The sequence below is a fragment of the Ornithorhynchus anatinus genome, chromosome 3 (assembly GCF_004115215.2).
Source record: "Ornithorhynchus anatinus isolate Pmale09 chromosome 3, mOrnAna1.pri.v4, whole genome shotgun sequence".
In the NCBI taxonomy this organism is placed as follows: Eukaryota; Metazoa; Chordata; class Mammalia; order Monotremata; family Ornithorhynchidae; genus Ornithorhynchus; species Ornithorhynchus anatinus.
Window position 1 is genome coordinate 2,905,750 of NC_041730.1, and position 123,379 is coordinate 3,029,128.

General features: G+C 53.1%; 1 protein-coding gene across 1 annotated transcript; it reads right to left on the minus strand.

The window, feature by feature from the left end:
• Positions 1-5,660: 5,660 nt before the first annotated feature.
• Positions 5,661-77,690, minus strand: MUC2 (mucin 2, oligomeric mucus/gel-forming). Its single transcript, XM_039911648.1, is given in 54 exon segments — positions 5,661-6,126; positions 7,396-7,528; positions 7,763-7,802; positions 8,670-8,798; positions 10,513-10,608; positions 10,692-10,814; positions 12,037-12,077; positions 13,214-13,318; positions 14,927-15,104; positions 17,773-17,804; positions 17,945-18,045; positions 18,143-18,212; positions 18,645-18,823; positions 19,592-19,808; positions 20,986-21,169; positions 21,607-21,854; positions 22,499-22,673; positions 24,089-24,372; positions 25,033-25,179; positions 27,861-28,085; positions 28,614-29,558; positions 29,561-30,766; positions 31,184-31,774; positions 32,820-33,653; positions 36,364-36,837; positions 37,224-37,250; positions 38,800-38,916; positions 41,081-41,124; positions 42,462-42,609; positions 43,321-43,452; positions 44,369-44,525; positions 45,586-45,825; positions 47,140-47,319; positions 47,551-47,658; positions 48,548-48,686; positions 50,670-50,824; positions 52,220-52,320; positions 53,802-53,854; positions 55,119-55,374; positions 56,458-56,584; positions 58,690-58,784; positions 60,582-60,746; positions 61,735-61,872; positions 63,575-63,644; positions 64,868-64,978; positions 65,869-66,007; positions 66,305-66,422; positions 68,217-68,342; positions 69,288-69,504; positions 70,187-70,296; positions 70,398-70,488; positions 71,428-71,542; positions 74,708-74,972; positions 77,615-77,690. Coding segments are annotated over 54 exon segments (10,875 nt in total). The 3' UTR covers positions 5,661-5,828.
• Between the last annotated feature and the right edge of the window lie 45,689 nt (positions 77,691-123,379).

Here is a 123,379-nt window from a genome sequence, read left to right on the forward strand (position 1 = left end):
CAAGATCTTCCTGGACCAGGGGAGTCTCGGTGACACGGAGTAGAAATCAAACCACACCTCTGATCGCCAAGGTTACTGTGGAAAGTTTTTACTTAGTTTTACCAGCGTGCAAGGAAGTGACCCATACTCACTCACTCCACTAAGGGTTCAGTACCAATCTGTGATCAAGGGAGCCCATTCTGCCAATGCTGCTTCTTTCTCTTTCCAAATGCTGCTCTTTTATTACTTCCGCTACTCTTTGCACACCCCCTCACGAGTCAACAGGAGAGCCTTTTTATCCGCCTTAGGCGACTCAGCTGGGAAGAATCTACGTGGCAGATTGGTCCAGAACCGTTACCGGGAAGAACAGGGAGCGAAAGCCCAACCTCCCTCCATGCTGCCCCCCCCACAGGCCCTCAATCACCTGCCTCGAGTAGAGCCCATCAGTGCCTTTGCTAGTCTCTTCCTTGATGTTGTTCGTGGGATCACAAACAGTCACTGACAAGGCAGTTTGTTATGGGTCACCACATAATAATAATAATAATAATAATTATGATGGTATTTGTTAAGCTCTTACTATGTGCCAAGCACTATTCCAAGTATTGGGGTAGATACAAGGTAATAAGATTGTCCCACGTGGGGTTTACGGTCTTAATCTACAGATGACGTCACTGAGGCACAGAGAAGTAAAGTGAATTGCCCAAGTCACCCACCTGCTCTGGGCAGGTCACCCCCCTCCTCAAAAAGCTCCAGTGGTTGCCTATCAACCTTAGCATGAAGCAAAAACTCCTTACTATTGGCTTCAGAGCAGTCCATCCCCTTGCCCCCTCCTACCTCACCGCCCTTCTCTCCTTCTTCAGCCCAGACCGCACACTCCGTTCCTCTGCCGCCACTAACCTCCTCACTGGGCCTCGTTCTCACCTGTCCCGCCAACGATTCCAGGCTCATGTCCTCCCTCTGACCTGGAATGCCCTCCATCCTCACAGCCACCAAACTAGCCCTCTTCCCCCCTTCAAAGCCCTACTGAGAGCTCACCTGCTCCAAGAGGTCTTCCCAGACTGAGCCCTCCCTTTTCCTCTGCTCCTCCTCCCCTCCCCATTGCCCCTACTCCCTCCCTCTGCTCTACCCCCTTCCCCACCCCATAACACGTGTGTATATTTGTACATAGTCATTATTCTATTAATTTTATTAATGATGTGTATATATCTATAATTCCATTTATCTATTTTGATGCTATTGATGCCAGTATACTTGTTTTGTTGTCTGTCTCCCCCTTCTAGACTGTGAGCCCCTTGTTGGGTAGGGATTGTCTCTATCTGTTGCCAAAATGTACTATCCAAGGGCTTAGTACAGTGCTCTGCACACAGTAAGTGCTCAATAAATACGATTGAATGAATGAATGATAAGTGACCGACCCAGGATTAGAATCCATGATCTCTGACTCCCAAGCCCGTGCTCTTTCCACTAAGCCACGCTGCTTCCTTACTAAGCCAAGCTGCTTCCCTTGATCCCACATCCCACTCCTTGATCCCGGAGTTCAACAACATTCACTCATCCAGGGGTACAGTTGATGGGGGGAAATTACACTATGGTACACAAATGAGTGGTGATCAGTATCACCATCAGTCCCTTCAATAGGGATTGCTCCCAACCGATAATACAATAACCTGGCAGTTATATAAGACAGTCTTCAACAAAAGGGAAATAAAAGTCAACATGTAAGTAATATCACCATTATTCCCTTCAATAGGGATTCTGCTACACCAGTAGTATAGTAAACCCAACGACTATATAAAACAACCTTCAAAAGAAAAGGAAAAATGTTAACGCATATGTGTTGATCGATATCACCAATCTTTTCAATAGGGATTGTTCTAAACCGGTAGCATAGTAACACGACTATTCAACACAATCTTCAAACATGAGGGAAAAATGCTTTCACATATGTGGTGATCAGTATCACCAAATCCTTTCAATAGGGATTTTTCTACACTAGTAGTATAATAACACTGAGATGCGGGGTTCTTTTATTCCCCCGGCTCTCCCATTTGGCTGAGCAACAGCAAGTCCAATAAGAGAGCAAAAGGAGGGATCAGAGGAGAGTCCTTGCATCCCCCAAAAAGAACAGCGTGTGTGGAATTCTATTAGATTCACAAATGATTTCTATTACCCACAGTTGTCTAGGAACATAAATCAATCAATTCTTACACTTTTTCCACCCACACACTTTCTTCGTATAGTTCGTGCCTCACTTCCACCCCGACACTGGTGCCCAAATCCTCTCGGAACCAGGTCTTCTGGTGGAAATGTGTCTTTTTCTTTGATGGTTTAGTCTCAAGACAGGTGAGCTGAGCGGTGGGCCCTGTCTTCAAGCCAGTGTGTCCTTTTGGGCTAAAATCTAGGGAGCTACAGTCTCAACCATAGACATCATTCAGTAAGACCATATTTTTGTACACTTAACTACTTTTTGTATTGATATATAGGCATACTCTTTTTTTTTTCAACCACACATTGTTAACAAATTGGTGAATATCTCAAAAACAAGGTTCTTTGCTCGAACGTGGCCGGCAGTAAAGGCGACAGTTTCTAACCTACTTACAGACCTCTTTGTTAGATTTATAATAGTCACCACCCCTGCAGGCATTCCTGCCTGTGAGAAAGAGAGAGGAGTAGTTGCGATTACCTCCTCCTAATTACCTCTTTTACATTTTTTTTTGCACCTTAGCTAATGCTTCCAATCAGGAGATCCTCATTTCACACTAAAGGAAGTTTTGCTTGAGGGAGTTACCTTTCCTCAAGCAAATTCCCTTCTTCAGTGGTAACTCCTGAATGGTGGAGCTACCCAACTTTTTCTTTAGGATTTTCACCACGCACAGTACACACTCATTCAGACAGTCAGTCGTATTTACTGAGCGCTTACTGTGTGCGGAGCACTGTACTAAGCGCTTGGGAAGTACAATTCAGCAACAAATAGAGACAATCCCTGCCCACAATGGGCTCACAGCCTACATGGGGGGAGACCTGAAACCACTTCACCACTCCGGCCAGTTCATTCATTCATTCAATCTTATCTATTGAGAGCTTACTGTGTGCGCTTGGAATGTACAATTCGGCAACAGATAGAGACGATCTAAGCACACTGATCTATCGCTTAGTACAGTGCCCTGCACATAGTAAGCGCTCAATAAATACTATTGAATTTACACTGTTACATAGACAAGCAAGTGCAGCTAATTTCAAACACATTTAATACAATGCCTTCGGTATTAAAACCTAACGGAGATGTTTCAGATCATCATCAGGAGACCTTTCTTCATCAGGGATGGTCGCAGGTTTCAGCGCAAGAAGACAGGCCGATTGGGTGCCTGCAACTCAAACTTTAGTCATTAGTACAATTATAAGTCCCCCTCTCGGGGTTGCATCTGGAGAGTTTCCAGTACTCTACCATTCTCGACTATAGGAAGAAGAATCAAGCAGAGGCATAGCCTTTCCATTCCTAGCTTGGGCAGTGACTAGCGAATGGAAGGCACTGTGCTACGAACCCACATATGCTGGGCAGCAGTGCCATGGGAGAGAGTCGAGCGCAGAGATAATAATGTTGGTATTTGTTAAGCGCTTACTATGTGCAGAGCACTGTTCTAAGCGCTGAGATAGAAACTGGGTAATCAGGTTGTCCCACATGAGGCTCACAGTCTTAATTCCCATTTTACAGCTGAGGGAACTGAGGCACCGAGAAGTTAAGTGACTTGCCCACAGTCACACAGCTGACGAGTGGCAGAGATTCAAGTTTACTGCGAGGAAGGAGGTAATGGTAACTACTTCTGGATTTTTACCAAGAAAACTCTATGGATACACTATTAGAAGGATTATAAATGGCGGTGGGGGGTTCTGAGAGAGATGTGGCCATGGCGTCGCTATGGCTTGGAGAAGGCTCGACGGCATAAGACAAGAAAATTATAAGGTAATACATTTCATAACTGGAACCTCGGGAAAAACTATTCTCGGGGTTTGATTCGTGACCAAAGGCGTCATCTTGAATCCTCTGGGAGTCCTCCCCGTGGTGTCCCTAATCCACTTCCTTTGTCTTCCAGGCTTCTAGGCTAGGGCGGAAGCGGGGAGCAGAAGGAGAGTGTGCCCTAGTTCCTGGCTGAGGGTTACTTGGGATTTTTCCTTTTCCTCTGTGTTAGGGTCCGGAGGATTCCCTCTAAGACTGATGTGGGTAGCTCGGCAATCTCTCCCTTCTGTATTCCAATTTCAGGAGTTGGCGCCATACCGTGCCTCGGTGTGGCTCAGAGCCTGCCCTTCGCCAGGGTGCGGTCAGTCTGCCAGAAGGTGCCCATCCCTGTCTACCTCCCTTGGTTATGGCTCTTGTGTGGACGCGGGCGGGTGGAGTAGTCCTTCTCCCCGTCGTAAGCCAGAGCCTTATTTCGTCCATCTCAGGTAGATGGTCTAATGCAGTTGCAACTAAGGCCTCCTTCCTGAGTCCCGTAAGGCTATTCGCCAGGGTACTCCGAGAGGAGCCAGAGACCAGTTGAACTAAGGTCTTCAGCATTGTTTTCTTAAGAGAGTCTTCTTCTAGGTCAAACTCCTCCTGATTGCAAGTGGGCTCCAGGAGCTCATGCTAAACCCAGGGCGTACAATCCTTGTTGAGCTTCATCTAAGTCCTTCCAAGGTCTACCGGTGTAAGGGACCTCCCCGGGGGCCTAGTACGTTCCCTTTAGTGCTGCCATTATCCTGCTGCCATTATCCTGTTCCACAGGGAACCTCAACTGGCACGAAAGGTTCTCATGGCCTCACCCCCAAATCTGCCCAAATCACGTACACCCTTGGCCTCTTCTTCAGCAAAAGTGGGTAAAGTTGTGCCATGACCATAGATCCGGGGAAGCCATTCTGTAGGGTCTACCTAACGCCCCTGCAGAATCGCTGCCCTAATTCAGCTAATTCCGCCCCAGTATAATCCCTTGAGACTGTAGTGGGGGGGCCCTCTCCCCGGGGTTCTGGTAGCCACAAGTGAGTGCCACCCTTAAAGAAGGGTCAGCCCTGCCTAAGTTCCCCTTCGTCTTCTCCCTCTCCCTTCTGCATCACCGTGACTTGCTCCCTTCATTCATCCCCAACTCCCAGCCCCACACCACTTATGTCCATATCTGTCATTTATTTATTTCTATTAACGTCTGTCTCCCCCTCTAGACTGTAAAGTAGTTGTGGGCAGGGAACTTGTCTGTTTATTGTTCTACTGTCTTCTCCCACGCCCTGAGTAATAATAATAATCATAATTATGGTATTTGTTAAGCACTTACTTTATGCCTGGCACTCTTCTAAGCTCTGGGATGGATACAAACAAATCAGGTTGGACAGAGTCCCTGCCCTACCTAGAGCTCTCAGTCTCGATCCTCTTTAACAGATGAGGTCGCTGAGGCCCAGAAAAGTGAAATGATTTGCCCAAAGTCATACAGCAGGTAAGCGGCGGAACCGGGATTAGAACCCATGACCTCCAAGAGTCCCAGGCCCGGGGTCTATCCACTATGCCATGCTGTTTCTCTACAGTGCTCTACACACACTAAGCGCTCGATAAATACAATTGAGTGAATGAGCTCAATAGACACAAGTGAATGAATAAGCGCTCAATAAATACGATTGAATGAATGAATGCACCATTGATTAACTGATGCACTGAAGCTCCTTTATTAAATAGAAGTGAAAGTCAGGGATGGTGGCGGGGTCACAAATGGGGCAGAGGAGGGAGGTCAAAGACAGGGGTAGGACAACCCGATCTGCCAGGGAAAAGACATCAAATCAATGCTGCGGACGGACTGGGGACGTGAGGTTCGCCGGGCATGGGGTTAGGAGGTTCAGGGTTGGGAGATGGACCTCTCCCGTATCGCCCGTCTGACACGGTCGCGGGCTTTGTGGTCCCCAACCCCGGGGCCCTGGCGTGTCTCCTTCCCGATGGACTTCTTGGGGGCGGCAGCAGGGCCTTGGATGGGGAGCGCGCAGGCTGTTTCCTGGCACTGGCAACTGTCGATGACCGTGTAGTTGTATCTGATCTGGTCTCCGGTCGGGCAGTCCAACATGATCTCACGCACGCTCGTCTTCTCCTCTTTGCAGCAGGAGCACTTGTGGTTCATGGAGTTCGCCTGGGCTGAGTACCTGAGGGAGGTGGTCGGGGGGTGGTGTCAGGAGGTCCGGGACCCCTCTCCACAGACGTTGGACCGGCAGGGCCCGGCGGGAAGGGGTCCGGGAGTCGGGAGACCTGGGTTCCAGGCCTGGTTCTGCTCCCGGCCTGCCCCAAGACCACTCTGGGCCTCCGTTTGACCCACTGAACAATGGGGTGAAGGCTCCAGCCTCCCCTCGTGGGAAGGGTAGAACGGGCTGTTGGCGGGGGCGGGGCATGTTGGGAGTATCCAAGCATTTGACATGTCTGAGGAGGCGTCTCAGCAACAGCAGTGGCAGGAGGATGAGGAGGATGAGGAGAAGGAGAGGAGGAGACCTGAATTCGAGTCCCGCCGAGCTGAGGGACCCAGGAATCTGACTCTCAACCTCTCTGGGTTCAAGTTCGCTGCCCCTCTGAAGGACCCTGTGGCTCTGGTCCCCCTCATCTTCCCAGGGTCATGTGAGGGGGAGAGGGAGGGCACGGCCCTGAGGGAACAGGATCAGGGGTTTGGTGGCCCTCCCGACTCAGCATCGACTCTGCCCTTGTCTATGGCCTCCTTAATAAGTATGATACCCACCCGGCCTAGCCCCACAGCACTTATCTCCATGTCTTTATATAATAATAATTATTATGGTATTGTTTAAGTGCTTACTATGTGCCAGGCACAGTACTAAGTGCTGGGGTAGATATAAGGAAATCGGGTTGGACAGAGTCCCTGTCCCACATAGGGCTTAATCCCCATATTTAGATGAGGGAACTGAGGCCCAGAGAAATGAAGATACTTGCCCAAGGTCACACTGCAGGCAAGTGGTGAGGACAGAATTAGAACTCAGGTCCTCCTGACTCCCAGCTCTGTGCTTTCTCCACTAGGCCATGCTGTTTCCCTACTATTTCTCCAATCTGTAATTTATTTTAATGCCTTTCTCTCCCAGATACTGTAAGCCTCCTGTGAGCAGGGATCCAGTCTACCAGCTCTATTGCATTGAACTTTCCCAAGTGCAGAGCACGATGCTCTGCACACAGTGGGAGCTCAATAGATACCACTGATTGATTGAAAAGATGTGGCAGAGGCTGGAGCAGTGGGTCGGGGTCAGGGGTCAGGGGTCAAGTGTCGGGGTGGCAACCCTCACGTGGAGAAGGTGCAGCAGACCCTCATGCAGTGAGTGGGAGTCAGGGGTCAGGGCTGTCAGCACTGCCATGGAGAAAGTATGGCAGATGCCCAGTACGTTGGGTCTGGGTCAGGGGTCAGGGGCAGCAGCACTCACATGGAGAAGGTGCGGCAGACGCCGGTGCAGTGGTTGATTTGGACTGCCTGGGGGCTACGGCAGCCGTTGTGACTGATGAACTCCTTGTTCGGCACCAGCGTGCACGGGATCTTGGTGTCGTCGTGCGGGACGCCTGGAAATGGGGGGACACGGGGCCGTTGGAGTCAAGCGGGGTACCCGAGCCGGGTGGTGAAACACAGGGCTCGGCCCCTTCCCCGGGTCAGTGAGCCCCCAGGCCCAGGTTCCCCCCACGGAAGGGAGCCAGTCACCTCTGGCTTTAACGGCCTTCCAGAAGCTCCTCAGGGGAGTGCGGAATCCCCATGGTGAGACCACCCCCGACTCTCTCCACATCCCACTCGCTACTTACATGTCTTACAGCAGCCGTTGGGCATAAGCGTGATGGTGCCCTGAAAAATACAGAGATGCAAAGCCATCAGCTCCGGAGAGCCGGGGATCCGCCCCCAGCTCTGCCCCTGCCCCCACCCTGGCTGGGTGACCGGAGTCGAGACACCGAGTCTCTCTGGACTCCAGGGTCCCCCTCCCCTCACCAGGGATCAGCACATCGCAAGTGTTTAATGAACAACCATGGTCAGAAGCGCTTAGTACAGTCCTCTGCCCCCAGTAAGTGCTCTGTAAATACCGAGACATTCCCCTCACACAGGACATAGGCCTGGGAGCTAAGGGATCCCTAAAGAAGGGCTCTCCGAGGGCTGCCGGGATAGCTGTGACAGGAGAGAGTAACCCCTCGAGGCACAAGTGAGCAGTGGTCAGATCCAAGGCTCAGCCACCTCCAGGAACCATTGGACGTTCCGGCTCCCAAAACCACCGGCTCAGATGCCGTGGGTCGGACTCATCATCTCCGGCTCCCAGAAGCTTTGCCTTCAGGAAAAGACTTCTGGAACCCCTCCATCAGGTTCAACTTGACCTTGGGAGCACGAGGGGGAAGAGAGGTGGGGATGTGGGGTACTGGAGGGTAGATCTGGAGAGCGAACAGGCCAGAAGTCACCCTCTCTAGGGGTCTCTCGAGCCCTAAATGGACATCCTCCAGACTGATCTGAGAACCAGACCAAGATGACCATCCCACCCACGGTTGTGGGGACCATCATCGCCGCTGATCGGCCATCAGGGTCACCAGGCTGATAAGGGTGAGCCCGTTGGCCATTGGAACCATTCTCCTTCGCCCCCCCATTCCCCCGCCGAACGAAACCCCCTGCCCAGAGAGCGGACCACCCCGTTCCCCAACCCCCCAAAGCGAGGGAGGCCACTGTACTGACGGGCTTGCAGGTTTCGGGGTCGAAGTCGGGGCAGGTGATCTCAGAGGTGGAGGAGATGAATTGGTCTTTGTGCTTTATGCAGCTGTACACGGTGCAGTTGTCCTTAGGATCATTCTTCATCTCCCCAGGCTGCCAGGGGTGAGAGCCGGATCAGAAGGGGCCCCAGAATCTGGGCGGTGGTGGCCCCCCGGGGGACAGGGGCAGTGTCCCCAACACCACCAGCTGGCCACCCCCACGTCCCATTTCGCCCCTCTCCCTCTGGCCTCAGGTCTTCCCCCGCTCTCACTACCTCCTGGCTCCCTCCCACCTCCCCACAGCTAAGACTCTCCACCCCTCCAGGGTTCATGATAATGATAATTTTCATACTTGTTAAGGGATTACTATATATCAGGCACTGTGTGAAACGCTGGGGTAGATACAAGCAAATCAGGTTGGACATAGTCCCTGTCCTGCATGGGCCTCACACTCTTAATCCCCATTTTACAAATGAGGTAACTGAGGCACAGAGAAGTGGAGTGACTTGCCCAAAGCCACACAGCAGACAAGTGACGGAACCCGGATTAGAACCCACAACCTTCTGACTCCCAGGCCCGAGCTCTATCCATTACACCATGCTACTTCTCTACACCACATTCCCTCCCACCTCCCCCCAGCTCACTCTCTCTACACCTCCAGGTTCCCTCCTCCCTCCCCCGGATATAAGCTCGTTGTGGGCAGGCAATGTGTCTGTGTCTTGTTGTACTGTACTTTCCCAAGCACTTAATACAGTGCTCTGCACACAAAAAAGCTCTCAAAAAATAAGATTGATTATTTAATTCATGCTCTTCACCCCTGGTTCTCCGCTTCTCACCTCTCAGCCCCACCATTTCTCCCCAACTCGCTCTCTCCCCCTGTCCCCTGCCCCAGATTCTCCCCACTCATGCCTGGAACTCCCTCCTCCACCTCCAGATCTGCCAAATCCAGCTGCCTCTCCCGGCCTCCAGACCTTTCTGAAATCCCACCTCCTCCAAGAAGCCTTCCCCAGTTAATGCTGGATCAACCACGCTCCCTTAGCCCATGTGGGGTTTTACCAGTCGTTCTTGATTCTGATGGTTCACCCCACCCCATTCTGGTCTTCCGCCAGCACCCACCAGTGGGTGTTTGCCTCCTTTGCCTGCATCTGCCTCTCCGCTTAGAGCAGAAGTGTGCCTTGTGGGCAGGGCATGTGACTTATTCCCTTCAAAGCCTTATCGAAGGCCCAACTCCTCCAAAGACCTTCCCTGACTAAGCCCTCCTTTCCTTTTCTCCCACTCCCTTCGGCTCAGCTCTTACTTGCTCCTTCATTCATCCTCCCTCCCATCCCCACAGCACATATGTACCTGCATATAACCGTACTTCATCTATTTATCTATTTATTTGTTTATGTTAATGTCTGTCTCCCTCTCTAGACAGTGAGCTTGTTGTGGGCAGGAATGTGTCTGTTGTTATATTGTACTCTTCCAAGCACTTAGTACAGTGCTCTGCACACAGTAAGAGCTCAATAAATAGTATGAATGAATGAATGAACTTGTGTTTCTGTTGTGGTCTCCCAAGCGCTCAGTACAGCGCACAGCACTCAGAGGGTGCTCAATAAATACCACCCCTCCTACGGCTACTGTTAGTCCACCCCAATGGGCCGGGATACCCCGAACACTGAAGGCACCCCCTCTTTCGCCGGCTGTCTCAGAAGGATGGACAGACACCTGGGGGCTCCGGCCCCCGCCCACCGGCTAGCCCTGGCCGACCCCATCGCCCTCACCCCCGACCCACGCTCCCCGAAGGGCCTCGAGACCACCCGCTGGTCCACCTGGCGACCCCCACTCACTTTCAGGAGGAGGTTCGGGGTGAACTTGGTCCAGATGCAGTGAGTCTGTTCACACTTGGGACAGCACTCGCCCAAGCCCTGTACCTCGGTGAAACCCTGCGGAGAGGAGGAAGAGGGGTCACGTCTGGGGTCTGCCGGAAGGGGACGGGAGGGAGCGGAGGGGCCGGACGTCGGCTCACCGGTTTGCATGAGGTGCTGCATGGCACGGGCTTGCATTCCACGATGTTGAGTTGAGAGCTGGAGTTGAAGTGGTTGGTACATACACAGTTCTGGCATTTTTCTGAGTAAATGGGGGCGCCGGGCTTTAGGGAGGGAGAGAGAGGAAGAGCCTGGTGAGCTTGAGGAAAGAGCACGGAAGAACCGGGACTCGCTTTGGGCGGGAATTTGGAGCACTGGAATCTGGGAGGGAGATGGCATCGCGATGGTTTTCCTCAGGCTGGGAGAATTTTCAGGGCTCAGTTTCTTGGGGGTATTTATTAAGCATGTACAGTAAGCTCGTTATGGGCAGGGAATGTGTCCATTTATTATTGTACTGTACTCTCCCAAGCGCTTAGTACAGTGCTCTGCACACAGTAATCATTCAGTAAATATGATTGACTGATATGTGCCAGTAAATAATAAATACCACTGATTGATTGATTCAATCAGGATTCAATACCTGTTCTCCTGCCTACTTAGGCTGTGACCCCTTGTGGGACAGGGACTATATCCAATCTGATTGATTTGTATCTGTCATAGGGCTTAGAGCAGTGCTTGACACATAGTAAATGCTTTTTTTAATGGTATGCATTAAGCGCTTACTATGTACCAGGAACTGTAGTCAGTCCTGGGGTAGATACAAGCTAATCAGGTTGGACGCAGTCGTTGTCCTCAGTTAGACTCACAGTCTTAATACCCATTTTACAGATGAAGGAACTGAGGCCCAGAGAAATGAAGTGACTTGCCCAAGGTCACCCAGCAGACAAGTGATGGAGCCCCTGGGCTCTATCCATTAGGCCACACTGCTTCTCTATTCCCATCTAGACTGTAAGCTCGTTACAGGAAGGGAACATGTCTGCTAATTCTTTTGTATTGTCTTCTTCCAAGTGCTTAGTACAGTGCTCTGCACATAGTAAGAGTTCAATAAATACCAATGATGATGATGATGATCTCCAATTCCCCTCCCCGGCCCCGAATTCCAGATCCTTCCATAGAAGGTCCAGTCTTGGAATGAATATGTTCTTGGGGAGGTGGCATGGCCTGTTGGCCAGAGCCCGGGCCAGGGAGTCTGGGGCCCCAGGTTCTAATCCTGGCTCTTCCCCCAGCCTGCTGTGACCAAGAGCATGTCACTCAACCTCTCTGGGCCCTTGTTCCCTTATCTGTAAAATGGAGATCAGAACTCCGTTCCCCCTCCCTCACAGATAGTGACCCTGACCTGTCACGGTCCTGACCGGTTGCTCAGCACAGTGTTGGGTGCTTGGGCAGGGCTTGATCCTTCGCCGGGCATGCCCTCCCCAGTTCCAGAGAGAGACCCCCGGTGCCTACCTTATATTCAGCTTCTCCGACGACACAGACTTTCTTGGGCACTGTTGAGGGAAAGAGGCCAGAGGATGTTCAGCAAGCTCCATGAGATGGAAGATGGCTCCGATCTCCCCCCTCCTTCCCCACCCCATCCGCCCCCACCCCCGCCCAAACCTTCCAGCTCCGATCCCACCCAAAACCCAGTGGGGAGTGGGTATCGTCCTACCTACCTGCCCCCTTTGCCTCGCTTTTTTATGGTACTTGTTAAGTGCTTACTATGCCAGGCACTGTACTAAGTGCCGGGATAGATCCAAGGTTGGACACAGTCCCTGTTCCTCACACTCTGAATCCCCATTTTACAGAGTGAGGGAACTGAGGCCCAGAGAAGTGAAGTGACTTGCCCAAGATCACCCAGCAAATAGCAGACCTGGGATTAGAACCCGGGTCCTTGTGACTTCCAGGCCCGGCTTCTATCTACTAGACTATGCTGTTTCTTTTCTAATAGGGACATCAGAACTGCCACCCTTGCTAGCCCTTCCCCTTCTCCCCTCCCCCGACCAGGACCCCAAAGCCATCTAGTCCATCCCCCTGCCTCCAGATAGGGCTGCGTCTACACCATCTCCAGGGGAGGGGTGACCCTTGTTCTCTTATTCACGCTCCAAGGGAGAGAACCCATGACTAAAGCCACTCCGGAGCAGACTAGAAACCCCTCGAGTCTTCCTGGTGTCTCTATTGCCATGTGTTTGGGGAAGGGGACTTTTTTTTTACCATGAGCCCGGGGAGGACCCAGCTCCTTTAGGGAGAGGGGGAAGCCCTCTTCATGTTGTGTCTGATTATTATTCTAATGTCCTCTTCTGAGCACTTGGTACAGTGCTCTTCACACAGTAAGCGCTCGATAAATGTGACTGACTGACTGCTTGACTGACTGACTGGCTCCGGGAGTCCCAGCCAATGGGACATCCCCCTATCTGCCACTGTGCTGACCCCCTCTCTAGACTGTAAACTCGTTGTGGGCAGGGAATGTGTCTGTGTATTGTTACCGTTGTCTTCTCCCAATCGCTTAGTACTGTGCTCTGCACACACTAAGCGCTCAATAAATACAACTGAATGGATGAATGACCCCAGGAAGGAGCCGGAGAGGAGTCATCCCCCACCCCCCCCAACTGCCCCTCTGGCAGTCCTTCCTCCGGCTGGGACTCACCACAGGAGTAGACAGGGCAGCACCGGTCTGGGACCAACTCGCTCTTGAGCTCAAATCCGAGTGCGCACTTGGGCGGTTTGGCCTGGCAGAGGCTGACGTTGCATCCTGGAGGGGACGAACGAGAGGAATTGTGGACCAGGTCCTGGTGGCTGGGCCTCTTCCCCCTTCTCGCCTGGCGGTGAGGTGGATGCCGGTGTGGGCCGGTCCCCAGGGAGGACGTGCTTTTCCCCTCCAGAGGTCAGGGGTGGCCCGCCACTGTCCGCTGACCGAGGGCCCCTCTGGACTGGACCGCCCCCGGCTGGGCTGCCCCACCCAGACATCATCTTGACGGTGCTAGGAGTCCGGGTGGGCTGGCGGCAGGCCTGGCAGGAAAGCAGCCCATGGCCACCTCCCCTCTCAGGCAGCCCGTGTCGATCCAACTGGCTTCCCGGGTAATCAAACGAGATCCACATTTGTCAAACAGGCTTCCCTGTCCAACAAACCAGCTCTTATCCATCAGACAGGCTCTCTTGTCTATTGAACAGGCGTCTCTGTTCATCAAACACACTTCCCTGTTCATCAGCAAGCTTCTCTGTCCATCAAACAGGCTCTCTATCCATCAAACAGGCTCTCCTGTTCAGTAAACAAGTTCCCCTGTCCATCAGACAGGCTTCCCTGCCCATCCTGTCAGCCCCACCTGCATGACACACTAAAATCCACCCTTTCTTCTCCATCCAAACTGTTACCACGTTAATACAATCGCTCATCCTATCCTGCCTGGATTACAGCATCAGCCTTCTTGCCAACCTCCCAACCTCCTGTCTCTCCCCAGTCCAGTCCATACTTTACTCTGCTTCCTGGATCATTTTTCTACAGAAATGTTCAGGATATGTCACCCCATTTTTCATAAAACTTCAGTGGTCACCCATCCACCTCCACATCAAACAAAAACTCCTCACAGTAGGCTTTAAAGCACTCCATCCCCTTGGCCCCTCCTACCTTGCCTCGCTACTCTCCTACTACAACCCGACCCGCACACTTTGATCCTCTAGTGCTAGCCTTCTCACTAGGCCTTGATCTAGCCTATCTTGCTGCAAACCCCTCACCCCCATCCTGCCTCTAGCCTGGAACTCCATCCCACTTCAGATCCGACAGAAAATGACTCTCAGCCCCTTCCAAGCCTTATTGAAGGCCCATCTCCTCCAAGAGGCCTTTCCTGACTAAGCCCCTCTTTTCTCTTCTCCCACTCCCTTTTGCATCATCCTGATGTGCTCCCTTTGTTCTTTCCCTCTCCCAGTCCCACAGCATTTATTTCCATATCTATCATTTATTTATTTAGAATATTGTCTGTCTCCCCCACTCTGGACTGTAAGCTCATTGTAGGCAGGAAATGTCTGTTTATTGCTGTATTGTCCTCTCCCAAGCACTCAGTCCTGTGCTCTGCACACAGTAAGCGCTCAATAAATATGATTGAATGAATAAATTGAATGAATCAAACAGAGCCCCCATCCACCAAACAGGCTCTCCTGTCCATCAAACAGGCTTCCCTGTCCATCCAACATGCTTCCCCCCCTCAATCAGACTGACTCCCCTCCAAGCACAAGTCCTGATGGTAAAGCTGGGCACACCACTGCCTACCCAACACCAGCCTAATGGGTCCCACCACCCAGAGCCCGCCCACAGGTGGACCGACCCAGCGTCGGGGGAAAGGGAGAGAAACGAGGGGCCACTTACGGCATGTGGAGATGTTGCAGCATGGGTTGCTGGGGTTGTACTCCACCACGGGGTAGGTGCCATCTTCGGGGCACATCCTTAATACCATCAGGGGGCACTGCTTGGGCTCGCAATCGATATCCCTGCCTCCCTCCAGACAGATGCAGTCGTTGCAGTCCAGTTCGAAGCGCTCACCGAACTGGTTTGGGAGAGAGAAATGGTGATGGGCAGGCTCGGGCAGAGCCACACCCATTCATGTACCCATATGGTACCCCAGGCAGGCCCAGTGTGGGCGCCAGGGCTGGGCCAGGGGTACAGAGTGCTCCTCCGTTCCTGGCCGAGAGACCCCAGGAGGTTGATGGAATCAAATTGGTTCCTGGAAATGGGATGATTTCTTTGTCTGCTACAGATACACAATCTGTTCTCAGGTCTCCCTGATCTGGGTTACCTCAGAGCATTTTTTAACTAGCCGGGGCCTGTCAGCTAAACTGTCATCTTCTGGAAGGCAGGGGCCATGTCTACTTGGGACCGTGTCACAGAGAAGCAGCAGGGCTTAGTGGCAACAGCATGGGCTTGGGAGTTGGAGGACGTGCGTTCTAATCCTGGCTCCGCCACGTCATTCATTCATTCATTCATTCGATCGTATTTATTGAGCACTTACTGTGTGCAGAGCACTGTACTAAGCACTTGGAAAGTACCACTGTCTGCTGGGTGACCTTGGGCAAGCAACTTAATTTCTCTGGGCCTCAGTTACCTCATCTATAAAATGGGGATTGAGACTGGGAGCCCCATGTGGGACAACCGGATCACCTTGGATTTACCCCAGCACTTAGAACAATGCTTGGCTCATAGTAAGTACTTAACAAATACCATCGTCATTATTATTATTATCATTACTAACTCTATTGCCCTCTCCCAAGTACTTGGTACAGTGCTCTGCACACAGTAGACTGCCCTCTCCTCTGCCCAGCAAAACCTTTTCTCCATCCTTATTGACACCCATGTCCATCACCCTCGTCGGTTGTTCCAGACATTTTACTCTCTCCTCAGGTCCCCTGTCTCCCCATCTTCCTCAACCCTTGTCCCCCATGACCCGGCCACTTATTTCATCAACAAAATTGATACTATCAGGCGTGATTGCCTGAGAATCTCCCCTGCCCGTCTCCCAGTCCCACCCCTCTCCTGCCCCTTCTTCAACAGGGATTGTCTCTATCTGTTGCCGAACTGTACTTTCCAAGTGCTTAGTACAGTGCTCTGCACACAGTAAGTGGTCAATAAATATGACTGAATGAATGAATGAAATCTTTCCCAGTACTATCCTCAGAAGAAACCTCCTTCGCTACTCTGCTACTAAAACCCAGCCCTCACACGGTGCTCCTCTACTGCTGAACTTCTCACTGTACCTCGATCTTGTCTGTCTCACACTGACCTCTTGCCCACATCCTATCTCTGGCCTAGAATGCCCTCCCTCCTCATATCAGACAGATAATTGCTCTCCCCGACTTCAAAACCTTATACAAAGCCCATCTCCTCCAAGAAGCCTTCCCTGACTAAGCCCTCCTCTCCTCTTCTCCCATTCCCTTCTGCACTGCTCTTACTGGCTCCTTCATTCATCCTCCCTCCCACCTTACAGCACATATGTAGATATCTGTAATTTATTCATTTACCCATTTATTTATTTATGCATATTAACATCTATCTCCCCCTTTAGTCTCCCCCTCATAGACCATGAGCCTGTTGTAAGCAGGAATGTGTCTATTTGTTATTATAGCGTACTCTCCCAAGCGCTTAGTACAGTACTTCGCACACAGTAAGCGTTCAATGAATACTATTGAATGAACGAAGTTCCTGGAGGGTGGGGGGGTCCTTGTCTAATAACTCTATTGTCCTTTCCCAAGTGCTCAGTTCAGTGCTCTGCACACAATAGACTGTAAGCTCCCGGAGTGCAGGGATCATGTCTATTATTATTATTCTTGTTATTATTATTATTATTTAAGAGTGAGTACTGTGTGCAAAGCACTGTACTAAGTGCTTGGGAGAGTACAATATAAAATCAGACACATTCCCTGCCCTCGACGAGCTCACAGTCTAGAACACAACTGGAAGCCCCTCCAGGGCAGGGATCCTGCCTGCTGACTCTGTTGCACTTTTCCGAACACTGGGCAAAGATCTTTGCACACAGTAAGCACTCGATAAATGTCACCGATGGATTGATTGATTGATGAGGGTCAAGGCAAGATCAGGAGACAGTGGGGAGTGAGGGACAGAAGGCAGAAGGGCCTTGCCCTTACTCGGGAGTGGGACAGGATGAGGCAAACATTTCAACATCCCCGGTTACGTGTGGTTTGCCGCTCAATGGGGTTCTGGAAAAATCCTCCCAGACAGGCGTTGTGGATCAAGCCCTGCTCTGGCCAAGCCACGGCAGATTCTCCTCTTCCCCGGAGGGAGAAGGAAAGGGTTCTGCCAAACTCCCCTCCCCCACAACCCCAAATCTGCTAGGATGGGAGAGTCCAATACTGAGAAGCAGTGTGGCCTGGTGGACAGAGCACAGGCCTGGGAATCAGAAGGACCTGGGTTTCTATCCTGGCTCCCCAACTTGTCCGCTGTGTTACCTTTGTCAAGTCACTTCACTTCTCTGGGCCTCAGTTACCTCATCTACAAAATGGGGATGAAGAATGTGAGTCCCGTGGGGGACAGGGACTGTGTCCAACCTGATTTTCTTGTATCTGCTCCAGGGCAGTGTCTGGCATAGAATAAGTGCTTAATACCATAAAAATAACCGAAAAAGCCTGTCTGGCATAGAATAAGTGCTTAATACCATAAAAATAACCGAAAAAGCCTGTCCGAGGATTGGCACCCCTGCATACCTGCCGGGGTATATTGTCTGGTCCGACGCATCCTGTGGAGCAAGAAAGACAGAGAGAGAGAGAGGAGCCATTTAGTTACACCATGGACAAGGAATACTGATCTCTGGAGAAACCGAGGCCTGGGTCTGGCCCGCCCCCACCCCTATGGCTGGGGGATGCACTCCCAACCTACCGCACATATCCATGCAGATGTCCATTCCAGGGGCATAGTTGATGGTGCCTTCTGGGCAGAAGCAGCCCTCGACTAACTGAGTGTTGTTCTGGGGCTTAAGGCTGGGGAGAACAAAGGAGAAAGACCACCCCCGTCAGCTTAATGGGTCCCCCTGGTGGGCCTCACCCTCCGCGCCCCAGGGCAGTAGGCACTGTGTACCTGGTCTTGCAGCTGGGCTCCTCCACCGGTCCACATGCCCGGTACTCTTTGTTGCCGGTGCACTTCATGGCTGCAGGGAAAGAATCAAGACCGGCATGTGCTGAGATGCGGAAGGGTGCCCAGGTGATCCCAGAGGAGGATGGATCCCCCTCAGCGCAGAGCTATGAGACCCCCCCAGAATTGCCAGCGTCAGGGGGACACAGGGAGGATGTAGGGATCACCCCTCCACCACCGTCTCCAAGACGTGGCTCTGGCCAGGACTATATTTCTCACTGGATCCCCCTGAGATCAGTACTGGGATCAGTACAGGCCCGATCAGTACTGTCGCCGATCTGCCCGCAAGACTCAGCGAACACCACCTTGCATGTGACCAGGGCTCCCTCCCACAATGGGGGAGGGTCTGCCCATCAGGGCGAGGGGAGGACCAAGGCAGGGGGAAGTGGTCACAGGGCCCGGCGGAGCGGGCCAGTCCGCTCCATGGGAGAGACTCCCACCCACTTACGGCAAATTCCCGAGGTTCTGTTTCTCCAGTCAACACAGTGGCCCTCGGAGCTACAAAGGGCAGCGTAGGCCTGCAGACTGGCACACTCCAAGCCTTCGTTGGGGACGTAGCAGGTGTCAAAGATGCAGGCGTCATAGAAGTTGTCTGGGGAGACGTCGGCATGGCACTTGGAGAAGATGCTGAAGGGAGACAAAGTCCGGGTTGGCATCGGCCCCGTTCGGCTCAGCTGCCAGACGGAGGGTCTTCAGGCTTCCACTGCAGCAGATGACTGAACTGAGGGAGGGGCTTCGGTCTGGAGAGGGGGCTGGGAGGGGACGGGACCAGAGTTTACAGAACCAGGAAGAGAAGGCGGGGATGGACCTATCATGGAGGAGGGACTCTGCTGGGTCACTGGGGGAGAGTCAGGGATGGAGGGGGAGAGTCAGGGGTAGGGGATGGTCCATGCTGGGTCACTGAGGAGAATCAGGGATGGAGAGGGGAGAGTCGGGGGTGTTGGATGGCCCGTTTTGGGCCATTGGGGAGAGCCGGGGATGAAACGCTTAATACAGTGCTCTGCACACAGTAAATGCTCAATAAATATAATAATGTTGGTATTTGTTAAGCGCTTACTAGGTGCAGAGCACTGTGATTGAATGAATGAATGAATGAACGAATGAAGAGGGGTAAGCCAGGAGTGTTGGATGGTCCAGGCTGGGTCAGTGAGAAGAGTCAGGGATGCAGAAGGAAGAGTCAGGGGGTTTGATGGTTTGTGTGGGGTTACCGGGGGGGAGTCAGGGACGGAAAGGAGAGTTAGGGATGTTGGATGATCTGTGCTGGGTCACTGGGGGAGAAGAGGGGATGGGGAGGGTCTGGGGAGGCTGGTGCCTCTGGATGGGGCAGTCGATGGATGACTCTCAGAGGTCACGACCCCAGAGGACAGACAGTGGGGGAGTCGAGGTCTGGCCCACCTGTCCTTGATGAGTTCACAGAGAGGCGAGGGTTTGCAGCCGGGGGGCGGGGTCCCGGGTTGGGTGGTGTGTGGGGCCTTGGTGGTGGTGCTCATATGCGGGCAGTGCGGCTTGGAGGTGTCGTTGACCACCCACTGGTCCGCCATGTACTCGCAGTTGTCGACCACCTCGCCCGAGGGCAGCATGCAGTCATCCGCCGTGTTGTTGGTGCAGGTTCCTGGAGGCACGAAGATACGGCTCATGCTCGCTCATACACACGCATGTGCACACTCCCACGTGTTCACGGATGCACGTGCGTGCCCATGTTCACCCACCCACCTGCGGGATTCCGCTTGCTCCCCAACACCCACGCTCTCACACGTGCATGTTGAAACTCATCTCAGGCCGGCAGGACCCTGTACCTACTAACCCATTCTGAATGCGAGGTCCTCGGAGAGGGATGAGACTCCTAGATTGTGAGCTCCCTGTAGGCAGGGAATGGGTCTGCTAGTTCTGTGCATTGTACTCTCTCAAGTAATAATAATGATGATGGTACTTGTTAAGTGCTTACTATGTGCCAGGCACTGTACTCGGGTAGATACGAGCAAATCTGGGTGGACATGATCCCTGTCCCACGTGGGACTCACAATCTCAATCCTCATTTTCCAGGTGAGGGAACTGAGGCCCAGAGAAGTGAAGTGACTTGCCTAAGGTCTCACAGCAGACAAATGGCAGAGCTGGGATTAGAACCCATGATCTTCTGACTCCCAAGCCCGGGCTCTATCTACTAGGCCATGCTGCTTCTCATAATAATAATAATCATGGTATTGGTTAAGCGCTTATTATGTGCCAGACATTGTACTAAGCGCGGGAGTGGATACAAGCACATTGGGTTGAGCAAAGTCCCTGTCCTACATGGGCTTAGTACAGTGCTCTGCACAGCTCTGCTGACTGTCTCCCCCAATTAGATTGTGAGCCCGTCATTGGGCAGGGATTGTCTCTATCTGTTGCCGAATTGTACATTCCAAGTGCTTAGTACAGTGCTCTGCACATAGTAAGCACTCAATAAATAGTATTGAATGAATGAATAGTAAATGCTCAATAAATATGATTGAATGAATGAACATGGGGCTCACAGCTAGTACAGTGCTCTGCACACAGTAAGCACTCAGTAAACTCAATTGATGGGTTGATTGGCGTCCCCAGTTCCTGCCCGATGACTCTCAGCCTCAGTTGGGCTGAAGGGAGCGGGACGGATAACGTCAGGAGGTGTCAGGAGGGGAGTGCAACGTGGGCACTTGGTTGGCAAGATTGAGGTGGAAGGGAGCAGAATGGGGAAGGCTGGGGTGTGGAGGGGTGGGATGGGAAGGGGTGGGGTGAGGTGGGAGGGTGGCGCTCGCTCTGGGCCTGCTCACCGCATTGGCCCTGAGTGTTGTTCCCGAACTTGGAGTAGGGCATCCTGATGGAGAAGGACAGGCCGTTGTAGGAGATGTTGGTGCCCAGCTCCGGGATCTCCACCACGTAGTTGATACCCGAGGTAAATAGACGGAGCCCGTATTTCTGGTAGGGCATTGCCACCCTCTGCTTGTTGACCTGCACCTGGAGCGGACGGGGAGGGTGGGGGAGACTGATTAGGGTTAGGTCCAGTAGCAGCTGGAGTAGCGAGCAACCCACAGTGGGTGCCCAGCACAGTGTTCTGCCCACAGTGGCAACCCAGTACAGCACCCTCTTTCCTCCTGCCTATGTATTAGTCTAGTGATTTTCTTCACATTCTCAGGTATTCGAGGGCAAGGACTGTGTCCACTAACTCTACTGGACTCTCCCAAGTGCTCGGCACAGTGCTCTGCACACAGTAGACTGGAAGCCCCTTGAGGGCAGGGACCACTTCTACTGACTATTGTCCCCTCCCAAGCATTCTGCCCACAGGTGACTAGAAGCTCCTTGAGGGCAGGGATGGCATCTACTAATTCTATTCTCCTCTCCCAAGCGTTCAGCGCTCCGCCCGCGGCACTACTCAGCCTGTGCCGGCTGGGTACCTCGACTTTGATGGGCATCAGCTGTATGGTTTTGATGTGCACTTCCTGGGTCTCGTGCCTGACGATGAGGGTGCGTGGGCAGGACACGCGGTCGTTGACGTCGCAGTGGTAGTTGTCGATGTAGACGCCGAAGTTGTCCACTTTATGCTCGATCTCCTCCACCAGCACGTAGGTGCAATTGCCCTGATAGCTGTAGTAGGTGCCGTCAAAGGTTTTGTAGTGGGGGTCTCCCCAGCCGGTGCAGACGCCTGGTGAGACAAGGGGTGGGGGTGCGGGGGCGTCGCTAAGGTTGGCGGGGAGGGGCCTTTGGGGACGGTATGGACCTGGGGGGGTGGGGGTCCGGGAGATCCAGAAGGGGGTGGGGGGACGGGTGACCGAGAAGCTGCAGGTTCTGGGAAGAACTTGGGGGACGGATAATAACAGTTATGGTTCTTCTTAAGCACTTACTATATGCCAAGCACTGTTCTAAGCACTGAGTTAGAAGTTAATCGGGTTGGACACAGTCCCCGTCCTACATGGGGCTCCCGTTCTTAATCCCTATTTTCCAGACGAGGTCACCGAGGCCCAGTGAAGTGAATTTGTTGCTGAACTGAACTTTCCAAGCATTTAGCTCAGTGCTCTGCACACAGAAAGCATTCAGTAAATACCACTGAATGAATTGAATGAATGAAGTGACTTGCCCAAGCTCACGAGACTGACATGTGGCAGTGCTGGGATTAGAACCCAGATCATTCTGATTCCCAGGCCCGGCTCTATCTACTAAGCCTAGGCCGCTTCTCGGATGATATGGGGCAGGGGCCTGGTTTGGAGCTGGGGTTGCGGGAGGATGGGGCAGGAGGCCGGGGCCGGGGTTCAAGGAGAGGGGTCGGGGCGGGGACCGGGGACTACTCACAGTCGCACTCCCAGTGCCAGCAGCAGCCATCGGGGTCACGGACACGGACGGGGGTGAGACCGTTGGTGCAGGTGGGCTCGGGCTTGTCTTCGCACTCCTTCTGGATGATACTGACCACATTGTCGTGCATGCAGATGGCCATGGTGCAGTTACACAGCCACCAAGACTCGTTCGTCTGTGGATGCGGGGGGCACAGTGCTCAGGGTGGGGGCAGCCACGGGGGGCTCCTCAGTGACCGGCCCCTCCTCCTCCTCTTCCTCCTCCTTCTCCTCTTTCCCTTCCCCACTCCTCCTCCATCCTTTGCTCCTCTTCCTCCTTCCCCTCCTCCTCCTCTTCCTCCTTTCCTCCTTCCCCACTCCTCCTCTCCCTTCTCTTCCTCTTTCCTCTCCTTCTTCTCCTCCTCCTCTTCTTCCTCCCCCTCCCTCTCCTCTTCCTCCACCTTCTCCTCTTTCTCCACTTCTTCCTCTTCCTCCTCCTGTTAACCAGCATAAGCTCCTTGAGGGCAAGAACTGTATCATCTCTAGACTGTAAGCTCGTTCTGGGCAGGGAATGTGTCTGTTTATTGTTCTCTTGTTCTCTCTCAAGCCCTCAGTACAGTGCTTTGCACACAGTAAGTGCTCAATAAATTCAATTGAATGAATGAACGAACTCTACAGGCTTCTCTAAGGACTCAGTACAGTGCTCGGCACACAGTAGACTAGAGGTTCCTTGAGCATAGGAACCGTGTCTACTAACTTTATTGGACTCTCCCAAGTGCTTAGTAGAGAGCTCTGCACCCAGTAGACTGGCAGGGACAATGTCTATTAACTCTACTGGACTCTCGCAGTGCTCAACCCAGTGCTTTGCACACGCTACGAGCTCCTTGAAGGCCAGAATCCTGTCCATTAACTCTATGGGGCTCCCCCAAGCTCTCAGTAAAGTGCTCTGCACTCAGTTGATTGGAAGCTCCTCATACCTAATGAGGACCCCCTTAAACTGTGAGCCCCTTGTGGGACAGGAATTGTGTCCAACCTGATGATTTTGTATTTAGCCTCATCCTTAACACAGTGTTTGGCACATAGTATCAATCCATCACTGGTATTTATTAAGTGCTTACTGAGTGCAGAGCACTGAACTAAGTGCTTGGGAGAGTTCATAGTAAGCACCTAACCGATACTACAAACATTATTATTTATTATTCCATCCTCATGACCTGTTCTCCCTTCTACTTAGACTGTGATCCCATGTGGGACCAGATTATCTCGTATCTATCCCATTGTTTAGCACAATGCTTAGAGAAGCGGCATGGCCTAGTGGAAAAATCCCAGGCCTTGGAGCCAGAGGAATAGGTTCTCATTCTGACTCTGCCAAATACTTGCTGAGTGACCTTGGCCAAGTTGCTTAACTGCTCTCTGCCTCAGTTCTCCTGTTCTCCCTCCTACTTAGACTGTTAGCCCCATGCGAGGCAGGGACTGTGTCCAACCTATTTCACTTGCATCTACCCCAGCGCTTAGAATAGTGTTTGACACATCATAAGCGCTTAATAAATACCATAAAAAATTCCACAATTGTCATAATTAGTATGAGCAGCAGAGCTCAGTATCTTCCTACCTGTCTGGGGGGATTTAAGTCACACCCTTGGAAGGTGGTCTGTGGAACTGTGGAGGTGGTTGTAGATGGTGTGGTGGTGGTGGGTGTAGAGGAGGTGGTGGGTGTAGAGGAGGTGGTGGGGGTGGTTGTAGATGGGGTGGTGGTGGTGGGGGTCGGGGTGGACGGAGTCGGGGTCCCCGGAGTCGTTTCCGGGCATGTCCAGTTGAAGGTCTCCACCTGGCAACTGTCCGAACAGTTGGCGAAGTAGCACTTTCCGTTGAATCGGCCATCGTAGATGACCTCGCCTGTGACAGAGAAGGGTCTCAGCTGGGGTGGGTCAGAGCCCCCCGGGACAACCAAGCTTCTGCAAAGGTTGGGCACTCGACCCCAAATTTACCTGTGGCTGGATGGGAAGTGGGCACCCAGTACAGAGCTCTGCACACAGCAGGCATCCAGTCAGCAGGCACCCAGTATAGCACTCTGTACGTAGTAAGTACCTAATGCAGACGCACCCAATACCACTCTCTGTACCCAGCTGGTGCCCAGTACAGTGCTCTGCACACAGTAGGTGCTAAGTACACCACTTTGCACTCAGTAGGTGCCCAGGACAGCGCTCTGCATACAGCAGGTGCCCAGGACAGTGCTCTGGACATAGCAAATGCCCAGTCAGCAGGTGCCCAGTACAGTGTTCTGCACAGTAGAAGCCCAGTATACCACTTTTCACACAGTAGGCACCCAGTACAGCGTCTGCACACAGCAGGCAACCTGTACAGAGCTCTTGACACAGAAGGCTCCCAGTACAGTGCTCTGCGTGTAGCAGATGCCCGATCAACAGACACCCAGTACAGTGCTTTGCAAACAGTCAGCAATCCAATACATGCTACTTCTACGACCAGAGAGAGAAGGAGCAGAAAGAGGTGGACGGTACCTGGTGAGTAGAATATGTCTTCTGAGCCATTTTTCACCACACAACATGTTGTAATGGATACTGTAATGATAGTGGTGGTGGGGGTCTGAGTGGGCGTGGTGGAAGAGGAGGTCGCAGAAGTGCTGGAAGTCGGGGTCGGCGTGGAGGTGGAGCTCAGAGTCGGGGTGGAGGAAGGCGTGGACGTCTTAATGGGAGTGGTGGTTTCCGGGGTGCTTCCAGTAGTGGTCGGGGGGGTCCCACTGGGGGTCGTTGTTTCTGAAAGATCCATCATATAAAGAATTTCCCAAGGGGGAATGGGCAAGTGGACGGCCGACGGCCAGTCGGCAATCAATATCACAGAGGGAGAATCCCCCAGAGTCTTGGGTTCTAGGCCCCGTCCTACTCTCGACCCTCCTTTCCTTCTCTCTCCCTCCCTTCTGCGTTGCCCTGACTCGCTGCTGAGAAGCAGCACACCTTAGTGGAAAGAGCAAGGGCTTGAGGCAGAGGTTGTGGGTTCTAATCCCGGCTTTGCCACTTATCAGCTCTATGACTTTGGGCAAGACACTTCACTTCTCTGGGCCTCAGTGACCTCATCTGTAAAATAGGGATTAAGAGTGTGAGCCCCACGTGGGACAACCTGATTACCTTGTATCTACCCCAGAGCTTAGAACAATGCTCTGCACATAGTAAGCGCTTAACAAATACCAACATTATTATTATTATAATTATTCATCCCCCCTCCCAGACCCTCAGCACTTATGTCCATATCTCTCATTTATTTCTTTCTATTAATTCCCATCTCCACCTCTTGACTGGAAGCTCGTTGTGGGCAGGGAATGTGTCTGTTTCTTATTCTGTTGGACTCTCCCAAGTGCTTAGTACAGTGCTCTGCACACAGCAAGTGCTCAATAAATACAATTGACTGACTGGCTTTCTCCCTTTATTCATCCCCCCTCCCAGTCCATCAGCATTTATGTCCATATCTCTCATTTATTTCTTTCTATTAATGTCCATCTTCCCCTCTCAACTGGTAGCTCGCTGTGGGCAGGGACTATGTCTGTTATTTGGTCATATTGTACTTTCCCAAGTGCTCAGTACAGTACTCTGCACGGAGTAAGCACTCAATAAATACGATTGACCAGTTGACCTCTGGCCAGCCACTCAGCATCTCTGGGCCTCAGTCTCCTCTGTAAAATGGGGATGAAGTCTCGGCTCTCCCTCTCGCACTCAGTTTCCCGGGACTGTTAGCAACTACATTAGCTCCTGGTGGTCAGGGAATGTGCCTACCAACACTTTTCTATTGTACTCTCCCAAGTGTTTAGTACAGCGTTCTGCACGTGGTAAGTGCCCAGTAAGTATCACCAGTTGGTTGATTTCCTCCCACTCTGGACTGTAAACTTCTTAGAGAAGCAACATGGCATAGTGGATAGAGCACGGGTCTGGAATCAGAAGGTCCTGGGTTCTAATCCCAGCTCCACTACTTGTCTGCTGGGTTACCTTGGGCAAATCAACTAACTTCTCTGTGCCTCAGTTACCTCCTCTGTAAAATGGGGATTAAGACTGAGATCCCCACGTGGGACAAGGGACTGTGTCCAATCTAATTTACTTCTACTCACCTCAGTGCTTAGAACAGTGCCTGGCACAAAGTAAGCGCTTAACGTATACCACAATTATTCCCCCCTTCTAGACTGTGAGCCCGTTATTGGGTAAGGATTGTCTCTATTTGTTGCCGAGTTGTACTTTCCAAGCGCTTAGTCCAGTGCTCTGCACACAGTAAGCACTCAATAAATACAGTTGAATGAATGAATGAGTGAGTGAAATCGCATATTTTTTTTTTTGGTGGGCAGGGAATGCGTCTACCAACTCTGTTCTATTGGACTCTCCCAAGCGCTTAGTACAGCGCTCTGCACACAGAAAGTGCTCGATAAAAACCACTGAAAGATCAATAGGTTTCCTCCCCTTCTAGACTATAAACTCGTGGGGGCAGGGAATGTCATTATATTGTATTCTCATTCAATCATATTTATTGAGTGCTTACTCTGTACCAAGCACTGTATCAAGCCCTTGGGAGAGGACAATACAATAACAAACGAACACATTCCCTACCCACAACAGGCTCACAGTCTAGAGGATGAGTTTGCAGTTTAGCACTTAGTACAGTGCTTTGCACATAGTAAGCACTCAAATACCCATTGTCTGGGAGCCCCTTGTGGGATGGGGACTATGTCTGACCTGATTGATTTGTGTCTATCACAATAGTTAGTAATAATGATAATAATAATAATGATGGTATTTGTTAATGCTTAATATGTGCCAAGCACCATTCTAAGCACTGGGGTAGACACAAGGTAATCGGGTTGTCCCTCGTGAGGCTCACAGTCTCAATCCCCATTTTTACATATGAGATAACTGAGGCACAGGGAAGTTAAATGGTTTGCCCAAGGTCACACAGCCGACAAGTGGCGGGGGCGGGATTAGAACCCATGTCCTCTGACTCCCAAGTCCGGGCTCTTTTCACTAAGCCACGCTGCTTCTCTAGTACAGTGCCTGATACACAGTAAGTGCTTAAAAATCTGCTTCCTGGCTTTTCCTTTGGGGAAGAAATCACTAGAGAGAGGAAGGTGAGGCCTCAAGGCCAAATCTCCTCGGGACAGCACTTTTATTTTAGGGTGCCATCACCCCAAAAGACCACTCCCCCCCAAAGAATGACCAGAAACCTCCAGGGAGCTGACAGCAGGCAAGAGGTTCTGGGTGACCCAAGCTTGCACTGCTGACCACCCTTCTCAGAACCCCCTCCTCTCCCCACAGGCCATCTTTGAATCACTTGGTCCCCTCTGTACTGTAAGCTCATTGTGAGCAAGGAGTGTGTCTGTCCCACTTTGCTACCTGGCGTTGTTGTCGAGGGCGGAGGTGGGGGCTGGGTAGATGTAGAGGTCGGACCAGTCGTGGTGGTAGGGGTGGGGGTCGGGGTGCCCGTGGTCGTGGTGGTAGGGGTGGGTGATCCGGTTGGAGTGGTGGTCGTCACTGGAGAGGTGGTTGACCTGGGGGTGGGGGTCCCGGTAGTGGAAGTGGTGGGGCCGGTGGTGGTGGTTCCCTCGGTCGTGGGGGTCTCTGCAAAACAATGTGGGGAGAAACTGGGATGCTGACCCCGCCGCAGGCCATTCCCAGAGGGAACAAACCCCTCCCCACCATCCCGTGGTTCAGGATGTTTTCCATCTGCCGCCTTGTGACTCACCTCTCACTTTGGACCCTCCACCAGTGACTGTCTCTTTCCTGCCCCCCACCCCCCACCGGGTCTCTCCTGCCCCAGATCTGGAGCAGGAGGCCCCGCCCCTCAGCCTGGTGGTCGGGGGTCCTATCCTGATACAAGAGAGACCCGGAGGAGATGGAGAAGAAGTGAGACATCCGGAAAGACCAAAAGACCATAGGGAAATGGACATACGTCAGGAGGAAAAACATCCACACGTGGAGATGGAGAGAGACAGACAGACAGACACACACACACACACACACACAACCCCCTACACACACACCCTACACCCAAACAGAGTTTCATTGCACATGACTGGGTGGACAATGCCAGGTCTTTCCTCTAGAGCATGATGGGGGGGCCCATCTGCCAAGGCTGAGCTCACCCACCTTTAGTAGGCGTGGTGGGCCCGGTGGTCGGCGTGGTGGGTCCAGTGCTGGTTGTGGTGGGCCCGCTGGTCGTTGTGGTGGGGGGCCCGCTGGGGGTGGGCGTAGTGGTGGGAGGGGGGTGGGGAGTGGTTGTCGTGGTGGTCGTCACTGGAGAGGTGGTCGAGCTGGGGGTGGGGGTCCCGGTGGTGGTGGTGGTGGGGCCGGTGGTGGTGGTGGGCCCCCTGGTCGTAGTGGTGGGGGGCCCGCTGGGGGTGGGCGTGGTGGTGGGAGGGGGGCGGGGAGTGTTGGTCGTGGTGGTCGAGCTGGGAGTGGGGGTCCCGGTGGTGGTGGTGGTGGTGGGGCCGGTGGTGGTGGTGGGCCCCCTGGTCGTAGTGGTGGGGGGCCCGCTGGGGGTGGGCGTGGTGGTGGGAGGGGGGTGGGGAGTGGCGGTCGTGGTGGTCGAGCTGGGAGTGGGGGTCCCGGTGGTGGTGGTGGGGCCGGTGGTGGTGGGCCCCCTGGTCGTAGTGGTGGGGGGCCAGCTGGGGGTGGGCGTGGTGGTGGGAGGGGGGTGGGGAGTGGCGGTCGTGGTGGTCGAGCTGGGAGTGGGGGTCCCGGTGGTGGTGGTGCCGGTGGTGGTGGGCCCCCTGGTCGTAGTGGTGGGGGGCCCGCTGGGGGTGGGCGTGGTGGTGGGAGGGGGGTGGGGAGTGGCGGTCGTGGTGGTCGAGCTGGGAGTGGGGGTCCCGGTGGTGGTGGTGGGGCCGGTGGTGGTGGGCCCCCTGGTCGTAGTGGTGGGGGGCCCGCTGGGGGTGGGCGTGGTGGTGGGAGGGGGGTGGGGAGTGGCGGTCGTGGTGGTCGAGCTGGGAGTGGGGGTCCCGGTGGTGGTGGTGGGGCCGGTGGTGGTGGTGGGCCCCCTGGTCGTAGTGGTGGGGGGCCCGCTGGGGGTGGGCGTGGTGGTGGGAGGGGGTGGGGAGTGGCGGTCGTGGTGGTCGAGCTGGGAGTGGGGGTCCCGGTGGTGGTGGTGGGGCCGGTGGTGGTGGGCCCCCTGGTCGTAGTGGTGGGGGGCCCGCTGGGGGTGGGCGTGGTGGTGGGAGGGGGGCGGGGAGTAGCGGTCGTGGTGGTCGAGCTGGGAGTGGGGGTCCCGGTGGTGGTGGTGGGGCCGGTGGTGGTGGGCCCCCTGGTCGTAGTGGTGGGGGGCCCGCTGGGGGTGGGCGTGGTGGTGGGAGGGGGGTGGGGAGTGGTTGTCGTGGTGGTCGTCACTGGAGAGGTGGTCGAGCTGGGGGTGGGGGTCCCGGTGGTGGTGGTGGTGGGGCCGGTGGTGGTGGTGGGCCCCCTGGTCGTAGTGGTGGGGGGCCCGCTGGGGGTAGGCGTGGTGGTGGGAGGGGGGCGGGGAGTAGCGGTCGTGGTGGTCGAGCTGGGAGTGGGGGTCCCGGTGGTGGTGGTGGGGCCGGTGGTGGTGGGCCCCCTGGTCGTAGTGGTGGGGGGCCCGCTGGGGGTGGGCGTGGTGGTGGGAGGGGGGCGGGGAGTGGCAGTCGTGGTGGTCGTCACTGTAGAGGTGGTCGAGCTGGGAGTGGGGGTCCCGGTGGTGGTGGTGGGGCCGGTGGTGGGCCCCCTGGTCGTAGTGGTGGGGGGCCCGCTGGGGGTGGGCGTAGTGGTGGGAGGGGGGCGGGGAGTGGCGGTCGTGGAGGTCGTCACTGGAGAGGTGGTCGAGCTGGGGGTGGGGGTCCCGGTGGTGGTGGGGCCGGTGGTGGTGGTGGGCCCCCTAGTCGTAGTGGTGGGGGGCCCGCTGGGGGTGGGTGTGGTGGTGGGAGGGGGGTGGGGAGTGGCGGTCGTGGTGGTCGAGCTGGGAGTGGGGGTCCCGGTGGTGGTGGTGGGGCCGGTGGTGGTGGTGGGCCCCCTGGTCGTAGTGGTGGGGGGCCCGCTGGGGGTGGGCGTGGTGGTGGGAGGGGGGTGGGGAGTGGTGGTCGTGGTGGTCGTCACTGGAGAGGTGGTCGAGCTGGGGGTGGGGGTCCCGGTGGTTGTAGTGGTGGGGCCGGTGGTGGTCGTTCCCTCGGTCGTGGTGGTCTCTGCAAAGTGATGGGAGAAACTGGGATGCTGATCCCACTCCAGGCCATTCCCAGAGGGATCAGTCCCCGCTCCCGCCATCCCATGCTTCCGGCCTTTTTCCATCCACTGCCCTGAGATTCAGCACCCACTTCGGACCCCTGACCTGTGACCGTCACTTTCCTACCCCCCCGACCTCCCCTGGGCTTCTCCTGCCCCATACCCCGACTAGGCATCCCCGCCCCTCAGCCTGGTGGTCAGAGGTGGTGTGTGGGGGGTGTCTTACCCTGAGACCCAGAGAGACCCAGGCGGAGATAGAGAAGCAGTGAGACCAAAAGACCGTGGGGAGAAGGAGAGACACAGTGAGAGATGGCAGGAGACAGAGAGGAAAAACAACCATTCAGGGAGGCAAAGAGAGGCCGAGAGAAACCCACAGAGAGAGACAGGCAGACACACACACAGAGTTTCACCACACACGCTAAGTTGGATGGTGCCCGGGCGCTCCTTTGGGACGGGGGAGGTGCCCGCCGGTCAGGGCCGAGATCACCTACCTTCTATGGGTGTGGTGGACACGGTGGGAGAGGTGGTAGGAGAAGTGGTGGGCGAAGTGGTGGACGTGGTGGTAGGCGAGGAGGTGGGTGAAGTAGTCGGCGAAGGTGTGGACGAGGTGGTGGACGTGGTGGTGGGAGAGGAGGTGGGCGAGGTGGTAGGCGAAGTGGTGGGCGAGGTGGTAGGCGAAGTGGTGGGCGAGGTGGTGGACGTGGTGGTGGGAGAGGAGGTGGGCGAGGTGGTAGGCGAAGTGGTGGGCGAGGTGGTGGACATGGTGGTGGGCGAGGAGGTGGGCACGGTGGAGAAGCAGTCCGAGCGGCAGCAGACGACTTTGATCTCGTAGTTGTAGCAGATGGGCATGTGAAGTCCGTTCTGGTCCTTGTTATGGCACACCAGCCCCACTTCGGTGTCACACACGACCACCTGCCCGAGCTGGTTGAGGGGAATGTTGGGGAAGAAGGGCGACCTGCACGTGATGTTCTCCATCTCATACCCCTGGGTGCAGTTGATGAACTCGTAGTCCCCGGTGTTAGGAGGCGTCGGTTTAACCATGTCGATCCACCCACTCTCGTAGCAGTCGGACTTGCACGGAGCTGGACAGAACAGAGCCTGCATTACCCTTCATGGAGCCCCGGTCCCCCGGTACAAAGCTCCTCACCCAGCAGGCACCCAGCTCGGTGTTCTGCACCAACGGGCACCCAAGACCATGCTCTGAATACAGCAGGCATCTAGTACTGCGCTCTCACACATCAGATGCCCAATAGGGCATTCTGCACACTCAGAGGGCATCCAGTTCACTGCCCTACATATGATGAGCAACCAGCACAGTGCTTTCCACTCAGTAGGAACCCAATGCACGACTTCGCACTCTGGGCATGTCACCCCCCTCCTCAAAAATTTCCAGTGGTTGCCGGGCAACCTTCGCATGAAGCAAAACCTCCTCGTTATTGGCTTCAAAGCTGTCCATCCCCTTGCCCCTTCCTACCTCGACACTTTTCTCTCCTCTATCGCAGCCTGCACACTCCGTTCTCTGCTGCCACTAACCTCCTCACTGGGCCTCCTTCTCGCCTGTCCCGCCATCATCCCCTGGCCCACATCCTACCGCTGTCCTGGAATGCCCTCCCTCCTCACAGCCGCCAAACTAACTCTATTCCCCTCTTCAAAGCCCTACTGAGAGCTCACCTCCTCCAGGAGGCCTTCCCAGCCTCAGCCCCCCTTTTCCTCTGCTCCTCCTCCCCTCCCCATCACCCCCACTCCCTCTGCTCTACCCCCTTCCCCGTCCCACAGCACTTGCGTATATTTGTACAGATTTGTTATTCTACTTATTTTATTAATGATGTGTATAGATCTTTAATTCTATTTATCTATTTTGATGCTATTGATGCCTGTCTACTTATTATTTTGTTTCGTTGTCTGTCTCCCCCTTCTAAACTGTGAGCCCGTAGTTGGGTAGGGATGGTCTCTATCTGTTGCCGAATTGGACTTTCCAAGCATTTAGTACAGTGCTCTGCACACAGTAAGTGCTCAATAAATACGAATGAATGAATGAATGAATGAATGAATGAATGAATGAATGCTACTTCCACCCCAGGAAATTTCTGAGCTCCAACAGCAGCCTCGTCGCTGGGGGAGACTTACTCGTTGAGATGGTGGTCGTGGTGGTCGTAGGGGTCTCAGTTGTGGTGGTCGTGGTCGTGGTGGTCGTAGGGGTTTCAGTTGTGGTGATCGTGGTGGGTGTGGTGGTCGTGGGGGTTGTGGGGCCCTCGGTTGTGGTCGTGGGGGTTGTGGGGCCCTCGGTTGTGGTGATCGTAGGGGTCTGGGTTGTGGTGGTCGTGGTCGTGGTCGTGGTGGTCGTAGGGGTCTCGGTTGTGGTGGTCGTGGTGGTCGTAGGGCTCTCGGTTGTGGTGGTCGTGGTGGTTGTGGGGGCCTCGGTAGTGGTGATCGTAGGGGTCTGGGTTGTGGTGGTCGTGGTCGTGGTGGTCGTAGGGGTTTCAGTTGTGGTGACCGTGGAGGGTGTGGTGGTCGTGGGGGTTGTGGTGCTCTCAGTCGTGGTCGTGGTGGTTGTGGGGCCCTCGGTTGTGGTGGTTGTGGTGGTCGTGGTGGTCGTAGGGGTCTCAGTTGTGGTGATCCTGGTGGGTGTGGTGATCGTGGGGGTTGTGGTGCTCTCAGTTGTGGTCGTGGTGGTCGTGGGGCCCTCGGTCGTGGTGATCGTAGGGGTCTGGGTTGTGGTGGTCGTGGTCGTGGTGGTCGTAGGGGTCTCAGTTGTGGTGGTCGTGGTGGGTGTGGTGGTCAAGGAGGTTGTGGAGCCCTCGGTTGTGGTCGTGGTGGTTGTAGGGCCCTCGGTTGTGGTAGTCGTGGTGGGTGTGGTGGTCGTGGTGGTCGTCGTCGTGGTGGGGGTGGGAGTTGATGTGGACGTGGTGGGACCGGTGGGGGTAAAGGTGGGGGTCGTTTCCTTGGTCGTGGTGGTACTTTCTGCAAAACAACACGGGGAGAAATCGGGACACTGACCCCCAACCCAGGCCATTCCCAGAGGGAACAGGCCCCATCCCCGCCATCCCAGGTTTCCAGCCATTTTCCATTTTTCCTATCGATTTTGTCTTCCCGTTAGTGCCCTGTGACTTCGGACCCACAAGCAGTGACCATCATTCGTCTACCCCCAAAACCTCCTTTGCCTCTTGTCTGAAATATCGAAAGAGCCTCAGTCCGCTCATTCGTGGTTCTGTTCAACTGAGAGAGACAGAAAGAGACACTGAGAGACAGAGAGGCAGAGATGCAGCGAGACAACCGGAGGATCAGGAAAACAGCGGGGAGCAGGAGAGACAGTAAGAGAGCAAAACGTACATACACATACACAGAGACACAAAAAGAAATACAGACACAAAAAGACACCTAACAATAATAATTAATAATTATGGTACCGGCTAAGTGCCAAGCACTCTTCTAAGCACTGGGGTAGGTACAAGTTAATTAGGTTGGACACAGTCTCTGCCTCATGCGGGGCTCACACTCTAAACCCCCATTTGCTGGACGAAGGAACTGAGCCCCAGAGAAGTGAAGAGCTTTGCCCAAGGTCACACAGCAGACAATGTGACGGAGTAGGGATTAGAAACCAGGTCCTTTTGACTCTCAGGTCTGGGCTTTATCCATTTAGCCACATAGACACCCAGATCTTAAAAGACACACACACAGCCACAAACTCACTCAACCACATGGACACAAAATGACACACCCACAGATACACACACAACCGCAAAAAGACACGCAGACAGGCACACAACTCCACAGACAAAGGAGATACACACAGACCTAAACACACCCACATACACGAAGACACATACACAGACACAAACTCATACAACCACATAGACACCAAATGACACACCCACAGATACAAATACAACCACAAAAGGAGAGGCAGATACAGAACTACACAGACAAAAGAGACACACACAGATACAAATACACACACACATATCCACAAAGACACAAAGAGAGAAGCACACAAGGCCAGAAGATGCTGGTTGTCATCTCACTCTGCTCGATTTTTCAGTTTCAGTCACTTTCCCGGCAATTGTCAGGAGAGAGTGACCCTCCCTAACACCCCCGACCCAGTGGTCATCGAGCCTTCTCCTACTCCTCACGCTTTCCTCCAGGTGTGTCTTTGTGCGTGCAAATTCACAAAGAACGACACCCACCCACTGCCATAACCCACTTCTCTCTCCAGTTTCCGGACGGAAGTCCAGCAAGGAGACAGGAAGTGTGTTCAACCACTTGGGGTTTTTTTTAAGCTGTTTGTTAAGCACTTACAATGTTCCAGGCACTGGACTAAGCGCTGGGGGGTGGGGATGGGGGGTAGTTACAAACTAATCAGGTTGAAAACAGTCCCTGTCCCATGTAGGGCTCACGGTCTTAATCCCCATTTTACAGATAAAGTTAATGATAATAATAATAATAATTGGGGTATTTGTTAAGCACTTACTATGGGCCAGGCACTGGGGTGTTTACAAGCAAACCGGTTTGGACACAGTCCCTGCCCCACATAGGGTTCACAGTCTTCATCCCTATTTTCCAGACTGAACTCAGGTCCAGCGAGAACTGAGGCTCAGAAAAGAGGAGTGACTTCCCCAAGGTGACACAGCAGACAAGTGGTGGAGCCAGGATTAGAACTCATGACCCTCTGACTCCCAGACCCGTGCTGTATCCACTGTGCCATGCTGCTCCTCAGCAGTCCCTGATCTGTTCTCTGCAATTTATTAATGTCTCTCCCCCCTGTACACTGTGAGCTTGTTGTGGGCAGGGAATGTGTTTATTGTTGTTTAGTCCTCTCCCAAGTGCTTAGTCCAGTGCTCAGCACACAGTAAGCACTCAATAAATATGATTGAGTGAATGAATGAATGAATGAATTTCAGCGGGACAGCAGCGAATCTGAGACCCTTCCTCGGAGAACTAAGTGTTTATGGGTCCGTAAGGCGTCGTGGATAGAGCCCAGGCCTGGAAGTCAGAAGGTCATGGGTTCTAATCCCGGATCCGCCACTTGTCTGCTGTGTGACCTTGAACAAGTCACTGCACTTCTCTGGGCCTCAGTTACCTCATCTGCAAAATGGGGATTAAGACTGTGAGCCCGATGTGGGACAGGGACTGTATCCAATCAGATTTGCTTGTATCTACCCCAGCACTTAGTACAGTGCCTGACAGTAAGCGCTTACCGATTACCACAATTATTATCACTTCATTCAATCGTATTTATTGTGTGCTTACTGTGTGCAGAGCACTGAACTAAGGGCTTGATTATTACTATTATTTAAATGGGGCATCCGTAGGTCTCCACATGCACACATGCCCACAAGCACACACAAGCACCCAGAATTCTACTGCACAGCCTTGGTCAGTCGGAGCAGGGGATGGGGTCCCCCTGTGCAAATATAACAATAATAATAATTGGGTTGGACACAGTCTCTGTTCACGTGGGGCTCACAGTCTCAATCCCCATTTTCTAGATGAGGTAACCGAGCCCCAGGTGAAGTGAGAAGTGACTCGCCCAAGCTCACACAGCAGACAAGTGGCAGAGTCAGGATTAGAACTCGTGGCCTTCTGAGTCCCAGGCTCGAACCAGTATGCCACCCTACTCCTAATCACAAAGCACCAAAGGTCCCCGGGAGGGATCAGGCCTGAGGTCACTCACCTGTGGTGGTGGACGTGGTGGTGGGCGTGGGTGTGCTGGTGGATATGGTGGTGGTGGTGGGAGTGGGTGTGCTGGTGGGCGTGGTGGTGGGCGTGGGTGTGCTGGTGGGAGTGGTGGTGGTGGTGGTGGTGGTGGTCGTCGTCGTGGTGGTCGTGGTGGGGGGGGGCGTAGTGGAGACACACTCCGGGGGCAGGGGCTGGCAGCAGTCGACTTTGATCTCGTAGTTGTAGCAGATGGGCATCATTCCGCCGACCTGGTCACTGTTTTTACACACCAACCCCACCTCGGTGTTGCAAGTGACCACCTGCCCGAGCTGCTCGATGGGCAGATGGGGATAGAAGGGTGACCGGCACGTGATGCTTTCCGGCTCGTAGCCCGGCTCGCAGTTTATGGCCTCAAAGTCCCCATCGTTGGTGTAAGACGGTTTGTGCGTGTCGGTCCAGTTGCCCTCTATGCAGTCGGGGATACACGAAGCTGGAGAGGACAGAGTCCGCGTTAGCCCTTGGATGGCACCCACCCATGCCCCCCGGCCTGGAGCCGACGGACCCTTGGGTAGAGGCAACCAGCACAGTGCTTTGCACACAACGCACAGTAGGTACCCGGTATGGTGTACGACACCCATTAAGCACCCTTTTCAGTGCTCCGGGAGGCACCCGGTACAATGTTCTGCACCAAATAAGTGCCTGGTACAGTGGTCTACATACAATTAGTGCCCACTATAGCACTCTCTACACAGAAAATGTCCAGTGCAGTGCTCTGCACACGGTAAATGACCATTCCATGCTCTGCACACAATAAATGCCCGGTACAGTGCTCTGCACAACATAAACCCTCATTTAATCCCGATGGTCATGACTTACTTGTAGATGGAATGGAAGTAGTCGAAACTACAGCAGGAAACAAGAAGGAAAATGATCAGGTTCATGCCAGGGGGTCTAAAGGAGGTGGCCTGCCTCTGTTTCCCTCCCCTCAGTGACCAGCAAAAGACCCCCGGGGATGAGGAAGGGGATCTATTCTGATCACCCCTGCTTTTTTAACCCTCAACACCCTCATGGGAGGCGGGGGGGGGGTCTCCCAGGACTGCCACCAGGGTACGTCCACCCCAAAACCAGATCCAGGGGGGCATGGGCTCCTCCCCCTGGCTTCCCAACACCCCCTTGAGCTCCATCTTTTCTGGACTGACAGACGGACGTCCGTGTGTCCGTCGCCACCCCCAGCCCTTACAGACCAGCCTATCACCCATCACAATACTGAGTGACTCTCCCTCCACTTGGCCATTTCCTTCTCCCTTTCTGAGCCTTGGCCCCCTTTCTCTTCTCTGACATTTGCAAATGTAAGCCCTCTAGAAAAAGCCCATTGTGGGCAAGGAATGTATCTGTTATAGTGTTCTACTGGACTCTCCCAAGCACTTAGTACAATGCTCTGCACACAGTAAGTGCTCAATAAATACGATCGAATGAACTGAATGAATAAATATTTTTTCCCTTCTCCCCTTGAGGACATAAGCTTCTGGGGAACTTTGCCCAGCGCTCAGGATAGGGTGTCACACTCAGTAGATGCAAGAGATGGACCTGAGCGCTCAGTACAGTGCTCTGCACACGGTAGACCGTCAGCTCCTTGAGGGCAGGGATTGTGTCTGCTACCTCTCTTGTCCTCCCCCAAGTGCTCAGCACAGTGCTCTGCTCACGGTAGAATGTGAGCTCCTTGAGGGCAGGTATCTACTAACTCTATTGGACTCTCCCTAGCGCTCAGCACAGTGCTCTGCACATGGTAGACTGTCAGTTCCTTGAGGACAGGGATGGTATCTGCTAGCTCTATTGTCCTCTCCCAAGCGTTCAGCACTGTGCTCTCTACACAAAGAAAGGCGCCCAACAAATACCACTGATCGACTGATGGATCGGTCCCCGTCCCAACAGCTTCCGCTGGGGGATGGGATCCCCGGAGCAGCGCTGAGGATACCAGAATGTGTTGCTTAGTAGCTGGAGCCCAGGCCTGGGAGCCATAAGGACCTGGGTTCTAATCCCAGCTCTGCCACATGTCTGCTATGTGGCCTTGTGTAAGTCATTTCACTTCCCTGAGCCTCAGTTACCTCACCTGTAAAATGGGGATTAAGACTGTGAGCCTCCTGTGGGACAACTTGATTACCTTGTATCTACCCCAGCGCTTAGAACAGTGCTTGGCACATAGTAAGCACTTAACACAGACCATTATTATTATTATCCTCTGAGCCTGTTACCTTACCCGTAAAATGGGGACGTAGACTGTGAGCCCCATGTGGGACAGGGATTTTATCCAACATTTGCCCATCACCTACACCGACATTTAGTACAGGGCCTGGCACATAGTAAGCGCTTACTAAGTAAAATCATTATTACTGTGAATTATTAGGGGCTGGCACCATACCTGTCGTGGTGGTGGTGGGGGTGGTGGGGGAGGTGGTGGGGGGGATGGGGGTGCTGATCTGGCAAACGTTGAAGTAAGGTTGCAGTGTCCCATCGATGCAGATATTCCAGTGACAGAAGGGGCCATCGACAGTAACATTAACGATGGTGACTGTGGGGGAGAGAAGACCAACCTCATTATTGCCCCCCTCAGAGCCAAATAGGAGCAAGGACTCAGCCCCCAGCGACTATCAAGTGCTTAGTACAGTGCTCTGCCCACAGTAAACCCTCAGTGCTCACTGTGGGCAGGGAATATGTCTGTTGATTATTGTATTGTCCTCTCCTTGGTGCTTAGTCCAGTGCTCTGCACACAGTAAGCGCTCAGTAAATACGATTGAATGTATGAATTAATAAGAAGCAGCGTGGCCTAGATTGTCACACTCCCTTCTGCGTTGCCCTGACTTTGCTCCCCTTATTCCTCTCCTTCCACCCCCTCCCCCAACCCCAGCATTTATGTACACTTCTCACTCTAGGCTTCAAGGCTGTCCATCACCTCGCCCCCTCCTACCTCTCCTCCCTTCTCTCTTTCTCCTGCCCACCCCACACGCTCCACTCCTCTGCCGCTCACCTCCTCACCGTCCCCCGTTCTCGCCTAATCCGCCGTCGACCCATGGGCCACATCCTCCCGCGGTCCCGGAACGCCCTCCCTCCTCACCTCCGCCAAACTCATTCTCTTCCCCTCTTCAAAACCCTACTTAGACCTCACCTCCTCCAAGAGGCCTTCCCAGACTGAGCTCCCTCTCCTTTTCCCTCTGCTCCCTCTGCTCCCCTTCACCTGCCCCCGCTTCACCTCCCCTCAGCTAAGCCCTCTTTTCCCCCCTTTCCCTCTGCTCCTCCCCCTCTCCCTTCCCCTCCCCTCAGCACTGTGCTCATTTGCTCAATTGTATATATTTTCATTACCCTATTCATTTTGTTAATGAGATGTACATCCCCTTGATTCTATTTATTGCTATTGTTTTAATGAGATGTTCATCCCCTTGACTCTCTTTATTGCTATTGTTCTTGTCTGTCCATCTCCCCCGATTAGACTGTAAGCCCCTCAGTGGGCAGGGACTGTCTCTGTCTGTTCCCAATTTGTACATTCCAAGCGCTTAGTACAGTGCTCTGCACACAGAAAGCGCTCAATAAATACTGTTGAATGAACGAATGAATGAATTTGCTCATTTCTGTAAATGTCCGTCCGTCCTCCCACCCCCCCGCCGCAGTCTAGGCTGTCAGCTCTTTGTGGGCAGAAAAAGTCACTTTTTATTGCTGTATTTTACTCTCCCAAGCACTTAGTCCAGTGCTCTGCACACAGTAAGCGCCCAACAAATACAACTCACTGTCTGACTCTTCCCCCAAGCAGAGCAGAAACTGTCATAGAGGGAAACGGCTGTCCACTCTGTGAGGGCAAGGCCCATGAGTTTTTGCTGCTCCTAAGCATGCAGCACAGTGTACAGCTCTGAGTAAGTGCCTGCTACAGTGCTGTCCATTCAGCGGGAGCCTGGTATAGTGTCTGCACCTAGTAGCAGGCTCAAAATGGTGCTCTAAACATACGCTGAGAAGCAGCGTGGCCCAGAGGATAGAGCCCGGGCCTGGGAGCCAGAAGGACCTTGGTAATAATTCCGGTTCCACCCCTTGTCTGCCGTGAGACGCTGGGCAAGTCACTTCACTTGTCTGGGCCCTCAGTTCGCTCATCTGTAACATGGGGATTGAGACTGTGAGCCCCACTTGGGACAGGGACCGTGTCCGACCTGATTAGTTGGCATCTAAACCAGAACTTAGTACAGTGCCTGTCACATAATATGCGCTTAACAGCGAGCAGGAGCCTGGTACAGGGCTCCGTCAGCAAGCGTTCAGTAAAGAGTTTGGCACAGAATAGACTATGACGGGCACTTGGTACACAGTTCTGTGCACAATAGGTTCTCCGTGGTAGGCGCTCAGTACAGCATTCCACCCACAATGTGTCCCATGGATTATCATAGTAACTCGCAGTGCCCGTTTCCCCTGGGTGTCCCCATCGGGTCCCAGGTTAGGGGAATGGGGGGCCACACCATAAGGAGGGGAAGGGGGAAGGAACACGGATAGGAGGAAACTAGAAATCTCAGGATGTCTCAGGTCCAAAGGCCGGTCCTTCAATCCCCTATGGACCCGTCGATGGCCTCACATGGTATCCCGCCACCACCGGCTCATCGGGGGGAGAGGGGGTGCCTCAATCCTGGAAGGGAAGCGTCCTCTTTCCCCCACCCCCTCCCCGCACAACGTTCCAGGAAGGAAAATGACCCAGGTTGACTTACAATTGTCCACATCCTTGCACGATAGTCCGGTGGTGGTACACATACTGAAAGAGAATAAGAAGGCGTTGGCTTTAAATGTCCTGTGGTTCTAACGGTCATGATGACCCACTTCCCACAAGGGCTTGGGGGTCAAGGGACCTGGATTCTAATCCCGACTCCACTTCTTCTTTTTTTAATGGCATTTCTTACCACTTACTATGTTCCAGGCCCTGTCAGATTTGAGGATACAAGATAAAAGATCACCAGGGTGGTCACAGTCCCTGTCCCACGTGGGGCTCACAATCTTCATCCCCATTTTACAGATGAGGTCACGGAGACCCAGGGAAGGTGAGGGACTCGCCCAAGGTCACCCTGCAGATAGCGGCGGAGCTGGGATCACAACCCACATCCTTCTGACTCCCAGGCCCAGGCTCTGTCTACTAGGCCAGACTCTATACTAAGCTCTTGGAAGAAGCAGTGTGGCCTAGTAGAAGGACCCCGGGCCTAGGAGTCAGAAGCACCTGGGTTCTAATCCCGGCTCAGTCACTTGTCTGCTGTGTGACCTTGGGCAAGTCACTTCACAACTCTGCTGTAAAATGGGAATAATAATAACAATAATAATGGTATTTGTTAAGTGCTTACTTATGTGCCAAACACTGTTCTAATCACTGGGGTAGATACAAGGTAATGAGGTTGTCCCCCGTGGGGCTCACAGACTTAATCCCCATTTTACAGATGAGGTAACTGAGTCACAGAGAAGTGAGTGACTTGCCCAAAGTCACACAGCTAATAAGTGGAGGAGCAAGGATTAGAACCCATGACCTCTGACTTCCAAGACCGTGCTCTCCCCACTAAGCCACCCTGCTTCTGCTTTGAGCCCCTTGTGGAACAAAGACTGTGTCCCACCTGATGATCTTGTTTTTTGTTTCTTAGTGCAGTGCCTGGCACATAGTAAGCACCTAATAAGACCCTTAAGGAAAAAAAAGAGGTGCCAGACTGGACCCTGCATCGCTTCCCAGCCAGACCAAGAGGGAGAGTGGTGATGATGATGATGATGTTTGTTAAGCGCTTACTATGTGCCAAGCACTGTTGTAAACACTTGGGGGGGATAGAAGGTAATCAGGTTGTCCCACGTGGGGTGACAGTTTTCATCCCCAATTTCCAGAAGAGGTAACAGAGGCCCAGAGAAGTGAAGTGACTTGCCCAAAGTCACACAGCTGACAAGCAGCAGAGTTGGAATTAGATAGAACCCATGACCTCTGACTCCCAAGTTGGGGCTCTTGCCACTGAGCCACAGTAGGGGCCTTTTCCCCATTGAACAGACGAGGGCACCGGGGGCCGCGGAAGGGTTTGTTCACCCGCCGCTCTGGGGGTCCGCTCGCCCCTCCCGGGGGTCCTGTACCAGGTTTCGCAGATGTTGTCAGAGTCCACTGTTTTGTTGACATCGTAGTGTGTTCCGTTGATGTAGCAGCCGCACTCGTCAGCACTCACGCACTTCTTCTTGTCTTCATCGTAGATGGGTTTATCGCCCTTGCACAGTGGGTAGCAGCCTGCAGTGGTGGAGGTCACTGGTCAGAATGACCACTTCCCCAGCAAGGGGTGCCTCTCTCCTCTCCTCCTCACCCCCGCTCCCACAGTCTGTGCCCGGCCTCCCGCCCTCCGGATGAGGCTCTGCCAGGCCTCGGCTGACCTCCGTCAACTATGGGGCAGCAGGGCGTGAGGAGGATTTGTGTTCCAGATCAGCTGGTCCCCTGGTGACTCAGCCTGGATCAGCTGACACCTTGACTTTCCCCTCTCCACCCTGACTCTCCCCCAGTGATCCAGAATGGACCATCCCACCCCCCGACTCTCCCCTCTCCACCCTGACTCTCCCCAGTGACCCAGAATGGACCATCCCAACCCCTGACTCTCCCCTCTCCAAACCTGACTCTCTCCAATGCCAGCCCGGACCATCCAACCCCAATGACTCTCCTCTTTCCATCCCTGACTTTTCCCAGTGATCCAGCAGGGACCTTCTAACACCCCTGACTCTCCCCAGTGACCCATCGTGGACCATTCCACACCCCTGACTCTCCCCTCTCCATCTCTGATTCTCCCCCAGTGACCCAGCACAGACCAACCGACACCCCTGACACTGCCCAGTGCCCCATCTGAGACCATCCAACCCCCCCGACTCTCCCCTCTCCATCCCCAACTCTCCCCATTGACCCAGCACGGACCGTCCCCCACCTCCGACCCTCCCCAGTCCATCCGGTCCCCACCTTCCAGGTAGTTGATGGAGAAGTTGGTGTGGATGTTATTGATGGTTCTGCAGGTGTGGAGGATGTTGTTGCCACAGGGGTAATAGTGCCACGTGCAGCCATTCAGGGAGTTGTAGTAGTCACAGAATACGGCTGTAGGGAAACAACGATGTCACCTCTCGCCCACCTTCTAGGCTCCCGCCCCCTCCTCCGGGCAGTCTTCCGGGATTAGCCGGTCCCTTCCCACCCCCTGCTGGGCCTACTCGCCATTGGTCCTCCGGCTCTGTGTTGGGGGGTCCCCCGCCTCCCCTCAACCCCCCGAGGCCTTCTCTCTGACTGACAACCATGTGCTTCTTCTATTCGGGTACCAGCTGTATCTCCATTCTCACGCGGCAGGCCCCAGAGGCCTGGGGCCGTTGAGGGTGGGGAGGAGGGCCTCGGTTACCTTGGTCGTGTTCCTCGAGCTGGCAAGATGTTGCCCTGTGCTCAGCTGGCACTCAGCACAGTGCTCTGAACACACCTAGAGCCCATACAGGGCTCTGCACACACCTGGCACCCAGCACAGCTCTCTGCACAAACCTCATGCCCGGCACAGTGCTCTGGCACCCAGCACAGTGCTCTGCACATGCCTGGCGCCCAGCAGAGCACACTGGACACAGCTGGGACCTAGTACAGTGCTCTGCACAAACTTGACGTCCAGCCCAGTGCTCTGCACACACCTGGAGCCCAGCACAGTGCTCTGCACACACTTGACATCCAGCCCAGTGCTCTGCACACACCTGGCACTCAGCACAACGTTCTTCACACCCCTGGCACCCAAACACAGTGCTCTGCACAAACCTCACACCAAGCACAGTGTTTTACACACTCCTGGTGCCCAGCACAGTGCTTTGCACACACTTGATGCCCAGCCCAGTGCTCTGCACACACCTGGTACCTACCACAGCTCTCTACACACACCTGACGCCCAGCACAGTACAGAGCCCATGACAGCTGACTGTGATGGAAGGGGGCACCCACTCCCCTCCCCCAGGCCCCCCCGGACCCCTCCTTTGCAGCAGGGACTCACGGCAGAGATCGGGGGTCCTCCAGTTGACACAGACACCCTCCTTGATGCAGGCCTGCGCATAGTTGGCCACGGCAGAGCAGAAGCAGTCGCAGTCTCCCCCGGTGTCGCAGGAGCACGAGTCGAAGACGCAGGCATCATAGTAGGAGTTGGGGTCCACCTGCGGAACAGAGAGTGGGCAGCCCACCCGTCACGGACACGGTCACACGGGGCCCAGCCCGGCGCCCTGGGGCCCAGGAGCGCTGACCTCAACGTCACCCCTGGGGACGGTGTGCCTAGATTAAGCACCCAGTACAGTGCTCTGCATGCAGAAGGTGCTCCGTAAATACCCTTGCCTCTCCCTGCCCCACCGGTGACCTCTTCTGCCTGGCCTTGTGTGCCTCTTTACTGTTGTATTGTCCTCTCCCTTAGTACAGTGCTCTGCACACAGCAGGCACTCAATAAATACGACTGAATAAATGAATGACCTCTGACGTCTGCAGGGGGTGACCTCTCGTGCTGGTCTTGTGGTGACCTTTGACTCCCCAGGGGTGACCTCTGATGCTGACCTTTCAGTGGCCTCTTTTGGTGACCTCTGATGACCCCGAGTGGTGAACTCTTGTGCTGACCTCATGATAACCTCTGACCCTCCAGCGGTGACCCCCTCGTGCTGACCCCCCTGCTATGCCCCCCAGGGGTGACCTCTTCCACGGACCTTGTGGTAACCTCCGACGCCCCAGAGTGGCAACCTCTTGTGCTGACCTCGTGATCACCCCTGACATCCCTGAGGTCACCCCTCGTACTGAACCCTCTGATGCCCCCCCCAAGGGTCACTTCTTCTGCAGACTTTATTACGCCCCCCCCCTCCGGGGGTGACCTCTCACTCTGCCTCTGTGGTAATAATAATAATAATGATGGTATTTGTTAAGCGCTTACTACGTGCCAAGCACTGTTCTAAGCGCTGGGGTAGATACAAGGCAATCAGGTTGTCCCACGTGGGGCTCACAGCCTTCATCTCCTTTTTCCAGATGAGGTCACTGAGGCCCAGAGAAGTTAAGTGACTTGCCCAAAGTCACACAGCAGACAAGTGGTGGAGCTGGGATTAGAACCCACATCCTCTGACTCCCAAGCCCGTGAACTTTCCACTAAGCCACTCTCCCTCCACCCACTCTCGGTGGTGACCTCTCACTCTGACCCCGTGGTGACCTCTGACCCTCCCAGCGGTGACCTCTGGTGCTGACCTTGTTGTGACAGTCCTTGAAGGTCTCGCTCTTGATGATGCTACACTCCTTCAGGGACCAGGCATGGCGGTGCGGGTTCGAAGAGCAGGGGTCAGGGTGGGTGGTGACGTCCGGGCACGAGGGGTTCTCCTTCCAGCTGTTGGCGAAGTCCAGGCTGTTGGTGACCAGCATGTGGTCCCTGGTGCTCATATCGTTGTTGGAGTTCCCGTCGAAGTTCCCGCACAAGCCGCAGACGGAGCCCTGGGAGAGATCGCCGCGTCAGGGAGACGGCACCCCGGAGGGAGGGTCCACCCGGTGCCCCGGCCCAGCTCCAAGATTGACCGTAGCCCCGGTTCACCTACAAAACGCTCCATCATCCCCCTCCTACCTTTCATTTTCTAACAATAATAATAATTGTGGTATTTGTTAAGCACTTACTATGTAGTAGGCACTGTACTAGATGCTGGGGTGCATACGAGCAAACTGAATTGGGCTCTGTCCCTGTTCCCATGTGGGGCTCACAGTCTCAATCCCCATTTTACAGATGAGGTAACTGAAGCCCAGAGAATAAGAAGAAGAAGAACGGTGTTTGTTAAGGGCTTACTATGTGCCAGGCACTGTACTAAGCCCTGGAGTGGATACGAGCAAATCGGGTTGTACACGGTCCCTGTCCCACGTGGGGCTCACAGTCTTCATCCGCATTTTACAGATGAGGGAACTGAGGCCCAGAGAAGTCAAGTGACTTGCCCAAGGCCACACATCAGACAAATGGCAGAGCAGGGATTAGAACCCATGGACCTCTGACTTCCAGGCCCATACTCTATGTCTGCTTCCCCTCTAGACTGTAAGCTCTTTGTGAGCAGTGAATGTGCCTGTTTATTGTTGTACTGGACTCTCCCCAGCACTTAGTACAGAGCTCCGCACACAGTAAGTGCTCAGTAAATACAGCTGGCTGACTGGATTCCTCACCTCCCTACCCAGCCTGCACACTTCACTCCTCTAATGCCAACCTACTCACTCTATTTCGATCTCGTCTATCTCACTGCCGACTTCTTACTCACATCCTGCCTCTGGCCTGGACGCCCTCCCTTCTCCAATCCGACAGACAATGGACCTCCCCCGCTTCAAAGCCTTATTGAAGGCCCAACTCCTCCAAGAGGCCTTCCCAGACTAAGCCCTCCTTTCCTCTTCTCCCTCTTCCTTCTGCACGGCCCTGACTTGCTCCCTTTATTCATTCTCCCAGACCCACACCACTTATGTCCATATCTCTCATTTATTTATTTCCAGTAGTATCTGTCTCCCTCTCTAGACTGTAAGCTCGTTGGGGGCAGGGAACATGTCCTTCGTATTGTTATATTGACCTCCCCCAGGTGCTTACCACAGTGTCTGCACAAAGTAAGGACTCAGTAAATACCACCGATGGGTCGATTGATTGATTAACACCTTCGGACCCCAGCAGGAGGGTCATCGGTCCACCCCCCACGTTGTCCCCTGAGCCCCTCGAAGACGCCACCGGGCCGTCCCGGGTGCTAGGAACAGTACCGGGCTCCCAGTACATCCCCCACTGGTGCTCACCTTGTAGTCGGGGGTCAGCTTGATGAAGACCGTGGTCTTCCTGTCCCAGATGATGACGATTCCGGTGTAAGTCTCCACCACTACGTAGAGTCCCACCTCCCGCATGATGTACGGCATGTGGACTCCCCTGTCACGTTGGATGACCGACCGCTGGTTTTCCTCCAGCTTCAGCTCAGTGTCCTGGGGGGGGCACGAGGGGCTCAGCGTACCCTCCGTCCAGCACCCCCCTGGTCCCCCCGGTCCACCCCCAACCATCCCATCTGGGCCCGCTCCTGCCGCTTTGCCTTCCAGCCCCGGTCTCCCTCCCGCTCCATCCATTCGTCCGTTCCAAGCGGGCTCCCCGGAGACGGGATTGGGGATCAGGGGCCCCTGGCCGGAGGGAGGAGACCCCTGAGGCGGGCAGGCGCTCACCCCGAAGAAGATCTTGATGGCCTTGGAGCAGGTGACCCCGGTGGTGCCGCAGGGCACGTTCTCGGTGATGACGCTGAAGGAGCTCCTCGGCCTTGGGCCGCAGAAATCCTGTGGGGGGGAGAGAGGGGGTGAGGCGGTCAGCCTAGGGGATCTTGACGGCCACGGGTGCCTCCGGAGCCCAGTACAGAGCCCTGCACATAGCAGATGCTCAGTAGAGTATTGGGCAAAAGACAGATGCACAGAAGAATGCTCTGCACACAGCAGGCTCTCAGTATAGTGTCTGGCACAGTCCAGTGCTCTATACACAGCAGGCATCCAAAACAGTGCTCTGCACACCATATATACGCAGCCCAGTCCTCCGCACACAGCGGGCAACCGGCACGGCATTCTTGACACAGCAGGTCCCCAGCAAAGGGCTCTGCACATAAGAGGCGCTCAGTATAGTGCTCTGCACCTAGTACATGCCCAGCACAGTCCTCTGCACACAGCAGGAGCTCAGCATAGCTCTCTGCCCACAGGAGGTGCTCAGTACAATACTCTGCACCCATTCGGTGCCAGGTACAGAGCTCTGAGCACGGCAAGAGTCCAGTACAGTGTTCTGCACACAGTATACGCCCAGTGCAGTCCCCCGCAAACAGGAGGCATGCCCAATCCCTAACGCAAATGCAACCCCCCACCCCGGCCCCACGGGCCCAGCCCCAAGCCCTCTGCGCGCTGGCATCTGCGGTGTTTCTGATAATTGTGATTTTTTTAAGCACTTACTATGTGCCGGGCACTTTTCTAAGCACTGGCATAGATAGAAGATAATCAGCTTGGGCACAGCCTCGTCCCACTCAGGACTCACAATCTTGACTCCCATTTTCCAGATGAGGGAACTGAGACCCAGAGAAGTAAAGCGATTTGCCCATGGTCCCACAGCAGAGAAGGGGAAGAGCCGGGATCAGAACCCAGGTCTTTCGGACTCCCAGGCCTGGGCTCTGCCCACTAGGCCACGCACCTGAACAGCCACGTAGGAGCACTGGCCGTCGAAGTTGTAGCGGTGGCCGTCGAAGGTGATGTAGTGGCCGCTGCCATAGATGGTGCAGGTGCCCTGGCACAGCCTGGTTGTGCATTCCCAGGTGCCCTGGGTGCAGGTGCTGCGGGGGGAGGAAGGGAGAGCAGGGGAGGGTTGAGCACACTGTCCTGGCCCTCCGAGGGGGGCGGAGGGGACACGTCCAGACCCTCTCTTGACTTATTCATCCCAAGCGCTTAGTACAGTGCTCTGCACACTGTAAGCGCTCAATAAATACTATTGAATGAATGAATGAACCTCTCAGGGACGCCCGAACACCAACGACCTCACAGAATGAGGTGGGGGCGCTCAAATAATCCATAATAATGATAGTATTTCCGAAAGACAATGACTCTCCCCAGCCCCCTGCTCAAAACCTTATTGAAGGCCCATCTCCTCCAGGAGGCCTTCCCTGACTAAAGCTCTCCTTTCCTCTTCTCCCGCTCCCTCTGCGTCACCCTGACTCGCTCCCTTTCTTCATCCCCCCTCCCAGCCCCACAGCACTTATGTCCCTCTCTGTCATTTATTTCTTTCTAAGCAGCATGGCTCACTGGAAAGAGCACGGGCTTTGGAGTCAGAGGTCATGGGTTCGAACCCCGGCTCTACCACTTGTCAGCTGTGTGACTTTGGGCAAGTCACTTAACTTCTCGGTGCCTCAGTTACCTCATCTGTAAAATGGGGATTAAGACTGTGAGCCCCACGTGGGACAACCTGATTCCCCTGTGTCTACCCCAGCGCTTAGAACAGTGCTCGGCACATAGCAAGCGCTTAACAAATACCAACATTATTATTCTCTCCCTAGCGCTTAGTTCAGTGCTCCGCATACAATAAGCACTCAATAAATATGATTGACTGGCCCTGGGGCCTCCTCTCCTGTCACATCCCTTCCCCCTTCCCGCCCCACGCCTGGTCCTTCTGTCCCCATCCCACCTGACTTCATATAGATCATGGTATTTGTTAAGCGCCTACTATGTGCCAAGTACCTTACTAAGCGCTGGGGTGGATACAAGCAAAACCAGTTGGACCCAGTCCCTGTCCCACACAGGGCTCACAGTCTCTTAATCCCCATTTTATGGATGAGGGAACTGAGGCCCAGAGAAATAAAGTGACTCGCCCAAGGTCCCACAGACAAGTGGTGGAGCCAGGATTAGACCCCAGGTCCTTCTGACTCCCAGGCCTGTGCTCTATCCACTAGGCCATGCTGCTTCCCTAAAAGCACTCACTATGTACCAGGTACTGTATTAAACGCGGAGGTGGGTACAAGCAATTTGGGTTGGACGCGGAGAAGTGAAGTGGTTTATCTAAAGCCACAGAGCAGAGAAGTGGTGAAGGTGGGATTAGAACCCATGACCTTCTGATTCCCAGGCCTGTGCTCTATCTACTAGGCCACGCTGCTTCCCTAAAAGTGCTCACTACATGCGAGGCACTGTACTAAGCACTGGGGTGGATACAAGCAATTGGGGTTGCACACAGAGAAGTGAAGTGGCTTACCTAAAGCCACAGAGCAGACAAGTGGTGAAGGCGGGATTAGAACCCATGAGCTTCTGACTCCCAGGCCTGCACTCTGTCCACTAGGCCACACTGATTCCCTGAAAGCACTCACTATGTGCCAGGCACTGTACTAAGCGCCGGGGTGGACACGAACAAATTGGGTTGGACGCGGAGAAGTGAAGTGACTTGTCCAAGGCCTCACAGCAGACGAGTGACGGAGCCGGGATTAGAGGCCCAAGAGCCGGACCGGGGCCTCTCTCGGCCTGTGCCCTCCCGGGGTGCCGGGGGTGACCGGGGTGCACTTAGAGAGGCAGCGTGGCTCAGTGGAAAGAGCACGGGCTTTGGAGTCAGAGGGCATGGGTTCGAATCCCGGCTCGGCCACTCGTCAGCTGTGTGACTTTGGGCAAGTCACTTAACTTCTCGGTGCCTCAGTTACCTCATCTGTAAAATGGGGATTAAGACTGTGAGCCCCATGTGGGACAACCTGATTCCCCGGTGTGTACGCCAGCGCCTAGAACAGTGCTCAGCACATAGTAAGCGCTTAACAAATACCAACATTATTATTATTATTGCTCACCAGGTGTTGCAGTCAACATGGATGACAGATCCGGGTTTGTGGAAGAGTCGGTTATGCAGACAGGGACAATCCTTCTCCTCCTTCACGCAGCCTCCGCGCCCATCCTCGATCATGCCGGAGGGGCACACGCAGCCGCTCACACACTCCGTCTGGTACTGCGGGAGGCACACGCACGGGCACTCAACCCAGCGGCGGAGGCGCAGACCCCCGACCTCTGACCCCCATCCCTTCCCTCCCATCGAAGGCCGGGAGCTACTCGAGGACAGAGATTCATTCTTTCATTCGGTCGTATTTACTGAGCGTGTACTGTCTGAAAAGCACTGTAATAATAATAATAACGTTGGTATTTGTTAAGCGCTTACTAGGTGCAGAGCACTGCTCTAAGCGCTGGGGGAGATACAGGGTCATCAGGTTGTCCCACATGAGGCTCACAGTCTTCATCCCCATTTGACAGATGAGGTGACTGAGGCACAGAGAAGTGAAGTGACTTGCCCACAGTCACACAGCTGCCAAGTGGCCGAGCCGGGATTCGAACCCACGACCTCTGACTCCCAAGCCCATGCTCTTTCCACTGAGCCACGCTACTGTACTAAGCGCTTGGGAGAGGACAATCCCGTTTCCTCCCCTGAACTCCCCGAAGTGCTCAGCACAGCGCTCTGCATAGGGCAGGGATGAAGACTGTGAGCCTCACGTGGGACAATCTGATGACCCTGGATCTCCCCCAGCGCTTAGAACAGTGCTCGGCACGTAGTAAGCGCTTAACAAATACCAACATTATTATTATTAGGAGAGAGCTCTGCACATGACGGATGCTCATGACAGCGTTTTGCACAGGGCTAAACTCTCTCCGGATAGCGCTCTATACAGGGCAGGCTGTCAGCACAGCGCTCTGCACAGGGCAAGCTCTCAGCACTGTTCTCTGCACAGGGCAGGTTCTCAGCAGAGCGCTCTGCACAGGGCAGGCGCTCAGGGCAGCGCTCTGCAAAGAACAGGTGCTTAAGACAGCGCTCTGCACCCAACAGACGCTCAGCACAGCGCTCGGCACAGGGCAGATGCCCAGGACAGCGCTCTGCACAGACCCAGAGCTTAGGACAGTGCTCTGCACCCAACAGACGCTCAGCACAGCGCTTTGCGTGGAGTAGGCATTTAAGACAGCGCTCTGCACCCAACAGACGCTCAGCACAGCGCTCTGCACAGAACAGGAGCTTAGGACAGCGCTCTGCACCCAACAGACGCGCAACACAGCGCTCTGCAGAGGGCAGATGCCCAGGACAGCGCTCTGCACAGAACTGGAGCTCAGCACAGCGCTCTGCATAGGGCAGGTGTTCAGGACAGCGCTGGGCGCCCATGCAGTAGCCCCAGCTGATGGCTGAGTCTCGGGTTGGGCGGGGACGAGACCGTGGGGACCTCGCTCCCCCAAAAAATTCTCATTTCCGAGCCATCCCCCGGGAGCCAGCCTCCGTGCAGACGCAGGGGGGATATGGGGGGGTCCCCATTTTCGGAAAGCAGAAGCCCCCCGCCCCCGGGAGGACAGAAGTGGCCACACTTACATAGCCGCTGCGCAGGGATTGGCAGCTGACGGACCTCGGCATCCGGGCGGTCAGAGCCGTCAGGTTGTTGCAGTCGACGAGTATTTTGGGGGCTGGGCAGCCTGGGGACCCAAAGACCCCCGTCAGACCAGGCCGGGACCTCGGTGGGGTGGGGGGGAGGGAACCTGCAGAGACCCCCCCCCTCGGGGGGAGGACCCTGGCTGGGCCGGGGGGCTTCGTGTGTCCGTGTGTCTGCGAGTCTGTGTGTGAGTCTGTGCGCATTCATTCCTTCAATCGTACGTACTGAGCGCTTACTTCGTGCAGAGCACCGTACTAAGCGCTTAGAAAGTACAGTTCGGCAACAAAGAGAGAAAATCCCCGCCCACAACGGGCTCGCAGTCTACGAGGGGGGAGGCAGGCGTGTGAGTCAGTCGATCGTACGTACTGAGCGCTTACGGTGTGCAGAGCACTGTTCTAAACGCTGGGGAGAGGACACTAGAACAATAAAGAGCAGATTCCCTGCTCACGAGGAACTGACAGTCTAGAGGGGGAGACAGACATTAAGAGGAATAGTGTGCCTGGGTGTGTGTGCCTGAAAGTGAATCAGTTAATCGGATTTATTAAGCGCTTTCTGCGTGCAGAGCACTGTTCTAAGCGCTTGGGAGAGGACAATTTAAAAATAAACAGATTCCCTGCCCACAAAGAGTTTACAGTCTAGAGGGGGAGACAGACGTTAATAGAAATAGTGTGTGGGGGTGTGGGTCTGGGTTGTGTGTTTACATGAATGAGTCAGTCGATCTTGGTTTTTTGAGCGCTTACTGTGTGCAGAACACTGTTCTAAGTACTCGGGAGAGGACAATAGAAAAATAGACAGATTCCCTGCCCACGACGAGCTGACAGAGGGGAAACGACATTAAAAGAAGTAGGGTGTGTGCGTGAATCAGTCAATCGTATTTATTAAGTGCTTACTGCGTGCAGAGCACTGTTCTAAGCGCTTGAGAATTGTACATTCCAAGCGTTTAGTACAATACTCTGCACATAGTAAGTGCTCAATAAATACAATTGAATGAATGACTGAGAGAGGGCAATTTAAAAATGAACAGATTCCCTGTACACAACGAGCTTACAGTCTAGAGGGGGAGACAGACATTAATAGAAATAGTGTGTGTGTGTGTGTGTTTGTATGTATGAGCGAATCAGTCTATCTTATTTTTTGAACGCTTACTGTGTGCAGAGCACTGTTCTAAGCGCTTGGGAGAGTATGGTACAACAATAAACACATTTCCTGCCCACAACGAGCGGAGAGTCTAGAGGGGGAGACAGACATTAATAGAAATTGTGTGTGTGTGTGTGTGTTTGTGTGTTTGTGGAGGGGATGGTGAATAAGGCGCTGGGGTCCTGGGAGGGGACCCAAACCTAAAACAATCTCCAGAGTGAAGGGGTGGGTGAGGGTCTGCAGGGTCGGGGTGGGAGTCTGCAGGGTGGGAAGATGGGATGGGGGCAATGGTGTGGAGGGTGGGAAGGTGGGCTGGGTCGGGGGGTCTTCAGGATGGGGAGGTGGGCGGGGGTCTTCAGGGTGGGTAGGTGGGTGGGGGTCACTCACTCTGAGAGAGCAGCCGGATTTGTACACAGTGCAGCCTTCCGTTCCGGCAGACGCTGCGGGGAAAGAGGCAGGGGCTCAGGGTGGGGGGCTCGGGGCGGAGGGCTGGGGGCTCAGGGAGGGCTCGGGAGGGGGCTTCGAGTCCAACAGACCCCTCGGCAGCCCGTCCTGGGCCCCGACTTACAGGCTGGCCAGTCGGGATGCCTGGGTTCCGCTTCCTCTCCCCCCACCCAGAGGCGAGGGGCGGGAGGGGTGGGGGGCAGAAAGGGCAGGGGGCAGAAGGGGTGGGGGGCGATTTGGGTTCGGCACGTGCTGAGGGCAGGAGGGGCCAGAGCAGGGGTCTTAGGCCCCTCCGACCAGACCTGGGGGTGGCGGAGTTTGCGGAGACTCCGGAGGGGTAATGAATCCCTGAGGAGGGGGCGCAGGGACCCCCAGAGGGGAACGTACTGAACTCGCAGAGAAGTGGGTACTGGACTCCCAGAGGAGGGAAACCTGGGACCCCCGGGGAGGAGATAGTGGGACCTAATAATAATTAATAATTATGGTATTTGTTAAGCTTTAACTATGTGCCAAGCACTGTTCTAAGCGCTGGGGTAGATACAAGGTAATCGGGTGGTCCCATGGGGGGCTCATAGTCTTAATCCCCATTTTACAGATGAGGAACTGAGGCAAAGAGAAGTGGAGTGACTTGCCCAAGGTCACACAGCGGACGAGTGGTGGAGTGGGAATTGGAACCCAAGACCTCTGACTCCCAAACCCGTGCTCTTGTCACTAGGTCATGCTGCTTCTGCAGGGGGAGCTGAGACCCCCGGGGTGGGGGTGCTGGGACCCCAGAAGAGAGAGTACTGAACTCCCAGAGGAGGGGGTACTGGACCCCAGGGGAGGGGGCTCTCGGAAGCAGCATGACGTAGTGGATAGAGCACGGGCCTGGGAGTCAGAAGGTCATGGGTTCTAATTCTGGCTCTGCCGCTTCTCTGCTGTGTGACCTCGGGCAAGTCACTTTACTTCTCTGGGCCTCAGTTACCTCATCTATAAAATGGGGATTGAAACTGTGAGCCCCACGTGGGACAGGGACTGTGTCCAATCTGATTTGTTGTATCCAGCCCAGCGCTTAGTACAGTGCCTTGCACATAGTAAGCGCTTAACAAATACCTTAATAATAATTATTACTATCATCCCCAGAAGAGAGGATACTGGACTCCCAGCGGAGGGCTACTGGACGCCAGGGCAGAAGGAGCTGGGACCCCCAGAGGAGAGGGCACTGAACTCCCACGAGAGGGGACCCCCGAAGCCCCCCGGGGGGCCCGGACGTGGACTCACCAGCGTTCCTCCTGCCTGAGGACCACATGCCCGGCCTCCAGGTACTGGCCTTGGTGATAGCAGGAGCATTTGGCGATGGGCACGCAGTGACCCCTCTCGTCCAGGAAGGTGTGAGCCGGGCAGCCGCAGCCGTCCACCGGTGCCAGGCCCTGCAGGCAGTGCTGGTCCCGCTCGGACAGGGAGCGGCAGGTCTGCTGGCACGACGACACGTTGTACAAGAACACCTGCGTGCTGGGGCAGGAGCCCAGCTCCTTGTCTGCCAGGAGAGGGGGGCATCCGTCAGAGGGCACTGGGACGGATTAGGGGGCGCCTGGGCAGAGGGGGGCCGGTCGGGGGTGACGGGGCAGAGAAGGGGACCGGTCAAGGGGCACCGGGCAGAGAAGGGGACTGGTCAGGGGGTGCCGGGGCAGAGGGGGGACCAGTCGAGGGCGCCAGGGCAAAGAGACGGCCGCTTGAGGGGTACCGGAGCAGAGAATGGTTCCAGTCAGGGGTCGCGGGGCAGGAAGGGGGACTGGTGAGAGGGTGTCAGGGTGGAGAAGGGGCCACTTGGAGGGTACCGGGGCAGAGAGGGGGAACAGTCAGGGGGCACCAGAGCAAAGAGGGGGACCGTTCAGGGAGTGCCAGGGAGGAGAGGGACTGCTCCGGGGGCACAGGGACAGAGAGGGTGACGGGTCGGGGGGGCTAGGGCACAGAGGAGGACCGGTCAGGGAGTGCCGGGGCAGAGAGGACGACGGGTCAAGGGACACCAGGGCAGGGAGGGGGACCAGTTGGAGAGCACCAGCGTGGAGAGAGGGCCGCCCAAGGGGCACCAGAGCAGAGAGGGGGACTGGTCAGGAGGCTCTGTGATGGAGAGTGGACCGTTTAGTGTGGGGAACACTCAGGGGGCATGGAGCAAGGACATAGAGGGACCCTAAGCTTCAGAGGGACAATCCATTACTGTTCGGCTGCTCCCCCAGCGTCCTGCATAGTGCTTGGCACATAGCAAGTACCTGACAGATCCGACCGTGCTGCCCTGCTGGACTGATCTGGGTTGGGCGAGGTCCGGATGGCAGGGGGCTTTGGGGAGGGCCAGCACTGGGTCTCACCCTCCACGAGCTGGATCCTCCAAGACCCCGGCGGGAAGCCAGCAGGTGGGGGGAGGGGGGAGCCTTAGATTGTAAGCCCCCCCCCCCCAAGGGACAGGGACCGTGTTTAATGCCCAGATGCCCCTCTCAGCCCTTGGTACCGTGATCTGCACACAGGAAGCGTTGAATAAATAAATGCTCTTTCTACCCAGGTGGGCGTGGGGAGGGGGCTCGGGGCGAGAGTGGGGAGGGGGCTTGGGGCGGGGGGCACTCACTGCAGATCTGCTCTCTCCAGCCCCACAAAAGGATGCCTTTGGTGGCACAGGCCTGGGCATAGGAGGACAGAGCTCCACACAGACACTCCTCGCTGTTCTGGCAGTTGCAAGTGTCGTATTTGCACCTCTGCGGACAGGAAGTGGAAAAAGGGTTAAAGACACCCCACCCCCGGGAGACCCGGAGAAAGCAACAAGGGTCACCCCTTTCCACCCCTACATCCCCGCACTCCCAACTGTGAGCCTACAGCCCAGTGGATGGAACCCGGGCCAGGGTTCAAATCCCAGCCGCATCCCTTGTCTGCTGGGTGACCTTGGGTAAGTCACTTCTCCAGGCCTCAGTTACCTCATCTGTAAAATGGGGATTAGGACCGTGAACCCTTTGGGGAACATGGACTGTGTCCAACCCGATTAACTTGTATCTACCCCATCGCTTGGCACGTAGTAAATGCTTAACTGATATCATTAGTGAAAACAAGTGAGTCTGGGTCAAAAAGGCAAAGGTCTGTAGGCCAGGAGCACTTTCCATAAAAACAGAGAGCATGGTCTGCTCCGCTTCCCGGTGAGGGTGGGGGACGGGGTCTCAGCGGGGCAGGGTACATGTCTACCAACTCTATTGTATTGTCCTCTTCCAAATGCTTTGCACAGTGCTCTGCACAAAGTAAGAGCTCGACATATACCACTGATTGATGGGTTGATCAATGGCATTTACTGAGCACTTACCGTGTACAGAGCACTATACTAAGTGTTTGGGAGAGGACAATAGGACAGAGTTGGCGGACACGTTCCCTGCCCACAGGGAGGTTACAGTCCAGAGGGAGAGACGATAATAATGATAACTGTGGTATTTGCTAAACGCTTACTATGTGCCAAACATTGTACTAAGGGTTGGGGCGGATACAAGCTAATCAAGTCCCATACAAGTTCACGGTCTAAGTAGGAAGCAGCGGGGCTCAGTGGAAAGAGCCCGGTCTCGGGAGTCAGAGGTCGTGGGTTCTAATCCCGGCTCCTCCGCTGGTCAGCTGTGTGACCTTGGGCAAGTCACTTAACTTCTCCATGCCTCAGTTACCTCATCTGTAAAATGGGATTGAAGACTGTGAGCCCCACATGGGACAACCTGATTACCTTGTATCTACCCCAGCGCTTAGAACAGTGCTTGGCACATAGTAAGCGCTTAACAAGTACCAACATTATTATTAGGAAGGAAAACAGGAATTGAATCTCTGTTTTGTAGATGATGGAACTGAGGCACAGAGCAATGAAGTGACTTGCCCAAGGCCACCCAGCAGGCAATAATAATAATAATGTTGGTATTTGTTAAGCTCTTACTATGTGCCGAGCACTGTTCTAAGCGCTGGGGTAGACACAGGGGAATCAGGTTGTCCCACGTGGGGCTCACAGTCTTAATCCCCATTTTACAGATGAGGTAACTGAGGCACCGAGAAGTTAAGTGACTTGTCCAAGGCCACCCAGCAGACAAGTGGCCAAGTCAGGATTAGAACCCAGGTCCTCTGACTCCTAGGCCACACTGCTTCCCAGGGTCGCTGACAATAAGCACTGGGATAGAAGTACAGTCCCTGTCTCACCCAGGACTCACTTTCTAAGTGGGAGAAAGACCAGGAGTTGAATCCCCATCTGACAGACGAGAAGGAGCCTGACAGAGTGGTACAGCCCGGGGCCTGGGAGTCAGAAGGTCATGGGTTCTAATCCCGACTCCGCCACTTGTCTAAGGTGTTGCCTTGGGCAAATCTTGTTTCGTTTTGTTATCTCTCTCTCTTCTAGACTGTGAGCCCATTGTTGGGTAGGGTTTGTCTCTATCTGTTGCCGAATTGTACTTTCCAAGCACTTAGTCCAGTGCTCTGCACACAGTAAGCGCTCAATAAATACGATTGAATGAATGAATGAATGAAAGTCACTTCACTTCTCTGTGCCTCAGTTCCCTCATCTGGAAAATGGAGATTGAGTCAGAGAATCCCACGTGGGGCAGGGACCGTCTCCCAACCGCTTTGCTTGTATCCACCCCAGTGCTTAGAACAGAGCCTGGCACGCAGTAAACGCTTAACAAATACCATTATTATTATTATCATATGAGGAAACTGAGGCTGAGGGAAGAGAAGTGCCTTGGCCACGGTCCACCTGCAGGCAGGGGTCGGGGCCGGGATGAGAACCCAGGTCCCCTGGCTCCCAGGCCGGCAGCTTCCTGGCCCGTCGATGGCGGATGGATCCATGTCCCACCTTGTAATAGTCGTTGGGATTCACAGCCGAGTGGCACTTGGAGAACAGCGAGTCCTGCTTCTTCAGCAGGGAGCACCAGTGCTCCGCGTAGTTGGCTGGAGGAGGGGTGGGGGGAGGATGGGGGAGGAGGAAGGGGGAGGTGGGGGAGAAGAGGGAGAGGGGGAGAGAAGGGAGGAGAGTCAGGGTCGCGTCCTTTGGGCTGCTGAACCTGGCGGGGCTCCGGACTCACAGAACCTCTGTCTTCTTTCCGCCCTCCCTCCTCCTCCCATTCTTCCTTCTCCTTCTCACCTTCCTTCCCCTCCTGCTCCTTCTCTTCCTCCTCTCCCTTCCCCTCCTCCTCCTCCCCTTCTTCCATCTCTTCCTCCTCCCCTTCCTTCCCCTCTTCCTCCTTCTCTTCCTTCTCTTCCTTTCTCCTCTTCTTTTTCTTCCTTCCCCTCTCCTCCTCCTCTTCTACCTTCTCCTCCTCCCCTTCTTCGACTTCTTCCTCCTCCTCTCCCTTCCCCTCCTCCTCCTCTTCTTCCTCCTCCTTTTTTCTTCCCTTCTTCCTCCTCTTCCTTCTCCTCCTCCTCCTCTTCCTCCTTCTTTCCTTCCCCTCCCCCTCCTCCTCCTCCTTCTCCTCCTCCTCCTCCTTCCCCCGCCTTGCCTGCCTCCCCCATTGCACTGTGATTTCTGTGACCGGAAACGGTGCTGTGTTTCTGGGCTGTCAGTATAGTGCTTCATTTCCCTGGGCAGGCGTTCAGTACAGCACCACAGTGCTCTCAGCGGGCACTTAGTACAGTGTCAGAGCGCCCTCAGCACCTGCTCACTGCAGTGCCCCTCGGCAGGCGATCAGTACAGGCCTCTGTCCTCTGCAGATATTCAGTACGGTGCCAATAGCTCTGCCCTCGACAGGACCACGGTGCACAGTAGAGAGCCACAGAGCCCTGAGCAGGCATTCACTACAGTGCTGTACCCTCAACTGTTGTTCTGTCGATTCACCGTTGACTGGCTGATTGAGGGTTTCAGCTGGGGAGGGGGACAGCCACCAGTCCGGCCACCAGAACCCCTCCCTGACCTCTGCCCACCCTCCCGGCCCCTGCCCGCCTCTGGGTACCTTGGCAGCGTTGCCTGCTCGAGAACTCCTGGGCACAGGGCTGGGAAGCAGCAGCAGGCATGCACTGCCCTGGGGTGGCATACCCTGCCAAGGCCTACCCACTCACTGCCCTCCTGCTGCCCAGCAAACTGCTCTGGCACCTGTGGGCCTCAAGGGCCGGGGGAAAAGCTGGGGGAAGACCGCTACTCCTCACCGCCCGCCAAATCTACCAATCTCCACAACTTCCTGGAAGCCCTCCCTCCTTCAGGAAGCCCTCCCTGCTTTCACTTCCTCTCCCGCCTCCTGCCTCGGCACCTCCGGTCGCCCTTCTCTCCCCCGGTCCATCCTGCTGGGCGTCCTTGATCGATTCCCGAAGGGCCCCTGGCCACCTTTCCTTTCTCTCTCTGTTTCCCACCGTCCCATCGCTTCTGTCCAGGGCAGAGATGGTCCTTTTTCCAACAGCCGCTCCCTCCCTAGCGCTGAGGACAGCGCTCTGCAGAACCCAGGAGCCCAAGTCAGCCCTCGGCCCTCAATAGGCAACCAATACAGTGTTCTGCACCCAGCAGGTGCCTAGCACAGTGCTCTGCACCCACTAGGTGCCTAGCAAAGTGCTCTGTATCCAGCAGTCTCCTAGCACGGTGCTCTGTGCACCCAGCAGGCGCCTAGCAAAGTGCTCTGTATCCAGCAGGCTTCTAGCATAGTGCTCTGTGCACGCAGCAGGCGCCCAGCACAGTGCTCTGCACACAGCAGGTGCCCAGCACAGTGCTCTGCAGATAGGGCAGTGTCCAGTTAGCGTCGGGGGAGCCGCCAGGCTAGTTACCACTTTCGATGCTGAGGGCGCAGGGGTCGTCCAGCAAGTCGGCTTTGTCCTGGCAGGTGGAGTGGGCCTTCCAGGTGTTGGCGAAGTTGGCACCCGTGGCCTCGATCAGTCCGTTCACCGTCTTGAAATCGTCCCCTTCCATGCCGTTGAAATTCCCACAGAGACCTGCAGGGCCGGGGGGCAGAGGGGTTGAGTCGGGGGGCGAGGGGATAAGGGAGGGTGCGGGTCGACGTGGCTTCTTTTTTCGGGTCTGGGGGGGCGGGCAGGGGTAGGAGGTGCCAGAGGTTGGGGGTGGAAGGGGGTGCCCGAGGCTGGGGTCACATGGGGTGGGTGGTGGCCAGGGCTGAGAGCAGATGGAATTTGGGATGCCCAAGCTTGGGGGCAAAAAGGGTGGGAGGTGCCCTAAGCTAGAGGTGCCCGAGGCTGGGGGCACAAGGGGTGCCACTCCGCCACTAATCAGCTGTGTGATTTTGGCCAAGTCACTTCACTTTTCTGTGCCTCAGCTATCTCATCTGTAAAATGGGGATTAAGTCTGTGAGTCTCACGTGGGACAACCTGAATACGCTGTATCTACCCCAGCGCTTAGAACAGTGCTTGGCACATAGTAAGCGTTTAACAAATATCATTATTATTGTTATTATTATTATGAGGTGGAGGTGTGCTTGAGGCTGGGGGGAGATGGAGTTAGAAGTGCCCAAGATGGGGGCACAAGGGGTGGGAGGTTTCCGAGGGTGAGGGCAGATGGTGTTTGGGGTGTCCAAGACCCCCTGGTCACTTAACTTCTATGTGCCTCAGTTACCTCATCTGTAAAATGGGGATTAAGACCGTGAGCCCCACGTGGGACAACCTGATTATCGTGTATCTACCCCAGTGCATAGAACAGTGCTTGGCACATAGTGAGCGTTTAACAAATACCGTTATTATTATTATGAGGTGCGGATGTGCCTGAGGTTGGGAGTCGATGGAGTTAGAGGTGGCCAAGGCTGGGGGCACAAGGGATGAGGGGTACCCGAGGCTGGGGGCAGATGGAATCGGGGTGCCCGAGGATGGAGATGCCCCTCGAGATGGGAAGAGCTAGGAGCCGGGGTGAGGGGTCAGGGGTCAGAGGTCGGAGGGGAGGGGGGAGGCTCCTGTCCCGGAGGCCCGCACTGACCCTGGAGGGAGCCCTTGGCGATGGGGTCCATGGTGATGAAGAGTTGCATGACGGGCAGCAGTTGCACCTGCAGCTTGAGACCGAAGGACGTGCGCACGATGATGTGATGGGAGGATGGCCGGAAGGCGGAGAAGCTGGCTGCGAGGACAACAGGGGTGGGGGGGATGGGGAAAAAAACCACACTCTGGCAAGGGTTTCTGGGAAACTCCACCGCGGGGGTGGGAGGAAAACCACACTCTTGCAAGGGCTTCTGGGAAACTCCACTAAGCCCTCTCCCACGTCTAGGCCCGGATGGGGGGCGCCACTCGGGGAGGGTCCCGAGATCAAGCCACTAAGCGTGGCTTAGTGGAAAGAGCAAGGGCTCGGGAGTCAGAGGTCATGGGTTCTAATCCCGGCTCCGCCACTTAGCTGTGTGACTTTGGGCAAGTCACTTCACTTCTCTGTGCCTCAGTTACCTCATCTGTAAAATGGGGATGAAGGCTGTGAGCCCCACGTGGGACAACCTGATTTTCTTGTATCTACTCCAGGGCTTAGAACAGCGCTTGGCACATAGTAAGCGCTTAACAAAGACCATCATCATCATCATCATCAATCAGCCAATCGTATTGATTGAGCGCTTACTGGGTGCAGAGCACTGCCCTAAGCGCTTGGGAGGGGGCAATAGAACAATATAGCGGTGCTTAGTACCCTGCCCAGCTCTTAGTAGAGTGCCTGGCTCATAGCCAGCACTTAACAAATACCATAATAATTCATTATTGTTAATAATAAAAAAAAGATTCAGGTATTTGTTAAGCACTTACTGTGTGCCAGGCACTCTACTAAGCGCTCTGGTGGATACAAACAAATTGGGTTGGGCACAGTCCCTGTCCCATATGGGGCTCACAATCTTAATCTCTGCCTTTATAAATGTACTCTCCCAAGGACTCAGTACAGTGCTCAGCACCCAGTAAATGATGATGGACACAATCCACAAATGATGGATTGTGAGCCAGGCCGTGGCTGGCTCAGCCCCACAGCTCGAGCCCTGGAGGTGGGACATGAGGAGCAGTAACTCCGTGTCCACCCTGTCCGCCCCCTTCCTAGCTCTGGGACCCCCAACCCTGACCCCTCTGGGCCTGGGATCTTTTCAGACTGTTGCGTCCAAACCTCTCAGTCCTCCCCACCTGGCCTATCTGCCTTGTCCATCTCTGCCCTTCCTCCTCTGTTCTTCTCTGCCTTTCTTCACTGGCTTTTTTCTGCCCTTCCTTCTCTGCCCTTCTTCTCTACCCTTTTCTGCCTTTCCTCCTCTGTCCTTTTCTGCTTTTCTTCACTGCCCTTTTTCTGCCCTTTCTTCTCTGCCCTTCTTTTTCTGCCTTTCTACTCAGTCCTCTGTCCTTCTCTGACTTTCTTCACTGCCCTTTTTCTGCCCTTTCTTCTCTGCTCTTCTCTACCCTCCTCTTCCTTTCTTCTCTGTCTTTCTCTGCCTTTCTTCTCTGCCCTTTTTCTGCCCTTTCTTCTCTGCTCTTCCTTTTCTGTCCTCCTTTCTGCCCGTCTTGTCTGCCCTTTTTCTGCCCTTCTCTGCCTTTCTTCTCTGCCCTCCTTCTGTGGCCTTCCTTCTCTGCTCACCCCGAGCTGATCCCGGTGTGCCACCAGCCCCAGGTGCGGTGACTGAGGAGAACGCCCTGTGGCTTCCAGCTCCTTTAGACTTCTGGCTTCCCCCGACAGAGACCCCCCCCCCCCCCATTCACCCCGCTCCACTGAGGGGGCGGCCTAGGCCAGATATCCCCAACTGGGGTCTCCATCCCCTCCTGCCCCCCAGGGTCTTATCGGGGGTGGGGGGGGGGGGCAGGGGCGTTCTCACCAGTCACGTGGGGAAGATGGACTTCCAGTTCGTTGAGGAGGACACTGCCGTCGGCCTTGAACACCAAAGCCTGTGGGGAAGGGAGGGAGGGGCTTCCTAAGTTTCGGAAGGATCCCTAGATTCACCTCTCAGGCCCGAGGTCAAGTCAGGGAACTCCCCGGCTGGTCCCGTCTGCCCGCCCTTTGCACCCCTCAGTCCTGGGCCACGGGGGTCGAAGGGACGGTTTAAGTGGGGAGGGGGGTGCTGCTGGATGTGCGGGTTTCTGCCGCTCATTTAGAATACACTGGGGACCCTCAGAGCCCACCCAGCGGCTGGGCGCCCTCAGGGGCCCTGAGAGATATTTAAGAAGGGGCTCACACCCGGAATATTTTGCCTCCACTTACATTACAGATTGTCACTCTTTGTTGCTGCACTGTACTTTCCCAAGCGCTTAAAACAGTGCACTGACACTGTAAGCGCTCCATAAATACTATTAAATGGGAAAAAAAAGAATTACAGATACGTTTGCACCTCTTCCCCTATGCGGCAGCAACTGCCCCAGTGCTGCTAGGTTGGTTACTTGGTTCTGGTGTCTATTTGGTACTTACTCTATGCCAAGCACTTTACTAAGCTCTGGGGTCAAAAAAAAATTATGGTTCTACTTACGTGCTTACTTATGTGCCAAGCACTCTTCTAAGTGCTGGGGTAGATACAAGGTAATCAGTTTGGACACCGTCCCTGTCCCACATGGGGCTCACAGTCTTCATCCCCATTTTACAGATGAAGGAACTGTGGCCCAGAGAAGTGAAGTGACCAAAGTCACACAGCAGACGTGGGGTAGTCGGGATTAGAACCCAAGTCCTTCTGACTCCCGGGCCCGGGTTCTATCCGCTAAGACGGGACGCAGGGACCTCCTCCCCATTTAAAAACCAGGACGTTGAGCACTGAGAGGTTGAGTGTAGACTGTAAGCTCGTCGTGGGCAGGGAATGAGTCTGTTTATTGTTCTATGATCCTCTCCCAGGGCCTTAGTACGGTGCTCTGCACACAGTAAGCGTTCAATAAATACGATTTAAGTGAATGAGTGAATGAATGAGTTGAGTGACTTCACAATAATAATAATGATGATGATCATGGTATTTGTTAAGCGCTTACTATTTGCCAAGCACTGTTCTAAGACTTGTCCAACCCAGCAGGACGGGTAGGAGAGAGCAGACCGGGACTCGAATACGGGGTCTCCCACCTCCCCTCCCCCGCGATCGCCTGGGGGTTGGGGGATGGGGGGAGGGGGAGTCTGGGCTCCCCTCCGAACTCACGTTCTTGTTCTTGTCGGCCAAGAGCACGACGGACTTGAGGCAGGTCTGCTTGTCCGAGGATCCGCAGGGGACCAGCTCGGCCAGGACCGTGTGGGAATCGACCCCGGAGCCCTGCAAGACAACCGACCTCGGTCAGGGCCGCCGGACTGGGCCCCCGGCCCCCCACACCGCCCAGGACCCCGGAGCAGGCGGGGGAAGGAGGAAGAGGAGGAGGGGGAGGAAGATGACGAGGAGGGAGAGGAGAAGGAAAAAGAAGAGGAGGAGGAGAAGTTGGGAGGAGGCAGGGGATAAGGAGGAGAAGGAAGAGGAGGGGTGGAGAAGGAGAAAGAGGAGGAAGAGGAGAAGTTGGGAGGAGGCAGGGGATAAGAAGGAGGAAGAAGAGGAAAAGGAGGAGGAGGAGGAAGGGGGGGGAGAAGGAAGGAGAAGAGGAGCAGGAGGAGGAGAAGTTGGGAGGAGGCAGGGGATAAGGAGGAGGAGGAAAAGGAGGAGGAGGAAGAGGAGAGGTGGAGAAGGAGAAAGAGGAGGAAGAGGAGAAGTTGGGAGGAGGCAGATGATAAGGAGGAGGAAGAAGAGGAAGAGGAGGAGAAGGAGGAAGGGGGGAAGAGAAAGGAGGAAGAGGAGAAGTCGGGAGAAGGCAGGGGATAAGGAGGAGGAGGGAGAGGAGGAGGGAGGAAGAGGAGGGAGGAAGAGAGGCACGGAGGAGAGAAGAGAAGAAAAAGGAGAAGAGAGGAAGAGGGAAAAAAAGGAGGAGGGAGGAGGAGGGCGAGAAGGAAGAAAAGACGGGAAGAGGGGAGAGAAGGAGGAGAAGAGACAAGGAGGAGAAAAACGGTCGAGGGAGGAGAACGAAGACGAGGAGGAGGAGAATGAAAACGGAGGAGGGAGGAGGAGGAGGAGGAGAAGGAAGAAGAAAAGGTGGGAGACGGGAGGGAGAAGGAAGAGGAGGAAAAAGAGAAGGCGGGAGGAGGAGAGACCCGGCTCGGGAGTTGGTGTGGGGCGCCTACCTTGGACAGGACGTAGTAGCAGTCTCCGTGGAACGTGAACATCTTCCCGTCGAAAGTGGTCAGGTGGGAGCCGCCCTCCAGCTTACACGTGCCCGGGCACGGCAGGTCCCGGCAACGCCAGCCACCGGCGTGGCACTTGCTGCCCGCGGAGAGACCGTGGTCACCTCCCCCAGCCTCTTCCGCCAGGAGGCCTGTCCTCACCGCCCCACGGCCCCGCGGCTACTCCTCCGGCCGTCCCCGCGGCCCACCTCGGGACGCCCCCCGCTTCTCTCCTAGTTTCCTTGTTTCTCCCTCGCCCCGTTCTCGGTTGGCGACGTCCGCCTGCCGGACTCCCTGGGGCCCAGACCCCCTTCCCCTCCTTTTCGGACCCCGATGTCCTCGGGTCCCTGACGGTCCCTTCCCCGCTGGCCCTCGGACCCCGGTGTCCGGCGCTCACCACTCTTGGCAATCCTGGGTGACTCGGCTCCCGGGTTCGTACTGGCGACCCTGCACTCTGCAGTGGCACTGCTCCAGGGGGATGCAGCCTTGGCCCGTGAGGTCGTCCAACACCGTGCCTGCCCAGGCGAGGGGGGTGGGGGACCGTCAGTGTCCGCTCCCTGACCCCCATCCGCATCCCCTCCCCAGCTTGGCTCAGGGGAAAGACCTGGGAGTCAGAGGACGGGGGTTCTAATCCCGGCTCCTCCATCCTTCTTGCTGGGTGACCTTGGTCAAGTCACTCCACTTCTCTGGGCCTCAGATGCCTCGTCTGTAAAATGGGGTTTAAGACTGTGAGCCCCGCGTGGGACAACCTGACTACCTTCTATGATGATAATAATGATTACGGTATCTGTTAAACGCTTACTATGTGCCAGGCACTGTACTAAGCGCTGAGAAGGTAATCAGGTTGCCCCACGTGGGGCCCACAGTCTTAAACCCCATTTTACAGACGAGGGATCCGAGGGATCCCCGTTTTACAGATGAGCTGAGACCCGGAGAAGTTAAGCGGCTTTCCCGAGGTCACACAGCAGACAAGTGGCGGAGCCGGGATTAGAACCCACATCCTCTGACTTCCAAGCCCGTGCTCTTTCCACCACGCTGCTTCTCTAATAATAATGATGGTATTTGTTAAGCGCTTACTATGTGCAGAGCACTGTTCTAAGCGCTGGGGTAGACACAAGGGAATCAGGTTGTCCCACGTGGGGCTCACAGCCTTCATCCCCATTTTCCAGACGAGGTAACCGAGGGACAGAGAAGTTAAGTGACTTGCCCACAATCACACAGCTGACAAGTGGCAGAGCTAGGATTCGAACCCATCACCTCTGACTCAAAGCCCGTGCCCTTTCCACTGAGCCACGCTGCTTCTCTCCTACCCCAGCGCTTAGACAAGTGCTTGGCACATAGTAAGCGCTTAACAAATACCTTAATTCTTATTATTGATATTATTATTACTATCCGGGCAGCCTGAGAATCCTGGGCGTCGGGAGCCAAGGGGCGGGTCTCCCCAGCCCTCAGACCCCGGAGTGACCCAAGAGCCAAGAACAGAGCGGGATCATCTTCCCCAAGGCCATGGAGACCAGACAGGGGCAGATTCTTGAGTTTTGGGATTCCTGCCACCCTGGGACCCATGGTTTACCCCCGCTGTTTCATGACACTGGGCAGGATGGAGGGGTGAGCAGGGAAGGGTAGGGGGCTGGACAGGGGGCTGGGTAGGGGCAGGACAAGACCGGGGCTGGAAAGGGTCTGGGCAGATGCTGGGCAATAATAATAGTAATAATGATAACACTGGTATTCGTCAAACGCTTACTAAGTGCTAAGCACGGTTCTGAGCGCTGGGGTAGATACAGGGTAATCAGGTGGTCCCACGTGGGGCTCACAGTTTTAATCTCCAGATGACTTTACAGAGGCACAGAGAAGTGAAGTGGCTTGCCCAAGCTCACCCAGCAGACAAGTGGCGGAGTCGGGATTAGAACCCACGTCCTCTGATTCCCAAACCCCTTTCCACTAAGCCAAGTTGCTTCACTGCTGTACTGGGTTAAGCGCTTACTATGTGCTGGGCCCTGTACTAAGCGCTGGGGTGGATACAAGCAAATCACGTTGGATTCAGTCCCTGTCCCACCGAGGGTTCCCACTCTTCACCCCCACTTTACATATGAGGTAACTGAGGCCCAGAGAAGTTAAGTGACTTGCCCAAGGCCACCCAGTCAACAAGTGGCGGGGTGGGGATTAGAACCCAGGACCTTCTGGCTCCCAAGCCCGGGCTCTAGCCACTACGCCACGCTGCTCCTTTAGAGGGGTGGGCAGGGAGGGATCTGGGCAGGGGCTGGGCAAGGGGCAGGGTAGGGGCAGGGTGTGGGCAGATCGGGTGGCACCTTGAGGGCAGAAGCAGCCGTCCATGGGGTGTTCCTCGCACAGGAGGCTGATGTCGGGGTTGGAGCACGTGTCCACGCAGGGCGATCCGCTCTCCAGGTACACCATGTTGCCGGGGCAGGTCTTGGCTGGAGGGAGGCACAGCACAGCGGGATGCGGGGTGAGAACCTAGCAGCGGGCTGTGTCCGCCGCCCCCGCGGAGCCCATCGCCCCCGGAGAGCCCACCGCCGGGGGGAAGCCCACCCCCTTTCAGCCCACCACTCTGTCTCCAAAGGGCTGGCTGCTCTCCTGGACGCTCGCCCCGAGAGCTGGAAAGCTGCACTCTCGTTGCCCCGACTCTCCCCCAGTGACTCAGCCCGGACCACCCAATACCCCCTGACTCTTCCCTCTCCATCTCTGACTCCCCGGTGACCAGTGGCCCAACAGAGACCATCCCACACTCCTGACTCTCCCCTCTCCACCCCTGACTCTCCCCCAGTGGCTCAACCCGGACCATCCAACACCCCCTGACTCTCGCCTCTCCATCCCTGACACCCCCAAGTGACCAGTGACCCAACACAGACCATCCAACACTCCCTGACTCTCCCCTCTCCACCCTTGACTGTCCCCCAGTGACCCAGCCCGGACCATTTAACACCCCCTGACTCTCTCCTCTTCATCCCTGACTCTCCCCAGTGACCAGTGACCCAACGCAGTCCATCCCACACCTCCTTGCCTCTCCCCTCTCCATCCCTGACTCTCCCCAGTGTCCGCTGACCCAACACAGACCATCCCACACCCCCGCCTCTCCCCTCCCCATCCCGGACTTTCCCCCGGTGACCCAGCAGGGACCATCCAACAGCCCCCGCCTCTCCCCTCTCCATCCCTGACTCTCCCCAGCGACTAGCCCATCCAAGGATTTGGCTAATGGGCATCTGGGAGAGAAAGGAGGTGAGAGTGGAGAAGCCATCTCAGAGCGGCAGGAGGCCAAGCAGAGAGTCGCGCCCCGGGGAGAGTCCACCCGGCGACCCCGGGGTCCAGATTTCTGTGCCCGCAGCCCCTCCGGCCGACCCCCTCCCCCGGGAGGCGCTTACGGCAGAACCGTGCGGAGCGCCAGGCTCCGGGTCGGCCTCCGGCGTGGGCGCACTGTCGGGAGAACTGAGCCACGGTATCGCAGAGGCAAGAGGCGGGGGTCTCCTCGCGACAGGAGCAGTGGTCTTGCACGCAGGCCTTCACGAACATCTCCACGTCCACCACCTCCTGGCACGACTCGAAGGCCGGCAACGTCAGCAGCTTCTGGCACTCGGCGCGCTGCAAGAGACGGAAGGCCGAGGTCACGGGCGCCCAGCACAGCGCCCTGCACGTAGCAGGCGGCTCAGCACTGCGGACGTCCAGCGCAGCTCTCTAGACACTGCAAGCGCCCAGCACGGCGTTCTTGTGGGCGTCCTAGACAGCGCACTGCAGGCTTCCAGCACAGCGTTCAGCCCACTGTGGGCACCCGGATAGAGCTCTGCGCGTAGCAGGCTCCCAGATCAGCGTTCTACACATTATGGGCCCCCAGGACAGCGCCCTACACATAACAGGTGCCCAGCAAGGCGCTCTGCACAGAGAAAGCGCCCAGCACAGTGCTCTGCACATCGCAGGCGCCCAGCACAGAGTTCTGCACATTGTGACACCCAGAGCAGCTCTCTGCGTGTAGCAGGAGCCCAGCACGGCGTTCTGCACACGAAAGGACCCAGCACAGCGCTCTGCACATCGCAGGCGTCCAACACAACGTTCTGAACATTGTGGGCACCCAGGACAGCCCCCTGCACATCGCGGGCGCCCAGAACAGCGCTCTGCACACAGAAAGCGCCCAGCACAGTGCCCTGCACACATCGGGAGCCCCGTCCAGAGCAGTGTAGCGCAGAGTCACGCCCTCCCCACGCCGTCCCCCCGCCCGCCCCCTCCTCCGACCCCCTCACCCCCCACCCCCGGCCCCGTGTACACGCACGTGTTTCTCGCAGGCCTTAGGGACGGGCGATTCTTCGGGGTCCTCGCAGTCCGGCCTCGTGTGCATCACCTTCTGCAGATTCCCGAACTCCACCGCCGAGTAGGGGACACCTGTGGAGGGAAGGAGAGACCCCGCAAATGAGGAGGCTGCGACCCTCCTCCCTCCTCCCCTCCCCCAGCCCGCGCGGAGGGCAGGGCCCGGGGGTCCTCACCCTGGCTGAAGAACTCAAAGTAGGTGGGCAGGCCGTTAAAATCCCCGCAGAGACCGCACGTGTGGTTCTTGAATTTAGCGTCCAGCTCCAGCTGCGGCGCGGGAGAAAACGGGGGGCGGGGGTCAGCCCGGGGGGGCAGGGCGGGGGGCGCCCCCGAGGAAGGGGGGAAGGGACCCTCCGGGCATCAGCCTCGGCTCATCGGGCCCCGACGGCAGCCGGGAGGCTACGAGTTAGACTTGGGGAGGGTTGACGAAGGTCGGATGGAGGAAGGGGAAGGGGTGGGGAGGGGGTGGGGGCGTTGAGGGGATGGGGTAGGGAAGGGTAAGGAGAGGGCAGGGGTACGGAGGGGAGGGCAGGGGTTCTGGGAGGAGGCAGGGGCGCTGAGGAGAGGGCAGGGGAAGGCAGGGGCGCTGAGGAGGGGGCGGGGGTGCTGGGGAGGGGCAGGAGTGCTGAGGGGAGGGCAGGGGGAGGCAGGGGAAGGCAGGGGCGCTGAGGAGGGGGCAAGGCTGTTGGGGAAGGGCCAGGGGTGCTGAGGGGAGGACAGGGATGCTGAGGGGGAGGCAGGGGCGCTGAGGAGGGGGCAGGGGTGTTGGGGAGGGAGCAGGGGTGCTGAGGGGAGGGGCAGGGGTGCTGAGGAAGAGGCTGGGGGAGGCAGGGGAAGGCAGGGGAGCTGAAGAGGGGGCGGGGGTTTTGGGGAGGGGCCGGGGTGTTGAGGGGAGGGCAGGGGTGCTGAGGAAGAGGCAGGGAGGGGCAGGGGCGCTGAGGAGGGGGCAGGAATTCTGGAGAGGAGGCAGGAACGCTGAGGAGGGGCGTAGGGGGAGGCAGGGGTTTGAGGAGGGGGCAGGGAAGGCAGGGGCGCTGAGCAGGGGGCAGGGGTCCTGAGGAGGGGACGGGGCGCTGAGGAGGGGCCAGGGGAAGGCAGGGATGCCGAGGAGGGGGCAGGGGTTGTAAGGGGGGCCGAGGAGGGGGAGGGGAGGGCCGGGGAGGGGATCCGGGGGTCGGGGGTCTGCGGGGGCGGTTGGACTCGCACCATGAGCGCGTCTTCTCCGTTCCACAGCAGCTTGAGGCCGACGCGGCCGGAGACCTTGGTGTAGGCGTCGCTCTTCTCGATGATCAGGCCGGGCGCGAAGTAGGGGAGGTGAACCCTGGGGGGCAGGGGGCGGCGGGGAGGGCACGAGGGAGGGGGTCAGGGTAGACCCGGGACCACCCCGCCGGCTCACCCACCCCCGCCCAGGGACCCTCACTCGTTCACTCAGTCTTATTTATTGAGCGCTTCCTGTGTGCAAAGTACTAAGCGCTGGGGAGAGGACGACTGAACAATAAACAGACACGTTCCGTGCCCTTCGTGGCCCTGAGGACCCCACGAGGAGCCATGTGCTACTCGCCTTCCCGGCTTCCGCTATTATTATTATTAGCATTATTATCTGGAAACCTCATTTGGAAAATGGAGATTGAGATTGTGGGCCCCAGCTGGGACAGGGACTGTGTCCAACTCGATTTGCTTGTATCCACCACGACGCTTAGTACAGGGATCGGCATTTAACACGCGCTCAACGAATACCATAATTATTATTATTATATTTGGTGAGCGCTTACTATGTCCCAAGCGCTGTTCTGAGGTAGATACAAGTTAATCGGGTTGGACACAGTCCCTGTCCCACATGGGGCTCACCGTCTAAGGAGGAAGGAGAACAGGGATTGAATCCCCATTTTGAAGATGAGGGAACTGAGGCCCAGAGAAATGAAGTGATCTGCTCAAAGCCACGCAGCAGGCTAGGGGCAGAGCGGGGATTAGAACCCAGATCCTCTGACTCCCAGCCCTGTGCTCTTTCCACTGGGACACACTACTGTATCGAACCCCACCCACGCCTTGACTCTCCCCTCTTCATCCCCAATTCCTTGGGGACGTCATTCTGGTTTCTCGTAAGTACCCACTCCGTGCTAAACGCTGTGGTCAAAGACGAGTAGCCAGGTAGGACCCAGTCCCCGTGGCCCCTGCTCTCTAAGAGGGAGAGCAGGGGTCTTCTCCACATTCTAATAACGATAATAATGGTAATTGTGGTATTCGTTAAGCACTTACTATGTGCCAGACATTGTACTGAACGCTGGGGTAGATACAAGCTAATCAGGTTGGACTCAGTCCCTGTCCCACAAAGGACTCATAATAATAGCAATAATAATAATGGGATTTATTAAGCACGTACTATCTGCCAGGCACTATACTAAGCACTGAATCTTAATATCCATTTTACAGATGAAGTAACTAAGGCCCAGAGAAGTGAAGTGACTTGCCCAAGGTCACCCAGCAGACAAAGGGAGGAGTCGGCATTAGAACCCAGGTCCTTTTGACTCCTGGGCCTATCGCTAGGCTATGCTGCCTCTACAGATGAGGACACCGAGGCCAAAAGAGGGTAAGGGACTTACCCAAGGTCACACAGCCGCTCAGGGGCGGAGCCGGGGTTGATCCATCACCCTGCCCTCTCCGACCCCACCCCCCATGGGCCCACACCCCTGCCCAAGCCGGGCACGTGGCAACCACACGGCGCTCTTGTGCCTCTGTGTACCCACTAAGGGCGGCACCGGACCCCGCCCACCCTAAACGGCTATAAAATTAGATCTGGACCCCCGCCCGGCCGCCCTGGGCAAACAGGACCCGGAGAGTCACAGGTGTGGGGGGGGGGCTGGGGCAGGAGTAGGGGTAGGGGGGCAGGTCTGGGGATCTCAGTGCTGATCACCACTCTGCCATTTGCCTGCTGTGTGACTTTGGCCGATTAATAATAATAATAGTGGTATTTGTTAAGCGCTTACCATGTACCGGGCACTGTACTAAGCGCTGGGGTAGATACAAGCTAATCGGGTGGGACACTGTCCCTATGCCACATAGGGCTTACAGTCTTAATCCCCTTGAGATAACTGAGACACAGAGAAGTGAAAAGACTGGCCCAAGGTCACACAGCAGACAAGTGGAAGAATGGAGATTGGAACCCATATAGTAGGCACAGCGCTGTGCACACAGTAGGTGCCCAGCACAGCGCTCTGCACAGAATAGGCACTCGGTAAATACTGAGAAGCTCAATGCTGCTGGCTCCAGTCCAGTGCTCATTGGGAAAACCCCGTGGGAAATGAAATTCGAGGAAAGTCAAATCCATCGTTGGGGAAGCCGGCCAGGCGGGCTCTGCCTCAGCCACTTGCATTGTTTTGCTTCGTTTTTCGCTTTGTTTTAAAAACGGCAATTTTTTAAGCACTTACTACGTGCCAGGCGCTGTACTAAGCGCTGGGGTAGATACAAGCTAATCAGTTTGGACACAGTTCCTGTCCCATGTGGGGCTCACGGTCATAATCTTGTCTCTAGACTGTTAGCTCGTTGTGGGCAAGGGAATGTGTCTGTTTATTGTTATATCGTACTCCTCCGAGCCCTTAGTACAGTGTTTCGTCCACGGTAAGTGCTCAATAAATACAATTAAATAATTAAATTAATATCGCCATCTCCCAAGTGCTTAGTACAGTGTCCTGCACTCAGTTAGCACTCAGTAAATACGATTGACTGACTAATCTTTATTTTACAGATAAAGGAACGGAGGCCTAGAGAAGAGAAGTGACTTGCCAAGGTCACACAGTGGTCAGTGGCAGAGCGGGGATTGGAACCCAGCTCCTTCCGACTGCCATTTTTGTGGGTCGATGGTGCTGGTGATATTGAGCACTTGGGAGAGGGCAATATTAACTAAACTAGAACACTTCCCCCTTCAAAGCCCTACCGAAAGCTCACCTCCTCCAGGAGGCCTTCCCAGATTGAGCCCCCCTTCCCCCCTCCTCCCCTCCCCATCGCCCCGACTCCCTCCCTCTGCTCTACACCCCTCCCTGCCCCACAGCACTAATGTATGTATGGACATATTTATTCTATTTATTAACAATGTTTATAAATCTATAATTCTATTGCTTTTATACTGATGCTATTGACGCCTGTCACCTTGTTTTGTCGACCGTCTCCCCCCTCCTAGACCGTGAGCCCGTAGTTGGGCAGGGATTGCCTCTGTTGCCGAATCGTACTCTCCAAGCGCTTAGTCCAGTGCTTTGCAGAGGGTGAGCGCTCAATAAATACGATTGCATGAATGAATGAAATGGTGGAGAGGTTTGCTGTTTGCCGTATTGTACTTTCCAAGCGTTTAGTCCAGTGCTCTGCACACAGTAAGCGCTCAAGTGAATGCTCGATTGATTGAATGAATGAATGAATGAATGAATGAATGAACGACCCCTCCTAGGACCCCCACCCCCACCACCCCGCCCCTCCCCGGCCCCTGAGGGCCACTCACAGCTCGCCGTTGACCGTGGCCAGCTGCTGGGTCAGTTGGACCACGACGTCCTGGATGGTGATGAGGACGGACTTGATGACCAGCTGGCCGGCGGAGCTGAGGCCACGGGCCACGTGGACGACGAACTCCTTGTAGGTGTCGCGACAGTCGGAAGCCAGGTTATAGTCGCAGAGGCCGGGGAAGCGGAAGACCTCCCCATCGAAGGTCCGGTAGTGCCCATCGCCCCAAGCGCTGCAGACGTGGTGGCCGTGGTTCCGGGGCCGCACTGCGTGGAGAAGGGGACCTCAGGACGGGCTCACCCCCAGCCCCCCGCGCTGGACACTTGCAACACCCCCCCAGGACACCTCCTCCGGGAAGTCCTCTGTGCTCTTATGCACGCCCGTCCGTCCGGTAGCGACCGGACGATTCCCATCTGCTCTCAGGCTCTTAGGCATTCCTGAGCGTCCATCCAGTAGTGACCGGACGGTTCTCGTCTGCTCACAGACCCTTGGCATCCTGTGCCCATCTGTCTGTCCATCCAGTAGCGACCGGTCGATTCCCATCTGTTCTCAGACCCTTTGGATTTATGCACTCCCATCTATCCATCCTCCCCAGTCCCATCCCCCGAAGACGCCTCCTCCAGGAAGCCCTCCCGGCCGCCCGCCCTGCCTCGGTGCTCCTTTGCAAGCCCGTCCGTCCGGTAGTGACCGGACGATTCCCACCTGCTCTCAGGCTCTTTGGACTTATGCATTCCTGAGCGTCCATCCAGTAGTGACCGGACGATTCCCATCTGCTCTCAGACCCTTTGGATTTATGCATTCCCTTCTATCCATCGGTCCAGGAATAACGGGACAATTCCTATCTGATCTCAGACCCTTCGGACTTATGGACGCCCGTCCGTCCGTCTGTCCGTTCGGTGGTGACCAGACCATTCCCATCTGCTCTTAGTCCCTTTGGATAAATTCTCCCATTCACGGCAGCTCGTTTTCCCAAGAGGCGGGTCTTGGGGTGATCCGAGGAGAAGGATGAGAATCTTCCCCCTGGTCTGTGTAACCCCGACTGCTCCAGACCTGGCGGGTGCCTAGCACGGAGCTCTGCCCACAGTAGGCGCCTGTTACACTGCTCTGCCCCAAATAGGCGCCCAGTACAGCGCTCTACATTCAGTAGGGGCCCAGGACAGTGCTGTGAACGCAGCAGGCGCCTATCGCACAGCGCTTTGAATCCAGCAGGCTCCCAGAACAGCGCTCTGCAGCCGGTAGGTGTCCAGTACAGTGCTCTGCAAACGGTAGGTACCCAGGACGGCTTTCTGCACACAGTAGGCGCCCAGTACAGGGATCAGCCCATACTAGGAGCCTAGTGCAGCGCTTGGCGCCTAGTTGGAACCCAGGACAGCGCTCTGCCCACAGCTGATGTTCAAAAATAATGATGGTATCTGTTTAGCGCTTACTATGTGCCAAGCACTGTTCTAAACGCTGAGAATGGGGAATTGCTTAAAATTTCTTTAGTGCCATTCTCCGCCCCGTCCCCAGTCTACGCCCCCCGCTTTTCCCGCTGAGGGTCGCCCCTCGCTCCCCCGCGGCCTCCAGGGCCCGAGGGGCGGCCACTCCATCCTCCGTCCACCCCGCCCTTCCCAAATGAGCCCTTGGATCTCTGGGGGCTACGGCTACGACTCCCCTCTTTTCCCGTCCCCCCTCCTCAGCCCTCCCACCCCGAAAATCTCAAAGCGCCCTGGCCCATCCAAGGTGGCCAAAATTTTCCTGGGGCCCAGAGAGGGCAAGCAAGCTGCCCAAATGGCTCAGCTTCTCCCCAGCTCGCTGCCCTGGCTGGGCTGCCCGGAGCCCCTCTCCCCTCGGGGGTCCTCGAGGACGGTGGGGGAGGGTCGCAGGGACCCTCGGGGTGGCGGGGGGGGGGTGGAGTGGGTGGCAGGAATTGGCCAGCTCAGGGGGCGCTGCCCCTTCCTTGTCCGGCAAGGAGAAAATGTAAGGGGCCGTTTTCAAGTCTCCCCCCGCCCCCACCTTCAGCCTCACTGTTGCCCACCCACCTCTTCCCACCCGTCCGGTCCCCCACCCCCGGCCCACCTGCCCGCCCACCCATGCAAACCCCACCCCCCCATCCATCCATCACCCACTTTTCTCTCCTTCTGTTCGGCCGTTTTCCACCCACCCAAGCAGCCATGGTCTGCCCCTCGTCCGTCCTTCCGTCTGTCCACCCCCATTCCGTGGTACCCAGGAACTCCGCTACCGTCCACCCTTGCCCATCCCTCCCATGCCCGGCCCCAGGATCCCCTTCTCTCGCTTTCTCTCTGGCTCTCTCATTGTCTCTCTCACCATCTCTCCCTGCGTCTCTCTCACTGTCTCTCTCTGTGTCTCTCTGTATCTCTCTGCGTCTCTTTCACTGTATCTCTGTCTCTCTCTATCTCTTTGTCTCCATTTATGCCTCTCTGTCTCTCAGTCTTTCTGTCTTTCTGTCTCTCTCCCACTGTGTCTCTCCGTACCTCTCTATCTCTGTCTTTCTCTGTCTCTGTGTCTCGCTGCCTCTCCCTCTCTCTCTATCCCTCTGTCTGTCTCTGTTTCTGTGTTTGGCTGTCCCTCTCTCTGTATCTATCTCTATCTCGCTCTTCCACTGTCTCTCTCTGTATCTTTCTCTGTCTTTGTCTCTCTGAGTGTCTTGCTATTTCTCTCTCCTTCTTTATCTCTATCTCTCTCCTACCATCTCTCTCTTTTTCTCTATTTCTCTCTGGGTCTCTTTATCTCTCCTTCTCTCTGTATCTCTCTGCCTCTCTCTCTCTCCATCTATCTCCCTCCATCCCTTCCCAACCCCCGCACCCCACATTCCTGAGGAAACCCAAGGCCAGGGGCAGCGGGTTACCCACCCAGGGGACCTGACCCCCCCCCCCGACCCTCAGCCCCCTGATCTGCCCAGGCTCACCTTGCTCAGTGCCCTTAACGCCCACAGAGACCACGGCCAGCCAGAGCGCCAAGAGGCTGGCGCATCTGAGCCCCATGTTGGCTCCTGATGGAGGTCTAGGAGGACGAAGGCCGTGGAGAACCTGACCTTTATAACCCCCTCTGGGGGCCGGGCCGAGGGGTGGGGGTGGGGGAGAGGGCAGGGGAGGGGCAGGCCCGGGTGGGGTCTTGCCAGGCGATCACGCAAACGGGTCCGTGCGGGCACGCGGAGGGCAGCGGCAGGGAGATGTTGATTCAGTTATCGGGCGTGGATCCCTTTATGGCCCCTTGGGTTAAATTTAGCCTCTTCTGCAGGAGCTGTGGCTGCGGCCTCCACCCCAGCCTCGGCCTGCACCTCCCTCCGGATGCCCCCTCTTCTGGGAGTGGGTGGTCTCCATGGCCGGGGGGGGGGGGTCCCCCTGCGAAGCTAACCCCAGAGACAGACAAAAAAATCACTTGCCAGTAGGGAGGAAGAGTGGGGCCAACGATATCAAGTGGACCCCCTTGCTTTTCAAGGGCGATTTTATTTTCCTCCCAGTGAAATCGGTAATATCGATAATAATGGTACTTGTTAAGCACTTACTTATGCACCAAGCACTGTTCTATGTGCTGGGGTGAATACAAGTTAATCAGGTCGGACACGGTCCCTGACTCCCACGGGGCTCACACTCTTATTGTACAGATGAGGCAACTGAGTTCCAGAGGAACGAAGTGACTTTCCCAAGGTCACACAGCAGACATGCGGCGGAGCCGGGATTAGAACCCAGGTCCTCTGACTCCCAGGCCCGTGCTCAATCCACCAAGCCATGCTACTTTCTGCAGTTATTTCATCCTCACCACCGATCAATTAATCAATCGATGGTATTTATCGAGCGCTTACTATGTGCAGAGCACGGTATTAAGCTCTTGGAGAGTCCGATAAAACGGAAGTAGAAGACATTTCCCCTGGAAAGAGCATAGAACTGGGAGTCAGAGGACCCAGGTTCTAATTCTGGCTCTTCCACTTGCCAGCTGTGTAACCTTGGGTCAGTCACTTCAACTTCTCCGTCCCTCAGTTACCTCATCTGTAAAATGGGAACTCAGTGCCAACTGTCCCTACCTGAGAGTGAGAACCTCATATGGGACGGGGTTGGGTCGGACCTGATCGACTTATGTCTACCCCAGCACTTAGAACAGTGCTCGACACATAGTAAGTGCTTAATAAATACCGTAATGGATAATGGAAAACGAGCTCATAGCCCTTCTGTGCAGGAGGGAAAGAGCAGAGGTTGCTGTCCCCATTTTACTGATGAGGAAACTGAGGCATAGAGTGGTTTGCTCACGGAAAGCTCTTAGAAAATACTACTCCTTCTGAGTCCCAGAGAGGTTAAGCGACTTTCCTGCAGGCCACTGATGAAACCAGGATTTGAACTCAAGTCTCCTGTCTCCCATGGGTTTGAATCCCGACTCTGCTACTTGTCAGCTGTGTGACTGTGGGCGAGTCACTTCACTTCTCTGTGCCTCAGTGACCCCATCTGTAAAATGGGGATGAAGACTGTGAGCCTCACGTGGGACAACCTGATGACCCTGTATCTCCCCCAGAGCTTAGAACAGTGCTCGGCACATAGGAAGCGCTTAACAAATACCAACATTATTATTATTCCACTGGGCCCTAATGCTTCCCCTTGGGACAGGAGCTTGTGCAGGTATATAATTGCAAGTACAGGAAGAGTACATGGAGTACAGGAAGAGTAGGGGAAGCAGCATGGCTCAATGGAAAGAGCACGGGCTTTGGAGTCAGCGGTCATGGGTTCGTAGCCCCGCTCTGCCACTTGTCAACTGTGTGACTGTAGGCAAGTCACTTAACTTCTCTGTGCCCCAGTGACCTCACCTGTAAAATGGGGATTAATACTGTGAGCCCCATGTGGGGCAACCTGATTCCCCTGTATCTACCCCAGCGCTTAGAACAGTGCTCTGCACATAGTAAGCGCTTAACAAATACCAACATTATTATTATGTTCATTCATTCATTCATTCAATCGCATTTATTGAGTGCTTACTGTGTACAGAGCACGGTTGGAGTAGTGGTTAGAGCGTGGGCCTGAGAGTCATCAGGTCATGGGTTCTAATTCCGGCTCCGCCACTTGTCTGCTGTGTGACCTTGGGCAAGTCATTTCACTTCCCTGTGCCTCAGTTACCTTGTCAGTAAAATGGGACTGTGTCCAACCTGATTATCTTGTCTCTTCCCCAGTGCTTGGAACAGTGCTTGGCACATAGTAAACCCTTAATAAATACCATAATAATAATAATAACTGCTATTATCATTATTATAAGTACATAAACACACGCGTATATTTAGACTCCAAGCTTCTTGAGAGCAGAGAACGTGTCTACCAACTCTGATGCACTGGATTCTCCCAAGCGCTTAGTACAGTGCCTGGCACAAACGAAGCACTGAACAAATACCATAATTATTATTATTATTATTATTACAGCATAGTACAGTGTCCAACCCAATTGGCTTGTAACCTTTCCAGCTTTTAGTACAGTGATGATGATGATGATGTTGGTATTTGTTAAGCGCTTACTACAAGCAGAGCACTGTTCTAAGCGCTGGGGTAGATACAGGGGAATGAGGTTGTCCCGCGGGAGGCTCACAGTCTTCATCCCCATTTTACAGATGAGGTAACTGAGGCACAGAGAACTGAAGTGACTCGCCCCAGTCACACAGCTGACAAGGGGCAGAGTCGGGATTTTTTTTTTGGTATTTATTAAGCGCTTACTATGTGCAGAGCACCGTTCTAAGCGCTGGGGTAGACACAGGGGAATCAGGTTGTCCCACATGGGGCTCACAGTCATAATCCCCATTTTACAGATGAGGTAACTGAGGCACAGAGAACTGAAGTGACTTGCCCACAGTCACACAGCTGACAAGGGGCAGAGCCGGGCTTCGAACCCATGACCTCTGACTCCCAAGCCCGGCTCTTGCCGCTGAGCCACGCTGCTTCTCTGCTTCTACGGTGCCAGGAACATAGTAAGCGCTTAACAAATACCCGAATTATTGTTATCATTATTATTATGATAGTGCTCGGCACACAGTAAAGCGCTCAATAAATAACACTGATGGATTAGCTGATCGCTCTGCCTCCAGATATACATATATGGAGGGAAAATGGGAGGAGGGGGAGAGGGAGCCTTACCGGTAGTGATCTGGATTTGTCCCTCAGCGTGGAGACCTCTCCTCCAGTGGTCCGGCCTTGTTTTTCTCTGTAGAGTCCAGCCCGTCAGTTCTCTGGGCCTAGTTACGCGACCCCCCTAGTTCAAAGCCTTACTGAATGCCCATCTCCTCCCAGAGGCCTTCCCTGACTAATCCCTCCTTTCCTCTTCTCCCGCTCCTTTCTGCGTCGCCCACACTCCCTTTCATCCCCCCTCCCAGCCCCATACCATCTCTCATCAGAGAAGCAGCGTGGCTCAGTGGAAAGAGTCCGGGCTTGGGAGTCAGAGGTCATGGGTTCGAATACCAGCTCCGCCACTTGGCAGCTGTGTGACTGTGGGCAAGTCACTTCACTTCTCTGGGCCTCCGTGACCTCATCTGGAAAATGGGGATTAACCGTGAGCCTCATGTGGGACAACCTGATGACCCTGTATCTCCCCCAGAGTATAGAACAGTGCTCTGCACATAGGAAGCGCTTAACAAATACCAACATTATTATAGAGAAGCAGCGCGGCTCAGTGGAAAGACCCCCGGCTTGGGAGTCAGAGGTCATGGGTTCTAATCCCAGCTCTGCCGTTTGCCAGCTGTGTGACTTTGGGCCAGTCACTTCACTTCTCGGTGCCTCGGTTCCCTCATCTGTAAAATGGGGATTAAAACTGTGAACCCCACGTGGAACAACCTGATCACTTTGTATCCTCCCAGCGCTTAGAACAGTGCTTTGCACATAGTAAGCGCTTAACAAATACCACTATTATTATTTCTTTCTTTCTAGTCATGTCTGTCTCCCCCTCTAGACTGTCAGCACGTTGTGAGCAGGGTGTTTGTCTATTATATTGTTATACTGTACTCTCCCAAGAGCTTAGAAGGGTGCTCCACACAGGGTAGAAGCAGCGTGGCTCAGTGGCAAGAGCCCGGGCTTGGAAGTCAGAGGTCATGGGTTCGAATCCCACTCTGCCACTTAGCTGTGTGACTGTGGGCAAGTCACTTAGCTTCTCTGTGCCTCAGTTCCCTCATCTGTCAAATGGGGATTAAGACTGTGAGCCTCACGTGGGACAACCCGATCACCCTGTGTCTCCCCCAGCGCTTAGGACAGTGCTCTGCACATAGTAAGCGCTTAACAAATACCACCATTATAAATGCAATCGATTGATTGATTGGTCAGGGATGCTGGCGGGGTCCGCTCCGTGAGCTGGAAAGGGCGTCCGAGAGGTAACAACACTAGAGAGCGTTCACCGCTGTGGCTTCTGAACAACGAGAGGGGCGTGTTCGTTGCGTTTGGTCCTTCCTTTTCAGTCTCTGGGAGGACAAAAGTGCGAAGATGAGAAGAGGGAGCCAGGGCACCTGGGTTAATGTTGGTATTTTGTTAAGCGCTTACTATGTGCAGAGCACTGTTCTAAGCGCTGGGATAGATACAGGGTAATCGGGTTGTCCCACGTGAGGCTCACGGTTAATCCCCATTTTACAGATGAGGGAACTGAGGCACAGAGAAGTGAAGTGACTCGCCCACAGTCACACGGCTGCCAAGTGGCAGAGCCGGGAGTTGAACCCATGAACTCTGACTCCCAAGCCCGGGCTCTTTCCACTGAGCCACGCTGCTTCTCTAATCCCAGCTCCGCCACTGGCCTGCTGGGTGATCTTGGGCGAGTCACTTAAACTCTCTGGGCCTCAGAAGGAGTAGTAATAGCATTTGCTGAGCACTTCCTAGGTGCAGAGCGTTAGGCTAAATGCAGGGAAAGAATACTTGGGACGAGGGGAGTAGTGGGGAAGCCACTTGTCAGCTGTGTGACTGTGGGCAAGTCACTTAACTTCTCGGTGCCTCAGTTACCTCATCTATAAAATGGGGATTAAGACTGTGAGCCCCTCGTGGGACAACCCGATTCCCCTGTGTCTACCCCAGCGCTTAGAACAGTGCTTGGCACATAGTAAGCACTTAACAAATACCAACATTATTACTATTATTATTCTCGGTGTCTCAGTTACCTCATCTGTAAAATGGGGATTAACTGTGAGCCTCACGTGGGACAACCTGATTACCTTGTATCTCTCCCAGCGCTTAGAACAGTGCTCTGCACATAGTAAGCGCTTAACAAATACCAACATTATTAACATTATTATTACTTATTTTGCTTTGTTCTGTTTTGTTTTCTTGTCTGTCTCCCCCGTTTAGAATGTGGGCCGGTTATTGGGCAGCGATGGTCTCAATCTGTTGCTAAATTGTACATTCCAAGGGCTTAATAATAATAACGTTGATATTTGTTAAGCGCTTACTATGTGCAGAGCACTGTTCTAAGCGCTGGGGGAGATACAGGGTCATCAGGTCATCCCACATGAGGCTCACAGTTAATCTCCATTTTACAGATGAAGTAACTGAGGCACAGAGAAGTTAAGTGACTTGCCCACAGTCACACAGCTGACAAGTGGCAGAGCCGGGAGTGGAACCCATGAACTCTGACTCCGAAGCCCAGGCTCTTTCCACTGAGCCAGGCTGCTTCTCTGCTTAGTCCAGTGCTCTGCACATAGTAAGCACTCAATAAATATAATTGAATGAATGAATGGGGAGGGGAAACCAGACAGGGTCCCTGGCCCTCGGGGGGGTTCACGATCCAAAAATGAAAAGTGGGAAGAGGTGAAATCAGATGAAATCAGATGAAATCAGGCAACATAAAGAAAAAAACAAGATCGGTAATCCTTGCGATCCCAAAGTCCACAGAGTCCCAACTGCAGGCACGACGACTGCTGTGTCAGCAGCCGCCGCGGCCCTGTTCCCCTCACCTGTGGGACCGCGTGGCCTAGTACACAGGTCCCAGGCCTAGGAGTCAGAAAGACCTGAGTTCTAATCCTGACTCTGCCACTTGTTGGCTGCGTGACCTTGGGCAAGTCACTTCACTTCTCTGGGCCTCAGTTCTCTCATCCGTAAAATGGGGATTAAGATTGTGAGCCCCATGTGGGACAGAGAGTGTCTTCAACCTGATTAGCTAGTATCTACCCCAGCGCTTAGAACAGTGCTTGACACATAGTAAGTGCTTGACAAATGCCATCATTATCTTTTTTTATTATTATGATTGCCCCAGCACTTAGTACAGTGCTTGGCATATAATAAGAGCTTAACAAATACCACAAAAAAAATGGGGATTCGATACCGCGAGCCTCTTGTGATATGGGGACCGTGTCCGACCTGATTACCTCGGTTTCTCCCGGCCCTCAGCCCTGTTTGGCCGGTAATAAGCGCCAAACAAATGACCCCCGCTATCTTTTTAAGAAAGTAATCAGGGAAGACCTCCAGGAAGGAGTGGAATTTCAGAAGGACCTTGAAGACGGAGAAAGCTGAGGCCCGGCAGGGGTGGAGGAGGGAGGGAAGGAGTTCCGGGAGGGAAGACAGGTGGGATCCAGGGGTCAAGGGTTGGGCGAGGCTGAAAAGAGAAGTCTCTTAGCCTGAGTCAACATGGAGGTGACTCCAGGATATTTGATTTCTGGTTCTGTCCCTTAATTGAAGCCGGGGCTGTCGTCACGAAGAGGCCTTTGTTCCCGGACATCCTCCCTCCCAGGCCCTCCCAGTGCTTTCCCACTGTCCTCCCGTTCGTCCCGCAAACAGCCCTCCCGGGGAACCCAGGGGGCCCAGGAGTTCTAAAATCTGGGGGTCCCCGAACAAGCCAGAGAAGATCCAGGGGAGCAAACTGGTCCCCGGATCAGAACTGGCCCCTGATAATAATAATAATCATAATTATGGTATTTGTTAAGCGCTTACTATGTGCCAGGCACTGTACTAAGCACTGGGGTAAATACAAAGCAAATCGGGTTGGACACAGTCCCTGTCCTACGTGGGGCTCACAGTCTCAATCCCCATTATGCAGATGAGGACCTGAGGCCCTGAAAAGTGAAGTGACTTGCTCAAGGTCACACAGCAGACAAGTGGTGGATCTGGGATTAGAACTCATGACCTTCTGACTCCCAGGCCTAGGTTGTATCCACTACACCATGCACATTCCACCCAGATCCTACTTGCTTGGGGGCAGTTCAGGTTCAATCCTAGTTGGAGGTATGGGGATAGACTAGATGACCTCTGGAGGTCCCTTCTAGTTGGAGGTTTTTGAGACAGCTGGCTATTTCAGTACTTCCAGAGGGACTGGAAACTCCTTGAGGGCAGGGAGAGTGACTGCTAGCTCTACTGGACTCTCCTAAGCACTTAGTACAGCAGCATGACTCAGTGGAAAGAGCCCAGGCTTGGGAGTCAGAGGTCATGGGTTCAAATCCCAGCTCTGCCACTTGGCAGCTGGGTGACTGTGGGCAAGTCACTTCACTTCTCGGTGCCCCGGTTACCTCATCTGTAAAATGGGAATTAACTGTGAGCCTCACATGGGACGACCTGATGACCCCGTATCTACCTCAGGGCTTAGAACAGTGCTCTGCACATAGTAAGTGCTTAGCAAATACCAACATTATTATTATTATTACAGTGCTCTACACACAGTAGGCAGGAAGCTCTTTGAGGGCAAGGGATCATGTCCACTAACTCAACTGTCCTCTCCCAAGTGCTCAGTACAGTGCTCTGCACTCAGAAGACTGGAAGCTTCTTGAGGGCAGGGATCTTGGCTAATAATTCGACTGTCCAGTCCCAAGCACTCAGTACAGTACTCTGCACCCAGCAAGCTATCAGCTCCTCAAAGGCAGGGATTGGGCCTCTGACTCTACTATGCCCCACCAAGAGCTCAGTGCAGCGGGTCAAGTCAGTGCTATTTATTGAGCACTTACCGTGTGCAGAGTGCTGTACTAAGCGCTTGGGAGAGGACAATAGAACAATATAACAGACACATCCCCTTCCCACAGCAAGGTTATGGTCTACCGGACGGTGGACCGCCCCCTCCCCCGTTCTGCCCCAGCTTTGGGGGGCTAGTTTTCCTGGCTCCCCTCCCCCGGCCCCAGCTCCAGGGTCCCCCAGGGTTCGGCAAGCAGACAGGCAGATGGAGTGGCCCAGTGGTCAGCAGCAGCATGGCGTATTGGGTACAGCCCGGGCCTGGGAGTAAGAAGGTCATGGGTTCTAATCCCGCCTCCGCCACCTGTCTGCCGTGTGACTTGGGGCAATTCACTTCACTTCCCTGGGCCTCAGTTACCTCACCTGTAAAATGGGGATTGAGACTGTGAGCCCCACGTGGTACAGGAACTGCGTCTAAACGATTTGCTTGTAACCACCCGAGTGCTTAGAAGAAGAATAATAATGATGATGGTATTTAAGTGCTTGCTATGTGCAAAGCCCTGTTCTAAGCGCTGGGATACATACAAGGTAATCAAGTCGCCCCACTTGGGGCTCACAGTCTTAATCCCCATTTTACAGATGAGGTAACTGAGGGGCAGACAAGTTAAGTGACATGCCCAAAGTCACACAGCTGACACGTGGCAGAGTTGGGATTAGAACCCATGACCTCTGGCTCCCAAGCCCGTGCTCTTTCCACTAAGCCACGCTGCTTAACAAATACCATAATTATTATTTATGACTATCATCGCCTCTCTAGGCCATCCCTCATTCAATCAATCGTGTTTATTGAGTGCTTACTGTGTGCAGAGCACTCTACTAAGTGCTTGGGAGAGTACAATATAATAATGATAATGATGGAATTTCTTAAGTGCTTACTATGTGTCAAGCACTGTTCTGAGCAACGGGATAGATAATAATAATTATTATTATTATGGTATTTGTGAAGCACTTACTATGTGCCTGTCACTGTACTAAGGACTGGAGTGGATACAAGGAAATCGGATTGGACATAGTCCCTGTCCCCTGTGGGGCTTCCAGTTTCAATCCCCATTTTACAGATGAGGGAACTGAGGCCCAGAGAAGTGAAGTGACTTGCCTTAGGTCACACAGCAGACAAACAGCAAAGCCATGATTAGAACCCTGGTCCTTCTGAATCCCAGTCCCTGGCTTTATTCACTAGGCCTCAATGCTTCTCAATAATAATAATAATTACGGCATTTGTTAAATGCTTACCATGTGGCAGGTACTGTATTAAGCTCTGGAGTGTATACAAGCTAATCAGGTTGGACACAATCCCCGTCCCAAGTGGGGCTTACAATCTCAATTCCCAATTGACAGATGAGGGAACTGAGGCCCAGAGAAGTGAAGTGACATGCCTAAGGTCACCCAGCAGACAAGTGGCAGAGCCGGCATTAGAACCCATCACCTTCTGACTCCCAGGACTATGCTCTATCCACTTTCATCCATTTAGTCATTCATTCACTGTATTCATTAAGTGCTTACTGTGTGCTGCACCGAATCCCGGCTCAGCCACTTGTCAGCTGTGTGACTGTGGGCAAGTCACTTAACTTCTCTGTGCCTCAGTTCCCTCATCTGTAAAAAGGGGATTAACTGTGAGGCCTCACGTGGGACAACCGGATTACCCTGTATCCACCCCAGCGCTCAGAACAGTGCTCGGCACATAGTAAGCGCTTAACAAATATCAACATTACTATTCCATTACAGCAATAAAGAGTCACAATCCCTTCCCATAAGGAGCTCACGATCTGGGGGGGAGACAGACATCAATACAAATAAGCAGACATCAATAAAAATTAATAAAATGATGCCATACTGCTTCCATACAGCAATATATGGACACCTTCCCTGCCCACAGTGAGCTTACGGTCTAGAGGACAGAGGACCGCCCTCTCCCCGACCCTGCCCTAGCTGTAGGGGGGCTAGTTTTCCTGACGCCCCTTCCCCAACCCCAGTTCCGGGCTACCCCAGGGGCGAGCGGAGCCCCGGTGAGTCAGGGTTCGGCGAGCTGACAGACAGGGGTCGTCGCCGCCTATCCGGGCCTTCCCTACTGACCCCTCCCTTTTGATCAGGGCCACAAAGCACAGGTGACCACAGGGACCCTCCCCGGTTGGAGAAGCAGCGTGGCTCAGTGGAAAGAGCTCGGGGTTGGGAGTCAGAGGACGTGTTCTAATCCCAGCTCTGCCACCTGTCTACAGCATGACCTTGGGCGAGACACTTTGCTTCTCTGTGCCTCACTTACCTCATCTGTAAAATGGGGATCAAGACTATGAGCCCCATGTGGGACAACCTGATTGCCTTGTATCAACCCCATTGCTTAGAACAGTGCTAGGCACATAGTAAGTGCTTAACAAATAACATTATCATAATTGTTAGTAAAAAGGGCTCCAGGTCTCCACTCTGGCCCTGCCCAGCTGCCAGGCCTGAGCCTGGAGGAACTGGAAACCACCAGCCAGGAGAGCAACGAACGGCTCCACCACTGGTGCGCTGTGTGACTTGGGAAAAGTCACTTTACTTCTCTGGGCCTTGGTCATCTCAAATGCAAAATGGGGATTGATGATCAGTCTCTTATAGGACAGGGACTCAGTTACCTCATCTGCAAAATGGAGATTGATTGTCAGTCTCAGGTGAGACTGGGGCTCAGTTACCTCATTTGTAAAATGGGGATGGAGGTTATGAGCCCCATGTGGGACAGAGACTCTGTCCAACCTGACTGCTTTGTATCTACCTTAGCGCATGGAACAATGCTTGGCACATAGTATTATTATTATTAAGTGCCATCTAGTCATTTCCAATTCATAGTGACTCCTTGGATATACTTTCTCCAGAATGTTTTGTCCTCTGCCATAATCCGAAACCTTTTTAACCGTTCTTCCGTTATCGTTGTTATGGTCTCTATCCATCTAGTTGCCGGTCTGCCTCTTCCACATTTTCCCTGGACTTTTCCTAGCATTAGTGTCGTCTCCAGAGAATTCGTCCTCCTGATTATGTGTCCAAAATAGGCTAATCTAAGTCGAGTCATTTGGCCTTCCAAAGACCACTTTGGTTTAATCTGCTCTAAAATCTATTTGTTTGTCTTTTGGGCAGTCTGTAGGATTCACAAAAGCCTTCTCCAACATCACAGTTCAAAATAATCGATGCTCTTTCTATCCTGTTTTTTCACTGTCCAGCTTTCGGATCCATACATTGTCACTGGAAACACCAGAGAGTTGACGATTTGTATTTTTGTGGCAATAGTTACAACTGCACATTTCGTGACTTTTTCCAGGCTCTTTAGAGCAAACCTTCCTAACGTTAATCTTCGGTGTATTTCTTGGCTACTATTCCCTTTATTATTGATCATCGATCCCAGGAGAGAAAAACTGTCAACTATTTCAATCTCCTCTCCATCCACAACAAATGTGTTAAAATGTCCAGTTGTCATGATCTCTGTTTTCTTGACATTCAAATATAGGCCCATCTCTTTTGCCTTTAACCTTAACCTGTAATAATAAGGTTATTATTAAATACTAAATACTATTGATTGAATAATAAGCCCTTCAAATCTACTTTCTGCTAGGAGTGTTGTATCGTCAGCATAACAAAGATTGGTTATATTCTTTCCTCCAATCTCTACTCCCCGTTCGTCTTCAGCCCATCTGGCTTCTCTCACTAGGTATTCCGGTGTAAATACTCCGGCTAGGGTTACCCACAATGGAAAGGTCGAGGCGGAAGCTTCAGAGTTGATTCAACTGTGCTGGGCAGCAGGGGAAGGGGAAGGAGTCAAAGGTGGTTGATCGAATGATCAAAATGTTGAACCGCTCCCGCATTTTTACCAAGAAAACTCTACGGATGGACATCCCGGAACAGCTACAGATCTAGTGCTGGAAGATGAACCCCTCAGGTCGGAAGGCGCTCAACCAGCTACTGGGGAAGAGCAGACGACGTCTCAGAGTATCGTGGGTGTTTACGACGCGGCCGGAATAAAGTCTTCGGGCCCTTCGGTCGCTGACGTTGTCGCACGAGAAATGAGTATCTGAAGCTGTATAGATACCCTTATTATTGCAACGGGGAATGTGCAAAGAACGAACCAGGGAAATGCGGAAATAGTCAAGAATGAAATGGACCGATGGAAGATAGACATACTAGGAATAAGCGAACTGAAATGGACTGGTATTGGGCATTTCCGATCGAATGAGCACATAATAACAATAATAATGATGATAGTATTTGTTAAGCGCTTATTCTGTGCCAAGCCCTGTTCTAAGCGCCGGGGTTGATACAAGATTATCAGGTTGTCCCAAGTGGGACTCATAGTCTTAGTCCCCTTTTCAGCGCTTAGAACAGTGCTTGGCACATAGTTAGTGCTTAACAATTACCATCATTATGTACAAATACCATCATTATGTACAGATGAGGTAACTGAGGCACAGAGAAGTAAAGTGACTTGCCCAAAGTCACACAGCTGACAAGTGGCAGGCCGGGATTCGAACTCACAACCTCTGACTCCCAAGCCTGTGCTCTTTCCACTAAGCCACTAAGCACATCATCTACTACTCTGCCCATGCTGAAAAAAGAAGAAATGGCAGAGCGGTAATTGTAACAGAGAAAATCACCAAGACCGTTACTGGTTATAATGCTCCTAATGACCGATTGATATCTACAAGATTCAGAGGAAAATCATTTAATACGACAGAACTTCAGGTGTACGCCCCAGTGACAGATGTAAAGCAAGAAGAAATAGGTTTTATTTATCAGAGAGAGATTGATAAAAGCTGTAAGCAAGATGTGCGGATTAACACTGGGGATTGGAATGCAAAAGTTGGCAGTGGAATGGAAATGAAGGTTGTGGGAAAATACGGCCTTGGAAATCGGAATCAGGCCGGGGACCTACTTACTGATTTCTGTGAATAAAGTGACTTTTTAATTGTCAGCGCCTTCTTTATCCAACCTAAATGAAGACCGTGCACATGGACTTCACCAGATGGACTATTTAGAAACCAAAAAGAACATATTATTTGTAGAAAGAGATGGAAGAGCTCTATTTTGGAATATAGTAAGAGCTTAACAAATACCATAATAACCTTACCACAATTATTCTGATCTTGCAACTATGTCAGTGCTTAGAACAGTGCTTGGCACATAAGTAAGCACTTTACAAATACCATTATTATGATTTTTATTATTATTATTTCATTTTAGTTCTCTGGGCCTCAGTTACCTCATCTGTAAAATGGGGATCAAGACTGTGAGCCCCATATGGGGCAGGGATTGTATCCAACCTGGTTAGCTTGTATCTACCTCAGTGCTTAGCATAGTACCTGGCACATAGTAAGTGCTTAACAAATACCATAATTATTATTTTTACTATTATTATAATCAATCAGTAGTATTTATTGAGTGCTTACTATGTGCAGAACACTGTACTAAGCACTTGGAAGAGGACGGTACAACAGAATTAGTAGACACATTCTCTGCCCATAACGAGCTAGGGTCTAGATAATGGTGGCACTGGTTAAGCATGTGCTCTATGCCAAGCATTGTGCTAAGCACTGGGGTAATAACACTGGCCAGACAGGCACTGTATTAAGCGCTGGGTTAGATACAAGCAAAACAGGCTGGATACAGTCCCTGTCCCATACGGGGCTCACAGTCTCAAACTCCATTTTACAGATGGGGTAACTGAGGCACAGAGAAGTGAAGTGACTTGCCCAAGGTCACACAGACAAGCAGCAGAGATAGGATTAGAAACTGTGATCTTCTGATTCCCAGGCCAGTGCTCTATCTACTACGCCATGCTGATTCCCTAGATACAAGATGATCAGGTTGGACAGAGTCCCCGTCTCACGTGGGGCTCACAACCTAAGCAGAGGGAGAACAGGGATTAAATCCCCATTTTATAGATGAGAGAACTGAGGCACAGAGACGTGAAAGGATTTACTCCAGGTCACGTGGCAGGCAGGCTGTGTCGTGGGTTCTAATCCTGGCTCCGCCACTTATCTGCTGTGTGACTTTGGGCAAGGATGTGGAGATGGGATTAGAACCCAGGTCCTCTGACTCTCAGGCCCGGGTTCTTTCTACTAGGCTACACTGCTTCTCCACGATGGATCTTCTGAGGGATGGGGGGAAGTGAATAATAATGTTGGTATTTGTTAAGCGCTTACTAGGTGCCGAGCACTGTTCTAAGCGCTGGGGGAGATACAGGGTCATCAGGTTGTCCCACGTGAGGGTCACAGTTAATCCCCATTTTCCAGATGAGGGAACTGAGGCCCAGAGAAGTGAAGTGACTTGCCCACAGTCACACAGCTGACAAGTGGCAGAGACCGGGATTCGAACTCATGACCTCTGACTCCCAAGCCCGGGCTCTTTCCACTGAGCCATGCTGCTTCAGGGGAGGGGGCCGATGGGGAGGGAGAGCAGGGGTAGGAGTGGGAGAACCGAACAGGGTGGGAGTGAACAGGAGAAAGGGTGGATGGGCGAGCGGGAGAACGGAATGTGAAGTGGAGGGATGGGGGCATCTACAGGCTCCTCGAAGAGACCCAGGAGTCCCCAGCCTCCAGTCTGACTCTCCATCCCCCAAAAGCTGAGGGTGTTGGGTTTACCTGCTCCTGAGGGGCAGGAGAAGCAGCATGCCTTAGTGGATAAAGCACAGGCCTGGGAATCGGAAGGTCATGTAAAGGTCATGCTGGGTGACCTTGGACAAGTCGCTTCGCACCTCTGGGCCTCAGTTACTACACTTGTAAAATGGGGATTGAGATCGTAAGCCCCACCTGGGACAGGGACGGTGTCCAACCCGATTTGCTTGAATCCACTCCAGCGCTTAGTCCAGTGCCTGGTACAGGGTAAGCGCTTAATAAATACCACAATTCTTATCACTGCAGCTCCTGGCCAGGGAGTGCCCCCTTACCAAGGAGCAGCCGCCAGACACCTCCAAGGCCCATCTCCTCCAAGAGGCCTTCCCTGACTAAACCCCCTTTCCTCTTCTCCCACTCCTTTCTGCGTCGTCTTGACTTGCTCCCTTTATTCACCCGCCCCCCCCAGCCCCTCACCACTTATGCCCATATAAAGAAACAGCGTGGCTCAGTGGCAAGAGCCCGGGATTGAGAGTCAGAGGTCATGGGTTCAAATCCCAGCTCTGCCACTTGTCAGCTGTGTGACTGTGGGCAAATCACTTCACTTCTCTGGCCTCAGTTCCCTCATCTGTAAAATGGGGATTAACTGTGAGCATCACATGGGACAACCTGATGACCCTGTATCTCCCCCAGCGCTTAGAACAGTGCTCTGCACATAGTAAGCGCTTAACAAATACCCACCTTATTAATCCCAGCTCCATTCTAATCCCAGCTCCACGATTTATCAGCTGTGTGACTTTGGGCAAGTCACTTAACTTCTCTGTGCCTCAGTGACCTCATCTGCAAAATGGGGATTGAGACTATGAATCCCATGTGGGACAGCCTGATTATCTTGTATCTACCCTAGTGCTTAGAACAGTGCTTGGCACATAATAAGCGCTTAACAACTGCCATCATCATCATCATATCTGCCATTTATTTATTTGTATTGATATTTGTTCCCCCGCACTAGACTGTAAACTGAATGTCGGCAGGGAATGTGCCTGTTTATTGTTATATAGTACTCTCCCAAGCTCTTAGTACAGTGCTCTGCACACAGTAAGCGCTCAATAAATACTATTGACTGACTGGCTGACCGACCACCGACCACTCCTCATTAAGCCTTGCCCGGGCAAGATCTGGAGAGCAGTGTTGCCCAGTGGATAGAGCCCGGGCCTGGGCATCAGAGGACCTGGGTTCTAATCCCATCTCTGCCATGTCTTTGCTTTTTGACCTTGGGCATGTCACTTCACTTCTCGAGGCCTCAGTTTCCTTCTCTGTAAAATGGGGATTAAGACTGCAAGGCCCACTTGGGACTTGGACTGTATCCACTCTGATTAGCTTGTACCTACCCCAGTACTTAGTACAGTGCCTGGCACATAGTAAGTGCTTAACAAATACAATTTTTTTAAAAGAGAGATATTCCCCATATAATATTAATAACAATAATAATAATAATAATGGTATATGTTAAGCATTTACTCTGTGTCAAGCACTGTTCCAAGCACCGGAGTAAATAAAGGGTAATCAGGTTGTCCAATGTGGGGCTCACAGTCTTAACCCCCATTTTACAGATGAGGTAACTAAGATGCAGAGAATAATAATAATCATGGTACTTATTGAGCACTTACTATGTGCTGGGGTAGATACAGGGTAGTCAGGTTGTCCCAATGGGGCTCACACTTTTTATCCCCATTTTACAGATGAAGTAACTGAGGCACAGAGAAGTGAAGTGACTTGTCCAAGGTCACACAGCAGAGAAGCGGCAGAGCTGGGATTAGAACCCATGCCCTCTGACTCCCAGGCCCGGGCTCTTTCCACAAAGTGATTTGCCCAAAGTCACACAGCTGACAAGTGGCTGAGCCCAGGCAAAGCCAGTGAGGAAGGAAAAGTTCTTTCCCTCCTGGAAAATCCCACCCGAAGCACCTAGAGAAGGAGCATGGCTCAGTGGAAAGAGCCCGGGCTTGGGAGTCAGAGGTAATGGGTTCGTATTCCAGCTCTACCACTTGTCAGCTGTATGACTGTGGGCAAGTCACTTAACTTCTCTGTGCCTCAGTGACCTCATCTATAAAATGGGGATTAACTGTGAGCCTCACGTGGGACAACTTGATTACCCTGTATCTACCCCAGGGCTTAGAACAGTGCTCTGCACATAGTAAGCACTTAACAAATACCAACATTATTATTATTATTATTAAATCAATCTCTTATTGTACTCTCCCATACACTCAGTACAGTATTCTGAGCACAGTAAGCACTCAATAAATACGCTTGATTGATTGATGAGGAGAGGCAGCTCTACATTCTATTCCAGGGAGGCAGGGTTTGCTCCGGGCCTCAGCCTACCAATTCTTCAATCAATGGTATTTATTGAGTGCTTACTCTGTGCTGAGCACCATACTGAGCCCATGGAGAGGACATGACACTTAGTAGACAAGTTTCTGGCCTCAAGGAACTTCCAGTCTACTGTGTGCAGAGCACTGTGCTGAGCACTTGGCAGAGTCCAGTAGAGTTTGAAGATGTAATTCTTGCCCTTACTCCCTTCTGTGTCGCCCTGACTCTCTCCCTTTGCTCTTCCCCCAACCCAGCCTCACAGCACTTATGTATATGTGTCATTTTATTTATTTATATTGATGTCCATCTTCCCCCCTTATAGACTGTAAGCTCACTGTGGGCAGGAAATGTGCCTGTTTATTGTTGTATTGTACTTTCCCAAGTGCTTAGTACAGTGCTCTGCATACAGCAAGTGCTTAATAAATACAATTTAATGAATGAATGGATATTTAGATCCTGCATTTCTCAAGAGACAGGACTGTGTCCAATTCCCACCTATGTATTCTTTCCCAGGGCTCAGGACAGTGCTCAGCAAATGGTAAGCATTTAATAAAATGCTACTTCTACTTTAAAATACATTAAGGAAGGAAAACAACATATTATAAAGATATGTACATAAGTACTGAATGGGTGGGGTGAGTATCTAAGTACTTATGGGGTATGGGACTCAGGTAAAGGCAGGAGTGATGCCGTGGGGAGGGAAAATAAGGTGGAGAGATAAGAGATAATGGAGAGATAAGAGATAAGTCAGAGAAGGCTCCCTGGAGGAGATAAGATTTTAGAAGAAGCTTGGAGGTGGAGAGTAGGATCATCTGTTAGATATGAAGAGGGAGGGCATTCCGGGAGACGAGATCGAGGTACAGTGAGGAGGTTGGCATTAGAGGGGAGAAGTGCACGGGCTGGGCCGAAGTAGGAGATTAGCCAGGTGAGATAGGAGGGGGGAAGGTGATTGATGGCTTTAAAGCAGATGGTGAGGAGTTTCTGTTTGATGCAAAGGAGAATGGGCAAACACTGGACGTTCTTGAGAAGTCCGGGGTTGTGAAGTCCGGGTTTTCTACAAGTCCAGGTGAAGTCCGGGTTTTTGGAGAAAAATGATCCTGGCTGCAGAGTGAAGTGTGGACTGGAGTGGGGAGAGACAGGAGGCCCATCTCTTCCAAGAGGCCTTTCCTCTTCTCCCACTCTCTTGAAGTTGAATTTACTCCCTTTTTCCATCCCTCTCCCAGCCTCACAGCACTTATGTCCATAGCAGTAATGTATTTGTATTTATGTCTGTCTCCTCCTCTACACTGTAAACTCGTTGTGGGCAGGGAACTTGTCTAACAACTCTGTTCTATTTTACCCTCCCAAACTTCTAGGACAGTGCTCTGCACACAGTAATGATAATAATCATTATGGTGTTCGTTAAGCACTTATCTCTGTGCCAGGCACTGAACTAAACGCTAGGATTGATCCAGGCAGATCGGGTTGGACACACAGTCAGAATTCAGTGAATACAAGTGATTGATTAAGGCAGAGAGTCAGTGAGGAGGTTGATGCAGAATTCAATTCAATTCGATCGTATATATTGAGCCCATACTGTGTGCAGAGCATTGTACTAAGCGCTTGGGAAGGGACAATAGAACAATATACGGACACATTCCCTGCCGACAGTGAGCTTACAGTCTAGAGGAGGAGGAAAACAATATAAGTAAAGAAATACAGATATGGACATAAGTCCTTTGGGGCTGGAAGGGAGATGAATAAAAGAAGCAAGTCGGGGTGAAGCAGAAGGGAGTGGGAGAAGAGGAAAGGAGGGCTTAATCAGGGAAGGCCTCTCGGAGGAGATGGGCCTTTGTTAAGGCTTTGAAGGAGGGGAGAGTCATTATCTGTCAGATATGAGGAGGGAAGGTGTTCCAAGCCAGAGGCAGGACGTGGGCAAGAAGGTCGGCAGTGAGATAAACGAGAGAAAGGTACAGTGAGAAGGTTTGAATTAGAGGAGCAAAGTGTGTGGGCTGGGTTGTAATAAGAGAATAGCGAGGTGAGATAGGAGGCGGAGAAGGGATTTAGGGCTTTAAAACCAATGGTGAGGAGTTTTTGTTTGATGTGGAGTTGGATGTGCAATCACTGGAGTTTCTCGAGGAGTGGAGAAACACGCACCAAATGTTTTTGTAAAAAAAAAAGATCCAGGCAGCAAGTGAAGTATGCACTGGAGTGGGGAGAAACAGGAGGCAGGGAGGATAACAAAGAGGCTGATTCAGTAATCAATGGAATAAGATAAGTGATTGTATTAATGTAATAGCAGTTTGGATGGAGAGGGAAGGGTGGATTTTAGCTATATTATGAAGGTGGAACCAACAGGATTTAATAATCTACTGGATATGCAGGTTGAATGAGAGATTGGAGTCAAGGATAACGACAAGGTTACAGGCTTGTGAGACAGGAAGGATGATGGTGCCTTCTACAGCAATGGGAAAGTCAAGGGGAGGGGAGGGTTTGGGCGAGAAGGTAAGAAGTTCTGTTTTATACACATTAAATTTGAAGTGACAAGAGGAAACCCAAGTAGAGATATCATGAAGGCAAGAGGAAATCCCCCTCTCCAGTTTCACATCTCCTCCTGGCTTCAAGACATCTCTGCCTGGATGTCATCCCGTCACCTCAAACTTAACATGTCCAAAACAGAGCTCCTTATCTTCCCACCTAAACTCTGTCCTCCCCGTGACTTTCCCAGACAGAGCAACCATCCTTCCTGTCTCTCAAGCCCGTAACCTTGGTATTATCCTTGACTCCCCTTTCATTCAACCCACATATTCAATCCATCGCCAAATCCTGTCTGACCCACCTTCACAACATTGCTAAAATCCACCCTTTCCTCTCTGTTCAAACTGCTATCACATTAATACAAACACTCATCCTTTCCCTCCTCGATTACTGCATCAACCTCCTCTCTGACCCCCTAGCCTCCTGTCACTCCCCACTCCGGTCCATACTTCAGTCTGCTGCCCGGATCATTTTTCTACAAAAACGTTCTGGACATGTCACCCTCCTCCTCAAAAAACTTCAGTGGTTGCCCATCCACCTCCATATCAAAGAAAAACTCTCTCTAGTGGCTTTAAAGCCATCCATCTCCTCACCCCCTCCTACCTCACTTCTTTCCTTCTACAACCCAGCCCGCACACTTCACTTCTCTAGTGCTAACCTTCTCAATGGTCCTCCATCTCACCTGTCTCACCTCGACCCCTGGTCCATGTTCTTCCTCTGGGCCGGAATGCCTTCCCTCTTCAAATCCCACAGACAGTGACCCATTCAAAGCCTTCCAGAAGGCCCATCTCCTCCAAGAGGCCTTCCCAGACTAAGCTCCACTTTTCCTCATCTCCCACTCCCTTCTAAGTCGGCCTGACTTGTTCTCTTTGCTCTCCCCTCTTCCCAGCTCCACAGCACTTATATACATATCTGTAATCAGTGCCTGAGGGAAAGAGCTGCGAGTCAGACTGTCCATCAGCGGTATTTATTGAGTGCTTACTGTGTGCAGAGCCCTGTAGTAAGCAGCTGGGAGAGGACAGAACAACGGAGTTTGTAGATATGTTCCCGGCCCACAACGAGTTTACAGTCTAGAAAGGGGGAGGGATATGAATATAAATAAATAAATAAATAAATAAATACATACATACATACATACATACATAAATACATACATACATACATACATAAATAAATGACAAATATGGACATAAGTGCTGTCGGGCTGGGAGGGGGGGATAAATAAAGGGAGCAAGTCAGGGCCACATAGAAGGGAGTGGGAGAAGAAGAAATGAGGGCTTAGTCAGGGAAGGCCTCTTGGAGGAGGTGTGCCTTCAGTAAGGCTTTGAAGGTGGGGAGATTCATTGTCTGTCAGATATGAAGAGGGAGGGCGTTCTAAGCCAGAGGCAGGACGTGGGCGAGAGGTCGATGGCGAGATAAATGAGAACGAGAGACAGTGAGAAGGTTGGCTTTAGAGGAGCAAAGTGTGCGGGATGGGGTGTAGTAGAAGAGTAGCGAGATGAGGTAAAAGGGAGCAAGGGGATTGAGGGCTTTAAAGTCAATGGTGACTAGCTTTTGTTTGAGGTGGAGGTGGGTGGGCAACCACTGGAGGGTCTTGAAGAGTGAGGAAACATGTCTGTGAGAGGCAAGTCCAGACCTCTCAAGACCCCTGACCAGACAAGTGGAAGAGCCAGCATTAGAACCCAGTTCTCCTGAGTCAGCTAATAAATCAATCAATTATATCTATTGAGTACTTACTATGTGCAGAGCACTGAAGCATTCATTCATTCGATCGTATTTATTGAGCGCTTACTGTGTGCAGAGCGCTTGTGAGAGTAGAACGATAAACAGACACATTCCCTGCTCACAATCAGCTTACTGTCTAGAATGGGAGATACAGACATTAATATAAATAAATTAATTACAGACACAGACATAAGTGTTGTGGGGTTGGGAGGGGGAATGAATAAAAGGATCAAGTCACGGCGACGCAGAAGGGAGTGGGAGAAGAGGAAAGGGGGGCTTAGGGAAGGCCTCTTGGAGGAGATGGGCCTTCGATAAGGCTTTGAAGTGGGGGGACAGTCACCGTCTGCTGGATTTGAGGAGGGAGGGTGTTCCAGGCCAGAGGTAGGACGTGGGTGAGGGGTCGGTGGCGAGATAGAGGAGATGGAAGCACTGATCTAAGTCCTTGGGAGAGGTCACGTCTCGTCCAAGGGGTCTTCCCCATTCAAACCAATTCCCCAGTTGCTAGTATCCACCCCAGCACTTAGTACAGTATTTAGGTAACTGTAGCACACAGTAGCACTTAAAAAATACCATGATTGTTATTGTTGTTAAGCCCTCTTTTCCCCCGCTTCCTCTCAATCAGTCAATAGTTTTTATCGAGCACTTGCTGGGTGCAGAGGACTGTACTAAGCGCTTAAAGTACAATACAACAGAATTAGCAGATATGTTCCCTGCCCATAACGAGCTCACAATCTCCTGCCTCATCTGTGCATTTGGATCTGTGACCTTTGGGTATTTGATATTCACCCCACCCTCAACCCCGCAGCAGTTATGTAGATACCTTTTAATTATATACTATAAATTTCTTATTCATATGGGCTGTCTTTCTCCCCTTCTAGACTATAAGCTCGTTCTGGGCGGGGACTGTTTCTGCTAACTCTATTGTAATGTAATCTCCCAAGTTTTAACTCTGCACGAAGTAAGAACTCAACAAATACTATTGATTGATTAGTTGATTGAGAACATAACAGATTTGGTTGACACATTCCCAGCCCTCAAAGAGCCTACAGACTAGAGAAGGCGAGAGGCTCAATGAATCCAACAATCAGTCATATTTATAGAGCACTCACTGTGTGCAGAGCGCTGTACTAAGCGGTTGGGAGGGTATAGTACAACAGAGTTGGCAGAAACGTTCCCCGCCTACATGGCCTAGAGGGGGCTTAGTCTAAAGGGAATCAAGAGAAATCATCATCATCGATGGAATTTATTGAGCACTTACTATGAAGCAGCGTGGCTCAGTGGAAAGAGCACAGGCTTGGGAGTCAGAGGTCATGGTTCGAATCCTGGCTCTGCCACTTGGCAGCTGTTTGACTGTGGGCAAGTCACTTCACTTCTCTGTGCCTCAGTTACCTCATCTGTAAAATGGGGATGAACGTGGGACAACCCGATGACCCTGTATCTCCCCCAGCGCTTAGAACAGTGCTCTGCACATAATAAGCGCTTAACACATACCAACATTATTGTTATTATGTGCAGACCACTGGACTAAGCCTAAGCACTTGGGAGAGTCTAATAACTGTGGTATTTATTAAGCATTTACTATCCCGGCTCCATCAAGTGTCTGCTCAGTCACCTTAAGCAAGTCATTTCACTTCTCTGTGCCTCAGTTGCCTTATCTGATAATGGGGATTAAGACTGTGAGTCCTGTGTGAGACATGGACGGAGACCAAAGTGATTAGCTTATATCTATCCTGGTGTTTAGTAATAATAATAATAATGGTATTTGCTAAGGGCTTACTAAGTGACAGGCATTGTTTAAAGTGCTGGGGTAGATACAAGATATTAGGGTTGGACATAGACCCTGTCCCACAAAGGGCTCACAGTCTTAATTCCCATTTTACAGATGAGGGAACTGAGGCACAGAGAAGTGAAGTGACTTGCCCAAGGTCACACTGCAGACACGTGGCGGAGCAGGGATTAGCACCCAAATCCTCTGACTCCCAGGCCCCGGGCTCTTTCCACTAGGCCGAACTCCTTCCCTGGGCGAGAGAACGAGGCTTTTCCTTGTGCGGGGTCGCAGGGATGCCCCGATCCCTCTGGGGGCCAGGGGCGGCCTCAAGCTCACCAGCAGTGCTCAGGAAATGTCAATAGTCAACCAGGGAGGGCAGGGCCCAGGACCAGATGAGCAGAGAGCTGTTAAAGACCCGCCCTGCCCTGTTCCCCACCAGACAGCTGTTCCAGAGCCCCCGGTGGAATTATCCCAAACCAGTAATCCCGGGAAAGGCGCCCCACCCTCGCCTCGGAATCAGGTTCGGCTCTGGATGTCAGCGGCTCAACAGCAGAGGATACGTCAAGCATGAGGGGGGACGAGAAGCAGCGGCTCAACAGCAGAGGATACGTCAAGCATGAGGGGGGACGAGAAGCAGCCGGGGGTCAGAGTGGGCCACACCCTGGACGTGAGTCAGCTCTATAGCCTGCTGCCCTGTGGAATCAGAAACCGAGATCTAGAAGTGAAGATGGAGCATCTTGGGCGACAGGGTGGACGACAGAAGGAATTCTTCTCCCTCCCCTCTGCATTCTCTACACTGCTGCCCATCGATCTGGTTTTCACAGCTCTAGGGCTGTAGACAAAATAGAGTGAAAGGGGTGGGTGAAGGGGGAGCAATGAACGGTGCTTAGTACAGTGCTCTGCACACAGTAAGCACTCAATAAATGTGACCGATGTTTAGTAGTTGTAGTAATTTTTGTCAATGAAGATGGAGGATCATATGGCTTCCGTCCCCTTCACTTCACAGAAACCGCCCTCTCAAAGGTCACCAATGATTTCTTCCTTGTCAAATCCAAAGGACTCTATTCCATCCGCATCCTCCTCGACCTCTCAGCTGCCTTGGACACTGAGGACCATCCCCTTCTCCTGGAAACCTTATCCAACCACGGTTTCACTGACTCTGTCCTCTCCCCTCTGGCCATTCATTCTTAGTCTCCTTCATGGGCTCCTCCTCCGCCTCCCACCCCCTAACTGTGGGGGTCCCTAAAGGTTCAGTTTTGGGTCCCCTTCCATTCTCCATCTACACCCACTCCCTTGGAGAGAACTATTTCCTCGCATGGCTTCAACTACCACTTCTACGCTATTGACACCAAAATCTCCATCTCCAGCCCTGATCTCTCTCCCCACTCCAGTCTCACATCTCCTCCTGCCTTCAAGACATCTCTACTTGGATATCTTCCCATCACCTCAAACTTAACATCTCCAAAACAGAGCTCCTTATCTTCCCACCCAAACTCTGTCCTCCCCCTGACTTTCCCATCACTGTAGACGGCACCACCATCCTTCCTGTCTCACTAGCCCGTAACCTTGGCGTGACCCTTGACTCCTCTCTCTCATTCAACCCACATATTCAATCCCTTACCAAATCCTGTCCGTCCCACCTACACAGTGTGCTAAAATCCACCCTTTCCTCTCTGTCCAAACTGCTAACCATGTTAATACAATCACTTATCCTTTCCCCCCTCAATTCCTGCATCAGCATCCTCGCTGACCTCCCAGCCTCCTTTCTCTCCCCTCTATCGCCCATATTTCACTCGGCTGCCCGGATCGTTTTTCTACAAAAACGTTCTGGACAAATCACCCTGCTCCTCAAAAAACTCCAGTGGTTGCCCGTCCACCTCCGTATCACACAAAACCTCCTCACTATTGGCTTTAAAGCCCTCCATCACCTTGCCCCGTCCTACCTCTTCTGGCTTCTCTCCTACAATCCTGCCCGCACACTTCGGTCCTCTGGTGCCGCTAGCCTTCTCACTGGGCCTCCATCCCGCCTATCTCGCTGCTGACCTCCGGCCCACATCCTGCCTCTGGCCTGGAATGCCCTCCCTCCTCAAATCCGACAGACAACCACTCTCCCCCGCTTCAACCCCTTATTGAAGACCCATCTCCTCCAAAGAGCCTTCCCAGACTATGCCCCACTTTTTCTCCCACTTCCTTTGGTGTTGCCCTGACTTGCTCCCTTTTCTCTCCCCCCTCCCAGCCCCAAAGCACTTAAGTACATATCTGTCATTTTATTTATCCCTTTGCTCTTCCCCCATCCCGGCCCCATAGCATTTATGTACATATCTGTCATTTTACTTATTTGTATTGATGCCCGTCTCCCTGACTCTCGATTGTGAGCTCATTGTGAGTAGGCAATGTCACTGTTTATTGTTGTACTTTCCCAAGTGCTTAGTACAGTGCTCTGCACTCATTAAGGGCTCAATAAATACGATTGAATGAATGAATCAGGGTGTGGTCTAGAACTCTCCCTACCCCAAAGATGTGGTGTATGGTAGAAGTCCCGGTGGTGGTGAAAATGGAGGAATAGTAGAGTGGTGATGGTGGAGGTAATAATAATAATAATGATGGCATTTGTTAAGCGCTTACTATGTGCGAAGCACTGTTCTAAGTACTGGGAGAGATACAAGGTGATCAGGCTGTCCCACATGGGACTCACAGTCTTCATCCCTATTTTCCAGATGAGGCACCGAGAAGTTAAGCGACTTACCCAAAGTCACGCAGGTGACAAGCGGCGGAGCTGGGATTAGAACCCACGACCTCTGATTCCCAAGCCCGTGGTTTTCCACTGAGCCACGCTGCTTCCCTGCAAAGATGATGGGCCAGAAATTGGATAGTTAATGGCAAAACGGCTGTTGTATTGGCCGGGAATCAAATCCGGGCCTCCCACAAGGCAGGCAAGAATTCTACCACTGAACCAACCAATGCCAAGCACTGGTCTAATCACTGGGGTGGATACAAGGTAATGAGGATGTCTCAGGTGGGGCTCACAGTCTTCATCCCCATTTTCCAGTGGAGTTAAGTGGCTGGCTCAAAGTCACACAGCTGACAAGCGGCAGGGCCGGGATTAGAACCCATGACCTCTGACTCCCAAGCCTGGGCTCTTTCCACTAAGGCACGCTGCTTCTCTAACAATAGTAATAATAGTATAATTGTGGTGCTAATAGCACATGTACTGGTAATATTGAGAGACAGAGAATATTGAGATAATATTGAGAAACAGAGAAGCAGCATAGCTTAGTGGAAAGAGCCCGGGCTTGGGAGTCAGAGGTCGTGGGTTCTAATCCCTGCACCGCCACTTGTCAGCTGTGTGACCTTGGGCAAGTTGGTTAACTTCTCTGTGCCTCAGTGACCTCATCTGTCAAATGGGGATGAAGACTGTGAGCCCTATGTGGGACAATCTGATTACCTTGTATCCACCCCAGCGCTTAGGACAGCGCTCGGCACATAGTAAGCGTTTCACAAATACCAACATTATTATTATCGAAGTCGTAGGATAGTAATAATAGTAGTAAGGGGCAGTAGCCTGACTTGGTGGATAGAGACCAGGCCTGGGAGCCAGAACGACCTGTGTTCTAATCCCAGCTCCACCGTACGTCTGCTGCGTGACCTTGGACAAGTCACTTAGCTTCTCCTAGCCTCAGTTCCCTCATCCGTAAAATGGGGAATAAAGACTGTGAGCATCATGTAGCACAGGGACTGTGTCCATCCTGATTAACTTGCATCTATCCCAGCGCTTCAAACAGTGCTTGGCACATAGTAAAGTGCTCTGGTGCTACCTTCTCACTGTGCCTCATTCTCACCTGTCACGCCGTCAACTCCTGGCCAACATCCTACCTCCGGACTGGAATGCCCTCCCTCCTCACATCCACCGAACTCACTCTCTTCCCCCCTTCAAAGCCCTACTTAGAGCTCACCTCCTCCAGGAGGCCTTCCCAGACTAAGCCTCTCTTTTCCTCAGCTCCCTCTCCCCTCCGCATTGCCCCGAATCGCTCCCTTTGCTCTACCCCCCTCTCCCCAACCCACAACACTTATGTATATATGTACATATCTATAATTCTATTTATTTATATTGATACCTGTTTACTTGTTTTGATGTGTATATATCTATAATTCTATTTATTTATATTGAAGCCTGTTTACTTGTTTACTGTAAACTTGCCTGTTTACTGTTTACTTGTTTACTTGTTTTGATGTGTATATGTCTATAATTCTATACATTTCTACTGATGCCTGTTTATTTGTTTTGATGTCTGTCTCCTCCCTTTTAGACTGTAAACCTGGTGTGGGCAGGGATTGTCTCTCTTCACTGCCAAATTGTACTTTCCAAGTGCTTAGTACCGTGCTCTCCCCACAGTAAGTGCTCAGTAAATACTATGGAATGAATGAATGAACAAGAACCATATTTATTATTATTATTAGCAGCAGTGGTAGTAATACTGGTTCTAATAGTGGTAACGCTAATCAATCATACTTAATGAGCACTTACTGTGTGCAGAGCACTGTACTGAATGGTTACTTGTTTTGTTTTGTTCTGTTTTGTTTTGTTGTCTGTCTCCCCTGTTTAGACTGTGAGCCTGTCGTTGGGCGGGGATTGTCTCTATCTGTTGCCGAATTGTACATTCCAAGTGCTTAGTACAGTGCTCTGCACATAGTAAGCACTCAATAAATACAATTGAATGAATGAATGAATGAATGAATGAATGGTCTCGATGGAACAAAGAGGGCAGAAGCCGCATTGAAGTGGGTCAAGGAGAGAAGTAGAAGAGAGGAAGTAGAGACAGTGGTAGTCACTGTGGTGGCTTATGAATATCCACTTGGTGCAGAGCACTGCGCTAGATGCTTGAGAAGCTCAGAATTAAGAAGCAATAATTAGAATAATAACTTACTGTGTGCCAGGCACTGAACTAAGCACTGGGATGGATATAAGCAAATCGGGTTGGACTCCTGACCCTGTCCCCCTTGGGGCTTGCAGTCTCAATCCCCATTTTCCAGACGAGGAAACTGAGGCCCAGAAAAGTGAAGTGACTTGTCCAAGGCCACACAGCAGACAAGTGGTGGAGGCAGAATTAGAACCCATGACCTTCTCACCCCCAGGCCCGGGCTCTAGCCACTACAAGTTCCACTGCCCACAGAGAGCTTCCACTGTAGCCAGGGAGAGACGGTCATACAACTGGGTTCAACCTGACTAATTTGTATCTACCCTGTGCTTAGAAATGTGCTTGGCACAGAGTAAGCGCTTAAGAAGTACCATAGTTATCATTATTAATTATTATTATGAACGTCTACACCTGGAGTAGCCAGAACCACCACCGGAGAACACACCGATAGACGTGGGTGTTGAGGCTGAGTAGAAAACAGCTCCTAAGCCCCAGAGGTGGCTGATGGAATGATATGGCTCGGGGCGGGAGGTGAATCAGGGAAGGCTTCTTGGATGAGGTGGGATTTTTAGGAGGGATTTGAGGAGACTAGAGCCACAGGCTGTCCTGGGTTCAGGGAGAGGGGGTTCCAGGCTTAGTCCAGTGCTCAGTACATAGTAAGCGCTCAGTAAATATGATTGATTGCATTATACTCTCCCAAGAGCTTAGTCCAGTACTCTGCACAAAATAATAGTAATAATAATAATTATGGAATTTGTTAGGTGCTCACTATGTGCCAGGCTCTGTATTTGCACTGGGGTGGATACAAGCAAATCAGGCTGGACACAGTCCCTGTCCCAAATGGGGCTCATAGTCTTCATCCCGATTTTACAGATGAGGGAACTGAGGCCCATAGAAGTGATGTGATTTGTCCAAGGTAACACAGCAAAGTGTATACAAGTGTATACATCTTTATGTATCTGTAATTTATTTATTTATTTGTGTATTTATTTATATTACTATCTGTCTCTCGCTCGACTGTGAGCTCATTGTGGGCAGGGAAAGAGTCTGTTGTTATATTGTCCTCTCCCAAGCGCTTAGTACAGTGCTTTGCACCCAGTAAGCGCTCAAAAATACTTTTGAATGAATGAATGAAAGTGGCAGAGCAGGGATTAGAACCTGTAACCTTCTGATTTCCAGAGCCCTGCTCTATCCACTACACCATCAGTGCTCAATAAATGTGATTAATTGATTCTATTTACTCTCCCAAGTGTTCTGCTCACAATAAGCACTCAGTACATATGATTGATTGCATTTTACTCTTCCAAGCACTTAGTACAGGGCTCTGCACACAGTAATTGTAATAATAATAATAACAATGGAATTTGTTAAGCGCTTACTTATGTGCCAGGCACTGTACTAAGCACTGGGTGGATACAAGCAAATCGGGGCGGACACAGTCCCTGTCCCATATGGGGCTCACGGTCTTCATCGTCATTTTACAGATGAGGGAACTGAGGCCCAGAGAAGTGAAGCGACTTGCCCAAGGTCACACAGCAGATAAGCGACATCCTCTGACTCCCAGCAGTGCTCTTTCCACTAAGCCACGCTGCTTCCAGTATTTTTTGAGTGCTTACTGTGTTCATATCTGTCATTTATTTATTTATATGAATGTCTACCTCCCTGGACTGTAAGCACACTATGGGCAGGGAATGTGTCTATATATTGTTATAGTGTACTCCCCCAAGTGCTTAGTACAGTGCTTTGCATACAGTAGATGCTCAATAAATACATCTGAATGAAGGAATGAAAGTAGAGTTCTGTACTAAGTGCTTGAGAGAGGACAAAGCAATACAATCCAGATCAATCAACCCATAGTATTTATTGAGTGCTTACAGTGTGCAGAGCACTGAACTAAGCATTTGGGAGAGGACAATATAGCACAGTTGGCTGACAGGTTCCCTGCCCACAGTGAGCTTACAGTCTACATACAGTCTATAAGTTCATTATCCTTATATGGAAATATTTTTCCTGTCTGTCCTTGATTTTAACATCTACCTCTCCCTGTAGACTGTTAGCTCCTTGTGGGCAGAGAATAGTAATTCATTCAATCATATTTATTGAGCACTTGTTGTGTGCAGAGCACTGTACTAAGCACTTGGGCGAGTACAAGACATCAATAAACAAACACATTCCCTGCCCACAACGAGCTTACTGTCTAGAAACTGTAATTCATTCATTCAATCATAGTTATTAAGCACTTACTGTGTGCAGAGCACTGGACTAAGCGCTTCGGAAAGTACAATACAACAAAAAAGAGTGACCATCCCTGTCCACAGTGAGCTCACAGTCTTGCTCTAATGTATTTTTCCAAGGTACAGTGGTCTGCTCTCAGTAAGCACTCAATAAATCCTGTCAGTCCCACCTTCACAACACCGCTAAAATCCACCCTTTCCTCTCCATCCGAACTGCTGCCTCGTTAATACAGTGATAATGTCGATATTTGTTAAGCGCTTACTATGTGCAGAGCACTGTTCTAAGCTCTGGGGTAGACAGAGGGGAATCAGGTTGTCCCACGTGGGGCTCACAGTCTCAATCCCCATTTTACAGTTGAGGGAACTGAGGCACAGAGAAGTGAAGTGACTTGCCCACAGTCACACAGCTGACAAGTGGCAGAGCGGGATTCGAACCCCGACCTCTGACTCCCAAGCCCGTGCTCTTTCCACTGAGCCACGCCACTTCCCCTTACAATCACTCATCCTATACTGCCTGTATTACTGCATCAGCCTCCTGGCTGACCTCCCAGCCTCCTGCCTCTCCCCACTCCAGTCCGTACTTCACTCTGCTGCCCGGATCATTTTTCTACAAAAACGTTCTGGACACGTCACCCCGCTCCTCCAAAACCTCCAGTGGTTGCCCATCCACCTCCATATCAAACAAAAACTCTCTCTAGTGGCTTTAAAACCATCCATCACCTCACCCCCTCCTACCTCACTTCTTTCCTTCTACAACCCAGCCCGCACACTTCACTTCTCTAGTGCTAACCTTCTCACTGGGCCTCCATCTCGCCTGTCTCGTCGCCGACCCCTGGCCTACATCCGCCTCTGGCCTGGAACACCCTCCCTCCTCCAATCCGGCAGACAATGACTCTCCCCGACTTCAAAGCCTTACTGAAGGCTCATTTCCTCCAAGAGGCCTTCCCAGACTAAGCCCCATTTTTCCTCCTCTCCCACTTCCTTCTGCATCGCCCTGACTTGCTCCCTTGGCCCTTCCCCTCTCCCAGCCCCAAAGCACTTATGTCCATATCTGTCATTTTATTTATACCTTTGCTCTTTCCCCCGTCCCAGCCCCACCGCACTTACAATATAAACCTGTAATTTTATTTATTTGTATTGATGTCTGTCTCCCCGACTCTAGACTGTAAGCTAGTTGTGAGAAGGGAATGTCACTATTTACTGTTGAATTGTACTTTCCCCGGTGCTCAGTACATAACTCTGCCGTTTAGACTGTGAGTCCACTGTTGGGCAGGGAATGTCTCTATCTTTTGCCAAATTGTACATTCCAAGCACTTAATACAGTGCTCTGCACATAGTAAGCACTCAATAAATATGATCGAGTGAATGAATGAACACAGTAAGCGCTCAATAAATACTATTGAATGAATGAATATGATTGATTAATTGATAGATTGTAGTCTCCTTGAAGGTAAGGATATGTCATTCGATTCTTCTAAATACCCCCAAGTGCTTAGTATAAGACTCAGCACCCAGTAAATGCTCAATAAATATTACTGACGGATTGACCGGCTGATTGTTAATACTCAATGCTCCTAATACTATTAAAACCTCCTGAATTTGATCCAGTTCTTCTGGTCCATCTTTTTTTTTAAACGGTGTTTGTTAAGCGCTTGCTATGTGCCAGACACTGTACTAAGCGCTGAAGTGGATACAAGCAAGTCAGGTTGGACACAATCCCCGTCCTATGTGAGGCTCACAGTCTTTATCCCTTTTTTACAGTTGAGGGAACTGAGGCCCAGAGAAGTGAAATGACTTACCCAAGGTCACCCCCCCCCCAGACGAGCAGCAGAGCCAGGATCAGAACCCACAACCTGCTGACTCCCAAGCCCATGCTCTAGCCACTAGGCCATTCTGCTTCTCCATTGCAGGGGGGCGATCTCGCGAGAGACCCCCATCCGCCCCTCGTACGTCCGTCTGGCCGGCGGGAGCCTGGGGGCTCATGTAGAAACCTCCCCCTGGTCGCCGTGGGGTTGACCTGAGTCATTCATATCTGTGTATATTCCCCTCCTGGGGAACAGGCGGCTGAGGGTGGGTGACCCCTGACCTCAAGCCCATTCCGGCAGTGACGTGGGTCGGTCGGGGCTTGTGAGCAGGGCATGGAGTCATTTACAGCAGAACAAATAGCAGTGACGCGAATGGGATCGGGGGGGGGGAAGGGAGACTTGGGCAAGCCCACCGTCCCGGGTGGGTCACTCAATCCCCTTTGCCCCCTCCTACCTCACCTCGTGGCTCTTCTACTCCAACCCAGCCTATACACTTCACTCCTCCGATGCCAACCTTCTCACTGTCCCTCCATCTCGTCTATCTTGCCGCCGACCTCTCGCCCACATCCTGCCTCTGGGCCTGAAACGCCTACCCTCCTTAAAACCCACAGACAATGACTCTCCCCACCTTCAAAGCCCCATCTCCTCCAAGAGGCCTTCCCTGACTAAGCCCTCCTTTCCTCTTCTCCCACTCACTTTGGCGTCACCCCGATTTACTCCCTTTATTCATCCCCCCCTTCCCAGCCCCACAACACTTATGTCCACATCTGTCATTTATTTATTTCTATTCATGTCCGTCTCCCCCTCTAGCCTGTAAGCTCATTGTGGGCAGGGAATGTGCCTCTTTATTGTCCTACTGAACTCTCCCAAGTGCTTAGTACAGTGCTCTGTGCAAAGTAAGCGCTCAATAAATATGATTGACTGACTGGGGGCTGAAGGAATATAGGGTGTTCTGGGATGGAGAGACCACCCCCCCCCAATTTGGCCCCTCTGGGTGTGTACTGACCACCTGGAAAGTCCAGATGGGAGAGTCCGGATATCTGAGAGACATTTGGGGGAGAGGACTAATAATAATAATAATAATTATTATTATGGTACTTATTAAGTGCTTACTATGTGCCAAGCACTCTTCTAAGAGCTGGGGTAGATAAAATTTAATCAGATTGGACACAGTCCCTGTCCCCCTTGGGGTTCACAGTCTTAATTGACATTTTACAGATGAGGGAACTGAGGCCCAGAGAAGTGAAGTGACTTACCCAAGGTCCCACAGCAGACGTGGGGTGGATCCGAGATTAGAATTCAGGTCCTTCTGACTTCCAGGTCCATGCTGTATCCTCTATAGCTTGTTGCTTCTAGGTGGAGCTGGGGGAGAGCTGGCGGGAGATGGGGGAGGGCTTGGGCAACTAGGGGAGCTGGGGAGAGCTGAGGGGGCTGGGAGATAGCTGGGCGGAGCTGGAGGACGAGGACAGAAAACATAGGGTGGAGGGCAGAGGACGGAGGACAGAGGATGGAGGATGGAGGATGGAGGACGGAGGGCAGGGGGCAGAGGTCAGAAGGTGGAGGATGGAGGATGGAGGACGGAGGACAGAGGATGAAAAATGGAGGGCAGAGGATGGACGACAAAGGACGGAGTATGGATGATGGGGAACAGAGGACAGATGATTTAGGACAGAGAATGGAGGACAGAGGGCGGAGAATGGAGGACAGAAGGCAAAAGTTGGAGGATGGAGGATAGAGGACAGAGAACAGAGAATGGAGGATAGAAAACGGAGGATGGAGGACAGAGGGCAGGGCACAGAGGATGGAAGATGGAGGATGGAGGACTGAGGATGGAGGACAGAGGATGAAAGATGGAGGCCAGAGGACGGAGGACAGAGGACGAAGGATGGAGGATGGTGAACAAAGGACAGAGGACCGATGATTTGGGACAGAGGATGGAGGACAGAGGACAGAGAAAGGAGGACAGAAGACAAAGGTTGGGGGACAGAGGACAGAGGATGGAAAATGGAGGATGGAGGTCAGGGGATGGAGGATGGAGGGCAGAGAATGGAGGATGGAGGGCAGGGGACGGAGGACAGACGATTTAGGACAGAGGATGGAGGATAGAGGATGAAGGACAGGGGACAGAGAATGGAGAACAGAGGACAGAGACTGGAGAATGGAGGATGGAGGACAGAGGAAAGATGATTTAAACATAATTATAATATTTGTTAAGCGCTTTCTATGTGCCAGGGGTGGACACAGTCCCTGTCCCATGTGGGGCTCACAGTCTCAATCCCCATTTTCCAGTTGAGGGAACTGAGGCCCAGAGAAATAAAGCGACTGACCCAAGGTCACACAGCAGACAAATGGCAGAGGTGGGATTAGAACCCATGACCTTCTGACTCCCAGAGCCGGGCTCTAGTCACTAGGCCGAATGGAGGACAGAAGACAGAGGATGGAGAACGGAGGATGGAGGATGGAGGACTGACGATGGATGGAGGACAGAGGACAGAGGCCCGGAGCCTGGCCGGTCTTCTGCCAGCTGCCATCTTGAGGCCCGCAGGAGTGTCAGCGTGGCAGGGGCGTCCGGGCCGGGCCGGGCAGGGCCGGGCACAGCGGGGCAGGGCCGGAGACCCGCCCCTCGGCCCCACCCTTTCCCACGTTCCCGGGGTTTATGACCCAGGTCCTGTTGGAGCTGCCCGGCTCCGGCTCAGTGGGCTTCCGGGAGCAGGCCGGGCCTTCCGAGAAACTCCCAGCTGGTCGCGAAGAGGCAAGGAGCAGGGGCAGCGCGGGGGGCAGGGGTGGCACAAGGGGACCTCCTGCCGCGGAGCACGGAGGGGCCTTTGTTACTGCAGTCATTCATTCATTCTATCGTATTTATTGAGCGCTTACTGTTCGCAGAGCACTGTACTTAACGCTTGGAAAGTACGATTCAACAATAAAGAGAGACAATCCCTCCCCACACCGGGTTTACAGTCCACTCCCAGGGGCTCAGGCAGTGCTCCCTGACCCTCAGAACAGTGCTCCCAAGTGCTTCTGGGAGCTCAGCATAGCACCAGTGGACACTCAAGTGCTACCTGGCGCCCAGCACAGTGCTCCTGGATGTTCAGTCAGTGAGCCCGGGCACTCAGCACATAGCTGACAAGCATTAAATCGGATGTTTCCAGGGACTCAGCAAAGTGCTCTCGAGATGCTCATTCATTCAGTGCTCCTGGGTTCTCAGAACAGTGCTCCCAAGTGCTCAGTCGGGGGTTCTGGTAGCTCAGCTCCAAAATTCCCCAGGGCAGCATCCCCCCACACCAGGCCCCTGCGGCCCCCCGAGATCCACCCCCGACGAGAACTCCATCCTGCTCCTCCGATAATCCCGCTCCTCTCAACGGAGTGACCGAGTCTCCTCGGGGCAGAGGCGACACAAGACCTCACCTGAGAGTGCTGATGTCCAAAGCAAACATTTGCTTAGGAGCGGGGCGGGTATGGGGTGCAGGGAGGGAGAGAGAGATACCCGCACACAGAGACGGAGAGACAGACAGAGAGAGTGACAGAGAGGGAAACAGAGTTAGAGACAGAGACACAAAAGAGAGACTGAGACAGAAACAGAGTCAGAGAGAAAGACAGAACACAGAGACAGACAGAGACGGACAGAGATGGAGAGACAGACAGAGAGAGTGACAGAGACACAAAGAGAGAAAGACAGAACACAGAGACAGATAGAGACGGACAGAGACGGAGAGACAGACAGAGAGAGTGACAGAGGGAGAAACAGAGAGTTAGAGACAGAGACACAAAGAGACAAAGACAGAACACAGAGACAGATGGAGACAGACAGAGACGGAGAGACAGAGAGAGGGACAGAGGGAGAAACAGAGAGTTAGAGACAGAGACACAAAAGAGAGACTGAGACAGAAACAGAGTCAGAGAGAAAGACAGAACACAGAGACAGATAGAGACAGACAGAGACGGAGAGACAGACAGAGAGAGTGACAGAGGGAGAAACAGAGAATTAGAGACAGAGACACAAAGAGAGAAAGACAGAACACAGAGACAGATAAAGACAGACAGAGACGGAGAGACAGAGAGAGTGACAGAGGGAGAAACAGAGTTAGAGACAGAGACACAAAAGAGAGACTGAGACAGAAACAGAGTCAGAGAGAAAGACAGAACACAGAGACAGATAGAGATGGACAGAGATGGAGAGACAGACAGAGAGAGTGACAGAGGGAAAGACAGAACACAGAGACAGATAGAGATGGACAGAGACGGAGAGACAGACAGAGTGACAGAGGGAGAAACAGAGTTAGAGACAGAGACACAAAAGAGAGACTGAGACAGAAACAGAGTCAGAGAGAAAGACAGAACACAGAGACAGATAGAGATGCACAGAGACGGAGAGACAGAGTGACAGAGGGAGAAACAGAGAGTTAGGGACAGAGATACAAAGAGAGAAAGACAGAACACAGAGATAGATAGAGACAGAGACAGAGAGACAGACAGACAGAGTGACAGAGGGAGAAACAGAGAGTTAGAGACAGAGATTCAAAAGAGAGACTGAGACAGAAATCGTCAGAGAGAAAGACAGAACACAGAGACAGATAGAGAGATGGAGACATGGGAAAGAGACTGAGACAGAAACAGAGGCAGGGAGGCAGAGATACAAGAGAGACAGAGATAGAGGGGAACAGAGAGACAGAGATTCAGAAGTAGAGAGGCTGAGACTGAAATAGAGAGAAAGAGACAGAGAAAGAGAGACGACAGAAATGCAGAAACAAGAGAGACAGAGACAAGCAGAGAGAGAGAAGACAGAAAGGCAGAGACAGAGCAATAAAGACAGAGACAGAGAGACAGAGAGACAGAGATCGCTCAGGCCCAGACTCCACTGGGCTTCTTGCTTGCTGCCGTATCATCGCTCAGCGCTTACTGAGAGTGGAGCACTGTACTGAGCCCCTTCTGAGAGTGGAGTGATGTACTGAATACCTATAATAATAATAAAGATGGTATTTGTTAAGCGCTTACTATGTGCCAAGCACTGTTCCAAGCACTGGGGTAGATACAAGGTAATCAGGTTGTCCCACATGGGGCTCACAGTCTTTATCCCCATTTTCCAGATGAGGTAACTGAGGCTCAGAGAAGTGAAGTGACTTGCCCCAAATCACACAGCTGATAAGTGGCGGAGCCAGGATTAGAACCCATGACCTCTGACTCCCAAGCCCGGGCTCCTTCCACGGAGCCACACTGTTTCTCTGAAAGTGGAGTGTTTATTGAGTACCTACTCAGAGTGGTGCACTGTACTGAGCACCTACTGAGAAGCAGCGTGGCTCAGTGGAAAGAGCACGGGCTTTGGAGTCAGGGCTCATGAGTTCGAATCCCAGCTCTGCCACTTGTCGGCTGTGTGACTGTGGGCAAGTCACTTAACTTCTCTGGGCCTCAGTTCCCTCATCTGTAAAATGGGGATGAAGACTGTGAGCCCCACGTGGGACAACCCGATTCCCCTATGTCTACCCCAGCGCTTAGAACAGTGCTCGGCACATAGTAAGCGCTTAACAAATACCAACATTATTAATAGACAGCTTTACTGAACAATTGAGAGTGAAGCACTGTACTGAGTGCCTACTGAAAGAGGAGCACTGTACCAAGCACCCATTTGAGTATGGAGCACTGCAGTGGATCCATACTGAGTAATAATAATAATGTTGGTATTTATTAAGCGCTTACTATGTGCAGAGCACTGTTCTAAGCCCTGGGATATACAAGGTAATCAGGTTGTCCCACATGAGGCGCCCAGTCTTAATCCCCATTTTACAGATGAGGTAACTGAGGCACAGAGAAGTTAAGTGACCTGCCCACAGTCACACAGCTGACAAGAATGCTAGTGCAGAGAACTGATCTGAGTGCAGAGCTCTGTACTGAATGCCTACTGAGTGTAGATCACTGTACTGAGTGACTGCAGAGCACTGTGCTTACTACCTACTGAGTGTGGAGCACTGTACTAAATACTTACTGAATGTGGAGCCCTGTATTAAATATTTACTGGCTGTGGTGCACTGGACTGAATCAACGTAGCTCAGTGGAAAGAGCCCGGGCTTGGGAGTCAGAGGTCGTGGGTTCTAATCCCGGCTCCGCCACCTGTCAGCTGTGTGACTTTGGGCAAGTCACTTGACTTCTCGGTGCCTCAGCTACCTCATCTGTAAAATGGGAAGGAAGACTGTGAGCCCCAGATGGGACAATCTGATTCCCCTGTATCTCCCCCAGCGCTTAGAACTGTGCTTGGCACATAGTAAGCGCTTAACAGATACCAACATTATTATTATTACTGAGTGGAGAACACTGTACCAAGAGAAGACAGAGTGCAGAGCACTGCATGGAGTAACTACTGAATCTGGAGCACTAAGCCCGGTTTGGGCGGGGATCGTTTCTCTTTATTGCTGAATTGTACTTTCCAAGCTCTTATTATAGTGCTCTGCACACAGTAAGTGCTCAATAAATACAGTAGAATGAATCCAGGGGGTGGGTGAAAGGGGTACATCTGGGTGGATGGGGGCAAGGAGATCCCTCAGGCCCAGACCCAGAGGGAGGCCGGCCTTCGTCGAGGGTGGAGGTGGCTGGGGAGACGGAACGATGACCCTGGGAAGTGGATTTCTTCCGGGCCAGAGGGTGGGTGGGAGGGGGGTCACTGGAGGGATGGGGCGACTCTCCAGATGCCCAGCGGAGGGGTAGGGGGGCAAGGCCAGGCCTGAGGCTCGGTGGGGAGGGGAAAATCAAGACTGGAAAAGTCCAGGGAGTCAAAATGATAGTATAATAATAATAATAATAATAATGTTGGTATTTGTTAAGCACTTACTATGTGCTGAGCACTGTTCTAAGCGCTGGGGGAGATACAGGGTCATCAGGTTGTCCCACGTGAGGCTCACAGTTAATCCCCATTTTACAGTTGAGGGAACTGAGGCACAAATATTATAATAATATTGGTGGTGTTGGTTAAGCACTTACTATGTGCCAGGCACTGTACTAAGTGCTGGGGTGGATATAAGCAAATAATAATAACGTTGGTATTTGTTAAGCGCTTACTATGTGCAGAGCACCGTTCTGAGCGCTGGGGTAGATACAGGGGAATCAGGTTGTCCCATGTGAGACTCACAGTTAATCCCCATTTTACAGATGAGGGAACTGAGGCCCAGAGAAGTGAAGTGACTTGCCCACAGTCACCCAGCTGCCAAGTGGCAGAGCCGGGAGCCGAATTCACGACCTCTGACTCTGAAGCCCAGGCTCTTTCCAATGAGTAATGATGTTATTGTGAGGCACCAGGCACTGTACTAAGCACTGGGGTGGATACAAGCAAATCGGGTTGGACACGGTCCCTGTTCCACGTGAGGCTCATAATCTCAATCCCCATTTTCCAGATGAGGTAACTGAGACACAGAGAAGTGAAGTGACTTGCCCAGGGTGACACAGCAGACAAATGGTGGATCAGGATTAGAACCCACGACTTTCTGACTCTGAGGGCCGTGCTCTGTCCACTAGGCCAAAATCAGATTGGAAACAGATTGGAGAAGCAGTGTGGCTCAGTGGAAAGAGCTTGGGAGTCAGAGGGCATGGGTTCGAATCCCTGCTCTGCCACTTGGCAGCTGTGGGACTGTGGGCAAGTCACTTCACTTCTCTGGGCCTCAGTTCCCTCATCTGTAAAATGGGGATGAACACCGTGAGCCTCACGTGGGACAACCTGATGACCCTGTATCTCCCCCAGCGCTTAGAACAGTGCTCGGCACATAGTAAGCGCTTAACAAATACCAACGTTATTATTAAACAGTCCCTGTGTGGGCCCGGAACCGCGGGAAACACTTGTCCCTCCGCAGGGTGATCCCGGGAATCTGCCCCCAAGGGGAGCCATGGGGCTGGAAACTCTGGCAGGATTTGAGGGGTTTGGGGGTGATTCAGGGACGAGTGGCCATCCTGGGTCACTGGGGGAGAGACGGGGCGTTGGATGGTCCGTGCTGGGTCGGTGAGGGAGAGTCAGGGATGGAGAGGGGAGAGTCAGGGGTGAGGGGTGTGTGCTGGGTCACTGGGGGACAGTCAGAAAAGGACAGTGCTCCTTCTGTGCTCGTTCGCTCAATTGTATATATTTTCATCACCCTATTTATTTTGTTAATGAGATGTACATCCCCTTGATTCTATTTATTGCTATTGTTCGAATGAGATGTTCATCCCCTTGATTCTATTTATTGCCATTGTTCTTGTCTGTCCGTCTCCCCCGATTAGACTGTAAGCCTAACTTACAAGCAAGTTAGTTAAGCAAGTTAGTGCTTAACAAATACCATCACTATGATTATTATTATTACAGAGCTCTGCCCACAGTGGGTGCCTAGAGCTGTCCACACAATAGGCATCTGGTACAGTACTCTGCACTCGATAGGTGCCCAGGCCACTGCTTTAGCACACAGTAGGCATCCAACAGAGAGCTCTGCACAAAGAAGGCACCCAATACAGTGCTCTGCCCACAACACGCATCCAGTACAGTGCTCTGAACACAATAGGCGTTCAGTACGGCGCTTGACACACATTAGATATCTGTGGCCCCTCTCACCAGAGACACATGGTCCACGTCCAGTGACCTGAGGCCCAGGTCCAGAATCTGGCTCACCTCTCTGCATGGAAATAATTCCAAAGGCTGGTCCCGGCCCCCTCCAGACCGGGGACTCCCCCCGATTAGACCGTAAGCCCGTCAAAGGGCAGGGACTGTCTCTATCGGTTACCGATCTGTCCATTCCAAGCGCTTAGTCCAGTGCTGTGCACATAGTAAGGGCTCAATAAATACTATTGAATGAATGAATGAATGAAATTATTATTATTACTATTATTAGTGGGGCTGCAGCTGCGGCGGTTCCCCGCTTCCGGCAGCAGGTGGCGCTGTGTGCCCGGGGCGGACCAGCCCAGGAGGCGAGCGCTCGCCCAGTTCGCCCAGCTCGCCCAGTTCGCCCAGCTCGCCCCTTCCCTCCCCTCCCCGACCCTCCCAACCCCGACCCCTGGAAATGCACGGCAGAGGGGAGGTGTAGCCCCGTGCATTCAATCGATGGCACTTACTGAACGTTCTCAGCCCGCAGAACAATGTACTGAGAGCTAGGGAGAGTCATAATCATCAAAATGGTATTTGTTAAGCGCTTACTATGTGCCAAGCACTGTTCTAAGCACTGGGGGGATACAAGGTGATCATAATAATAATGATAATAATCATGTTGATATTTGTTAAGCGCTTACTATGTGCAGAGCACTGTTCTAAGCGCTGAGGTAGATACAGGGTCATCAGGGTAATCATCTTGATTCTATTTATTGCTATTGTTTTTGTCTGTCTCCCTCGATTAGACTGTAAGCCCGTCATTGGGCAGGGACTGTCTCTATCTGTTACGGATTTGTCCATTCCAAGCGCTTAGTACAGTGCTCTGCACATAGTAAGCGCTCAGTAAATACTATTGAATGAATGAAAGCTTGTCCCACTTGAGGCTCACAGTCTTAATCTCCATTTTCCAGATGAGATCACTGAGGCACAGAGAAGTGAAGTGACTTGCCCACAGTCACACAGCTGACAAGCGGCAGAGCTCACATTCGAAACCATGACCTCCGACTCCCAAGCCCGGGCTCTTTCCACTGAGCCACGCTGCTGATGGTATTTGTTAAGTGCTTACCATGTGCAAAGCACTGTTCTAAGCGCTGGGGAGATACAAGATGATCAGATTGTCCCACGTGGGGCTCACAGTCTTAATCCCCATTTTACAGATGAGGGAATTGAGGCACCAAAGTCACACAGCGGACAAGCGGCGGAGCCAGGATCAGAACCCACGACCTCTGACTCCCAAACCCAGGCTCTTTCCACTGAACCACGCTGCTCCTCAACAATAATAATGATTGAGTTACTGGTTAAGCTCTGCCACTTGTCAGCTGGTTGACCTTTGGCAAGTCATTTCACTTCTCTGGGACTCAGTTACCTCATCTGCAAAATGGGGATTGAGACTGGGAGCACTACATGGGACAGGGACTGTGTCCTACTTAATAAAAATAATAATAATAATGACGGCATTTGTTAAGCGCTGGGGGGGGATACAAGATCATCGGATTGTCCCACATGGGGCTCACAGTTTTAATCCCCATTTTACAGATGAGGTAACTGAGGCACAGAGAACTTAAGTGACTTGCCCCAAGCCACACAGCCAAGTGGCAGATCCAAGATTAGAACCCATGACCTCTGACTCCCAAACGCAGGCTCTTTCTACCGAGCCACGCTGCTTCTCATCCTTTCATTCTTATGCTTCTACTTGATTTGCTTGTATCCATCCCAGGGCTTAGTACAATGCCTGGCACATAGTGGGTGCCTAACAAATTCCACCATTATTATTTTATTATATGCTTACTATGTGCCTGGCACTGTACTAAATACTGGGTTTGATACAAGCTAGGCGGGTTGGACACAGTCTCTCTCCCATCTGGGGCTCACAGTCCTCACCTCCATTTTACAGATGAGGAAACCGAAGCCCAGAGAAGTGAAATGACTTGCTCAAGGTCACCCGGCAGACAAGTGGCAGAGCCAGGATTAAAACCCAGGTCCCTCCGACTCCCATGCCAGTGCTCTATCGACTAGATCGCACTGCTTCTGTGTACAATATAACAGAGTTGGTAAACGCATTCCTTGGCCACAACGAGCTTACGGTCCAGAGGAGGAGACAGACATTAATAAATAATAGATAAATGAATTATCGATATGTACATAACCGTGGGGCTGAGGGACGGGTGAATAAAGGGGGAAAATCCAAGTGCGAGGGTGACGCAGAAGGGATTGGGAGAAGAGGAAATGAGGACCTAATCAGGGAAGACCCCTGAGAGGAGATAATAATAATAATGATAATGACGATATTCGTTAAGCGCTTATTCTGTATCGAGCACTGTTCTAAGGGCTGGGGTAGATAAAAGGTGATCAGGTTGTCCCACGTGGGGGTCACAGTCTCAATCCCCATTTTACAGATGAGGGAACTGAGGCCCAGAGAAGTCGCCCAAAGTCACACAGCTAAGTGGCAGAGCCGGGATTAGAACCCACGCCCTCTGACACCCAAGCCCGAGCTCTTTCCACTGAGCCAAAATGCTTCGATGAGGAGGAGATGTGCTTCCAGTGAGGCTTCGAAGGTGGTCAGAGTGATGGTCTGTCGGATGTTGAAGGGATGAGGCGTTCCGAGCCAGAGACAGGACGTGGTGAGGAGTTTTTGTTTGGTACGGTGGTGGATAGGCAGCGACTGGAGATTTTTGAGGAGAGGGGTGACAGATCCTGAACTTTTCTGTAGAAATAATAATAATGTCGGTATTTGTTAAGCGCTTACTATGTGCCAAGCACTGTTCTAAGCGCTGGATAGATACGAGGAAATCAGGTTGTACCACGTGGGGCTGACAGTCTTTATCCCCATTTTACAGATGAGGTCACTGAGGCACAGAGAAGTTAGGGGACTTGCCCAAGGTCACACAGCTGACAAGTGGCGGAGTTCCACGACCTCTGACTCCCAAGCCCGAGCTCTTTCCACTGAGCCACGCTGCTCCAGGCCCTGGAGCGAAGTAGAGACTGGCATGGGGAGAGGCGGGAGGTCGGGAGGTCGGCAAGGAGGCTGACGCGGTAATCGAGGCCGAAGAGGATGGGCGACTGTCTTAAGACCCACTACGTACACAGCCCGGATCACCGCCCGCGGTGCGCACGGCTCGGCCACCGTGGGCCCAGCCTGGCCGCTCTGCGCGTGGCCCCAGACAGACAGGATTTGACCTTTGCCTGCCCAAGCGGAAATCACAAATCCCTCTCCCAGCCGGGCCAGAGTCAACAAACCTCTGAGAGTCTCCCATCGCCGCCACGTCCTTCCTGATCAACAGCAGCTGTCGGGCCCGGGTTTGGCGGGGGGGGGGGGCCGGGGACCTCCTTCCTCCAAGCCCTTGGCCGGGACATCCCCTCCCACATGGGGAGCCCTCCCCATTCCCTCCCCACCCCCTCCCCCACCCCCTCACGCGGGCTCTGTTCATCGACGGCATCGTTTCGTGACTTCCTGGGTCCTCTGGCGCGGCTCCTCCTCTGCCTCCCTAAATGCAGGAGTCCCTCAAGGCTCAGTTCTGGGTCCCCTTCTATTTTCCATCAACACCGGCTTCCCTGGGGAACTCATTCTCTTCCACGGCTTCAACTACCCCCTCTATGAGGATGATTCCCAATTCTCCATCTCCATACCCTGATGTCTCTCCTTCTCTGCAGTCTCGCATCTCCTCCTCCCTCCTGGACCTCTCATTCATTCAGTAGTATTTATTGAGCGCTTACTACGGGCAGAGCACTGGACTAAGCGCTTGGAATGAAGTCGGCAACAGACCTCTCTACTTGGACGTCCCACTGACACCACAAACTTGTGATGTCCAAAACGGAACTCCTCATCTTCCCACCCAAACCCCGTCCTCCCTTTGATTTTGCCATCACTGTAGACGGCACCACCGTCCTCCCCTGCTCATAACCCATCTCCACCCCATCTCCCCATCTCCCCATCGGGAAGCAGCGCGGCTCGGTGGAAAAGAGCCCGGGCTTCGGAGTCAGAGGTGACGAGTTCGACTCCCGGCTCTGCCACTTGTCAGCTGTGGGACCGTGGGCGAGTCGCTTCACTTCTCTGGGCCTCAGTTCCCTCATCTGGAAAATGGGGATTAACTGTGAGCCTCACCTGATGACCCTGTATCTCCCCCGGCGCTTAGAACAGTGCTCTGCACATAGTAAGAGCTTAACAGATACCAACATTATTATAAGCCCGTAAATTGGCATGATCTTTGACTCATCTTTCTCTTTCCACCCACATATTTAATGTCCCCAAATCATGTCAGCTAAATTGTGGGCAAGTCATTTCACTTCTCTGTGCCTCAGTTACCTCATCTGTAAAATGGGGATTAACTGTGAGCCTCACGTGGGACAACCTGATGACCCTGTATCTACCCCAGCGCTTAGAACAGTGCTCTGCACATAGTAAGCGCTTAACAAATACCAACATTATTATCATTATTAAACCTTCGCAACATCGCTAAAATCCGTCCTTCCTCTCCATCCAAACTGTTATCTCGTTAATCCAAGCACTTATCTTATCCCACTTTGATTACTCTATCAGCCTCCTGGCTGACCTCCCAGCCTCCTGTCTCTCCCCACTCCAGTCCATACTTCACTCTGCTGCCTGGGTCATTTTGGAGAAGCAGCGTGGCTCAGCGGAAAGAGCCCGGGCTTGGGAGTCAGAGGGCGTGGGTTCGAATCCCGCCTCTGCCACCTGTCAGTTGTGTGACCGTGGGCAAGTCGCTTCACTTCTCTGTGCCTCAGTAACCTCATCTGGAAAATGGGGATGAAGACTGTGAGCTTCATGTGGGACAACCTGATGAGGATGAAGACGGTGAGCTTCATGTGGGACAACCTGATGACCCTCTATCTACCCCGGCGCTTAAAACAGTGCTCCGCACATAGTAAGCGCAGAAACTTCTCACCATTGGTTTTAAAGCTCTCAATCACCTTCTCTCCTCCTCCCTCACCTCACTGCTGTTCTACTCCAACCCTAGCCCGCACACTTCGCTCCCCTAACACCAACTTCCTCACTGTCCCTCCATCTCATCTATCTCACCGCCGACCTCTCATCCACATCCCGCCTCTGGCCTGGAACGCTCTCCCTCTTCATATCCACCAGAAGATCACTATCCCCACCTTCAAAGGCTTATGAAAATCACACCTCCTCCAAGAGGCCTTCCCCAAGTCCTCACTTCCCCTATATGCCCTCGCCTCAGCACCATCTATGCACTTTTTTATGATATTTGTTAATAATAATAACAATGTTGGTATTTGTTAAGCGCTTACTATGTGCAGAGCACTGTTCTAAGCGCTGGGGAAGATACAGGGTCAT